The 144179-nt window shown below is 40.0% G+C and overlaps 3 protein-coding genes and 1 long non-coding RNA gene across 4 annotated transcripts in view; all 4 read right to left on the bottom strand.

Moving 5' to 3' along the window:
- LOC146434437 (uncharacterized) overlaps positions 1-25318 on the bottom strand; it is a 127925-nt gene extending 102607 nt beyond the window's left edge. The window contains exons 1-3 of the long non-coding RNA XR_014853383.1: positions 25104-25318; positions 24446-24648; positions 15692-15767 (exon numbers count right to left, since the gene is read on the bottom strand). This is a non-coding gene — a long non-coding RNA (uncharacterized LOC146434437). The remainder of the gene's footprint in view (positions 1-15691; positions 15768-24445; positions 24649-25103) is intronic.
- A 3029-nt stretch (positions 25319-28347) lies between these two features.
- Positions 28348-64430, bottom strand: FAM171B (family with sequence similarity 171 member B). The gene is made up of 8 exons (XM_085065965.1): positions 64170-64430; positions 43474-43707; positions 42676-42768; positions 42227-42382; positions 40277-40444; positions 36565-36681; positions 35914-36037; positions 28348-35641 (listed from the first exon to the last, which is right to left on the bottom strand). Exons 1-8 carry the CDS (start codon positions 64336-64338, stop codon positions 34306-34308), a joined length of 2397 nt encoding a protein of 798 aa, XP_084922091.1. The 5' UTR covers positions 64339-64430; the 3' UTR covers positions 28348-34305.
- A 2923-nt stretch (positions 64431-67353) lies between these two features.
- ITGAV (integrin subunit alpha V) lies at positions 67354-111587 on the bottom strand. Its single transcript, XM_085065963.1, has 30 exons — positions 111308-111587; positions 107734-107861; positions 95782-95873; positions 95196-95310; positions 93859-93920; positions 92258-92303; positions 90617-90742; positions 89850-89894; positions 89639-89682; positions 89494-89550; positions 89045-89097; positions 88436-88638; positions 86142-86333; positions 85985-86030; positions 85312-85413; positions 84565-84623; positions 83696-83850; positions 82164-82301; positions 81601-81668; positions 80947-81094; positions 80503-80595; positions 79397-79476; positions 77630-77710; positions 76535-76640; positions 75729-75887; positions 74724-74837; positions 74296-74409; positions 74095-74202; positions 72947-73069; positions 67354-72576 (listed from the first exon to the last, which is right to left on the bottom strand). The coding sequence occupies exons 1-30, from the start codon at positions 111460-111462 to the stop codon at positions 72481-72483; spliced, it is 3108 nt and encodes a 1035-aa protein (XP_084922089.1). The 5' UTR covers positions 111463-111587; the 3' UTR covers positions 67354-72480.
- An 11471-nt stretch (positions 111588-123058) lies between these two features.
- Positions 123059-134615, bottom strand: ZC3H15 (zinc finger CCCH-type containing 15). The gene is made up of 10 exons (XM_085065962.1): positions 134431-134615; positions 132358-132459; positions 129658-129769; positions 127980-128132; positions 126816-126907; positions 125600-125782; positions 124775-124921; positions 124469-124573; positions 124109-124235; positions 123059-123858 (listed from the first exon to the last, which is right to left on the bottom strand). Exons 1-10 carry the CDS (start codon positions 134506-134508, stop codon positions 123665-123667), a joined length of 1293 nt encoding a protein of 430 aa, XP_084922088.1. The 5' UTR covers positions 134509-134615; the 3' UTR covers positions 123059-123664.
- Between the last annotated feature and the right edge of the window lie 9564 nt (positions 134616-144179).

The following is a 144179-nucleotide window of genomic DNA, read 5'->3' as shown; positions in this document are numbered from 1 at the left end:
AAGAAAACAGAGAGTAGTAGAAACAGTGTTCTAATATGTGTATCCTTAGGGCTTGGACAGAGGAGAGGGAACTGAACTCCCAGAATTCCTGGGGTAACTTTGGGAAAATTACCCAAGCTGAGTCTAGAATGCTAATTTTGTTATTTTGGACTACTTCTGTGTCTTAGTCAATACACTTTCCTTCTCTGTGTTCCAAAACCATCCCAAAGCAGAGGCCACACCCTCTATACCTTGACCTTTCATGGAACCAGAGCCACAAGGAGTATCCTCACTGCTCATTCTTTCAGAGCAGCACTGGGCAGAGACATTTAAACTCCAAACCTGCAACAATCATAGATACCTTAATTTGAGAAATAGTGCTAATGAGACCTGTAGTAGAGCTGCTATAACAACACAACCATATCATTTCCAAGACATCAGCTGGTATTTCTAATAGCTTAATGCTGCATATTTCCATAAGACAACGTAGTAGAGCTACCTAGGGGTCTCAGGACTGTGTAATGTAACTAGATCCTTTATAGTCTAGTTGTCCATCTAACACAGGACTAGCACTCCCTTCTTTATAAAAAATGTAACTGAAATAAACATTCACAAAAAATATTGTGACACTCAGCTACAAAATTATTGGGAGTGAAGAGAGATACCCTAGAATGAAACAACTGGGATATAGTCATTAAATGAGTACCATTATTTTGAGCAGGATACCCATTCTGATATGGGTAAAACTAAACAAAGCAAAGCCAAGGGAATTCCATAGCAGTAGATAAGAGAGTGAAAAAGGTTCTCCACAAAAGTATTAAGAAGGCTTTCATCAACAGAAGATAAAATTATCACAGAGGGGATGCTGATTAGCCAGTCATTGCTGGTTTAGTGCACAATAAAGAATGGTCACAGGTAAAGCTGTATTACCTCTGCCTCAGACTCTGGAAGAAACAGAAGATGTTTTCATTCCAGGCTTATGTTTAACCTCCACACAACAAAACAATGCAGAAAAGTTTCTGAAGCTGAGTAAATCTAGAAAAAAGCCAAATCTAGAGAATGCAACATTTGGATCAAACTAGGTGCCCTATAACCATAGCTAAAGACACATGAATCCAAAAAATGTGGATTCATCAAATCGAAAAAGAGGGATGAAACAAAGGTATGGGGCTTTATATGAAGGCATACACCTCTAAGACGAGATAAAACACGCATCTCTGATTTCTGAGACTTCATAATGCAATATTAAAACTGCAGTGTTGTGAACAGATTGATAAAGCTCTGCTGGGATTGCTTACAGAGTGTAAATACACTGATATATATCAGAACCTATTTGCACTTCAAGATGTGTTTCTCTGCAGTGCAGACAGCTCTAATAAGTAAAGCAGCCCATCCCAGCTGACATACTTCGGCAATTCTAAACCACAATTATCCTTTTGTGTTATTGTTATGCGCATAAATAATTCTTAAAAAAAACTGTTGCAAAACACAAAATACTTCTTCCCAGAAGGAAAACTGTATAGTCAGAACATCTCATTGCTCTTCGAAAGAAGATAATTACGATTTATATGATGGGAACTTTCAGAACATACTGCATCAATCAAGTTCTGCATGAGTAATTATAACAATGTTTTGTAACATCATTAATTTTGTCTGCAGAACATGTCTCGGATTTCTGAAATACAAGATTTGTTCCCCAAAGGACATTAGCCCTCAGCATAAGTTCTTGGCTAATTTCTATGATTCTGCTGAGAACATCTGAGCAGTAAAGAACCATTTGTTTTCTGGGCTAGGATTTGGGTGTTGAGGTCACAGAAGGTACTGTCTGCAAGTTGGCTTTTTCCTTCTATGGCAATTGTTGTTTTGAAAGATTTCACAAAAGTGTCCAAGCTGTTTAGCTGTAGGAAGGCTCATATCAGTATGCACTGAAATTCCTTGTCCTTCCAGTGTGAAGCCAGCTCACTTCTTTATCTTTACTGCTTCTCAAATGAGAATCTATCTATTTCTCATGGCTATATATTCAGATTTCAAGCATTTTTGGTTTTTTATTTTTAATGTTAGTATGATAAAGAAAGGAATTAATTTCTCTTCAAAGTTAACAGGTTGAGATTAGTTTTACTGTTATAAAAAAGAACAAGATTAAGCCTTACCTTCAAAGGGCAGAAATTGGAAAAATGAGTCAAAGAACTAGTTTGTGACAGATCACATAAACTTAGAGTAGATTCAGAAATTATTACAAGGGTTCATATAAGAAATGATCTATCACACATTTCATAAAAATAATGCAAAGGAAAAGATAGACTTTAAAGTAAGGCCAGCAGTTGCCCAGATAAGACATATAGAGGAAAACAGATGTAGAACCAAAATGGGGAAGAGAGGACTAGAAATTAGACAAGGAACTAATTATTTGAACTGACAACATCTTCATGGGAGATACCAGAAATATGAGATGGTTGTCAGTAATGTGACTCTATGATAGGTTTTAAGCAAGACAGTCATGTAACAAAGCCTTCAGTTTTCTGAAACAAATCTGCTTTGCTTACTTTATATGGGTCTGCCTCACCACACAAGAGGTGTGGTCAGGCTTCCAGGATACTTGTGAAATTAAATTCCTTTTAAATGGGGAAACATTTAACGTCTTTGTAAATCACACCATTTTCAGTTAAACCAGTTCTGAATTAACAATTTCATCAGAGTTAACAAGCAACACGTTGCAAACCAAGAAACTTTTATTCCTATTCTTTTGTAAGGAATTTGAAACTGATCTGTTTCAAATGCAAAATGAGTCTGATGAGAGGGCAAGAATGAGATTTTGCCCAACCTGTTGGCAAGGAATTCAGTTTGAATATAATATTTTCTCACTCCCAGAAAATAAAATAATATACAACATTATTATTTTCCTCGATTTTTTGGTATTTCCTTACCTTCCCATCCAGTCACACCTGTTCTTTGTTTGTCCCCTACTATTGCACTACATCCCAAGGACATCCTATGGTGTATATGTGTGACAGCTCATTAGTATGAGTGAAAAATATTGATACATTTTTTACTTTATGCATTTCAGCCATAAATTGTGCTGATGACTAGCCTGATGATTCATTAGACATTCCTCTAATTAAGCATGATTTCTATTGCTTTCTTCCTGCTTGCTGTGTTTCAAATAGTCCAAATTTTTCTTGAGACAACATTAATACCTGGGGAACAGAACAGCATCCTTGCATTCTGTATGTCTTCAATCCTCCTATGCATCACAAAACAGAAAATAAGACTCTTGTGTAACTGAAAAATAATATACATATTATTATAAAAAATATACATTCCTATTTATTATAAAATAAATACACTCCTCATGGAAGAGTATGTCCTAATAAATGACAGTGACATAAAACCTGCTTCTGATGATGTGTAAGTCTTCTGTATTCCAACTCCATAAGGAATTCAGCTGTCTGCTTTTCTTAGGCAAGTTTGAACTTTAAGATTACTAGAGCAATATTTTAAGATAATATAAAGATGACCTTCTGAATGTAGGCAGCCTCCAGAATTCATACTGCCCTTCAAACTTCCACTTGCAGCAATTCCAGTGATAATCTACACTTCTGTTTGTAAACACCTCTTGCAGTAGTTTGACTGCAGCTACGTAAGAAAGACCTCTGATTTAGAAATACTTGTCCATGTTGCATGACTGTTACCAGAATAATTTAAGAGATAACTGAGATTTTCAAAAAGGAGAAAATTTCATATAGTCCTCACCATTTACCTTAAAGATAGAGTCTTGAGATTTGTATGCTGTAAAGTAGCTCATCAGTCTAAGCAAGAATATAAGAAATAACACCTGTGAACAGTCACAGGTTTAAGAGGTTTAAGTTTGTAAAATACACCTTCCCAGTGGAAGGGGTATGATGCCTCTCATAAAAAGTATTTAGACACCTAAACTTTGCAAACAACCCTGGTGTTTCTTAGATAGAAGGTTCATGCGTTCCCATTGAGTCCATTTGAGTTATTGAGAAGGAAAAAAAAATAAAAGGCGTCTTTTGGTGAAGTCTGACAAAGTTTCCCTAAATGCACATGAGTAGTCCACTAAGGCTGCATGACAACACTGTGGCAGCTGCAGGGTCAGCCTGGGATGGGTACTGTGGGTAACATCAGTGACCTCAAAATGCCTGAATCTGCAGACAGCAAAGGCACACACAGAGACAAATGAAGGGAAAGGATGATCTCAGAACTCAGTTTAGCCCATAGCGGACTTGGCCATCCCCTCTGCTTTGCCACTGACTGAACTATTCTCCTGAGCACAGAGCCATAGAAAAACTAGGGTAGAAGGAAGTCTGAGGATCATCTGGTTTTACCTTCTGCTACAAATAGGCCCTTAGGTTATGTTATCCAGGGCTCTATTCAGCTATGTCTGAAATATTTCCTGAGAGACAGTCCAGCAGTTCTCTGGGTAACCTGTTCTAGTGTCCAGCTGTCCTCATGAAGAAGAGTGACAAAAGAGCCTCCATCTTGCCTATTAATACCCCCCAGTACTGCAACATTGTGATAAGATTCTCTTCTCTGAGCATCCTTTTCTCTAGGTTCAAGAAACCAATTTCCTTCAATTTTTCTTCATTTTTCAAATTCTAGAACCCTCCAATCATCCTAGTAATTCCCTGTGGATCCTGCCTAGGTTTATAATGCCTCTTGAAACAGGGAGACCAAAGCTGGACAGTGTTCCATGTGTAGCCAAACAAGTGGTTGAGCAGAGCATAATAATCACACCACTTAATACCTTTGTTACACTTTGCTGACACAGCCCAGGCCATGGATGTGTGGATGTGTACAGCAGAGACTTAACTACGTGTAACTATGTTTACATATATAAAAATTCCAGAAATGGTATCTTGACATTCCCAGTCTGGCCTATTCCTTACTTGGTCTGTGGAAAGCAGTTTTATTTTTTGGTCTCCATGGCAATTCAGGTTGTTTTTAATTAGAAGGTTGTTACAGTATCTCCAGGCTGAATTGTGCAATAGTAAAGGAAATCAACTTTGAAAATATAAAAGGCTTGTGTTGAGTAGATTAAAAAAATAGTCCTTTTTACAAAAAATAATTTTCTCCCTGTCCTAAATTATAGTTGGTTTGGGTCTACTTATTCTATATGAATTTTACCTCACAGTTTTGTAGGCAAACCACACAAAAATTACATCAATATATCTATCCAGTGCATTGAACATCTTACCCAGGGCTTGAATAAAACATATGCACAAACTAAGGGGAAAGATTTTTATCCTTTTAGAACTAGTTTTGGATCAGTTGCAAGCAATGTTTATCTCACAAATTACACTGGTAAGTGAAGGAGCAGGCCACAGTGACCTATTTCTAAAGGAGCATTTGTGCTACCATGGTAATCCTAAATAATTTCCTTTCACACTTAGTGACTAGTTGTTGATGCTGTACAACCTGGAACAGCAGCAGCAAAGTGTAGGAGACTTAGACCAGAATTCAGTACAAGATATGGTTAGGATATTAACTCAGAGGCTGAACCCAGACAGAACTTCTAGTAATCTCCTAGACCACTGGATTTATAGAAACCTATTGTAAAGCCTAGTAACACAGAGAAAGAAATCCCTTCACACAGCACAGCCAAAAGTATGTAAAATGTGTCCTTGGCACATGCAATCCTTTCAATTTCAGTACATCCTGAAGCAGATGGAAGCTCTCCTGATGAGACTTTTCCTTCCTCTGCATAGGAGTCCCTCATATCAAAATAGAGTTGCTTCTTTCCTGTCACTCATTGTTCTGGCCCTGCGGGGTTAGGAGATCATTTTGCAGAGCTGGGCATCTCTTTAATTAAAGATATCCTTTCAGGAGATAGCTCTACAGCATCTTCACAAGTGCTAGACTGGGTGGGGTTGGATCAGATATGGCTGATTTTAAAGAGCATTTCTCCTTCAGAACAGCACTGTGGCATGTAAAAGGAATGCATTTCAAGCTATTGCAGCTTTTGTAGGCATGCAACTACTAACACTACTGAATTGTGAAAGTTTTATTTTGCTGATAGTCATATAAACATCTACTGTAAGTCATATACTTTGACAGGAAGAACTACGAGCTTACACTTAAAAATCTGTATTTAAATAAACATAAAAGCTGGAACTGTAAATCTAAGAACTCCCCTACAGATAATAGATAGTCTTTTTAAGTGCTTGCTCAATCTTTGCCTTTAATATTTATGCTTAAATCTGCATTCCACAATTTTATAACTGTCTTTTTCCTATACATAATTAACAGATTTCCTTTTAAATAACCTAACCTTAGTTGGAAGGTAGATTCTATTAATTTACTAGTTTAGACTTTTCTGAATTTAAGTGACTGGTTTGAAAGACAGCTGTCTCAGCCAGAGAAACTGGTCAAACAGAAATTTAACATGTACCACAAGACTGATTTTTTGGGTGACTTTACTAAAGATTCTCTGAAGAGCTGGTCAAATTCAAAATACCAATGTTACCATAATTAAAAGTTTCTTACTGCTGGAGTTTGATGCAGAATCATTAATCTCTCCAGGATTACTCAAAAGACATCTCAGAATCCCAAGGAATCTGCTTTTGAATTTTGTGCCTTTATAAAAAGGCACCTGAAAAAAACAACACCACAGACCAAAGCAGAACTCAGCCAGCTTTGGTTGTGGTGGCAAATATTTTTGCAAAGTGGCATTATTTAATTAGGAAATTTAATCAGAAAGAGAATGTATGGCTTAATACCTAGTTGTGCAACAAAAAGTACAGCCCATTTTTTGTGTCGCATTTTAAGATAAAAATGGCTTGAAAATGCTGAGGCTTTGCTGAGCAATCTAATTGCATGTCTTTAATTAGCATAGATGCTAACTTCACAATACAGGTCCTCAGGACAAAGCCTGTCTTAAAAAAAACCATACTCTTGTCCTTTATTGAGAATGCTGATCTGCTGTGTAAGGAATCTGCACAGGATTTAACATCTCAAATAATTACATATAATGACATCTAATATTTTACACAATGACATCCACTGACAGTCACATTTGAAAAGCATGATGCTATTATAGAAATTAAGATAATTAGAAAAATTAGAAGAAAACCTTTAAAATATTCTGAGTCTGTTAACTGCTAGGCATTATCTTCAGTACAATAAAAAAGAGAAGGCGGTGGAGAACATACTGCTGAAAAAACAAAATGTAGATGGCTGTCATTTAGGTCAAAGACTAATTCTTCATTGACTGGCTTCCACAGAAGTATAAACCTATATACCTAAATAATATTACATAGTTCTCTATCAGTGACATTTAAAATTGGCTGTTGTAAGATAAATATATACCTGATATCCTTGGTGAGGGCTTTGCATGTGTAGCTTTGAATTTCAAACACAAATGGGCATCAAAAAAGCTGTGGAAGAATAGGGGGAACCCACTTTTCATTTAGTACCAACCAAACAAACCATTTCTATGACCAACACAAGTACATGGAAGTAGTAGTTGCCTTAGAGCAGGCAAAGAGCAGTAGCTGAACAAGATTATAACCCTATTTGCAATTATTTCACATACAGTGCAGGTATTTTCTTTGGATCAGCTGTGAGTCAGTTCTCTGTGTCCAGACATGCAGGGTAGAAAAGAGGGGCAAACAAAATCTGTGCCCCTTTTTTGATCCTGAAATATTTCCAAAAAATGAACCTTAAGAAAACAGTGCATGCATCTGGATTATTTCAAAGTCTAATTAACCAAGCTTGAATCTCCTGGGAGTATATTTTCAGGTCCCTTAGAAAAAATAAGACAAAGGTTTTAGCAGATACTGTTAAAAACCACCAACACCTAATGAGAACAACATTTTTATTCCATTCCTAAAGCTTATCAAACTCATAAACTAGAATACAGGAAGAATTTACTCCCTGTGTATTGGTTTAGAGAAACTATAGTTATTACTCACTGTCCATTCTACATGCTAAGTGTTATTTTAACATAAATTGTTAACGGCTTCTTGAAAATGCCTCAAAGTTTATATTGTCTTTCTAGTTTAAGAGAAGGTACTAAGGAGGCTGAAGAGAGAATAGATATCATCTGAAGTCAATGAAATCTACAGATATGCTCTCCTTAAAGTTGTAAGAGATGTATTTCATAGGGCACTTCAAGGAATTAAAAGGACACATTTGGGTACTTAGTGATATTAATGTTTGAACTTTACATTGGTAGAGAAACCTACTGTACATAAATGATATAATTAATTGCATGGCTCATTAAGCAAAGAATCTGAAATATTAGCAGCTAAATTGTCAAGGAAAATGATCTACCAGAAACAAAGTCTTTCAGTTACATTCATCCAACACAGGTTGCACTGTATGTGACTCAGGAGCAGATGGACTCTGCTGCTGCTGATAAACAGAACATTTGAAACACAGGATAAAGACTTCCTGCACCTTTCTAAAGCAAAAGAATTCTTCTCAGAAGCCAGCACTTTCTCAGATCATCACTGGCTCCTGGTGAGTAGTCCAGAGCATTTACACTCCAAGGGACTCCCACAGTCCCACAGAAAGCATGAACAGCTGGCTCAAGGCTCTGGACAGCCTTCAAGATAAACCCTGAGTACAGTTCTGAGCCAGCACCAGTAAACAAGTGTAGGGGGAAGGGGACAGAGGGGCAGCTTGGCATGTGTACAGGTCACTGCACAAGCCCAGGCATAACAAGCACCATTCATACCAAAACTCATAACACAACTCAACACAAGCTGATCTTCTGACACAGTTGTTTCCTCTGCCTTACTCATTCTTTTCAAGAAAAGAAACAGACTTTCATAAGTTAGATAGGGGTTTTCTTCCCAATCATTTTGAACCAACAACCAAGATAAATGACTCACTATTTTCAAAGACAGAAACTTGTTTGAGACTATGGAAGATATGCAGTGAAAACCCTTCTATTGCCTCTTCAGCCATCCTTAACATTTTTACTTCAATGTGCTGAAGACCAATAGAGAAAAAGGCACCAGCCTAGGGAATACACAAGAGCAGGCAAGGGTGGTGTCAGCAGCTCTGTTCTGTGCAGGACAGATGTGCTGACAGATGCAAAGTGACTTTCCAGCAGCAGGGATACTCCATTTGCTTGTACTTACTGGAGATAAAATGCTGGCTCCAAAACCTAACCTTGTGTGAGATCTAATAGTCATAATATACAACAGTCCAAATTTAGGGAACTATATTATTTACACCACAAAGAAAAAAAAATCTGAAATCATTTGCCTGTCTGGTAGAATTATCTAGCCTTGAGGAAAATTCATACCAGCCAGCGAAAAAGAATTGCATCATACACATCACAAATCAATTAGCTGAACTGTTGCTTATCTGACTTTGAGGCAGCTTTCAAGCTGCTGTAGTAGGTCTTGAACAACAACAGTGAGTGGAATTTTGCTTCTTTTTTTTTTCCCTTCTTATGGGAATTGGTGCATTTTTATGCCACTTGCATTGCCCTTATGGGGTCTTCTTTCTGGTAGAGCTCTAATGAAAAAATATTAAAATGAAGAGCTGCTAGAAATGATCATATTACAAATTTTTAGGTCTAGTATTATAATTCAAATGTGGTATTATGAAGAAAAGTCTTAATGAACAAAAACTGTTTGGATCAATTTTCTGCAATTGTGAATAAAAATTACTGTAAAAAAAAGATGCACACATAGAAATGATGAAAAATGCAGTTTAGAAATTTCTGTATGTTGACAATCAATAGCCTGTTCTAAAATCACCTTTAAAAGTTCCTTGAACCTCTTAGAAAGTATAATGCAATAACTTCATAAGAAAGACACCAAAGTCCATATAGTACAACTGACTTCCATAAAGATTTCTGATTGAACATCAGGAGCAAGTGTTTGAGCAAGGAAAGCTCTTCTAAATTCAGAAGCCTCCTCTTGTGTCTGCTGCAGCCTAACACAATTGCTGCCAGATGTAGTTGCTGGGGCAAAAAAAAACCACTGAAACAAGCAGGTGCTGGTGTTAGAGTGAAGTGTAAAATTGTCCAGGAAAATGCGTGGAAGGAAGGCGAATGTCTCTGAGGGAGATGGAGCAACATTCAGATTTGCCTTTCACTCTGTGAGATTCAAGCATATTCATCTAAATGGTTGCAGGGCTTGGTTGTATAAACGTTTAGTCTGAAAAGAACTTCTGAAGTGTCTCTCATGACTAATACCCAGATTCCAGTTTTGTATCATGTCTTATGCCAATCATAAAAAAATAAAAGAATATTCTGTAATACTCTTCATTCCATGTTCCCAGAAGAGACATTAAACTGACTCTAATAATAACTTACTCATTCAGTCTCTCATCTGTTATATAATGTAAAAGTATTTTATACAAATATGTGATCAATGTGGCCACCAAACAGGCAAGGACAGGGGGGTGAGTACTTGAAGCAGCCTTTCAAGTCACTGAAGTTGTCAGACAAGATAAGCAGAACGATCTCCTTGCTATACAAGAAGGATGACCACCAAAACCAAAAACAAGGTGAGCAACACCCCTTTTGGGAGGGAGAGGGCATTAGCATAAAATTATCCCACACAGTCAAATAAAATCAGAGAAGGAAGCAATTATCACCTTGATGTTAGATATTAAGAACCACAAAGGATTTAATCAATAGTCTTAACTATATAGCATCAGCTCTGTAGTACTCCATGCTCAGGGACAATGTGTTATAAACCAACAACTTTGTACAACTATTAAAGTATTAGGATAAATCATGGTCAAAAAAAGTGTCTTGTCGATGAATTATTTTGGTAAGGTTAATCTTCTAAATACTCATTACATCAATCTGTAATTCCCTATTCTTTATCCACATTTGTTCACCTGTAACAGCACTATAATAGATTCATTAGGTGAGCTACAGAATACATTGGCTAGCCTCCAGTAAATCACTTCAGTGCACAACAGGCTGTCAGCATGTCTAGTCCCACTAAATGCAACACAATTACATATTTTAACAGGTGCAGCATTAAGAAATTTTGCTTATCGTGGGAAGTTCTGATGTCAGATCTTTCATCCTAACATTTTATCTTTTGAATAATCAGGAAAAAAATCACCAGGGCCACAGAATCATAATAGTGACGCAGTAAACTGCCACCATGGATCCACCTTTCCACAGTAAAAACAAATTCCACCTAGCAGAGAAAGCAACTACAGGATCTATTCATTTTATTATTACGGATATCTCAAGTTACCATGACCTGTGAGATTATACTCTGATGTCTCTGAAGTCTCATAACTGTACAAGATTTATTCAAAAAGCCAAGATAAGAATTAAGGAACATATCCCCAAAATTTATAAGCATGCTTTCTGCACAATCCCGTGGGAACACTTTTCCATCTTACATTATCTCTTGAACCTTAGCTTTGGAAGAGTGTGTTGCTCTAAGTAGGGCCAGCATCACAAACTGATCTGAAGTCAAAGCAGGCCATGCACAGGCAAGGGCAAAAGTTAGAGGAGCAACAGGGAGAAAAGCACCAAGCCCTATCCAAACCAGTCTGCACAGGTCACAGTCTTCTGACAAACTGGGAAGGAAAGCAAGGAGCATGGACACTAAAGCTGGCTGCATGTATTTCATTTCTCAGTTTTCAGACCTGTTCTCCCTAGGTGAGCTCAACATAGGTACTCAACACTGAAGAGCTGGGGAACAGGGGCTGATGAGGCAGGAACAGAGAGAGTCACTAACTATAGCCTTAATTATTTTCAGTCTATGGTAGCTGCAAAATATCAAAATCATAACACAGTGATTTTCCCAGAGAGGTGAAAGAGTAGTTGTTTTCTAAGAATGCAGGGCATGGAAAATTAAAGACATTATTTTGATTTCTTTTTCTTGCTGCTTTGCTTTTTTTAGAAATTCTCCTGGCACATTTCAGGTTGGTCTCTTGACACTTCCAAAACTGGTCTATGGGGATTTCCAAAATCCAAGCTACAAATGAAGATGTATATGTTATTATCACATCTAACACTGGGCAGTATTAATAAAGGAAAATGTGATTTGTTTTTATTAGTCAGAATCACACAATTTACAGGGGCAGACACAGCAGCTCAGGAGGACTGAAAAAAACCTGTACTCTCTGTAGAGAGAACATGATTAAAACATTGAACACTTCTTACATCCTTTCACAGCATTAGGCAGGGATCTGACTATAATTTGAAGACTAAGATGCAAATTCAATAAAAACTCCACTCATTCCTTCCACTGTAGTTAAACAGAGAGCCCTAAACCTGTAAGAAATCACATGGAATCATCAAGCTTCCTGCTGGCTGGCCATGAGAAACTGTACAATGATTGGATTTTAAATCACTGAATCAGTGATTGTAAGTCATTTGTTCCACTGAAACACTGAAGTTTACCAGTTTTCTGTTTCTGGGCAAATGGGATAAAAGGCACTCTAGGGTTCAGGAGCAAATGTACTTTTACTGGGTATTTTTGATCTGTCATCTAGACCATTTATTAACTCCTTTTCCATCGCTATCTGTCTGTTCTTTTTTCTCTTACCTGTAGATTAAACTTATTAACTTAGGGCAAATCATTTGGAGTGTGTGCTCCCCTGCATGGCACAGTGCATGCAGGACCCAAGAGCAGCATTCCTAAACTCTGCAATAACACCATGAAATACCACTGACAGTCACCAGGTGAGCTGTATCTCCCTGATCAACACACTGCATCAATTTATCTTAGACTGAGTGACAGCACAAGGTCAAACTGAAGATTACAGCCCACCTTCAATGTAATGCTTTGTGCTTTGATTTAAAAGCTGTCTTGGGGTTCTAGAATTTTAATGAAGCAGAGCAACTACATACAAGTTTTACTGAAAATCCATTTACAATCAGAATAGTTATACTGTAATCGTGTGGCTCTCCATCAAGAAAAACATCTAGCCAGACTTACAAACATGCATCAAATATCCTACAGTTGGAGGAGGAGGGAGGGAAAAGAGAGCTCATTCCTTTCTCTGGCTGGTATATTAAAATGTAAAGCCTTTAGAGTCAACTCAGTCTTTTCAATGTGCATTTGGACAGTGCCCAGCACAGAGCCCCTGAGTCCCCAATTAAAGTGTCTATTCTCCATCACAACAGGAACGAATATGTATTGAATAGATTCAATAGACATTAATTCACCAAATAGCTTAAGGTGATATTTCCGTTTCCTAAAAGAGGAGAGCTCGAAAGGAAGTCACTTGGGCTGTAAACAGAAGTTTATCATATTCCACTTCCTTCTGTGACGATTTTTCTTTTTATGGCTACCTGATTTATAGCACCATACAAAGCTCAGCTGCCAAGTAAAAGGGAATCTGAGCAGCAGCAGAGGCTCCTCCCTCAGATTTTAACTCCATTCTCCCTATGGCTCACAGTATCCACGCAGCACGTTTGCTGCAAGCAAACTGGTCTATAAATGAAATAAAGATAATCACAGCACTCAAGTCTGCACTCAGGAGAAAGACACTCAATTCCCACATTCTGAGGGTGTGCCTTCCCAAAGAAACAGGAACACAGCACAGAAGCAGCACCTCTAATCCTTTTCTCACCCAAATTCTATGGTAGGAAGGAAGATGTGGTTTCTGCCAGTGTATCTAACATCTGAACTTTAAACTCACACCGGCGCTAAGGCACCTCTCGCCTGATCATCTGCATTGCTGTCAGATAATAAGAACAGATGGTGATATTTGATACTAACTAATCAGCTAGCTTAGCAAAGAGTTGGGTATACGTTTTCATAACAAGAGATCAGATGAGGCTTGATAAATAAAATTTCCCATGGGAACACAATACTGGAAATACCACCCTAATAATAGAAAAATATAACTAATTCAATAAAGAGCAAACAAAGGCAACCTTAATTATAGAAACCTCAGTGCTTACAATCTTTATGCTACTGGAATTACATTTGCAAAATAAAACTGCCAAAAGGTGATTTTCCCACAGCTAATAAATGCCAGCAGACAAATCAGTAATGAACATCCTGTTCTTTTCCTAGAGAATCCTTTTGTAGTAATACAATCATTATCAAATAAAATAACTAAAACTAAAGCTGATCAGGAAATTTTTATTAAGTGCTCTTTTTCAGAGAATATAAATTTTTGTTATCATAAACATTTGGGAGTTTCAGCAGAGAAGACTTGATTGATTTCTTTTCCCCCAAAAAAAATCCCCAAACCTGAAGTGTCCAATTTCTATGACATTTTTCACAGAGAAGATTAAACCATTTTTTTTCATTACTTTTGGCTGTCAGAAGAATAGTGATCTAAACAGCTTCAGGCTAACAAAAGACAGCTTTGCTTGCTGATTTTTCTTTTTTCATTTTAGAACTAAAATATGTTACAAAGGTTATTTTTACCCATCCTTCTGAATGTAAAGTATTGAAGCTATTATAATGGCATCTTAGCTGTGCTGAGAATGAGCAAAGAAGTTTACTGACCAGAACAGGATGCAATAAAACTTGCTTTGTTTTGTCTGATGTCTTGCATATGAGAGAATATCCATTATTGACCAAGAGTCAACAATGAGTTGAGCTACAAATTGAGTTAGCAGCTAACTCTGCACATCTCAGAAAACTTAGCATTTTTCTGTGCACTCTTTAAATGGGCTTTCCCAAATACACAGCCTCATCTGTGCAATTTATATTTTAGGAGATATTAATATTATATTCCAGAGCACCTTAGATTGTTCTTCCAACAGGATATTCAAAATCACAGGGTAATATTGCTTTGGTGTCAATGTAAAGTCATGGGATTTTGGTATTCCAGAGCTGAACACTTAATTGTGCCACTATCAGTGTATTCGGTTCATTGCTCAGAGTGCAGATGAATTTCACCTGAGAAAAACAGGATTTCACAAGGCAAAGCTCTGCCTGTCTGCAGACCACAAAAAGACAACATGAAAACAACTACAAAACAGGAGCAACAGTTGATAGACCCATTTGGTGTTTTATCAGGCTTACCTTTCTAGGATAAAGGGATTACTCGTATCACGCAGTAACTGTCACCAGCACTGAATAATAAAGTCATTCAAGCTGGAAGGAACTTACGGGTGTTTTGCAGGCCAACCTCCTGCTCAAAGCAAGGCCAATATCATCAGACAAATATACAATTGTCTAAAAAGATATACAAACCTAGTAAGTTTCCCTGTTAACTTATATCCTTTGAAGTTTTTTAAAAGTTGATATCTTTAATACTGAAGACAATAAGTAAACTAACAGCATCAGAAGAAAGGTCTTCCAAACCAAATGCTATTCTGCTTGGTAGTGCAGTACACCACCTGTTTCTTTGGGCTTATGTGCTGATTTCTCAGCAGGAAGGCAAGAAGCAGAGGTATGTTCATTTGAACAGCTGAAGAGCAGTGCAAAGAGTTTATGATGGGAAGACCATGACCTACAAGAATCTTCTCTGTTGCCAGCTGTTTTTAAAACCTGTATCAATTTGAAACTCTATCACATATAACAAAGAACTAGGAATTTCTTAGTGAAGACACAAAAACTCTACCTTATGCTTCAAAGGGAAATTAAAAACAAAAATCTAAAAAATACATTTTTCTTTCTGTCCCCATTGATCTTGTTTTTAGCAGCAATAATCCCCACCAAAATAATAAGGGCTTTTCAGCCTTCTTCACATCTTTCAGCCATGGACCAAGGTCAGCACAAACAGGCTCAAAGGAGGTAAATGGGGTGTAGTCTACAATTCATGGTGGACAGCCAGTGCCTGCACTTACATTTTGAATTCTTGGTCATAATCAAGTAGTGCTGAAGAAAATCTTCATGTCCAGCCTCTGTTCTAAATAAAAAACACTGTTGGAAAAAGAAAGGGAAAATTTTTTTTAAATATTCTACACTGAAGAATCAATTGCAAATGAAAGAAAAAGCATTTCTGACTTGAAAACAAGCAGAGGAGAAAGAGTCCTCATTTTACTGACAGCAACATGACAGAAATAATGACAATATCTCATAAAACTCCAGTTATAAATGTGTCACATTTCAAATATGAAATAACATGACGGACATAAATGAGCACTAGAAAAACTCCTTCAGTTGTGGGAAAGAGAAAAGTGTGGGAAAATATAAATGGGAGGGGTAATAAAACTAGTGCTGACCTTTGTTCAAAGTTCCCAAGAGTAAATACAAAGCAAATTGTAGCTCGCCTTGTGGCAAACTTTTATGGTGCCCTACATTTGATTTGTGAACTCTGCTGTACTCAATAACAACAGCAGAAAAGAGTGAGGATATGATCTCTCTGCAATTCTTCAGTAATTCTAAGACAAAACCCACTTAAGTGTGAGCTATTTTATTTACCAGTGCAATGCCCAAGAGATTTTCTCCTGTTATTCTTTTCTTTCTCTCTCATTTTTTTTCCTTTTTTTCCCCCCCTCTTTGTCTTTTTTCCCTTCTTTGGTTGCAATTTTCAACAAATATCAAAATGAACTAAACAAAGAAAAGGAAAAGTTGTGCTCTTTTCCAGGAACAAAAAATGGGCCTCTGTTATGCGGTTCCTCACAAGAGATGCATACAGCCTTCTGCCTATATGCTTTCATGTGTGTTAACAGTGTTTAAAAATAACTCTTCCTCATTTTGCATTCAGTAAAGTAGTGTTTCTCCAAGTATATGTGCTGCTACCTTGAAAATCATTTCTCTCCTAAAAATATTGCATTTTTTGTATTCTATTGTTTCAGTTCTAAGAAAACTCAAACAATAAATATTCTCAGACACAGAAAACATTAAGGCATAAAATGAAAAAGCCACTGCCTCCACCCCACAAAGCCACTCAGCTGTGTACAGAGATCTTCCAGGAGCATTGCTGGTGTTTTAAAACACTTGAATTGCTGCCAGATGTGTAAGATAAAGATATTAAATCAGTTTATTGCTGCAGGGTGAGATTTTCTAGAGTAAGGTCCAACCCTCATGATGTTTACAGGCATTTAATACAACACAATAGAAACTCAGGATGTGGCTAATGTAGATATGAATGAGAGGAGTTTTTTCTAAGAACTAAGGGCATATAAAAAATATTTCAAAGAAAAATTACTAAATTCTTCCCAGAAATAGAAAGAAGAAGGCTTAGACTTCCTCACAGACAGAGACAAGACTTCTACGTTACCTTTCTTGCATCATAATAACTCATAACTGATCAAAACAAAGACTTTGCAATCATTGACCATTTTAGACAGGTTTTATTCTCCTCTAAAGCTGCAGGATAGACCCTTCCAAACTTTTTATTCATTAGACATGAAAGACACCACCTCTTCAGTCACATTGTCCTATTCCATTATGAAAAATGGGGATATAGCTATTCTCATAGCACTGTCTGTGTGTGATGAAATGCACTCCTCCTTCCAGGTCTGCATGCTAAAAGGTGAATGAATGAGCCAAGGATTTATAGAATCCACTGAACAGTCAGATTCTTTAGAGATTATCCACTAAATAAGATTGGATCTAGTGTTCTACTATTACTTTTTCCAAAACCTGCTCACAGTTAGAATTCCAAAAGAGGGCAGTGATATTTGTCACTCCATTACAAAGCAAGGAGAGAGCCTTTAAAAAGGATGCTGACATCCTAAAAATACCAATAAAAACAGGGATAGTGTCTCAGGTGGACAAAGCATCATTATTTCATTTACTTTAACTTGGATAGCTCATGGCTTGGATTTACCTCATGGTGAGTCCCTAAACAAATAAAGTTTCTCAAAGAGATTTTTTCACATCTCCTCTATTCTATGAATTTCACTGCCAGATAGTGTGACCACGCCCAAGAATTCTTTTTACATCATTATTTTTGCAATTATGCATTTCACATAAAATTTCATATTTTATTTCAAAATAAAAACCAGAATAGAACAATTGGTCTCTTACCAATTGCCATTTTTTTTAATTTAAGCTTTTCAATAATCTTTGAGTCTATTCTTGACAAATAGTACAATCCAACAAAAAATCCATATGAGATGGACTTCCTTTATCCTCACAAAAAGTAAGATCAACTAACCAACCAGAACAGGCTCTCCTGGTTAAAACAGATCAGCCTTTAGACATTGCAAAGAACTCCAGCCCCCTCTTGTGACAAACGAGCAGAAGACAAGCACAGTTTCATAGCGTGATACTGCACAATTTGAAACTGTTTCCATCCAAATAAAATTCCTTTAGAAAGATTGTGAGGCTGGAACGAAATAGCTTGGTTTCCTGTAGTCACAATCCTCTCTATCTTAACATAGGTAACACTTTTAGTTATTTCCAAAATGTATAGTAAGGAAAGTGCAGTCATCAGATGTGTTTGAAAACCTTTTTTAGTTCAGAGCATCTCAGGAGCTCCAGTTTGCATGTATATACAGTGCAGAGTTTCACTGGAGACTACAGAGATCTGTATTAAGCTGCACAGAACTTTGAAGAGAACTGCTAAGAATCAGTCTTCTAGAATACCAGAACTGGAATTTTTAATGCCATTTGTGTGAACTGCAGACAGACAAAGATCAAAACCTTCAGATTAATTAAGATGATCGGTTGCACATACAAACAGGCTAACTATTCACCTCAGACCTTATCTAAACTAAATTACCAGGTCTCAGCAGTTCAACTCAAATTAGTCCATTGACTGGCTTTGCTCAAAAGACTGAGCACATAAAAAAATTTCAAAGATGGCAGAAGAAAAATAATACCTCTCACATCTCCTATAGAACCACAAGCATAATCCTCTAAGTATCTATTCTCTGTGGGCCATCTGCTCTGAATAGGCAATTTAAATGGCAATTCAATAAAAGGTTTCCCTCAGCCTCATCTCTTGTTTCTCTAGTTTCACCATCTGTCTAATTCTGGGCATTTCCTCACTAACATCTTTTATCTTTTACTCTATCAGCAAGCAGAGGTTTTTCAGCACTTGGATTTTAGTTAACACGAAGGGATGCCAAGAACAACGTACAGATTGCTGCAGCGATGGATAATTCAGTTTGAAATAATGGAAAAATGTATTGTTTTAAGTCAAGTTTAAAGCAGATGTGTAATGACATGGCCATACTCTTGGCTAAAACTATAAGTGCTGTTTAATTTTTCATTTAATATCCTATCTTTTGCTCTGTAGCCTGCCCTTGCCCCTACCGGTAGCCATGCTTGTCACTTGTACAGGTACATACCTACTCATTGTGTCTACACAGCCTTGAGCTCTGTAATGTCATGTGGTCATACAATCTGTTTTCCAGCTGGTAGATAATATTTTATCTATTAACAATCCACTTTCTCTCCCATTTTTTCCCCCAGCCAAATCCTGACAAACTTTTCTGATGTGTTGGAAACTCAGACATTTACACATACACAAAGTCTGCAAATAAAGTTGTAATATAAAATAATGTGAAATCATTCAAGCTCTTTCACTTTTGAGTAAAACAGAAGAGATCAGCAGGATTATAGCAGGATGTGACAATGGCCAGTTTATATTCACAGCAGCAACTCTATAGTGGAACAGCAAGGGTTACTTGCCATGATGGTCTATTTCAGGATTGAAAGCTCAAGTGTTATTGTTACCCTTATTTTCCACCTCAGAGCAGTGACCTAAAGCAGTGCTTAATGCCAGTAGTCTTTAGGAACAACCTCTGAGCTCAGCTACTGCCATCCCTTGTGTGAGATGAAAAGCTTTACCAGCAGTGTCTCTGAGCTTCTGTTGCTGTGAATACACCATTTCTCACTCCAGGTGTCCCACGCTAGATATACAGGCAGGTTAGGAATGCAGAAGTTTTTGTCTGAGTCACAACATGATCCCACTTACTCATCTATCACACCTCTTCACCAGACTTTAACAGCTGTTTGATGTTCCCATCCACACAGCACTCCATGGTGGCAGGCCATGGGCACTGGAGGCAGGATCTACACTTCTGAATGGAAAAAGCTCAGGTGACAATTTCTCATTTAAAGTAATCTAGTGATCTCAATAGAGGCAGCAAACCATTTTAAGGCCATTCTGAAAGTATATTAAACTCTTGGCATAGCCACTGATGATGTGAAAATAAAGACACAACAAGCAGAGAGATGGGACAAGTTGCAGTGAGACAGCTCCCTGCTGTAGTGCTGCACTCACTGGCACTGTCACCAGAGCAAAGACCCCACTCGTGACCCCTGAAGGCATGGACAAGCAGTCCATGTAACTCTACTTCTGCAGTACTCTATTCCCACAAATATCTCTGTATGTTATTTATGGTGTGGCCTAGGAATTCCAGGTAGAGGCAGTACATCATAGCAGAGTTTGAACTGGTCCTTAGAGACACAGGCTGGAACTCAGTGTGCTGACCTGATTTGTCCAGTGCTGAGCCAAAGCCAGAGGATAGGAACTAATATAATGTATTGGGAAGACTTTCCTGAAGCAGTAAACAATGTACCGGAAGCAGAAGAGTAGCTGCAAATAGATCCACATTTAGCACTAATGAATGTGGTTCCAAAATTCTGGCTATCAGTGCTGAAACATAAACCTTCTATTAAGCCACGTTTCACATTCCAAAAATACAGAGAGGTGGAAAATGCACTTCTCCCAACACTATGCTGCCATGACCCACAGCATTTCAACTAGATGAGCTTGCTAATATATCATACATCATTTTAATCTTGACACACTGTATGTTAAAATGAGGAAATCCAGAAAAAACGTAAGGTACATCACATCCTGTTTTTTAATTGACAGTGTGAGATTGTGTCTGATCAGATGAGCTTCATGTGCAATTCTTTACCACTTAATCCTACTGCATCTTTGCTCTTTACTAACTAAGCAATTATTCTTCTAAGGCAGTGCAGCCCCATCTCAGGAAATGATCCCACCTGTAAATGGTTTTAAATTGATACCTGTAGTTAAGTTATAACAATATTAAACCAATCAGCAATAGATAACCACCCTTCCTTGAAGTGAAACATCCCCAGCATACAGAATGGGATTGCTAGGTTGCAGCACTATTAGCTCTATACTACCTTAGCAGGGCTCCCTCAGCTTTTAACCAACCTGACGCTCTTCCTGCATTTGTACTCTGCTGAACACAAGCAGCCTCACAGCTTCCTGCGTGATGGTGATAACATATGTCTGACTTTGTTGTTGTCAGCTGGAGTGAAGGGGAAGACAATGCCCTTTGAACTGTGAAAAGCAGTATAAAGCTTATCAGATCCTCTCCAGATATCACTGAAGGAAATGGACTGGAAGAGTTGGCCCCCCATAGGAAATATATGTAAAAAACCTGTCAGGACTAATCTTTTTGAAATGTCGTTAAAAACACACTTTTGCAAATCTGAGTCCCTGCTAGACAATGTCATTTGTACAAACTGAACTGAAGTAAAAGTGGAGAGGAAGACCTGTACACCACTCATTAAACTCAAGTACACATCACTCAGTAGTCAGTCATATCAAGACCGCTTCATTTTACAGTGCCAAAATAAACCTCTCTTAGTGATTATTTCTCTGGTCCTTTTCTGAAGCCAAGTTTTAATGGTCACATACTGTATAAAACATTATACACAACTTTTCCCACTAAAGAGTTCATTTGGGGGTTTTGTTTATCTGCAAAGCCTTCTAGGTGAACTGCAGCAAAGTAAAGTTGTTACAACTGGAGTTGAATAAAAGGGGGAGGAAAAAAAAAAGTGTAATTACTATTCCTCAATTTAGGTAACTGAAAAAAAACCCAACCAAATCTACAGATGTCAGGTGAAGCATCAGAAACAGAAGCACTTCACAATCTTTTCACAGAAAATATTTTAATTTATTTTAGTTTTTTGTTGCCCCTATAGCACCATTAATACACAGTACATAATAAACCCTTGTGTTTCACACTCAGAACACTCATCCTCTTAAACAATGGTTAAATCATTTAGGAGTCATGACATCACACTGGAGATTATTCTGATGGTGTCAATATAAGAATGTAAGCAAGATAAAATATTATTTTCCATATTATTTAAAAATCTATTTTAAAATTATATCCAGGCAAGTTTATTAGTGGGACTGAACACACAATGTTCCACTGCAGATCTGCCCCAATTTATCAATGCTGTGCTCTGTTCCAGGTATCTGTCACACTCCAAGCTTCATATTTCCGGTACAAAGGAAAAGGAGAAGTGTTTTTCTGATATGGGGTCTTTGTTGGGTTTTTTCCTTTTATTTATAGCTTTTGAAATTATGTGGAAAGAATGCAGCTGGCTGATGTCTGCCAGAGAGCTGTACCCATGTGGCTTTACTCAGAAACTATTGCTCAGTTTCAGGAGCTCACAGAAATCAGTGTCCTATTGGACAAATCCAAAGCCCAAACCACTGCTTAATGACTGTTATAAAGCAGAAAGCAGCTGATCAGAACTCCACTGTGTCACTGAGAGCCCTGAACTGCCCTTTCCTGAAAGGGGTGATCAGTCTAGCAGACAAGGCAGGCAAGAGGAGAAAGGAAACATTCCTGAGAGAAAACTGAGGCACTGAACTATTTTGCTCAGGGAAGCCTATAAAAGAACTAGGATTATGAGCTTCTCTTTGGGCCTGGTCTACCACAAGGTCATCTTAGTTTTTAAATCTTACAATTCTTAGTTTTTTTTCACCACTAAGTTACTATCTCTGACAGGAGTTATATCTTCCAGTTTCATAATTTGCAGATTTCACAAATCTTAGGACTACATATCTGTTTTCTCCTTGCTCATATTTTGTTCAAATTTTGTTTACTATAGAGATGTACTAAAAAAAAAAAAAAAAAGCTATCACACACCAATATATAAAAGTAGCAAGGCAAAAAAGTCATCTTTCTGCTCTCTGGCCTAGTAAATCTTGACAAGATGACAAGAGAGGGGCAAAGTTCCCTTTCCTGTATTATTTCACATGGCTTAAATTCTGGAAACAAGAGACTTCCCAAGTATACAGAAAATAGAGATTTGACCTTCGACAGAGGTGGGAACTGACTTTTTTTTTTACTTTTTATTTCAGAATGAAATTCAGGACTGGGATCCCAGAGCATTCAAAATTGCATCCCACGTGGGCAAAATAATCCACTGTTATCTGGACACTTCATGGTAACAATTTAGAGAGATGAATACAGACAGAAGACACCACCCAGCTGTACCTTTTATACAGCCAACAAATCCTAGGGGTTCAAAAAGCTCTTGTGCATTGACACTAAAGATGAAGCTGTCATTGCCTTAAAATGCAAAAAACCAAATTAAGAGGCACGTGTCATCTCAAAAAACATTAGGAAAAAACCTACAGTAGTTATTACTTTTACATACAGTTATTTCTAAAGACTTTTCATACAAGTGGATTCTGAGACACAGCATGAGAGTGTCCATACTAGGAATATGCTTTCAAGCCCCTGCTGGCAAAGATCAGTACAGGCTGATCTGTTCTAATGGGAAATAAAGCAGAGTCATTTCCAATTCTGGAATGTTATAAGGGACTGAGGGTTAAGAACATTTGTACTCCGAGGCCAGTAAAGCCAAACAGAACAAAAAGTGAGTAAATACTGGACCAGCTCTAGAACAGCAATTGTTCAAAAGGCAGTTTGTAAGAGCAAATTGATACATTTTGTGTCATATAATGTAATTTTGTAATTGCAAAAGGGAACTGTTTGTCATGTGTTTCATATAATAAAGAAATAGAACAACATTCCCCAGGGGTTCTCACTAAAAGGGCTCCTTATACCATAACCTGGAAAAAACATGTCCAAAATATGTTCAATGCAGCTGTTAATCTGTAAAATTTACTGTAACAGGTTCTTTTCTGAAGCTCTTTCTCTGGAGAAGTTTAAAAAAAGTCTGTAACTTAATCCTTTAAATGTGTTTGTAACTCCATGCTTCAAAAGTTTAGCAAGGTACAAGCATTGTCAGGTGCCTTTCTCAAACCTAGGATTAAGAATGCTACAAATCACAAGTCCAGTAGATTTTATCTACTCTTAGGACTCCTCATCCTACAAAGAAGATGCTAAACATTTTTGCATGGCTGTTAATTCTACGACATCTTATGCCTCATGGGGGAAAATAGTGAAATACAATTTTTTATTTACTAAAGTATCATTCAGGAGAGATGATGCAGAAGTGAAGACAATGAAAAGAACATGAGCAAGCTGATCCAGGAGATTTTACAAGAAGTCTGTAGTACCCAGCTAAATATTACATCTTGAGGACTTTGCTTAAGAATGCTGTCTACTGGGGATGTTGTCTGCTGATCCTTTTCCAGCTCCTTTATCCACATTCTGCTGGCAGGATTAGTTTAAGGATTATTTAAAATTAGTTGAAAGAGTTAACTCTGAGGACTATTTGACACACAACTTAGTTAAAAACAGCCACTTCAGTGTTTCCAGTTTAGGTGTCCACTTGAGCTGAGTTAAGCCTGGACAGCTGTGAGGAGCTCACCTGAATTGTTCTGTGCCATGGCAAATCCCTGTCCAGCTGGTGCCTTTCACACAACAGTTCTCTCTTACTCAGGCACCCCAGCTGTTTCTTTCATGAGCAAAGCATTCAAAAACCTTTCTATCTAATTTTTTTCTCACCTCTGCACTGATCTGGATTGTGCTGCTTGATCAGCTTTTCTTTATCAACGCTTTTCCTCCACCATCTGGCACAGGATTTATCCATTTTGGTCCCAGAACCTCATCCCACCTCCTCTGGCATCCCCAAGCGCCTCTGCTGACCCTTCCTGCTTGTCTGGGAGCTCTGCTCCATCTGTCACATTCCAGCCGAACTCAAGTCACTTCTGAAAAAAAAAAAGGTAATTCGTAGAAGCTGAGTAGAGGATGGGAAGGATTTCTTATGCCTTAAAAAATCATACATGTGACTTAAACCTCCATTACCACACTATGACAGAGTGGCCTAGGTTGGAAGGGACCCTAAAGATCACCCAGTTCCGACCCCAGCCATGGGCAGGGACACCTGCCAGGCTGCTCCATGCCCCACCCAGCCTGGCCTTGGACAATTCCAGCCACAGTTTCTCTGGGCAGCCTGTGCCAGGGTTCACCACCCTCAGGGAAGAACTTTTTCCTAATATTATACATATTATACACAATTTGCATATAAAATGTATATATATTCATACTACACCTAGTAAAAAATACATCAATGACTCTCCTATTACCAAAAGACCCGTAACTATCGCTGTTTGAAGAGCTGTTACAGATATGTCACAGAGAGGGTAAATAAACGCATTTTTACAGGCTGGCGGGAGTGCAACCGCTCCCCCTAGCGGGCGCTGCGCAGCGCAGAAACCCCGCTGGTGAAGCTGCTCAGGGCTGCTCAGCATTTAAAAAGCACATCATAAAGCGGGTCAATTTCAAGCGATTTCCAAGAGTACCGAGGGAAGGGAGCGGAGCGGGTGAGGCGGCGCCCTTCGCTGCCCGCGCAGAGCCGAGGCCGAGCCCCTCATGAGGGCCGCGCCGTTGCCATGCCGACCGCCCGCTGAGGGGCTGAGGGGCCGCGCGGCCCGGCCTGCCCCCTGAGCCCCCGGGACCCTCCGTGCTCCCACCGGGAATGGTGGCTCTGTGTGTGTGACAATCACTGAATCACGGCATCCGCTGGGCTGGAAAAGACCGCCGAGGGCAGCGAGTCCAACCACCCTGTGCCCCAACACCGCTGCCACGTCCAGTCTTTCCTTAAACACCTGCAGGGGCCGTGGCGCTGCCGCCTCCCCGGGAAACCCGATCCAACGTCTGATCACCCTTTCTGTGAAGAAGTTCTCCCTCATGTCCACCTTAAGACTGTGTCCTCTTGTCTTGTCTCTTGGTATTTGGGACGAGAGCCCGCCGTTCGCCTGGCTCTGCCCGCCTTTCAGAGAAACGTAAAGATCAAGATAAAGGCTCTGGATGAACAGCCCCAGCTCCCTCAGGTGCTCCTCACCACACTCCAGCCCTTGCACCAGCTCTGCTGCCCTGCTCTGCACTCGAGATGCTCATAAGCAATATGCAATGTAAGCATTCACATCTATCGGATACATAAACACACGGAGAAGGTGTGTTTAAGTCAGAGCAAAGACAGCCCTGGTGTCAAAAACAGCCACGCAAGGGCCACCTCACATTTCTAAAGAAACCCCTGCCGTTCCTACCTGAGCCACCCGAAATGGAGACACAACCCTGCAAAGACATGCAGCTGAAATCCATTACATTGTCTCCTGCTGCCACTGCAGCTGTCCCGTTCTCTCCTCATATATCACTTAGCTCGAAATTCAACCCACCACATCAACAGAAAATTGCTGCATTTGGCTAGGTTAGGTTTTTTGTCAGTCTGGAGAACAGGATCAGGTCACTGAAGAAATCAGTGACAGGGAGTGGGACTAAGCCCTTGGTTTAACTATATTTTTTAAAACTGAATTAAATTGATTACATTGAATTTGCTGCAGTAATATTAATCAGCTTTTCTTATATAATCACACAATCAATGCTTTCTCTGTAAAACAGTTTAAGACTCTTACAAGGAAGAGAATGACAGATGCATTGATCAGGGAGAAATTGATGAAGAGGATGTTTGTCCCATATGTCAGGAGGCGTTATAAAGGCAATTGTTTTCCATCCCTTAGTGCAGGTTAGGTATACAATTTGTTCTCTGTCTAGGTACACTTCTATTCATAGAATAAATACTAAAAGATCTCCTAACATAACTACCTCAAGGAAAAATACCCGACTGTTGTTACAGCCCTTTTGCAATCTGGGAAGTGTGGCAATCTGCAGAGTTAAAACGTGGGTGGAGAGGGAGGAAGGGAAGACTACTTAGCATTGCTATGTAGTTTTTCTTATTTGCTTTTGTAGAGGTAACAGAAATGGGAATTAATTTTCTGTAGACACATCTGTGAAAACGTTCACATGAAATACATAAAACTTTGGGCAAGCTACCAAGATGACCAGGACAATGGCTCTGGAGTGAAGTCTCCACTTTACAGAGAAAAATGTGCACCTCTTATTCTCATTCCAATAGAATTTAGAAACTAAAGAACTTGCGTATGCAATGGAGAAAACAAGACTGAACCGGCACCTTGGAGACCCTTGTAATAACTGCAGAGTATTTCCAGCTTAGGGAAGGGCTACAAGTATTTTTAAACCAATATTTGGACAGTCTTTGAGTGTATCTTATAGCTTGTTGCTTATTTCTCTGCCTTATTTTAAGTAACTGACTTCACCTAGAGAGTAGAGAGCATATGCTTTGTAAACAAACAAACATCCATGGAAAACAAAGTAAATGTTAATTTTAAACTTAGTTTTAATGCAGAACATCTCCAAATGATTCTGCAGTATGCATTTGGATTGTGCCTTTTCAAATAAGTAATTTGGCTACTACTTTACCATAAAGGTTTGAAAGCTTATTAACCTAGCTCCTTATTCTATTGGTGTGCTTTTTGCTTCCTTCTGAGGTGCACCAAGTATGTTCAGTAACACCTATGACATGATTTTGCTCTTCTCCACAGCTTTTATTTTTAGACAGGTACCAAACATTTTCCTTTTTTTGTATCCTACTCTGTATAATTTATTTTTATTCCCCTTTTAAAAATCAGGTAGACCTTGCACTGAATTAGACTGACACAGCTAAAAGCCAAGTACTTAAGAAAAATGTTGAGACAAGCAAAAACAGCGCCATAAAATATAGCTTCATCATCCTCTGCATATATATCTTACACCATGGCAGCCTTACAGGCACAAAAGATGGAAATAATCCTACCTTACCTTACCTTTCCCAGATCTTTATGTAGATAAGCCCTTGTAGCTGACAATGTGGTGCAAATCAAAAGGGCCATGGGAACCACCATGAGCTGAGAAGATAATGGAGGTTCTTTAGGCTGATTGTATAGGGCACAGGCATAAACCATCACTGCCAGGATTTTCTCCAATTAAACCTGCCTGGACCTTATTAACTTCTCAATGTTATTATGCAGGGTACCAATCACCTTCTGTAAGAGATGCACCTGGGACTGTTACAGGCTGGGGAATCCCGTCAGCACAAAGAAATTCACGAACAGCCCAGGCCTTGAACTAGAGCACAGCAACCACAAAATACAGGAGCTGTGAAAAGGAATGTGTGGTAGAACCAGATAGCTGGTTCCTTCACATCATCAGTGAATTTAGATTACTGTAACAATCACAAATGCACATACTTATGTCTTAGAAGTTAATTTTGCTGCTGTGTTGTCTCTAGATTTTCAGAAAGAGCTCTCACATTTGAGAGCTGTCTCCAGGTCTCTAAGGTCCAGCTGAAGACTACAAGAAGTCTTTCTTCACAAGAAGCAGAACAGAGAATGTGACTCTATGAGAATTAGTAACCTGAAGGAGGATAACATTCTTTGGTCATGGGAATTACAGTGATGATTTTTAGAAAAAAAATTAATTATTTAATGATATTTAGGAAAAAAGTGTTGAGAGATGTCCCTAATCAACATATGGCCTCAAAGGTGCTCAAATAAAAGTTCAGGCATTGATAACTTTTTCAAATTTTTATTATATTGCATAAGCTGTAACATTTTACAAATCTTAGTTACATTTTCAGCAACAGATACACTGATACTGTAGTAAATACAGAGATGAAAAGACACCTCTGACAAAATATAAAAAGGTAGAAATACTTAAAACCAGGATGCCGAATATCAAGAATGTTTTACATAAACAATATCCATACTAGAGAGTTTTTGAAAATGATTGCCAAGATCATGAAGCCTTTGTTGAATATAAGGCTCCACAATTCAAGGTGGTGAGCACAGCCAGTGCCCTGAGTTCACCTGCCTTGCAACATCCAGAGCCAGGCTTAGTATGAACAACATGCTCTAATGAGCACTAAAAACTGCCTTTCTACACAATAACATGTAAAAATATTACTGTTCTAACATGGACTGAAGTGCAACAAGTGCTTTAAAGGAACTAAATCAATTACCTGGGGAAGGATGTACCAGGACATTTTGGGAAAAGGGAATATAGGAATGTTCAGTAAGTCCTAAAACTGACTGAAAACATTTCATTTGGTAAAACAGTTTTCAGGCTGAGAGTGCTAGCACAAGTAATCACAGGGTTTTGCCCTGCCAGTCATAAAAAAAAACCTGAAGCTTTTTTTTTTTTTTGTCATAACACGATTACTGCTTTTAAAAAGAAAACAAAGCTCAGATTCAAGTCATTTAAACCACCTTTCATATAAATTCTTTAACTCAAACACAGCTGCCTACTGTTAGAAGTGTGGCACAAATTAGTACAAACTCTTATAAAAGAATGCTCATTTTTAACTCCGTAGGCATAGTAGTGTTTTGCAGAATACCACAAAATTAAGAAAAAAAATTAAACAGTAATTAAAAACCAATGCATGTTAGGGTCTAAATTGAGATAAAAATTGGTTCTAGAAAATACAAATTATGTACCCATCTCCAAAAATTTCTGCTGCTACTGGCAAGCAAAGTTAGCAGCTGAAAAATGGATTTTTATCACTATAATAGTGTTTATATATAAACATATATTCATTTCATTTTTGAAGTTAATATCCCAGTCAGTTTCATACCTGTAAGTCCAGTGACTTCAAGATGCTTGCACTTAGCGTAAGAAGTTGAATCAAATCCCATATGTGCATTTTTAAAAGATACTAGTGTTCAAATTGCTAAAGATATATTTATTTAATTTCTTTTCAAACATAAAATACAAAACCCAGGGTTTACAACAATTACCATCATCATCAACATGCAGAAGTCAGTATTCCAACATAAAAAACACTAGATCTGCCTTTCAAATTTTATAAAAGCTACATAATTGTATGAATTCAGGGGGGTTTTGGCTAACAGAAAAAAACCATAATGTGCTTTTCATATAGTCAGGAGTCCCACTGATAAAATAAGTCTGATGAAAGAGAAAGGCACTTCAGCAGGCTAATCTACCTCCAGATTTTCCTACTATAAAGTACTAGACAACAGATGTAGTACACTTTCCATTTGCACAGTGTTAGATCAGTAGTGTCATGAAACTGTGTCACTTTTCACCTTACAAAAAGAATTTATACTGGTGCCCGTTAATTTCATCCTCTTTGGTACAAATGACTGCATGAAAACAAAGGAGACAACTAAATATTCCTACATCCTGGATTATTTTTGGTGTGCCATCTCCAGCTTTATGTTGGTAAATAATACCCCTAATCAACACATAGGTTTGACTTTCAGGTTTGTAATACCAGTGTTCTTCTATTTTCTGACCATACTATAAAGATTTTTTTTTTCTCTAAATGAAAAGTGATTTAAGTGATTCCCCCCCTTTTTTTTTTTTAATTCTATAATATCTAGAATTTTGTAACAATCTAAAAATGACAGTCAATGAGCTTGCACTTAAATCTATACATACATACCTGAGGGCTTTTCTTGCAAAAGCTGACAGCTCAAGAAGTGCCTTGGGAAGAACTGAGACATAATTCTTGCAAACATTGGTGTTCTTTGAAAACAATTGATTCCACCAAAGCACAAATACATATCAGTTTGCAAACTAGCATAAGAAAGAAGCTATATCCTTTCTAATTTTCCCTACTCATTCCCCAGAAGGGGCTCACAGACATGGCCCACTTCTAATTCTCAAGGTAATCAACCTCCAGATTCAAAAAAGTCAAAACCTCTGGATGTTTCCCTGGCCTTTCCAAGAACTGTGTGCCACAAATCCTTGCTGATTTTTGTACACACCTTATTCTGGCACCAGCATTTTAACAGTCTCTTAATGCTGCAAAGAGCCAACAGAAAAAAAATCCCAAAAAAGAAATTCAGTGATTTCTATAAATTCGTATCTTTAAATCATATAGAGAAATACAGAAAAACTGTTAGTTTGACTACCAAAACATTGTGTCATTCTGTCTTCTCCATGTTACACATAATCTAGAATTTTTTGTGGAATGAAAAGTTTTAGAGCTCAGCATAGTCAAACTCCTTTTATAATTATCTAAAACCAAAAAGAATTCTAATCACTAATAGGCAATACAGGTTTTTCCAGTGCATAAATTCCAACATACAGCTGGAATGTGATGACTGAGATAATATATTCTGAAATATTGTGTATGAATATAAATCATAATCATAATAATTTTAGAGTTGGATTTCTAATCCTTTTTCTTTGAAGACAAGATACCTACTCTGGCAGAGATGGAATGCCATACTTGGTTCCTTTGAACTCATGTAAATAAAGCCGTTTAGAGTAGTCTGTATTTTTTAATGATACAAGTAAGTTTGAGAAATGAGGTCTTTTTAGTATATACAATGAAAAATGCATTAAAAAATCTGAAATATTACTGTAGGTGAACAAAATTTCAGGTAAAGACATATGAACTTAATATAAACTCCATGAAACCATTAGCTTGACGGGTATTTTCCATTATGTTCAACAGAATGTATAATAATCTCTTTTTGAAAAGGGAGCCATGAGAACCGATGCAACTCTGCAAACAGGGCAATATTGAACCTCAAGAGCAGCTTTCCAAAGAAATGTGCATATATAAATTGATTCCTACTAATGTATGTAACAAAGCAAAGGATTAAATTATCAATATCTGGGACTAGAAAGTCATACACAAAATCCAGTAGAACTGCAAATTTAAAAAAAAAGTATTGTGAAAATGTATTTGGTATTGGACAACAGAATTCCTGTTACCTAGAAAGAGAACTAAAAGCATGCTGATATGACAAGCCATCTTCATATCTGAAATAGATGAATCATAACTGAACCAGATTCTTTAGGCCAATTTAATTACAGACTTATTTGCACATTGAAGTGGTTTGATCTTGGCTGGATGCCAGGCAGCCACCAAAGCCAGTCTACCAGTCCCCTGCACAAGTGGACAGAGGAGAGAAAATATAATGAAAGGTTCATGAATTGAGGTAAGGACTGGGAGAGATCACTCATCAAGTACCATCACAGGCAAAACAGACTCAGCTTGGGGATGTTAACTGAATTTATTATTAACAAAATCAGAGCAGGATAATGAGAAGTAAAATAAACCTTAAAAACACCTTGCTTCCCCCTGTGGTAACACAGACTCTTTCCCATGGGAATTTTCTCTTCTTCTTCCTGTGTTTTTTATAAATAAAGTTTGGATGGTATTGAAAAGGTCTCTGGAAAGATAGGTGGTTCATGCCTGGCCAATCGGCCTAGGGGGAGGTTTTGAATTGACCCAATCCTTTGAAAGTCTATATAAGTTTTAGAATTAAATACTAAAATCAGATTTCAGCCACATTTGATCCAGCCTGGTTCTTTCACTCCGCTAGTGGTTCAACAGCGACACCTCCCCACCCGCCGCTCCTTCCCAGCTCTATTTCCTCACCCCCAGTGGCACAGGGAGATAGGAATGGGTCAGTTCATCACCTGTGGTTTCTGCCACTGGTCAGGGAGAGAAGCCCTTCCCCTGCTCCAGCGCAGGATCCTTCCATCAGGAGGCTGCTCTCCATGAACTTCTCCAATGTGTGCACACACAAACTTTTGCTTTTGTTTTAGCAAATTGCTTTATCTCAGTCTAGGAGTAGTTTTCCATCTTATTTTCTCTCCCCTGTTCAGCTGGGAAAAGAGAACGATAGAACAGTTTGGTGGGCACCCAACATCCAGCCAAGGTCAACCCACCACACAAACTTATCTTCAAGTTGATTTGCCCTTTCATGCTTTTGAACTCAATAGGAACATTTTGTTCATGAAGCAACAGCTCACCAGAATTTGGACTGATGCATTGCTAGTACCAACCTGGTTACCTTCCATAGTCTTCTAGAAACAGCACCAGACAACTGACAATCCCAACATAACAGACAGATTTCACAGTAATATTTCCTGAGTAAATATTCCCAGAGGCCCAGCTGCATAGGATACTTCCCAACTCTTGAGTGCACTACAGGGCAGACAACCAAGCACCCCTCACCCCACAATTCAAATATAGGCATTGTATGTTTGGGTCTTAGTACAGAACCTTAACCAAGCTCTACGGGAAATATCTATAAAGCCTTTTTAGGATGATTTTAACCAAACTGCCAAAGCCAAAATGCTGGAACTTATTTCACCAGAGAAACAGCCTCAAAGCCACAGAAATACATTCTGTATACTATATGAAGCACATTAAGAGATACATCCATTTTTCTGTTAGCCAAAGTTGAAATGATCACTTTGACAAGATGAACATTAAAATTAAAAAATATTCTGATGGCCTTTCCTTCCTCTATACATATCTTAGTTACAATTCATGCATTCATGACTTTTGGTAAATTTAACTCTAAGATGAGTCATAAGTAGTATTTATATTGCATTATAGACCAAATTTTGCGATCGGCTGTCTCATGCTCATAACCCTCCCCCCCAACTTTTAATGCCTGTTTAACTCCTCTGCAAACCTAGACAAAAGCAGCTCAGGCTGGCAAAATGTAGGCACATAAACCTCAAATGATCTTACATTGTTTCAAATGTAAAATAAAAAGCAACAGTGCCGAGCTTTCCTGCTCAAGAAACAATTTCCAAGGCATAATTTGTCTAATCTTGCACACTTTTTCACCATGGGCCAAATTCTTGCTTGCAAATATGCAGAGATTCAAGGCTGTACGGTGGCTCACAACTGGCCCAACAGCATGCAGAAGAGAAGATTTTCATTGACAAAGAAGCCAGAAGACACTGGGATCAGGAGTAGCAGTGGCTTCAAGTGCTACCAGAACCAGTCTTTTCTGCTGGATGTGGACACTTCATAGCAGATGTCAGTCTTCAACATCCATCAGTCATAACAAAGCAGATTCAAACAAAGCAGGTGGGCAACATCTTAAGACAGCGGGGACCATGATCTGCAGCAGCCACAGAGCTTAAACACTTCCCCCTTCCACCACTGTTGTGTGGAACTGCACATGGATGGGCACACAGGGAGGGCAGGAATGCTATAGAGCTCCACAGATAAATCCAACAGAGCTCATCTGCTGGTGTCGTGGGACCAAGGGATGAAACATTTCACATTATACAAAGAAGTAGTAACAGATCCCTAGAAAAGTTCACATATAAAATACTGTACAGATGGTCACATTGATTAGGAACAAGGCTGAGGGATGGCTTTATCTAGGCTACCATCGCATTAGCAACAAGTACAAAAAACTTAAAACATGTGCCTACATTTCTCACTGTGCATTCCCAAAGGTGTGTCCAAGAATGACAGGCTAAATAAAATGTGGGCTTTCCCCATACGGCCAGGAAAATTAGGAACTGGAAAAGTTTAATAGTAGCATTCCCCTGTTTTGAATTCACATGGAATATCAATTGCCCAGCTGAAGTTTACTAACTCGATCTGTATGTTAAAAAAGAAACTTTTCTTGATTCTAGAAAACAACATTACTTTTGTAAACCCAACACTGTAGAATTACAGAAGCAGCCAAGAGGTCAACAACCAGCAGGGAGAGCAACAGCACAAAGCACACTGTGTTTTAATTTATAGGAATAAGTGGCCTCTCCTCTCTTTTCTTCCAGATATTGGTTTTGCTATCTCTTTTCACGAGAGTTGGTCTATCCCTTTTTTTAGCAGAAGGGATACCAGATTCATTACTTCCTGGTAGAGATTTTTTTCTTAAACCTTCCTCATCATGCTGTTCTATGACTGGCCCATTCCCTCCTTCCATAATGTGCCTCACAGCCTGGTCCTCTGGAGTGCAAACAGTGGTCCCACTTTCACTGCTACTCAGATCCAGATCTTCCAAGTAAAGAATCTTAGAATGTGGCATACTTTTAATGAAAGTTTTCTCTCTCTCCAGTTTCCTGCTAGGATGATGCTCATTCATGTCCACACCAGAGTCCAGACTGGTATCATTACTCTCTGTTTTTTTTCCCTTTTTCAGATCTATGAAAGAATGTCTCACTTGAGCAATTGGCTTTCCATCCAGGGACACAAACCATGCTCGAGGGTGCGGAGATGGTTTTCCTTTAGAGAGTTCCAGCAAGGTTTGCTCTGAAATACCTTGAAGTTCAGATGAAAACGGAGTCATTACAACTGCTTCGTTCAACGTTCCAGGAACAGAGACAGATTCCAGTAAGCTGTTGGTGTAGCGGCTCCAGTTGGATGTTTGGGAAGGCAAGCCCTCTTCACCATCCAGGGTACTGTTTTCATCTCTGCAGGCAGAAGGCTGGGGATGAGAATGCGCTGGCATTTTGGGCAGTGTTTGCATGTAACCATCACGATTCATGGGTTCCATCATGGGGCCATACACCAGCTGCCCTTTCCTTGGCAAAGTTGCTGATTTAGCGGGATGCAGTTGTTCTGGGGAGTGGAAAAGGTCTGAGGTTTGAAGAATAGCAATAGGTTGATTGTAAATATGCATTAGATGTTCTGGGATATGGGAAAGCCCGTACATCTCCTCTTTCAGTGTAAGGTATCTGTTTTGGTCAGGAATGTCCCTAGGAGCCTGGGAAATAGCACTGTTACTGTGCTTTGGCTGCTGTAAAAGCCTCATTGCAGCATTAGGTTCCACTGAATGGGCTGAATTTCTTGCCTGACCAGCCTGACAGGATGACTGATAAGAAGCATCCTCTGTGTATATTTTAAAATTGTCTTGTGATTTTCCATCCTCTGTGTCTATAGACAGCCTTCTCTGAGGGCTGTATGAAGAAAGCTTCGGTGTATATAACTGTGACTTATCCTCCAACTTTAAAGACCCTTTGACAGCATTGATGTGATTTATGTGAGTTGTTGATGTTGTCTGGTCTTTTTTTATGACCTCCAGCTTAGTTGTGGTTTTTTCCGTCTTCTGCGTCCGATGGCATTTATCCCTGTGCAAAAGAAATGCAAGGTGATTGCAGAGCATACTAGGAAATACTGGACTGTTGACGAGCAAAGCTGAAGGTTAGACTTTGGCTAAGAAGTTACAGTGTAATGTGACATCACAAACTCAAAACTAAGTTCTGTGACAACTGTAATTAAAAAAAAAAATTAGGTTACACATTATAGTTTAGCTAAGGAAACAAGGCTCAACCTCAAAAGACTATTTTATCAACCTCAAATTCCACTCATAATGAGCTCACTGGAACTTCTTTTCACTTACCTGCAGTAACAAAGAAGAACAGCAAAAAATCCGATGATAATGACAACAGTTCCTCCCAGTATGGCCGTAAGAAACACGGTGTGATAGGCTGTTATGTCCTTGGAAACAGCACTAATAATGGATTCTAGATTGTCAAACAAAACCAGACAAGCATTAGCTCTTAAAACCAAATGATTCCACTTGATGTGCAGAGCTAATAAACTGAACAGTACTTTTCCAGGGATTTTGTGTTCCAATGGCATTATGTTCATCCTTCCCATTTTTACCTTGCTATTTCAGCAAACTAGAAAATATACAACAGGTTACAATATAATGACAGGTTCATCTCCAGTACTAAAGCCTTACCATGACATCATTCCAGTCAAATTATATTTGTATTAGTTGTCCAAACTGACTTAGAAATGTGACCTGCATTTTCTAGTTAGCACTCTGTCAGAGTTCTGTTTTTAGAATTAGATATGCTGTTTCTCTGACTGATCCCTTCATATGAATTTACAAAACATGCAACAAAATCATCATGAAGACTCAAACAGAAGTTATCCAAGTGGTGAGGTTGCATGTCACTTCTCCCTTCCTGCTGCTAAATGAAGCAATCAAACTGACAGCCTTACATGGGGCATTCAGCAATTGCTTTGCCAGCTCTTGCCATACCTCTCGTCCCAGGCAGTGGAGCTGCTATCCAGTAGCCCAAGTGCTGAGCAGTGTATGTCCACACTAACTGACCATCCACTTCCTTGACCATTCCTAGCCCACGGTTTACCCAAGCACCTGGGAAAAAAAGGACAGAACATTGCATATACCATGTAGGATTCTTCTACAGCTCAAACCATTAGCAATTAGGCTATTACCAAAAATACACAAGATTACAAGAAAAACCTGAAACTTCTGACCTAGACACTTTATTACACGGCTTTAGTAAACATGCAAACTTGCTCTCCTGACAATTTCATTGCAAATATCCCTCTGTGGCCATTTACTCTGAAACAAAGCATCAACATGACTTACCGGAAACTAACTGAATATTATTCATTTTCTATTAATACTTGTCACAGATATGCACACAAATAATTTGAAAAAGCCTATTATATAACCTTAAGCATGCATGAAGGCTAAGACCAAAGCATGAAGGAGCAGGTAACTGATCCATACGAACACAAGTTTAGCATTAGCTAGCAGAACTTAGTGGGAAAACATTTAATTAGCTAGCAGAACTTAGTGGGAAAACATTTAATCTTATTGAGCGGCGAAAGAATAAACAATGTTTGTCTTGAATGTTTCTCTCCTCCTCCCTGCCCCAAGGCAGTAACAGTTCAGTTAGCCCCAGGAAGTGCTATTGTTAGGACACAGACTCCACACCATCTGTTTGGCAATGCAAAGGACAGGTATTACTGTATGCCAGCTTCTATAGTTAATAAAGATCCATTAGAAGAGAGAGAATTATACTTAATTCACTTAAACACATTTATTGTGGGCCATCTGTGAAATTCTAAGACAAAAAACAGCCTCATATAAACAACCTTATATATTCAACCTGCAAATACTAGGAGGTAATGAGAACCACCAGCTTTCATAAAACACCAATAATCAAAGTATGAAAACAGTATAATTCATGCAAGCTGGAGCTTATATGAATTCCAATTAGATTTTCTTCCAGGACCCTTCTTTCAGCAAAGCAAAAGTAAATAGCTCCCAGTCAGGAGGTAAAGATGAGGCTGGACACCTGCCCCAGATGCTCACATGCACAGGCACACACACAGAAAATATCATTTAGCAGTAAAATAGGCAGCCTTCTCCTGGTGCTTGTGATGGCTGGCAGAGGGGAAGGGCAGCAGCACCCACCTAGAGCCCTGAAATGCCTTCTCAGTTACCTGAGAAACCTCATCCAGTAAGGCGTAAGGAGTAATGCCAGCGTACATTATATAAAAGGCAAAAATAATTTCCAGGTCTCCAGAAGTTCTATCTTGGCTAAACAAATCCGTAAGAAGTTAGACAATGCTTGCTGTCCTTTTCAGTAAATTACATTTCCCCCCAATATACTCTACAGAAAATAGTAGTTATTAAGAAAAAATACAAAAATGTGATTCATGAGTAAACCCATTTTCTCTGTGGTTTACTGCCATTCAAGCAGAAGCATATAATTCTCAATTTAATGTTGAATGCAAGCTTTCTGGTTTTTGTAATTCTATTAAAATCCACAAAGTACTTCTAGCACTAATGCAGCAAAATATTTAGTAAGAAGCAAGCCACATTCAAGATAGAGCAACAAATTCTGCATTTACAGCAGCTGGAGTACAGTTACCAAAGCTGATTTTCCAGCAACAGTCTCAGTACTACTCCACTTGGAATAACCCCAGGGAACACTGCCCAGGCAGACCTGTGAAAGCAGTTTCTCTCTTTTTCCGGGTGCTTTTGGGTCACACACACAGACCTGCTCCCTTGCCACTATCAATATCTACATGGGAGCTCTGATTACCATCACAACACATTACCCAAGGACTTCAGAGTTTAAAATTGTGTCAGTGTCTTGCTGAGGACATCCTGCATGCAGCATCTTTGATGCCACAGCCTCATTACTGAGTGCAGCAGGAGCTCTGCATTCAGCTCAGATGGGGGCCTGCTGCTCCTTATGGATGCTCTGGAATGCTTGCTGGAGAGCTGAGGTGTTCAGCTGCCCTCAGACAGCAGAACTTTGACTAAAGCATGCCTTGCTATTATACTCAGTTACCTAGGGAAAAAGTCATTTTGCATGTCAGACCAAAGTTAAAAAAAAAAAAAAAAAAAAGAAACTTATTGAAGAATAAACATCCAGAACAGGGAATACAGTTGCAAATTTTCACTGTAAGAAATGAGGAAATGGGAGAGAAAGAACAAGTTAAGTTATGCCACAAAAGTTTCCGGTTTTTTCACAGTCCTCCTTGCCCTCTCATCAGCAAGCAGCAGTGGAAGTTCCATGTGAACAGTACATGTCAGAGAGCATCCATTACAAACAATTGGAACCTCTGTCCAAGTACATCCCATTGGAGAGGAAGAAAAGAACTGGTTTCAGTGGGTTTTGGATCAGCATGCCATGCTCCTGGCCCCTGCTTTACTCCCAGTGCCAACATGCCTACGTAGGGGTGCTGAGTAGGTCCCTCAATACCCACATAACCAACACCTTACACTGCTTTATACTCTAACGGCATCCCGTGCTGCTCCAGTTCTGGCAACTCCTTGTTTTAACAACATTGTTCACTTAGCTTTGTTTAGGGAGTTAAAACAGCTCAGCACAGGATGAGCACAGGAGGTGGCAAAAGTGGCTGCAGCAGTAAGAAATTTAAACCCTGGGTGCTATTTTTCCTCCTCAGACTAAAACCCTTTCTTTGATGAAAAATGCCTCTTTCCATTCCAATTACCCCTCTAAAGTCTTCTAGGTGTACAAATAGACCTAATCTTCTATGCCAAAACTTATCCTACTTACTCTTTTCCCACCAGACAGCCTAACCAATTGTACTAGCATGTTCTTAGTTCAAATCCATGTTCCTCAGTTGTGTTCTTCCTTAAGATAATCAGTTTCCTTCTTGAACATGTAAACAACACTTTGTTAGAGCTGGTGTCCCTCTCCTGTCCTTCCAACAGCTGAGCAAAAGCTTTTTGCCTCAATAAGGAGCAAGACATGACCTCCTCACTCACTCGCATATTTCAGGCTGCAGTGTGATGGCAAGTGTAAGGTGCAATGTAAGGCAATCAGGACATTAATGCACCCACACCTAATACAGGTCAGCTAAATGGGTTACGTGTACATAGCTCATTACTCACTCTTGACTAAAATTAGACATGAAGGGATGACAAAAGGTTTAGAATGACTAATCCCCAGCCTCCTCTTTGCATGCAGACTGGAAGAACTATGCTGTTCCCTTGGATAACTCTTATTTCCCCTTCATTTCACTTTCTGAATTGTTTTTGTTAACTGAAGCAATATCTATTCCAGTTCTAGCGTCAAAGGATCTTTAGAGCTACACTCTGGGAAACAAAGCATCCAAACCTTCAATTCTGGTTTGCTTTCTTTTAAGAAGGAATGCACAAAATTACTAGGCTTGAAATTTAACATCACTTAAAATATGTGTTCTGTGAATACTCAGCCTTCCATGAAAATAAAAATCCAATACACTAAAAATGCAGGCAATAGGAATGCTAATTAATTTTACCAAAGCTTTTTGAACTAAAGAAAACAGGGAAATACCTTTGAACAATTCAAGCTAGTCCATTAAAAAAATTGACCATCTATTGACCATCACCTCATACAACAGTGCCATCACTGTTCCATGTGCCCAAAACTACAGGCATGTGCTAGAAGGCAAAATAACAAATAACTCAGCCCACTTACCAATTTTCATATCGAATGTCCAGGCAGGTACAGCATCTCCTGATTTTACAGTAGTCATGGGAAGAGGAAGTGTAACCTGAATGGGACCATTTATGTTCAATTCTTTTCCAGCCAAAAGAACATTTACACATATGGCAGCAAGAGGAGTCAATTCCATGCTTTTGAAACCTGAAGGTGAGAAATATCTTGTAATTCTCCAATCATAGTTTGTTTTTTTTTAAATAAATTAACAATTAAGCTGCTAAAGGCAAGTCCTCATCCACATCCAGCTACACAGACAGCTGTCACCAAATTGAAATAAAAGTCAGCATTACTTTTCTTCCAGACTTTTAATAACTTATGGTTAAAATAAAACACAGTCATTTCTATAACAGTGCTGTAAGAGAAACAGTTTTGCAGCATCCAAGTTCTGTGCTGACTGCTGAACTAATGATGAGGCAAAACCTCTTTTTGGGTGAGGGAAGAAGGGTTTTTCTCCTCAGATAATCAGATTACAAAACATCTAACTTATCTGAACTATAGATAATACAAAAATTGTGGTATAATCACAATCTACGTAACATTGAATCCAACTTAAGGCATTTGGAACTTCTCCTGTAAGGATCGGTTTCCTAATTTTGTGGCTATAATTAACTGAATAGTTAATCATGAGGCTTGTCAAAGCACTTAGAGAAAAGGGTGCATTTACAAAGCAGCCTGAAAGTTTGTTTCCTTTGTTTTCCTTTCACCAGTTTGCAGTGCTCCAGAATGCCTGATATGACAGGATGGTGAGAGAAGCTGAAACAGAATTAGTAAGTAGCAGAATAATGTTAAATCCTTGCAGACTGTTAGAAGCTGGTTGTAAGAGAGCTCCTGGCACATCAGATATCAATTAGCTTCCACCTGCCCTAAAAGGAAGCCTATTCCTTCAGGGCTATATGAATAATTTAAAACACATGCCAGACAGATTGAAGGGAAAACTCAAAGAGGATAAACACTGCTTATTCTCTCTTATGCATCTTCCCTTCTGCTTTCCATTCCAGGAGGTGAAACATAGATAAGAAAGATTTTAAAATATCTATGTCAAAATATCAATACATATATGATGCCTTTAATGGAGTGAAAATTAAAGAATAGAGCATGACGAGTTTAAATAAGCTATGTAGTGCCTTCTTCATGCACCACAATGAATTCAAGAGCCTCATGGCTTCAGATCCACTGGGAATAGAATGAAAAGAACAAAAGAAAGTTCAACTGCACACAGTACAACCTACCAGACATTACTGTACTTATGGAAATTAAAAAAATATCTGATAGAATGACAAATTAAAAAATCCAGTGGTATAAGAGCAGAGTTATGACTCATGAACCCCCTTACTGCTTCTCCAGAGAATCAGATGCACAGAAAACACTGTAATAATTGTGCTCTGTAACACAGTGACCACTTGGTCCCAAACTTGCCCAGACTGACTGTGAGCCAAGCAGGAGATTCCATACAAGCTTCATAAACGGTGTAATGCCCTAGAACCAATCACTCCAGTGAAAATGCAGAAAACCCCACAGCTGTAGGCAACTGCTGCTGTTTCACTGATTTCTTTAGCTTCACCTACTTTACAGCCTGGCCAGCACTGCATTCTTAAGGTGTTTACTAAACCAATTCCACAGTCTCATGAAATCCCGAACATATATATATATATATATATATATATATATATGTAAAAAGCAGTATTTCAGTACAGCAAGATTTGTTACGTTTTCAAACTGCATGGACCAAAAAAGAGTAACACTGATTACTCACCTGATGTGTTTATAGCTTACTGCTATGAAACAAAGCTTTGTGATGCAATACAGTGGAAGAAGGTTCAGCCCTCTTTAATTAAGCCTATGTTTTTCTGAAACACTGTGCACTCATATGCATTATAATATTATAATCCTTTTTTACGAGAATTCTTAACCAACATATTCACATACCTGATTTATTTAGAATAATTCCTGTTGTATAGAGAAAGCTGTCCACTTTTAAAAACTGCTCTGGCACTGTCAGATAGGCTGTAACATTTGCAATATGATTTGTTGGAAGCTTTAATAAAGATTTTGGAAACTGAACACTCGGTTGAGATTTGGCATCTGTAAAAGAGTAATATTTTATCTTAGCCACAGTAAAACAGACAAACAGTGTTCTCATTACTCTTCAGAAATCCACTTAGCATACCAACCTGTTTTCACCCATTTTCTCCATGATTTGTATATTTCCAGTCTTGCACTTATCACAGCCCCTAATACAGCTACATAATTAACAGAAACTCTGGCTTTGAGTAGATAGGTATTACATGAGAATAAGAAGATGCTGAATTTTTTCCGTGTGTGTACAGATGGCTATCACAAAGTGTTTCATTACAGTCTGCATACACAGAACTTACCAGACAGTTTTCCAGTAATTAAGACAGTATCTTCAAACAGCCATATATTAGCTTGACTTTGTGGGAATAATGAGAGCGTCACGGACGAGTATACTGTGGAAAATGATAATATCTGTTACACTGTGCAACCAAAACAAATCCTCTAAGGTCTCCAAATCCAAAGGAATATTGAACAGAGCAGTTAATAAAGCAGAGAGCACATGAAGACTAAATAAATTACTCGTGTTATCCAGAGCAGCCCTTTTAGTGTTTAGGCAGAGAGACCTCTGTTGAATGTTTGCTACTGTTTTAAATCTTCTATGGATAAAGAAGTGTCTAGAATTCTTAAAAGTCTCTTTAAAAAAAACCATCATGTGCCTTTTTAAAGAGCATGCAGTAGTTAAACAAGAGAACCTGTGAGGAAACACTGCTGAAAGGGAGCTGTAACAACAGGTTATGCCTGTCACAGAGGACAAAAAGCATCGGCACTCCAGGAATCACTCAGGTCAACAAGATTTTTGTCAGAACACATTAACAGCTCTTTGCTAAATCTAGGCAAAACAAAATCTAAGAATTCACTGTGTGTCACTACATAACCTACTTGGATTTTAAAAGGGCTATTTTCTGTTTTAGAGTAATCAGAATTTTGACAGGTTTAACAGACCGTTCACCCTTAGATCTGCACTGACAGGCACCACCTCCCTGGACTGATTTCACTGAGTCGTGTTCAGCTGACAGCAACTAGCCAGACAGCTTAGGAGAGAAATTTAATGAGTGCCAGATACAGTTTAATAATAGGACTGTAAGGTGCTTACGTACTTGGCATTCTCGCAGTCTTCCAAGGCAAAGGTGTCAGCAGGTAGCCATCCTTGTATGAGACAATAGTTAAGCTTAAGCCCAGTTTGTAGGGGACTTTTATTAACACTGCTCCATTGTTTCCAGTCAGGGTGGAATTTGTCATGGTGTAGTTAACAAACACCTCTACCACTGCTTGTTGCAGATACTGATGGCTGATGATGTCATTTACTTGAACTTTTAGGGTAAAAACAGATCCTATGGACAAAAACAAAAACCAGGAGGTCATAATGACACGTCGCAACTAAGCACCATGAATTTGTAAAGAAGTTCTACAGTTCAGGTCTTTGTTATTCATCCGTGATACAGTGGATCTCTATCTCTGGCCAAAGGCAGGAGTAACCATGCAATTGTATGCCCCAGGGAAGGGGCACATAAGATGGGGCACAAAGGTGTCAAAAAGTATTTATCATACTCAGCAAATATAATACCAATGTAGTTAAAAGAAAGCAAAGCAACAAACAAAACCAAAATCACAAAGCAATTCTTCCCCTTTTTCTTAAAGCTTGAAGAATGCACCTGTGACAATGGGAGACTTAATATGCTCTGCAATATCACACTGGTAATACAGATGGTCTTGTTCTCCAAGTGTAACCCTTGGCTTTGGACACATATTTCAAGATATACCTTGAGTTTCTAAAAGCAGAGAACCTGATGTCTACAGACAGAGGGACAACACATTTATATTTACATGTGTAAAATTATTATAAAGCAACAAAATGCATCCAGACACTGTTTTAAACAACCATTTCCTACACTGGGCTACTTTTCTCCTTCCTAAACTGCAACTTCTAAATAGTATTTCTCTACTGCTAATTAGAGGATCTGATAGTCCATATCATACCCAGTGTCTTGCAGAGATCACAATTAGAGTGACTGGGCATTGTGTTGAAAATAATAAATCCACTTGAAAAATAGTCCCAAGGTGCTCTGAATCACATTCAATTTCCCTCCAACCCTGATTGCAAATAAACCATTAGGGAGTCTTTTCACAGTATGTGAAAAGGGACAGAATTCCACCTTATTTCCAGAATGCTATTAAGTTATTGTTATAAAATAAATTATCTATGGACCCCTGTCAAAAATATTTTAAATAACATCAATTTTCCAGTATTTTGGTTACAGACATTCTACTATTCATTACCACTGCACTACTTGATATCCTAATACTTTCAAATACATTCATTATGAATATGCATTTCTATTTAGGTCAAATGTCAAGTTCAGTTATTTGAAATGTATCTACCTAAAATCATAGTTCAATTTCGTTATGTTGTCCCCACTATAACTGAGATTGACATTGCACCAAGAGATTACTGCCACTGACCTTGATTTAAACGAATAGGCTTTGAGGAGCTGAGGGCAATCCATAAAAAAAACCCAGTATGAAGTCAAGATGCCCAAGTTGGGCCTCTCTGAAATAAGTTTTTATTTAGATCTATTGTATGCATGGAGCATACCATATATTCATGCAAAAAAATTACCTGCACACAGCAAAAGCTACGCTGGCCTCAATTTATTACTGTTTACCACATACACAGCAAAAATTACCAGCTGTGCCAGATTGATTCTCTGCAGTGTTATACAAAAATCTACATCTCCTTGAGCAAATTAATACATACTTTCAGAAAAATAAAAAATACCCCAGTGGTACTCAAACATATTTGACAGAATTAAACAGAAAATGCACGCTAATCTTAGAACAATGTCATCTGAGTTGGTTTTTTTCCTTACATAAGATATTGCGAGAATAAAATTGCTTTGAATTGCTGTGCTAGAGGGGTTTTAAATCATGTAATGATTGGGGGAAAAAAAAATTATGTCATGTCAGCAAATTATGGGCTCCAAACAGCTCCTCCAGGCATTGATCCAGTTACACACATACTAGCATCATTCCAGTGGCTGCCAAAACTTGAAAAACAGGTCATTTGCCCCTGGCCAATGACTAGTTAAAAGGCTACAGAGGAGAGGAGACAGGCTGTGTACAATATTATTATCCAGTAATAATTTGGAAGTCAGGAGTATGTCACGAAATGGTATTCAAAAGTAAGCAATTCAAGGGTACAGAATTCCAGCTTATGCCAGTAACAACCAATACCAGAAATGCCTGTTATAAACTGGTATTTTAACAGTTGGAATCAGGTCAGGAGAAAAAGAGACTAGTTTTACCAACTGAAATAAGCATAAAAAATTAAAGTGTACTCATAAAGACATATTCTTTCAATCATTTCATACTTTTAATGAGTATTTTCCATTTTCTGCTGACAAAAAGCCTAACAAGAGGACACAGGAGTGGGGGCAAGTGCTGTGGTCATCCTCCAGCTGTTAGTAAATTCAAAGGTTGTTTTGTACAAAACTATTTCTTCCTCTCACCTCCAACCTCACTTTCTTAGAACCTCTGGGTTCAAAAAAAACCCCAAAGCACTGTAAAACTGTAGAAAGCTGTGCTGTTTTCACTCTCTCATGGTGAACTGACAAACATCACTGACTGTTTCTAGCCATGCTCAACTTTGATCACTTCCTTCTCCTGTGGGTATAGAATTTGCCAGGGCATTTCCCCGAAGTGATGCTCTGCCTGAAGGGGTGTTGAGGAGACACAGAGGCGAGGCTGGAAATGTGGATTGAAATGCAGGGGGGGTTGCTGAGACAAAGCCTCGGAGGAGGCCCCAGCTCTGTGTCTGTCACACACAGGCAGCAGTTTCTGCAGTGAGGAGAGCTCACTTCATGCCCCTGAATATGCAGACAGATTAGAGGAGACTCAATCCCTGGCTCTCAGTGCCTGTGGCCTCATCTTTTGTGCTAAAGCAAGAGTCTTCCTGACAAGAGGAAGTCTCCTGATGGGCAGGGAGTTGTGCCCTGCCTGCACTTGGATTCTCTAATACCAACTAGAATGTACTCTGCCAACAAGTCACTTGAAATTCCTGTGCACTGATTTTTGGAGAGACTTTTTAAAAAAAATTCATCTTTCCACTCTTGAACAGTAACAGCACAGAAGACACAAGGACACATCTTTAAGCCTCCATCCAAATGCTTCAAATGAAATGAAATGTTAGCATGTTAAAAAAGGGCCAGAATCCAGCAGTAACAGCAATCTTCCACTCGCCCAGCCACATTCACCACAGTTTTGCAGAGCAGTTGTTGCAGCCTAGTTAAATGCAGAACAATCACAAGGCCCTAGGAGCTCAGACTGTGTGTGCAGTTCTGGTCCTACAGCCCTGATCTGTATCTTTCCAACCCTGACATCCCCAGAACAACTCCCTCCTCAATCCAACCCCCTCATAAGCCTCACATGCATTTAATGTGCAAATTTAACACAGATTTAATGGCATTCTGTTATTAGCAATGTCATAGTAACAACCAGGACACCTAATTTGCAAAGAAAATACTGCTTTTCTTATAAATACCCTAATTTACAAGTCTTTAAGGACACTTTTAAGTCTCAACTATGATGGAAACTGTGGTAGGATATTTTTATCACAATAAATACACTGGAAAAAAATATTCAGATAAAAAAAAATGAATGGTTGGTTAAGTTTTTATCAAAACCAAAGCTTAAAACTTAAACAATGGATGAACCTTGTGCTTTTTTCTGGTCAGTGACACATGCCAAACACAAGTGGGTCAGCTGTATCTCAGTATTAAACAGATTTGACAGAACTCCGACAATTAGAAGAAAGAACTCAGTCCTTGCTAATTTGATTTGTGCTGCCTCAGAGGAAGGGTTTCCTCTCTCGGCAGCTCCACTGGAAATGCCAACTCCTACAGCATTAAAATGTTTCTGTAAATTTCTAACAAATGCAGCAGTTATTCAGACAAAAGGAAACAAAGCCTTCTACCACATTTAGCTATTTCAGAAATGTCCTGGCCAGTGAAATGACACCTCATTTCTTTGAGAAACAACATCTAATGCCTGGAATTTGACTTCACACCACTGTGCTAACTAAGAAATTGTATCACAGAATCAAGCCAAAGAACTGCTTGGAATTAAAAGCTGGGTACAAATGTAACACTGCAAAAAAGTCTCATTTATGGTCCATGTAATTTGTTCTTAATTCTGACCTGCAGATAAGCATGTCATCTGGTTACCATTAGTGTGAGATTTAATTAACATGATCAAGGCCAGAGCCCTTAGAGGCACCAATATATTCCAAACCACACACATCATTAACTGAGATATGGTGGTGAACACACACACACACACAGGGCACTGGCCAGGAAGAATTCCTATACATTCTGCAACCCAGCCCTAAGTTCCTTTCCCTATTTATCACCAAGAGGTTCTGCATCTGGAAGGAGGAAGTTACTCCTCTCAAATACATGGACAACTACCCAGTTAAGCAATTATTTTATGGGGTGAACAGTAACCACAACTAAATTATCCATTCAGTTCCTTCCTTCAGAGGAGATTTCTCTCATCCTTGCCTAGAAATGTTTAAGCCCAAGCCAGAAAAGGCACACACTGATAGTTTTATGGCAACTGCCTGTAGAGCACAACCAGGCCAGAGAAAACCTGGGCTGCGCCATTTGCTTGGTCTTAGCTGACTGAACAACCCTTTTTCCATCTTTTACATTCATAGAACACCATATTTTTTGTCTTAACACAATCAGGGACATGGAAGGTGCACTGATCTGTAAAGAAAAAATGTGTAATAAGAATATGGGGTTTTCCTAGACATCCAGTATTGCAATGGATATTGCCATGGGGGTGGAAATCAATGACACATATAATCTGCACAGCCAACACACATCTGGCTTCAGTGGAAAAAAGGTCATATACAAGCATTCCTCCTGCCCATAAACACCAATCATTCCTTCTTAAAATTTCCTTAAAACAACAGTAATACCAGTGACCAACTACAAAAGCACAGACTGAAAAAGTAAAAGCCCATTGCAGCTTCAGTCCATAAAAACCCCTGCCCATGAGGGGAACTGTGGCAGCACCTGAGTGCTGTGGGCTGATTTAGTGCTGCCCAAGCCCCCTCCCCACAGCACTCCATCCCTCTGTGGGTACCTTTGTGCTGCACTGAGGCACAAAGCACTGACACAGGAGCGAGCTTTCTGCCTTGCACTGTGCATTAAAATGACATAGGAGGTGACCCCTAAACTCCTGTGACTATTTTATGGGTGTGTTGTGACAGTTCTTGTCACACACTGGGGTGAGCTCTCTGCCCGGTTTTCAATTATGCCTCTCATAGCTATCAAATAACCTGCAAATCTAATTAATAACCTCTACAGCCAAATGTGGGCTTCATTTGTTAGCTATCAGTGTTCTTTTATCCTGTCATACTCCATGCAGTAATTTATAGACCATAGTACAAATGGGGATATACACATATAAAGATCTCTCTAACTCTACACAAATCATTCTATCTATTCCAAATTGGGAACAGAATATGTCATTTAAAAACTAATTACGTGATGCTTTATAAGGACGTTTATATGCTATTTATATGCTGCTGCTCTGATTTAAAACAGTAGCAGAAAATAGATAGCAGAAAATTATTTTTCCTCCCTAAAATGGAACAGGAATACTACTAAAATAAAAAATACACCACAAGCGTTTTTCCCTGTGCAATTTTAACTTTGTCTTTATTAATTAGTTATAAGTACAATCTGCATATTATATTTTAAACAACCTATGACTGAATTGAGGAGCAAAGACACTCACACTGTTCACAAAACGTCTGAGAAAAGTCAGCAAATACCTAACCAGCTGTAAAAATCAATTCCTCAGGAAAAGAGAACCTTAAATTTAGATAGGAACAACGTGTTTAGGACAACAACTATAATCATTCCACCTGGCTGCAAAAAGAAAACACTCCGAACTTGACAACTACTGACAGATTCACTCTTGCACTTAGCAGGAGGTTAGGTTTGCACTGCCCCTCTCCAGAATCACTCTGGGAGTTAAAACTTTCCAGCCAGGGACCCAACAGTAACCCCAAAGTGACTGGTAAAGAACGGGGGTAGATAAGGACAAGCACAGGCTGCAGCAATTGCTAAAAATTGCCTTGCTTGGGTTGATCTTTAGGCAAAATGGCAGCATTATGGCTCCAATTTTAAAGCAATTACAGGCTGCTCCTTGAAATGCCCTTTGGAGAAAAGATATTGATGTTTTACTGCTCCATGTCAGGGGCGCTGGGCATTTCTGTTCAACTACAGACACTGACAGAAAACTCCTTTTAGACAACACAAAGATGTTGTAAAAAAAAAAAAATTAAACTGGAGCCCAGAGCTAATCAGCATTTGCTACATTTGTATATGAAGAGCCAATCCACATAATCTGAGCAGTACAGTTCTGTAGCTCCACACTCCCTTAAAATATTTTAATGCAAAATCGAATATTAGGATGGATATTTAAAAGAAGAGCTTTGGCAAAAATCTCTGCAGTGACACAGAACACATCACCAATTTCCAAGGACAAAGCAGCAAAACAGGGTCTGGGAAAGTAGGACACCACAGTATTCCCATTGCCCTATTTCTGGTCAACCAATTTCCACAGAGGGCATCAACAAAATCTCAATTATGAGGGAGCGAAGGGTTGAGATCCTGGGGGTGAACAGGCAGTGCCTTTCTCAAAGAGAAAGGCTGTTACAGTAATTTTACAGGAGACAGTTTAACCCAATCTAGTCAGATCTTGGTGTCTCCACCAAGCTGGTGCTTCACGGCCAAGAAAAACTGCAACAGATTAGAAATTAAAAACAATTCAACACACTGTCACCTAAGCTTTGTCAGGATGAACTAAGCTTTTGCTGGGAAAAAAAAAATTATATTCTGATTGCTTTTCAAACAAATTCCTTTATATTTGCTTCAAATAAAGCATTGTTTCAGACACAGAGAAACATTTCCTTATTTCACTAGCACAGCTGGGTTAGGCACATGCAGACCACAGTGCCAGAATTGTCAAGCATCTGTACATGGGTAAGAAGAAATGGAAATTATTTACTAGGAGCTCATTCATGTCAATGCATGCATCGTTTCAGCACACACTGCAGTCTTCAGGTGACCCTTCCTCCAAAAGCAGAGCTTGAGAACACATTTCACACATCATTCTGACTCCTCAGTTCCTCACCAAGGCGAGGCTGCATCTCTTCAAACAACTGGATAGGTGTGCTCTAAAGAGCTGAACAAAACAACAGTGCAGGAGGACATGTAAACCCAACAATCTGCTGTCATCTCAAACAGAAATACACCTGCTTTTTGCTCATTCAGTGTGTTCTGAAAATTCCCTTTCCTACTCCCTATTTCCCTGGGCCTTTCATACTGTCCTCTTTCCTTCACAGAGCTCTGCTCAGTCTCCTTCCTCCCAGAATTCAATCCATCCCGGAGTAATGATGACTCCCTGTAATATTTCAGCCTGTGAGATCACTGATCATGAAAAAAGACCAATTCTTCTAAAGATGAGGTTTTTTGCAAGCCTCACACTAAAAAGAGTGATAAATGAATTACACGAAATTAAATGCATTGAATCAAACCCATCAGGATGAGCACTTTAAAGGGACATTTCTAATCTCTCAGACTGAAGAACTGGCAGGGATTTGCCTCTGGGAAATTAGCATGATCCAGAGAAAACGTCAAGATTCTAAGTAAATTAGTAGGTCAAAGACTAATTATTCATTTAGTTCAAAACAGAATCCAAATTCAGTTTCATATTACAATAAAACTGTATCAGACAATGAAGAAGAAGAGAAGCTGACTGTCTACTGACATACTGGAGCAAGTGTTTAAGATAAGAACAAAGCCTCTTTCTCTTAAAGTGATTTTGATAGGAAACAAAAGTAAATAAATAAAGAAAAAGCTCAACACACTAAAGAAATAGAATGTTTGTCTCAGTCATACCTTTTTTCCCAGCAAAAGTATTCACAGACTGGGCAGCATTTCCTTACACAGAATTAACACTGCATTTTCCTGATGCTCTCACCAAAAAAAGTTTGTTTCACTTCAGCAGGATAATTATTTTCTTTCACTTGAACAGAATATTGTTTTCCCTTTATCCAAACATATTTCAGGGGTTTATATTTTGTATGGATGTGTGTGCATATGTAAATACAAATCTTAAGCAAACAAGACAAAAAAGATGTTTGTTTTTTCAGAGAAAGGTAAAGAAAGCTGCGAAACATTCTTAATAGAAATTTCATCCTCAAATATTTGTTGAAAAATATTAATTTATGCCTCATTAGTACTTAGCCACTGAAAGAATTTCCACAGCAGTCAATAGCCATTATGTCAGTGTAAACCAATAAATTGTTCTCCCCACAACTTTGGGAATCAGTTCCTCCAAATTCAGAAGCAACTTAGAAGAAAAAATGAAATTTAAGCAGAACTAAATATGGCCAATATTCAACACTGGCAAACTCGAGCTGCCACACTGTGATGTGCTATTTGCCCAGCATAAGGTAATTTTTCCCAGCTGAGAAAGACTTGAGACACTCCTAGCACTTCCCAACAGACATTCTGATCTCAGCTAGCTCGTTCTGTGACACACAGCTCAGGCAGGGACTGCAGCACTACCTGGAGTTCATATTAAAACAAAAAACAAAAACAAAACCACACACACATACACAACCCCTTTAAAAAATGCAAACTTTTAATGCTTGCAATTATTTTAATGGATTTGGATTACTTTATAGTCTGGATGGTCTCAGTATCCAAAATCTGTATGATTGAGTAGGCAAATTGTCATTTTAACTTTATCAATTTGAAGATCTGTTGTATATGTATATAAGAGGATCTGATGAGTTTTTTAAATAAATAAATGGAAATAACCCTCTTCTACAACCAGCAGCTGTGTTCTACTATTAGAAGGGGTTTTTGCTCTTCCAAGATCTCAGGCCAGATGCATAAACAAACTGGATAAGCATGATAATCATTCCACAAATTTTAAAGAAATTAAGGAACCAAATATCAAAGAAATTAAAGTCCTGCAAAATCAATAAAATAAACCAGATGATCATAGGCTGTATGCCTAATGATTACTGCTGCATAATCAATAAACACCTTCCTGGAATGATCCTGCTTGTACGAGGTGCAGCAGAATGTCATCAGGCTAATCCATAAAGCTGCTAACGACTCACTCTGCTATCCAGTGGGAACACAGCCCCAAGCACTTTGAAGTGCTCCTGGTAAGATGGAGAAAATAGCAAGAAAATTCCCTGTTATATATTTTTGTGGGCTACCTAAGCAGGAGCCATGAAATTCAGATAGGAAAGCTGCCATGAAGGTTATATGGGATTTTTTTTTCCTGTATTCCTTTAACGCTGCATGGCATACATATTTAAAAAATTCACTGGAATTAAGTGCATAGCATGTACTGCTGCAAGGTACTCATTTTTTTCACCATTAGATGCCTTTTCTTCACAAATTAAAATCAGACTGTTTCATCATCCAAGGCAGAACATGAGAACTCGCAGGACACAATAAACCTATGAGAATTACAATTACCATAGCAACTTTGCATTTTGATTTGCTGCTATTTTGTTGAATCAGCCAGCCTGGTTCTCAGAACTGTGGTTACTATGGAAGACTGAGGCAGAAATTCACCTTCCTGGGGCAAGGGAGATAGACAGCAGACAAGATGAAATGCTGCAGTCTGCAGAGATTCACTTATTTAGGATTCATTTATTTTAAATATCGTCTTCTGTAATTTGAGATAAGTGAGATAAATTATTAATATTACAAGAATAAAATCTTAAATAGAACTTATCTTTCAAATTAAGACCAATTTGCAAGTGAAAGAGATTTAAAGGAGCAAGTAAATACTAGCAAGGGTTCCTGAAACCCACAAAATAAAACAGCTTTGCTCAGGCATTTCAGAGGCCATTACAAGATTTCTTTTTCATTTCAGTTTACTCACTGGCTAAACCTGTAATGATGGTCCATTTTTTTTATCACTGCCAGTATCATTTTACCTTGCATCAGAGTTGAGGGAATGAAAATACTAAAATTTCACATTTGGTTACAGAATACTGGGGGGAAAGTGCAAAGGGAAATATTAAAATCTTCATAATACTCTATTTTAAATATGCTACCATAAACTCTACATTATATTCAAGAAAAATGGGCAAGTGCCTGTTAGGGGATAAACCAACAACATGTATTTGCCACTCATGAACTTTACAATTAAACCTTCATCCTTTAAACAGAAACAATAACTCAGTCAGCAGCAGCCTCTTGACAAAATGAGATCATTTCTTATAGAGCATTTATAGTGATTTGTCAAACCTACCCTCTAACAGTCAATATGCTTGGGCAGAAAGAATATTCCAGTATCCTTGCAGTATAAATCATCTCTTTTTTTTCCTAATGGGTTAAGTTCAGTACTTATTTGTAGAAGTCCTAGTGGTGACTAGTGAGCAATTAGGGGAAAAAAATCTGTGCAATTTCAAATATCCCCTTTTTCTGACAGATGGAGGAAAAAAAAATCACAGGAAAACAAAGTAGCACCCTGTTTAAACATGACATTTAATGCTGTGAAACCCTAAGACAGATATGAATCCACAAATTCTGTGGCACAATAAAACCCACAAAACAGAAATCCAGACATCAGTGCATGTTACTCACTAATTGCAAAGGACAACTAGTGTTGCATTCAGAGACATTTTTCAATAACACACTGGTCACTCCTCTTGTCTGAAAATACTTTTCTTCCCCTAAAGCTGCAAAATCTCATATTACTCCTTAAAGAAAGATATTTGCAATGCTCCGGCAATGTCTATCTTTCACCTGCAGGAGAAGATCCTCTAATCCCTTGGAAGAAGGCCACTGTATAAAGGCATATATGGAGAAAATGGAATTTAGAGTTTGCAGGACAACATTTCCTAAGGGTAGCTCTGTACACCTGGAATGGGAAATTTTTATTGCAAGGGTTAGGGAATCCATACTGAAGCAACAAAACAGGAGCACCCAACAAGCTACAGTCTCTTTCATAGAAAAATTTTCATTAAAGTTGAGTTTCATAAAGCGAGTGATCAAAAAATCACAAACAACAATGAACGCAACATCAGGTATTAGAAATGATTGCAGATTCCTACTTACTTTAAGTAAGTCATATTCCTCAGATTCCATGACAAGAGTTTAAAAAAAAAGAAAAGTTCTGTCAAATCAGATCACAGGCTAAAGCAAAACAGTGGAATCAAGACTGCACCACAACCAAACTCCTCTGCATGCATGGATGCCATCCAGGTAAGTGTCAGTGCTGAACGTATTGATGATTCAGCCACTGCTGCCCGGAATCATTACTGCCTGTCTCCAGCTCCTGATGGATCAAGTGCTCCTGGAGCCAGCTGAACCCCCAGCTGTGCTGTCTCCAGCACAAACACTAGCTCTCCCTTCTCAGCAGGTGCCCCAAGTCCTGCAAGGAGTCATTGGAAAACAAATTAGCACCGTGGAAACCTTTCCAGGATGATGGAAATTGTTTTATTGATGCTGAGACCAAGAATGGGGCAGTAAACACTTCCCTCTTCCCCCCCAATACTCAAGATTCATTCAGCCCCTCTGACATTGGGCCAGCTGGACTGGGGGGAAACAAATCTACTCAGGTATTTCTGCGACAGTGTGTTCCATGGAACACTGGAGAATCCAGCAGGCAGACTTGTCGAGGGACAGGTTTTCTCTACTGTGCTTAGGAAAAAACACAAAAGGGGGAAAAGGAACCTGACAACTAATTAAGAGGCAAACAGCCATGACAGTTTCTTTTGCCCAACGCTGCACCCAAACTATGCAGGGTCTCACAAATGTTTTGCTGGGTCTCTATTCTGTTGAATTTAATTAGAGGATTTTCTCAACATCAGTGGTCCATAATCCAAAGAAAATGTCTACTGCAGCCCAGTGAGAGTAAGTTTTCTCTTTTGCTCTCAGAAGCAATGGAATAAAGTCCTGTGATATCTATCACAAGCCATAATTCATGTTATTAACAGCTTTTATTGTTGCAAACACACAATCCACCGGAATCCTGCATTTACCCAAAATAAAACTACTCATTTCTCCTGTTCAGTCACTTAATGAAATGCTTCAAAACAGAGGAAAAATGTTTTCCACAATTACATGAAAAAACATTTTATAATTCCATTAGAGTCTATAATAGGTGGAGAGGGCAAGCACCTCCTTTTTCATCCAGCCCAAGGGCCAATATTTGAAATATCTTGCCGTCATTGACCTTCTCTCCAGTTGAGCTCACATTAGCACATAGAAATTATCAGCCAGATTTGCTACCTCACAGAACATAACTTCCACGAGAATGTTCCAATCAGTTTCATTTGGGAGCCTTGCCCATACAGAGTCATTAATAATAAATAGATTTGGTGTCTTGCCAGGTTTCATAACCATGCTACACACTAGTATCTGTTTCAACAGACACTGAGCCAACTGTTTGCATCATATTTATGAAACAGCCCCGAATCTGCAGCAGAGGATGTAACTCCACTTTCTTCCAAAAGAAGTAAATCTAGCTTGATGTTTTGCTAGGAGTGGATCATCCTGTGATAATTTGGAGCTCACAACCTGATGCAAATTCCCTGCTTCATTATGGAAATAGGGTGAAAATATACACTTTATCTTGCATGGCCTTACTCGATAACACTTGCAGTAAATGAAAACAGTAATACCAATGATTCTGAAAGTAAAATCAGTTTGAGTAATGAAAGGGTTGCTCAGACCTGAAACTAAAATAACCTACAACACAAACCCTGAAAGCTACACGCACACTCCAGTGGGAAAGTTCAATTGCTGAATAGAAGTAAAAGATTCATGAGACATAAAAAAAAAAAAAAAAGTATGTTGAACACAAGAAAACACTTCAGAAGAGGCAGATGAACTATTAAGAGCCACAGTGAAACAAGCAAAGAAAAACACCAAAACAAACAAAACCCACCTAAATGGGAGCACTGTGCTCCAAAATAAGCTGCATAATGAGTCAGTGTTCAATTGATCTGCCTGTAACCACACTGTGTTTAGTAAAAGTGCCCAAGCCAACACTCAGGCTGAAGCCCTCATTAATCGAACGACACTCCACAGACCTGAGAGCACTTTTGGGGTGCAGTGGTCACATCAATAATGCCTTTCAACCACAGTGTGCTGGGGACTTGTTGAAGTGCCTCTGAGATTCTCTATTTTTCTGCTTCATGACCCCCTAATGCACATGGCTCAATATGTGCCTCACACTCATAAGCACTGTATCATGTTCAACACACAAAAAACCCCAACATTCCCCACCACAGCTATTTGGCCACCATTTGCAGCTTAACTTACTATAGCTGCCAGAAGTTCAAGCAAGACCCACACCAAAACCACCAGATTTTTCTAAATGGGACAAGGAAAATCAGATGGTCAAGGGATAAGATTTTTTTTCCTTGCTCTCTAACCCACCTCAAACTACAATTTATTTCAGGTAATTTCAATAAGAGGCCACCTCTTGCCTCTTCCCCTGGTAGAACTGCAGTTTTTTAGGTTCCTGGCACTATCAACAGTCACTGCAGAATGCTGGAGAAAGTGTCATGTGGGAAGTCCAGCAGGAGGAACTGACTGTGTAACCCACCTCCTTCATCTCTCTCCCCATTGTGACAACTGTGCCCTGAAGTCTGACTTCTTTCAGACAGCAGAGACTCTCTTCGAGTCCCCATGATGAAGCATAATCAGGGAAGAGCAAGAAGGACGAGAAACTGAGGGGGAAGAACAGGATTCATGCCTGCCCTTGGTGAGCCTTAGGGAGCTCTGCACACACAGACAGGCAAGAACATCACTGCCCAGGCCTGTCAGCCCCAGCAGGGCACACAGGATGGCTGCCAGCAGCTACAGCAGACAAAGCCACACATCACCAGGGCCATGGCAAGCAAGTGCCATCAGCTGCAGACCTGCCACTGTGGTGTTTGCAAGAACCACAGTATGGTCACACTCAGGGCACACAGAGTCATTGGGAAGGTCAAAGCAGCTGAGATAGGAGGAGATTTTCTTCACATCATCAACAAACAACTGACAGCTGCTTGTGAAGTTCATAGCATATGATTTCTGTGCAGTTTCCACCTGAACAGAACTGCTGGTGTGACACAGGACTCCTGCCCTCTGCCTGAGAAGGTAACTGGTGCTTTGCAGGGTCCTCCACACCCTGAAGTATTCCTGATGCTGATCGAGTCAGAAGAACCTGCTACAGCCCACCTGTGCTCTCTCACGGGGAAGATCTAGGAGTCACCCCTTCCTGACTAAAATTGCCCCCAAAATGGCAGGGCAGCAAATTGACCAAAGGCCACCCTGTGTACAGACTGTGTGTGCTGTGGATGTGAAGGGAGATGTGGTGGGGCTGTACAAGCATGGGCTCTGCTGCAGGCTCAGGGTTTGCAATGACTGCCCTTTCCCAGGAGCTCAGATCTTCTGCTGAACGGATCTGGAATGCCTATTCCAATGGAAAAGACGAGTACATCTTGAGTGAAATCTGTCCTACTGAACACCTGGCTTAGGGACCTCTGCAAGATTAATTCATTCTCTTCAACTTGCTAACCCCAAATTCCCCAGCACAGGTTCTTTCAGCAAACACACATCCCTACTGCTGATTGTAATGCTGTGCACACTCACATCCTCCCCTCAAACATGTGCTAGCAAGAAAAACATTCTGAAACCTCAGGTTTTCTATTATAGCTAGCACCAGAGAAGCAACACAAGAGATGTAACAGCTGCATTGCAGCCTGCTGAAGACAACTTCATGCAGGCATGTGTGGAAGGTGACAGATCAGGAGCACGCAGGAGGTGTGCTGGAACTGCCCTGGCATGCTAGGATTAGGCAGGAGGAGCTAGACCTGGTGGTGTCACCCTGCTGAACACAGAAGAGTCATTTAAGAGCACACTAAACTCTGATGGTGCAAGGGAAATTGTTGATCACGGAACCTCGGTGCTCCTACGGCACCCCAATGCAAAATCCATGAATTAGGAATTACACACTGCATCAGGAGTAACACAGAGGGTACATTTGCTCTGTCACATTGGGCCTCAAGTCGCCATTTCTTACTGAAGGATACAGTGAGATAAAAATATGCAACTTTCAAGACAACAAAGTAACCTGTGCTGTTTTGCTAAGTCTGACAGGCCAAGAATTAAGTTTGTTTTGAATAAACTTTCCTCTCAGATCTTTGCCTGTGTCTTCAAAGACTTCATCTACTGAGCTAGTTCACAGAGAAAGCATGCTACAGATCCCCAGTGACCCAGATAGCAGCTGCATTCCAAATTCTCAACCTGCCTTCTTCTCAGCCTGACAGTAACTCTGTGAATGTTTTTACATAGCAATTGGCCTTTGATGATGTATTCTCAGCCAACAGATTGACAAGAAGCAAACTTTAGCAAAACAAACAGGAACTGCAAAAACTACCACCTTGCAATAGGTACCTTCCTGCCATCGTTTATCCTTTGTTTCCTGCCACTTCTCACCATGTAACCATGAGTCCCCTTTTCAGGAATGCTAAAACACATTGTCTCTCTCAGTACTTTACAATGAAAGCTACTATCAAACAAGTTTCTTGAAACCAAGCTTTCTGAAGTGTAGAGCACGATGCTGTATAATATATTACAGGCTTCAATAGAAGCAAGCTTTCAGCTCAGGAGAGATGTCTTACTCTTCAGAACTCCTCAGTACCCTTGTGTTTATGCAAATGCTTTTCCTGAAAAAAAAAGTACTTTTTTTTCATGTGTGCTTTAGCATGAAAAGCCCCAAACTCCTCCTTTTCTTGTATTAGCAACTGAGTGACCTAAATCCTAGAGCATATGCATCTATGAGTACTTCTTTTTCCTTATTCATTATTCCCATTTCAAACTGCAGATGCCTTATCCCCTCTTAGTGTCCTAATGTCCTTCCTGATGTTTTGTTGCATTACAGAGTCTACGAACAGCGCAGAAAGCTAAAGCACTTAAGAACATCAGCTCAAATAAATCAGGACAAGTCTAAGTCTTGCATTCTTTCTCACCTAGCTGAGAAGCCATTATTGTAAATACCAGAGGCTGGGAATCCTGAGAAAAATGAACAGCAAATCAAAGGCCATTTTCCGTGCTTATTTCTATAGGTGGAGTCAGCTACTTGCACTAAACCTGGGGTGTGCATGTAACACTTGTAACTTGAAAACAAACCTTTTGCCTGACACCAGATGTATTCCAGTATCTGCAGGGTAAGAGGGCTGTGTTGCTGCATTTGTAAAACAAATAATGCCAGTTCTGATCAGAAGGCTCTACTCAGACAGCCCTGACTTCTTGAGCAGGAGCTGTATCCCACATAATCACTGAGCCATTACAATGACTGGATCTCCTTTCTCTACTGGAATGCTAAAGAATCTCCCATACTGCTTTTAATTCCTCACTCATTTTCTTGGGATGTCTGACTGCAACAAAAGCTCCTAAACAAAACTGGATTTTTTGCTGCCATACTGATCCCCAATCCAGTGACTGTGGAGACAGTAAATCATAAAGATTGTTCCAAGTGACAGACAAGCCAGTCACACTACACCATGTTTTTTTAAAGTGCATTATTATGTATTATTGCTCAAATTCAAGCCCTGATTAACATAACGAGATATCAGAACCAAATGCTACTCTAAACACCTAAGTATCAACTACACACCAATATACAAGTCATTAGAGAAAATATTTTACAGCAAAAAACATGGAATGCCAAGATTAGAAAAGCAGTAAGTCACACATGCTGTTGTTTTCAAGAAATATTTCTTTATCAGTATCTCAGAAAAAAAGGAAGCATGAGAAAGTTTTCTCCTTCTTGAATGATCAGGAGGAATAAGACTATATACAAAAGAGTTTAGAAAACTCTGAACTAGACATGACCTGTCTACAACACAACTGCACATTAGGCAGCCACTCATCATCTCATGCAGCACTGAGAAATGGGCTCAGAACCAAATTCCACAGGCAGCACCCAGGCAGTAGATTTGTCTCTAGCAGGTAAAAAAGTAATCTCTAATTTTCTTCTGGGCTTGTCAACAATCACATATTTGTCTCATCTGTCTCAACAAACAGGACTAACTGCATAAACGCACATAGCAATTCCAATTCCCCCTCTCCTTTGTTCAGCACCACTGTTAGCTGCTCCTGCCTTTGGATTTCACCCTGCAGAACACCAAGCTAATCTCCCCATCGCATGCAAGGCCATCTGCCTAAAAAAAACCCAAACAAAACACACCAAACCAAAATAAACTCCTTTTTCCCTGAAATCTGGAATGCAAGGCAGATTGGGAACGGTCTACAACAAATAACATTGCAAATCTTTTCTGGTTCATGCTGGGATTACAAAAGGTAGAGGGACTACCCAATTTGAAGAAACAACACCTATTTTAAAACATAATTCAGATCTAATGTAACGTCTCAACATGGGAAAAAAACCCTCCAACATGAAGAAGCTGTATGTCATGCCATGGAAAGTGACAGTTTCCACTGACACAGCTGCTTTTTCTGCAGAAGCATGTTGTTCATTCAGCACATGTCAGATCTGCCACAGAGCTGATGCAGATAACTATCACTTATTCAATTAGTGGTCTCTGCTCTATTTATAGCACATCATCTGCATTATAAAGAAAATAACACAGAAATAACAAGAAAATAAATAAAGCCAAACATCAGGATATCCCAATTCTCATGAACATTAAATAACAGAACCCTCAGCTCCTATAAAGAATGCACCTCAATAAAGATAAAGAAAAGGGAATATGGAAAACAAAACCAGATTTGCCTGGATGAGAGCCAGGACTATAATTCACTGAATTCTGTGCCTGCTGACCTCAATTATGAATATCCAAAGCTCCCAGAAGCTTCTCTTCAATTGCTCCTGCACACCAGAGCCCAGATTTCTAAACTGTCACATGGAAAATGGAAAAAATCACTACAAATACGGAAGAACCAAGGCAGGCTCTTTACTCCAGCAATCACCACCCTAACCAGAGAAGCCTGTCTCTCTCTCCCTTCCCCCAGGTTTTTAATTTTCTTTTTTAATTTGGAAGAATGTCTGCATATGTTAAATGAAATGAGTCAGAATAACTCCATGAACTGGGTCCCTCTTGTATATGTTCTCTGCCTTGTCTAAAGAATTCACTTATTTCTCTTGGCAGGGCTAAGTTTGCTGCTGTTTTCATGGGAAAAGAAAGAGATTAACAAAAAGCCCTTCCCAGTACTGAGGTGCCACTGCCTTCTCACTGCTGCACTTCCATGTCAGCACAGAGTGTGCACCCCAGACACTCCCACAGCTGCGCTGACTTCAGCATCTCTGCTCAGACAGCACAATAATTACACTGGCAGAAGTCAGTTAATCCAGCAGGGAATTGATCTGTAAAACGGTATAATGAGCTTCGACAGGGCAGGGACATCGATACAGGAGCAAACGTCAAATGACAGCAGGTTGTGAACTCCAGCCTCAGCTCTGCAGCCTCTCCAGGCACGAGGATAAGCCTCCTTTGCTACAGCAGCACTGGGGTCACCAACACACTGCAGAAAGCCAAACTCAGCAGCTCCTCCTTACTTCCAGAAGCCACTGCCTGCCTGGCAGCTCCCAGGGCAGGACCTGCAGCAGTGGCCTCTTCAGAGCCTTTCCCGCAGGGATTACTCTGCTGCCAGTCTTCTGCTGGAAAGCAACAGCCATTTATCCTGCCTACCTGTCAGCTGCACACTGTCAAATGAGAATTTAACATAAAGAGACATTAGTATCCATTAAATACACATCTGGAGTCACGTTCACCTCTTTAAAAATGTCAAAAATGTCAATAAAGTAAAAATTACTTACATGCTTTACTGAAATACCACACAAAAAACAAAAGCAATTAGCAGCTACCTCAGAATAATTAAAGTTTCAGAGCAGCAACTAGCTTATCTTTTTCAAAGACTACTATTAGCTTTTTTCAGTTTTTATAAAAGAAAAAAAAAATCAAGCTCATTTAGAAATCCAGCCAACAAGTGAAATAAATCATTAGCTGTATTTAAGCATAACATACAAATGCTGACAACCAACTCAAATGATAATTTTTAACATCCATAAATTGAGACTAATCATGAAAGCTGTGGACTAGAAGACTCTTACTTTCTGGACTCTCATACCTCAGAACCTATGATGCTAAATGAGCAAATAAAAGAAAATAAAAGAACCTGCAAGACCTGGGCACGTGGGTCTGCAACAACAGCAAACCAACAGAACAGGCATCAAAATGCAACACACCAACAAGGACTCTGGCCAGGGCTGAGAGAGATAAGGTAACAGAGCATCTTGAAAAGAAATCAATACCTGAAACCAAAGAGGATCATTGAATTAGAAAAACTGCCCTTTTTTTTTTTTGCCACTCAATTTTTAATGAGCAACATGTTCACTGCCCAAGTCAGAAACGCTGCCAATGCCTTTTAAGTGGTGTTTGCTGGTGATTAATGGTATACTCTACTAAAAGCATGATAAGAAGCAAACTAATGAAAAATCAGCAGTGAAAATGAAAAAACAAGCACCAGGAAGCTCATCAAATGCCCTTCTTTAAAATGCTGTAGTTTTAATGTTTGGAACAGAATGAAAACCACAAACCCAAACCCACACAAAAAAGACCTGAAGAGCAAATCAAGGCATTTTAAGAGTGCATGAGGAAAAATCTAAGACTGTTAATATTGTATCAAATCTAGTTACTTGTTCTACATCTTAAAGAAGTTGCAAGCAAATACCTTAATTTAACATCTTTGCTTATATTTCCTAATTAACAAATGCACTTCGGCAGCTTTGTAAATTGGCTTCAATTCAGGAAAATATTAACCATCTGCCTAAAACTAAGCACATTTTATACCTTCCTGAAGTCAACTGGAAACAGAAAAATGCCTATATGCTAAAAATGAAACATATGCTCCAGTGATATGCCGAAACAGAGCCTTGGTGTTAAAAGGTCTTAAATAATTCATGGTTGAAACCATCTTGAAATTCTTTGGAAGGCAGCACGTCAAGGAAAATACTGGGTTTATCCTCATTTGAGCCACTAAACTTCAGAATATACACGTATTTTTTTTAACTAGATGACAGTACAGACACCTCATCATTTGCTCCGGTTCTGCAAAAGGGAAACCTCACATATTTGACTGCAAACTAAGGCCTGAAGCTGAAACAAGCAGATTATTTTCGTGGTCTTGGGTAAGCAGCGCATCATCCATTCCGCAGAGGGGATGCGAAAACTAACGAGCTCAGCAGCCCCATCACTCATCTGACAGGCTCAAGATGCTCGCACACCTATCAGCCACTTCATTTTTAAAGCGATATAAATACACGCAGAAACAAATACACGTCTATCCTATATATATATAGATATATATTTCTATTTGACGGACGCTCGGCTATCTGGCTGCGGTGATTGCTGCCAGCCAGCAGCGATCCCTGGAGCCCCAGGGCGCATCCCATGCAGGTCACTGCCCGGTCCCGCTCCCGCTCCCCTCCCGGCCACATCCCAGCAGGGCTGCGAGCCCCAGATATGGATCCTGCTCAGCCAAACCCACAGGAGCTGCGGCTCCCCGGCGGCTCCGGGACCACCAGCCTCCTCCTGCACGGCGCCAATGCCGGGGATCCCCGGGGAGCCGAGCCGGGGGAGAGAGGAGCCCTCCCGCAGGCAGGGGGATGCAGGGGAAGGCAGGGGGAGGCAGGGGGAACGCAGGGGGAGGCAGGGGTCGGTCGGTACCTGAAGCCGCGGCGGGAGCTCCCCCGGGCAGCGCCGCTCGCTGCTGCTGAGGGCGGGAGGCGGCGGCGGCGGCCGTGAGGGGCGGCCGGCCCAGCATCACCATTAGCAGCAGCAGCGCGGCCGCCAGCCCCGGGAGCAGCGCGGAGAGGCGCCCGCAGGTGGCCGGCATGGCGAGCAGCCCGGGGGCAGCGGAGGCATATTGCGGGAGGGAGGCCGGCGCAGCGCTCCGCACCCGCGGCCCGGCGGCTCTGCGGCGGCAGCGCCCGCCCGCCCACCGACGTGCCGGGGCGGAGCGGAGCGGAGCGGAGCGGGCCGGGCAGGGGCGGAGCGGGGCCGGGACACCTCCCCGAGGTGAGGGCGATCGGCACTCCGAGCCGGCGACGCTCGCATCGCCCTCGGCGCTTGTTGGCGGAGGCGCTGAGCGCGGTGCCGTCACGGGGCCTTGCCTGAGGCGACCCCGAATTGGCCCTGGCAGCCGCGGAGTCACTGCGCCACACTGACCCGCAGGATCCGCCGGGCTGGGAAAGAGCTCCGAGGGCATCCAGGCCAACCGGGGACCCAGCAGCACCTTGTCACCCCGACCGTGGCACTGAGTGCCATACCAAGTCTTTCCTTAGACACTTCCAGGGACAGTGACTGCACCACCTCCCTGGGCAGCCTGTTCCAATGTCTAATTACCCTTTCCGTGAAGAAATTCTTCCTAATGTCCAGTCTAAACCTCCCCTGGTGCAGCTTCAGACTGTGTCCTCTGATGCTGTCCCTTTTTCCCTGGCAGCAGAGCCTGATGACATGGCTACACCCTCCTGTCAGGGAGTTGTAGAGAGCAATAAGGTCTCCCTGAGCCTCCTTTTCTCCAGGCTAAACACCCCCAGCTCCCTCAGCTGCTCCTCACAGGGTTTGTGCTCCAGGCCCTTCAGCTCTGCTGTCCCTCTCTGGACTCACATCCACACATAGACATGCATTCCAATTTTACTTTTGTGCATCCTTAATTCTAAAAAGTATGCTCAGGAGAGCGGAACGTTTTTATTGTCTATATTTTTGATGTGTGATGTTTGATATCAGGAAGAGTCGGTAGGAATAACCACGTAAATGAGGCAGAGAGATGTCTGTGTGTAGAATCAAAGCTTTAGGAGATAGTGATGTCGTTTTGAAGACTGTCACAGTGCCTTGGAGCACAGCTCTGGTGAGGAGGGGCTGAGGGAGCTGAATGTACACACACAGCCCGGGGTGGGATAATGGAAAAACCACTGCAGTTGTTCAGAGCAGATAAGGTTGGGATAAAAAGAAAAAACCCCAAAGAAAGGTAGTGTATCCAGATAAACCAAACCCAGCCAGAGCAGGCAGCCAGCTGCACGGCTGAAGAGCTGAGCACACAGTGTGATCACGGGATCACACTACATTTTCAGTGTATGTTGAAATAGTGAATATAAACTTCAAAAAGTATTAAATTACTTGAATTGCCTTTCAATAAAACAAAGATCAGCCCAATAAAAGGTTTTATTTTACACACTGTAACATACTAGGCCAAATCCTGTAGTTTTCAGATCACAGAAAATTTCTTCATTGAAGGAGAAAAAGAGGAAGAGTTACAAACTATAGGGGAGTAAAAATTTTCCCAAAATGAAAGGATGAACTGACAGGTTACTAGGCATATTTTCAACATATCTCTTATAAAATCTGAAGAAATCTAATATATTTTTCCTTATGTCTTAATGTTATTCCATACAGTACAATGTAATTAATTCACAGCCATTAACAAGGAGTTGAAATAGACTTGGGATTGACATAGAAAATACAATTTGCTTTTATTGCAGTTGCTGAGTTCATTTGCACCATTTTGGAACACTCACTGCTCTCAGGATAAGGCTGCAGTGGGAAATGCACACCCTCCTCAGCAGGTACTTCTCAATATTTTATTGTCAATCTCTTTTTTCTTCTTGGCACCAAAAATGTCTTTGAAAACCTGATTTCATGTGGCAGAACCTTACTTGGACAGAAGCAAAAGAACACAAAAACGAGACAAATAAAACAATCGTTTATTTAATGTGATACTCCTCCAGCAGCTCACAGAGAGGAGAAATTCTCTTTTTAGTTTAGCAGACATGCTCAGTGCCTATTTGCCTAATTAACATCCTCTCACCCAGCTTCCTATTTCAGCCTTGTATGTGGGCACTGCAGAGGAAGAGCAGCTGCTGCTGCACAGCCACTGCTAGAGCTGAACTCGTTTTGGATTCCCTGCAACCTTGTGTGGTCTCAGGTGGAAGAAAGGGCTCTACAGAAAGCTTGCTGCTGCTGTGAGCTTCCTGTGGCCATGAATTTGTCTGGTGACGGAGGGTGTGGTGTTGAGAAAGGGTGCACCACATGTCCATTTCCAAATGTTTGTAGACTTGAGCTTTAAAGAGGATATAAATTATTTGGAGAGGAATAGTTACAGCTGCCAAGCTGGTTCAACATTTTAAATTATGTTTATGAGATGAATATGCACAATTACTCATTCATAAAGTTCTGGGGGAAAAAATCTCTTAAGTGTGTGATAAAAGCTCTCTTGAAAATGGATCCAAGAGGGGAATAACACATGTGGAAGCTAATTATCTGTACTATATTTAAAGAAATAACTAAGAAAAATTGGAGTACACAGTAACATCAATTTCAGCAAAAATATAATCACAATTAGGATTATGTCTTCTTAAACAAATTTTATTTCTAGAGATAAAAGTTGGTAGTAATTTATTTCAACTACCTGAGTATTTCCTTGAGAAATGGTGTCCAGCAGTCTTTAAAGGTTGCCACACACTCTTCAAACTGTAAAGAAAAGAACCCTCCAGCTCTCAGAGAATTTTCCTAACCAAAGGACAAGATTTAACCATTTTTTACAGTAATGCGGCAGCCATAAAATCTAAAATATTTATTTCTGGTATCTAGAAATATCTCTTGGAAATCAGTTTGCTGGGGACAGAATATAGTTTGTGACTAGATCCTCTTTCTTGCTTGTGATTTCAAAATTTTTTGACTCAAGGTTAACATGGGCCACTTGAGCTGAGAATGTAAAAGTTGGGAATATGTGACCATTTTATCTACCAGATAATTGGGGAGTACAGACATATACTGTGAAATATTTACTGGTGAATTAAATGCATTAAAAATCCATCTAAGTAAAAAAAACAAAACCAAAACAACAACAGAATTCCTGTTGATTAAGAGGTATTTTATTCCAAAATTCTAAATATCAGAATCAAATCAATACTTAACATTTTTCAGTTTACCCAATCATAGTATTTTGAAATTGTATATATACATAGAAAAATACAACCTAATAAAAACACTCAAATTTGCATTAGGATGAAAAGAATGAGTTGAAAAGCAAACCATAGCTTTAATAGCTATATATTTCATATCAGTACAAAATTACTGTGCCACAATATCCACTTTTTTGCACAATTTATAATTTAATACAAAATAAGGTGACTTCAAATGTATATTGCTCTCCTTAAATGTACCGAAGACCTTTGAAACAAGTTCATAGTAACTGAAAATATTCCCATTTGTGCTGCAAATATTTACCACACAACAAAGAAAACACGAAATGCAGCACTCTCGTTAGTATGTTAATTTTCTGCTTGTGCAAATAATGCTCTACTGATTTAATGCACGAGCAAACACAAAAAAAGGCAAAAAAATTCCATCGCAAAGAAATAAAATGTTACATTTTCAGCGTATTTGTGTCATAGCAAATACAGGTTTCCTTCATGGACTAGAAAAGCAGAACCTGTACAAGTTTTTTGAAAATGCAAATGCTAAATTCAATCTTCCATTACTTTGCAAAAGCCAAGGGTCAAGTTATTCAACTTTAATGCAGCATATCTGGAGGTCATTGCATGAAAGGTTAGATTTCCTGTGTTGTGTTAAAATTCTACACATTGGAAAACAAAGATAGACCTAAATACCACAAAGTAGTAGTACTACAGATTCAAACCCATCATTGTATCGTCTCTCGTCAAATTCTCCACAATGGACCTAGAGAAGGTTCTCAGGAACTCAGGAGTTAGTAATGGATACACTACAGAATAATCATCAGGTTTCACCCAATGTGGGTGATCAAAGACTTCCCAGACCATTCATTCATCACCCCACTGAGCACGCTGGTTTTGTTAATGTCCTGACAAATATTGACCACTATATATTGACCACAAATATTGGCCAGCAAACACCACATCCCTTCCTAGGTGAATGAAAATGGGCAGAGGAGCTGGCAGTGAACCAAACTAGAGCATGTTTTATTGCACATGGGCATTCCAGGCTGAAGATTCAGTACCAAGCAGTTCAGATCCCACTGCCAGCCAGAGTTACCAGAGCTCTGCACACCTCAGAAACAAACAAATCATCTCTTTGCTGTAAGGCTCATCTGGGCTCAGCCACTACCTTTTTGTTTTTTGGATTTCTGTTTTTCTCTAATAAAATATTTTTTTTTCTGACCCATTAACAGCCAGCAGCATTGAACACAAAGAATCACATTCAAAGAGTCACATTAGTCTGGACCAAAGACAAAAACTGCCTTGATTTTCACCAGGGTAATGATGCTCTGCGGCTGTTTGTGAGGGTGTAGGGAAAAATCCTGCTGGGCTCTGTCAGGGGAACCAACAGCAAACCCAAATGCTACAAAAATCTAAGTGCAGAGTGATCCCTTCAAATCACTAAAAGCATGCTGATTAGTGCTGAAGTATTTCAAAATACCCTTTAAGACTATGTAGCATGGACACAAGTTTAGAAACAACAAAATATGTAAAACCGTTGCTTGGAATAAATGTTTTATAAAGCAAGAGCACATGTAGTAAATTTCCTAAAGTTTCCACAAGCATTATGTGAATTAAAGATCAATGTGTAAATCAAAATTTCAAACAGAAAATCCCTGATACTTGGCAAACATTTCCTCAAAGATTTCAAATCACGTTGATAAATACAGCCCATATTTGACTTTACAATCATGCTTAAGCAAAAGCTATTTCCACAATTCCATAGTTTCTTGAAAGCAATGTAAACCTATAAATTAGGTTCCTTGCTTTACATTTTCTAAATATTGTCAAATATAGTAATAGGTAATAAGCATTTTGTAATATAAATCACTTTTCAATATTGATCATGAGATGCTGCAGTAATTGCAAACTGGAGTACTTATATAATTTCATATTTCATTATAAAAGATATAGCACTTTTAAAATGTTTTTACTGCCTAAATAATTACACAACTGTTGATTTTATATTAATTAAAAATATGCTCCTGGAACATAGCTCTCCAAGGAAGACTAATTCTCTGTTACTGTACTTGTATTTTTAAATGCATCCAGTATGCATCTTATGCACATCAATTTTGACTCAAAGGCATTAATTTCATTCCTAGATACATCTTTTAAAGTTTCTTTAAAAGCTTTAACATCATTCTACAGTATTTGCTGTAAGAATACATCAACGCCTGTAAGTCAGTCTGAAATTCATCCTGACACAAGTGCACACATAGCCTGGAATTGTATTGCTGAATCTAGAATGTGCTATCAAAAGTTTCCTGCACCCCCATCCAGGAAAATTTCCACTTTGGAATCTTCCTGAAACACAAAGATCACTCCATTTGAGGTGTTACATCTATGCTCACTTAGTAACCTGTATACTCCATTAACATATGCTACTCTGGTCATTTTAACCAAATTGGAAATTAGTAGATATGGGAGAAGCAGCTACTTGCTTTTGTTCTCCAGCAGAATGCAAGAAATAAAAACCACTTAAATAAGTCTTACTTTATGTAACTTCAAAAATGGAAGGTACTTTCCATAGCTACAGTAGTAGTACCAATAAAATGTACCTCCTTATCCTGAAAATCAGCAAAATGAGAGTTTCCAGTTGCCACAGTAAAATTAAGATGCAGTTAGCACTAACAATGCTATGGTATCCCATCCATGTGAGCAGGAGGGATCTTGACCATGCTGTTTTTAAATACTCTGTTTCATCTCCTAATAACCCTACACATGCAAGTAGTCTAACAAATTTCAAGTCACCGTGGTGTGTACATGTAATGAAAGCACACATGTAAGAATTAGAGCTATAATCTGTCTGACAGTCTCTTAAACCTCTTACTCTACTAAGATTAAGACTGGGTAAAACCAATCTCCTTGCACTTAGATAATCAGCTGACAAAGTGTGTGAACCACAAGCCTGTGTAAGTAACTGAAATGCTCTTCTATCAAAGTCACATTTTGAGGCCAGGATCAAAGCCTGACTCCCGATTCTCTACTATATTTCTAGTGACAATACTAAAAATAAGGACAAAAATAAAACATTGGCCACACTGAAGACCTGGAACATTCAGCGAAAGCAGAATTACGCCCTCTACCCTTTCATGTAAACTAATTTTATCTAAACAAACAGTCTAAACCATACCCATGTAAATGGATAAATATGCAAGCCTATATCTGGTGAACATACTGGCCCCCCCAGACTGTGCTGTCTCCCTTAAGGACTTGGATGCCATCATGGATCAGCGAGTAAGAATGGACTTAACAACAAAAGCCATTGGTGGATTTTCAATCTCTGAAAGGATGCAGAAATAAGAGTTGAAACAAACTGCTCATTTCAGAAAATTCTGGGTTTAGTGGGCACCTCTGTATTTATGGGAGAGATGCAGCTGTGAACAAAAACCCCAAGGTACAAAACCAAATCAGAGCTTTTGTCCCTGTAAGAGCTTGTCTACACAGAGATCTCACTGGTGTAAATACAGCAGAAGTCTTCCTTTGTGTACCTGGCTGCATCCAGGGAGTCTATAATGTAATTTGTTCCCTTTTTGGGTAAGAGAATAAACATATCTCACAGGAGGCACCTTAGTAATAGTTTAAGGATGTCCAGTCTAGGATCTGTGCAACACAGCTACTTGTGGTGGCAAGCTGAACAACCTCCTGCTTTGCAGTTCCTTGTCTACTGAAATGCAGAGACAAGGTTCTTGTGTTCTTTAATAAGTGGAGGAAGCTTCATTTTACTACACCAGTGGTGAGGGAAATAAGCTAAGACTGATGTAAACCCACGGCTTTAGTCCACTGACCTTTTGGTATGTTTAAAACACAACAGTGAAACAAAATACTTAGTGTCTTTTCTGGTAATGAAATGTATGGAACATAGTGAAATGCCTTGTGCAATGTCTTCTGCAATGAAACATGCAATGACTGAAGCAATGAATGAATCAAATGAAACAAGCCAATGAAACAATGAATGAGTGAAGTGAAAGAAGCCAAATCAACCTTTACTTTTCAAACCCTTTTGCACTGCCAGCTCTTCTCTGCTTCATTTGACTCACTGCTCTCTCAGGGCAGGAGGTGAGGGAGGTGTGAGTGTGACTAAAGCAATCCAGATCCATGGATGTAGCTGGCAGACAGCCTAGATTAAACAGCCCCTGTTTCACTGCATCTGCACCTGGCCATGGCCAGCCAGAGAATGTGAGCATTAACAGCTTCCCTACAGTGCACCAGGAAAACTGTCACAGAGCGTTCCCTCCAGTGTTTGGCCAAAAACTGAAATACAACCTAAATAAAGTATAGCCTTCATTTCCCTAAGTCCCACAGAAATCACATCAGCCCCAGATTTCTATCACTCACTTTGTGTTTGTAGCCTCAATCCCTACAGTAAGACCTGGAGAACAGTATTGGCAATGTCTGGAGGGAAACCACAAGACAGATGACAGAGCAGGCAGGGGAACAGGCGTGCAGAACAGGTATCAGATGTGAATGACTCCACTGAATCCTTCCTATTTCTTGAGCAGGAGAAAAAATCATCATCAGAGCTAATGGGTCAAGGAACATTCTTCAGTATCATAAAACAAGCTACATTCATTTTTTTTTTGTGCAACTGACTTTCAAGAGCTAGACAGTGAAATGTAGTGTACTCCAACAAAAATCACCCGAACCTAAACATGTAATCCAGCAAGCACCTCTGGAAGCTGTTGGCTCCAAGAGCAAATGCAGAATCTGCGTGGCAATTCATGGACAGTTGGCACATGAGCTGGAAAAGATGATGTTTCCTGTGTCCCAGTAAGCAAAATCCCAGCACACTCTGGCTTGAGTTTCTCACACACAGGTCTGTGTAGGCGCATTAGTCGCAGGTATGAACGGCGTTAGTACCAAGAGGAGGATTTAAGTATTGCCCTTGTTTTGCATGTGCTGATGCCTTCCAAGACCAGCAGCTGTGCTGTTGTGAGTTCCTTGAGGGGGAAGCCAATATTTGTAACCAAGATGTAGGCAAGTGTACATTTCAGAATGTCTGACAGATAAAACTCTGCTTAAGCTTCTGATGTTCCTTCCCCGTTCTCATGTGGTTGCAGTTGTTCTCTCTCTTGTTCTTCCTGAGGTGGCCTCACACGTTTGAAAAAGCCCATCTGTGATTCAGAGAGAGATTGAGAAATTGCATTGTGATTTGCAAAACATACACACATCCTTTCTCTTTCCTTCTTGATCAGTTCTTAAGTGATTAAGCTGTCTTTTCACTCCTACTCTCTTTTCCCTCATTTTTGACCTCCAAAGACAGTAAATATCACTTGAAAAATGAAACTGAGTTCAGCACAATCACAGTCATGCTCTTTTATTCTGCTTCTTCCTGACAAAGCCAAAAAGCTTTGTCCAAAAATTTAACTGATCCAGATGCTTAGGGAACCAAGGTATTTCTGCAAACTGATGGTACACTGTGAACTCATACATCACTAGCAGGGAAAAGCAAACAATACAAAAAGCCCCAAACAGAGTACTTACCCTGTACATGACAAACACCAGAACAGCCAGGAGCAGTAACCCTGCTAGGACAGCCAGAATTATAACCCACACTGGCACAGGCATGGGCTGTGGTTGAATGCCCCATGTAATATTTGTAGTAACCTAACAGAAAAACATAATAAATCACACTTTGCACCACAGGGACATGCTGGGTTCATTCATGCATATTGCATTTAAGTCTTGAATACCTTTGTCCTATCGTGATTATAATCTTAATCCAGTATAAATTACTTTTTCTCTCCAGTGTGAGTTACAAACCATAGATTACTGGTGACATAAAGACTTTACTGACCCAAATTTAATAGGATTTTGAAATGACATGAAAACAGGGGGTTGGGGGTTTGTTTTGCTTGGGTTTGCTTTTTTGCAATCAGCGATAAAATGGTAACATGTCTTCTGTAATTCTTGATGATTTTCAGTAAAACTGCAGCAATCTGGAAATATTTTGGAATGAGTGAAAAAGTAGTTCAGGGCTTTTCCTTTATTTTCCTTAAAAGGCAGTACCCTTTGAAACAAAAAAATCAACACCACAAGGCTTAGGAGAGAACAAAACCCAGTTAATAAAAGGCATTAGAAACCCTATCAAAAATAAGTCAATCACAATCCTTTTCTACCTTTTCCTTAAGATCTTTTAATCCTATAAAGCTTACCAAAAACTTTCAAATTGCCAGCCCAAACAAGTGGCCTATCTCTTCCTTTCTGTTTGCACCCTATCTCCTATTCCTTTGAAAGCCCCTGAGGCATAGACAGTTTTTTTGTTCCACACTCACATAGTACTTCATATAATATAATGAAAGTTCATTATTCAAGCCCTAAGTGCTACTACAGTTGAAAACAAACTCCAAGTGAAATATTTCTCTAACAACAATGGCATTAACAGGAACATTAGGACTGTTCACCATAATTTCTTTCATTCTCAGTTAAGTCTTCCAAGCCACAAACATTGTCAACTCTAGTCTATTTTACCCTCAATTGTATGTGTACAACTGAAGTAAATATATGAATCAAATGGCTAATAAAATTAAAGTTATACCAAGCCATAAAAATGCTACAAAGACAGTAACTGTCTTTGCACTAATTGTGAAGTGATTGTATGTGGTAACTCAAGCTGGATGTAAATGACTTACTACTGTGGAATTGTGAATATCTTCAAAGGAAAGGTTCTTATAAGGGAACTCTATAACACTGAAAGAAGCAGATGACTTCAGAGAGTAGGAATGGTTCTGATTTTCTTTCTGCGTAAGAAAAACAAAATTAGTATTGCATGTGGATACAAAAATCACTTTCAGTGTTTCAGGAACAGCAACAGGATATTCACAGTCACTCACATTCATGAAAGTTTGGGTCCAAAGGCGTGATTTTAAATACAATATTGCACTCTTTCCCCTTTCCAGGTGGCCAACTTGACAGACAATCTTTAAACAGTCAGCAGTTCCACAGCCCTGCATATAAAAATAGAGAAGGATATTCCAAGTATGAAAATATTTGAAAAGTCATTACTTCACCTACCCTGGCAAAGCAGCATAAACTATTAAAACACAATAAATAACCTCCAGTGTTGGATAATTACTTAGAGTTTTAAAGTTACAAAGTTACAGTAACAAAGTTGCAGTTACAAAGACAGTGTTTATTTCCTATTACAGAATATTTCAAAGCTTGTTTAGAAAGGACAAATCTTCCTTAAATTAGTTTGTAAGGACTTCTAAGAGCACAGGATTTGAGGTGTATTGTCAACATGTCGAAGCTGAGAGCTCACCAAAGTCTGCACATCTCCCTCCGTTGCAGTCAAATCCCTTCGGCTGATGCGATGGTCTCGATGATCTTCCCTGCCAAGTGTTTCATTCCTGTCATCATCTTTGGAAGCAGAAATCTAGGATACACCAAGGGAACCCAAACAATGACTCAGATAATTGCAGGATTCAAGGTTAAGGTCAAGAAAATACCAAACTGCAGGTTTCTCTCTCTCTATCCCAGCTACTCGTCAGAATCTAGTTGAAAATATATTATTGCAAGTTGCACAGAGGAAGCACAGAATCTTTGCATTTATATATTCACTAAAGTTGTGTTCTGATTATCAAAGATAAACAAGTATTCTTTGTTGTTCCGTGCACTGAACATCTTCCCTCACTCTTTTTGCTAAAATTCTTCTAGAACTAACATACTGATTTTTATTGCTTGTTCTAAACTGTCCTAGAATTCAGGTCTCTACACTCAATTAAATTTGGTCTATGTCCAGTCCAACCTAGGAGAAAGAAGTTTATTATGCTCTGTAAATCCCATATTTTGCTGGCAGTGATAGCTAACCCCTATTGCCCTTTGTGACCTTTGGATGAGGGTCTAGTTAAAAAGGTAGTAATATAAACAATAATACCATTTTCTTCCAAGAAACAACCCCCAGAAAATTCAGATAAACATCCCAGAAGCATCTGGCATGTTTTACTTCATGACCACATTCATTATAATTTATTGCTTTGGACTTAGAACTCATATAGAACAGCCTTGAAGTTAAAAAAAAAAGGTAAGCAAATCCCACAAGAGAAAGGAACAAGACAAATTGATCTTTGAGTTGGCAATTGTGAGCTGTTGTTTACCTTTTTTTTCACCTGCTATGTATACTGACATGTACTGTGGAACAGTGCAGACTTATTTGTCAGCCACAGATGAAAAACGATCTGTTGTTCATTTTCTCAGGGATTTGGCTATTTTGAGTGTTTACAAAGCAACCATACTTCATTGCACTGAAAGGGAAAGTCCTGCTTACCTTAATTTTCAGTGGGTTGATTTCCATGTCAGAAGTGCAGTTCATGGGACCATCAATTTCATACTGAACAATATACAACAGCGTGTTGTTTTTGTACTTGTAAGGCCACTGCAGAGTCATCATCACCTTGCTGAATGCACTTGGACCATTGTTTCTCAGCTGATTATGAAAAGAAAGTTTACAGATGTAAAAAAACAATGCTACTTTCTCTATTAATGTGCATATAGTTGTTACTTTATATTTGAGCCAGAAATGTGACATTGCCACTGCCCTCCACCCCCAAGCACTTATGGCAACAGCATCAAAACTTCACCTAAAAGTGGTGAAACTTTTAACTATTATTATTCACACAGCTCTCTCACTGAGTTTCGCTTGATTAAACAATCCAGATTAAATCTCTGGTCATTCTTTTAAGAACATTTTAAATACTTAAACTCTTTCACAGAGTTCAGAATAGTGATTTAGAACAGACAGAGTATAATAATTTACAGCCATGAGCCATTTCCTGAGTTCACATTACTTCAAATGTTTTCTCTAGATATCCAAAGGCAAGAAAATACAATATGAGCAGCTCTGTAGGTAATGAAACTCTTCTATTGGGCCACTCCTGTTACATGATTGCAGGCATTCCAACTCTTCTGAATATTCCAAATTATTGGCCTAGCATGAAAATAAAATCTCTCCTTACATGCAAGACAAAATAAAAGAAAAAAACCCTCATAATTAACTCCATTGAAAAGCTACACCAAAAGATTTATTTGATTTATCACAGCACTGTGTCTCTCAAATCAGCAGTAATTCCACACCTCATAGATGTGCTGAACTAGAGGCCCAATGTCATCTTCTGTTTCGGGATTCTCCTTCGGCTGCCAGTTTGCAATAGGAAGGAATATGTGATCAGGGGATGACACACTAAACAGCAGAGCAAAGGGGTTGTTATTAGCCAGGATGAAACTATAAATGTAATTCTCTAAAACATCAACATCCTTAAAATACAATCTCCATTTGGTCATCCTCTATATAAAACCTCAAAGAACAGAAGTGGTTTGAATATTAAATGTTCAGTTCTGTTCTCTCCATTAAAAAATGAACCTTGTATTTAGAAACATTTTGGATTTCATCCTACAACATCTAGAAAAACATTTATAGAAATAAGAGACATCCATGTTATACAAAAAAAACAGTGTGAAATACTTTGATAATGAGAAATATTGATGATGTAGAGCCTTAGCAGTACAGTCCTAATCCTAATTCAGCATGCCCTGAAAACAGTGACAATACCAATCATGCTTTTGCAGTGTGCCACCCCCCACCTCTCAGATACTGATCAAATTCAACAAATAATGAATGTCGTGGAAAATTTCAAAACATTATGACTCAGGAATCCAAGTTAACTGGCTAAACCAGAGGACTGTACAGCTTTTAGGTGGGAAGAATAGATTTCTGGTAAGCAGAGGTGATGAAGGTAACAGAGTCATTACAATATTAATTCTATGCTTATGACTGAGGAAGGTGAGGGCATTGCAAACTTAAATCCCATAGGATTTTCTTAGCTTTTGTTTCAGATAAGGTTTCAAGGGTTTTCAGATGAAACCCCAGTCAGTTTGTGGAGGAGGAAAGTGACAGAAATGTAAAACTATAAACATGAGGGATGATTTTTGTCTTCTAAAGAAAAAAATCTCTAGTAATGGAGGCACAATAATCCTTTTTGGAATTAATTTTGTAATTATTTAATATCTCAAAGTCCAAAGGCTGGCTAGAGAGAACCATGTTGTCTTTATGATTAAAAATTCCCTAAGGCCTCCTGAAAACTTATGCAGACCTGAAAGGAAGTTCAGTGAATATAAGGAAGCAAAAATGCAAAGCTCATTAAAAATGTTCATTAAAATAGTATTGCTTACCCTCTAATTTCAACAGCTGCCAAAATAGCAAGGTCAGCCTGATAATATGCTACTGGACTCAGATTGTCATACAGGTTGGAACTGCAGAGAAAATAAGAAGTAAATTCTGAAATGAAATAAGCAAATGTTTTATAATCACACTTTCAAGCAATTGTATGTAACACCATAACATGACTCATGAGCCACTACAGGAAGGCACAACTGCTAAAAAGCAAGGAGCAGATTCCAGCAAGTTCTCACCTAAATGCATGGAAGTGCCATCCTCTGCAAAGTCTGAGGGCACCCAGCAGGGAGAGGTCAATGAAGGACACCAAGGTAATGCTGACTGTTCTACTGCTGCCATGTCAGAAAATACAGAGGACACTCCTCCCTCAAAGTGGTGCTGGGAGCAGAATCCTGATCTCCTTACATGTCTGATTATTCTGTCTCCCTAACCAAGCAATTTCCTTTACAAAGAATCTTTTAATTATTCTTCGCTGCTGCTGTAGTCAACAAATACATGCAACAGTGTTTTCCTCCTGACCTGTAAATACCTCACTCTTTTAGAGACTAGACTTGCTCTGCTAGGAGCTGAGCCAGCTTTGGAAATCTAGCTTGGTGAGTTTAAGACAAGCATGATCCTTAAACCCTCTTGCAGATAATACCCTGCTAATGCCTGCCACTGTAAACTGTGATTACCGTGTTCCATCACACCCCTGTTTGCTGCTCTTGTTTGTCTGCTACAGGAACTTCCTTCTCTTCCATCAGGAGTGAATCATGACTTGAGCAACCTCCCTGACTGTTTCTGACCCAGTGACAGTATTAGGTGAGTGTTGTTAACCTAAAGAAGAGGACAAACACCCCAGCATAGATTTTCTCCAACATAATTTCCTCCAAAATACAGGAATCACATGCCAATGGCACACCTTGCCAGCTGATAGAGAATGGGGGGAAAACCAAACAGACAGCAATGGGAGATAAAAGAGATATTTAATGCTGCCAAGGCCTTTGCTCAGTATGGCAAACCACTCTATCATTAAAATAGAATGGCAGCTTTAAACTTTTCTAACTCTTGTAGGTGAAAAATGCATATGTGGATGAGATTAATTTATTCACTACATTAAATGAAACAAAGCCCTTAAATAGAAAGAAAAAAAAAGCTTTTGGTCCACCACAGGGAAAACATACAACAGCTGTATTTGCACTGTCCATTGAGCAGCACAAAACTGCTTTGGGTAAAGATACTCCTAATGATCGCATCTCCAAACCTTAAACATCATCTCCAGAAAGTATAAATTCACAATTATATTTCACATTTATATGACAGTGCTGTGTTCATCTGATAATTAACAGGAACACCACTGTTTAGTTCCATCTAATTTTCTGGCTCTTTTAGGCTGGCTGCAGTGATAGTTCACTGCATGTTGCTTCTGCTCACACCACCCCATGCATTGCCTGCCCTGAAAGGCTCTCATCCCCTAAATACATAAAATTCTGGCTTTGCATCAGAAGGAGTTCAGAGTTCAAACATCAGTTTTAGAAGAGGGCTATAAACCCAAAGTCATCCTATGGCACTGCACAAGTGTCAGCAGAGCACAATGGTATGCATGGACAAATACATTCTTACATTTTTTCCTCTGTTTTAGAAAACCTAACTCAGTGTGTTTATTTTTCAAGCAATTCCAAAGCAAAGGCAAGATAATGAGGCCAGAGTGATCCTGTGTAGCTCACAGTGTATTTACTGTATGTCTTCTCCCAGGTGATGTGCATACTCATGGATTTCCATACCTTCGGATTTGCAAGTCAAACTTGACAGAGGTGTCCATCTCAGACTGCTGGTGCACGCTGAAACGCAGGCCAGCTAAAAGCTAGGGACAAAAATCACTGGGGTTCAGTGGAAGCATAATAAAACACACAATAAAAGCTTCTTAATGCTCTTGCACTACAACACAATTGCCTGAGACTCGTGGTTGTGAGAGAACAAGTCTACAGAACTGGCAAATTAAACCTGTCCAGTTCACCCAGGCTGGAAATGTACTGCCCTCTCTTTAGATTGCAGCCAAGGCATCACCACCATAAAACACAAAATAAGGATTACATCATGCTCCCCACCCTTACTTTAGCCATTTCTACACATAACTGGGCCTCCCCAGGTGTTGCAAAAAGCATTTTAACCTAAAGAGCAGGGAGCACATTAACGATTCAAAATTAGTTCCCAAGGTTGGTCTAAGTCAATTCATATTTGCTTTAACATCTGTGCAGTTCAGCTTGATACACTTCAGAAGACATGGGAAATAGCATTCATTCATCTACACAAGATGGCTCTTGGAAGAAAAGCATCATGAAATTGTTATAATTGTGACTGACTTTCATTTCATTTCCTTAGAAAATAAGACTTAGTATGTCATATCATCTTAAATTCTGCCAGGTCCCACTAATTATTTTTTATTCTTCCAATTTCAGCTACATTTTGTGGAATTGTGGAGGCCTCAAGTAGACAAAACTCTCTCTCATTCTTCATGAAAGTAGGCAGAAAAGAGATGAACTAAGAAAAAATGTTATGAGCTAGCCCTTGATGAAAGTCTAGAAAACACATATCAGATAAATATAAAAAATTCATGAGGGACCAGAGTCCATTAATTCCACTATTTAATGAATGACTCGTTTTGAATTGCATCATACAACTCATGGACACTCCTTTCAGCCTTTAATTTAGCTGAAAATTTGAAACCAGCTACTGCTGTACTAACCAAACATGCGGGCAGCTAAAGGCCAGCTAGACCTAATCTTAAATTCCTGTGAGAAAACTTCCTGCCCAAACACTGCTGTGATTAAGTAAAATGCCACCTGCCCTCCTGTGTGGGCTGCCAGACACCTGCTGGCCCAAAGCTTACCTTAGTTCCAGCTTTCATGGGATTTCCCAGGTCACAAACTACCATGCGAGTCTGATTCTCTGTTTTAAAAGCACATGACAGTCTGGCTAGAGCCTGCAAGAAACCAGAAACAAATATTGAGGAACGTCATTCTTTACATCTGAACACCTGGATGAAAGTCTGGAGACAAGTTCTAGGTATACTGCATTAATTTTGATATAATTTCTCAGCCATAACACAGTCGAGCACTAAAATTAAATAAAATCTGAGTATGGAAGTCTCCAAGGAGACCAATGGTTTTGATACAAGACAGATCTCTTTTCAAGGTCATAAAAAAGAGGGGCTTGGAAGAACCTGATCATTTTCCCAGTGCTTTGCTCTAAGACTGAAATAATAGAAACCACCACAGATATCCACAGCAGCACCTGAAATGAGACTCCTCAAGGACAAGAGTTGGAATTTTACCTCGTTGTTACGAACAACTCCGATGAAATCCGCTTGGGGTGGAACAACCACAAAGAGCTCTGCTTCATAGGCTCCCTCCCCCTGGTTCTGAGCACTGACAATGAGGGTCAGGGGATTGTCATCACCAATATAGATCTGCTTCTGGTCACTGCAAAAAAAGTGTAAAAATGAGCTCTGCAGTCAGGTTTTAAAGCGCATTGAGGTGGCTGAACTTAGAGAAAAAGACATTCTGAAATTTCACAAAGTCATCAGAGAAATCTGGAGGCAGCACCTTTGTTTTGGGAGCATGAGGGGAGCTCTAAGCTGCTTTTTAACAACTCCCAAACCTATAATCATAGATGGGGCAAGTATTACATGCTGTTTTTAAAGAATCTTTTCTGTAAACTGTACTACAAACCACAAAACTTGCAATACATTTTTCTCACAAGGAACAAACAATTCTGAAGCGTTAAATCCCTGTGTACACATTGAATTGCAGGCCCAGAGGTACATTATTTATAACAAAACTCAAGGGAAGGCTCAGCTACAGAATACAGCCAAGAGCTCTGCAACACCTTTGGTTCCAGATACAAACAAGGTATTTTCATGTCACCAACTACAAGAAAAAATGTTGGGACATTGCTTTTCCTTGTAGTACTTTTCTCATGTATTTACCTTTGTACTGACACCTCCAGCTTTGGTTTGCAGATATTATCATCCCCACAATCCAGCAGAATATGGGCCTATGCAAAAATCAAAAAACATGCAGTTGTAATAATTCCTTCACCTGTTCTAACATACATTTTAAATAATACTGTTCCCCACCACATCAAAAAATTCTAAATAGCTGGTTTTCATTTCATTAGTCTCAGAAGAGAACAAATGAGTTTTTAACCATGGAGGGCACTGTGCCTCCTCCTGACCTACTGCAATTCCAGGACTGATGCTTAACTGTCTTTCCATACTTGGAATGATCTCTTTGTATTGAGTTGCATCTTCAGGAATCTCTTTACAAACAAGTGTAAAAATTTGCAAAAAAGAGCCAAAATGGAAAAACGATGTCTATTTCCAAGAGAACTCTAGGGATAAACACAATGTGCATAGAGCAGAATAGTACTAGCAATATGAAACACTCCAAACCTTCAAGACTGAACACTTCCAGAATTGCCCTAATTTTCTCCCTAAGATGAACCTAAGCATGTTGAGTTCCCTCAGCCCAGGCTGTGCAAGCAGAGTACCTGTCTGCTCATATTAGCAGGAGTGAACTGGTTGAGGATAGGGTGCAATCCTGTTGCATCTGCAGCAGTTCTGTAATCCAGACGATATTCCATGAAAATGGTAATGGGAGTCAGCTTGTCTCTAAATTCAGATTCATCCTGAGGAAACCAAAGATTTGAATCACAATTGAAACATAGTAGGAATGGAGAGGCCAAAGCAACGTTAAAACTTGTGAGCTCTTTTCAAAGTAGAAAATCTCTTGTCAGAAAACCTCCACAATTTTAGCAGCAACATGCCATTTAACAAATGGAAAACTGGAGCATACAGAAATATTAAGTCATGGAAATACAATAAAAAGTAGCCTAAGGGCTAAGCAACTCTGTTCTTTCCTGTCAGACAAACCTCAGTCTGCTTCTAAGATCCCTCAGAGATACTCATCTATGGATTTATGATTTTCTCCTTCCTAAAATTATTACTTGGTGCTTGGGAGTTGCTGACTTTCATGTCGTTCCTTTCAAATCATTCTGTTTATCAGGTGTTGATCCTGCCTTTCAGAGAACTTACAAACCATCTCTCAGCTTGATGTCAGCCACAGATTTGATCAGTATAAACTCTGCTTCGTTTCTGAGAGCAATGAAAATTACTGACTCTAGAATGGCTCATTTCAGGATCTTATTTCAGAACATATCTTCTGTGGGCAGAGACTTATTGATTACCTATGGTTTTAAACAGTTTTTGCATCCCATTTGTGATAATTTCATATAGGTCATGTGTCATAACCTTCTTAATGAAAATGTCAGGTGGAAATGTGCTAAATCTTCACTAACTCTGAGATCTGAGATGTATGATTCCTTATATATCCCACTCACAAAAGTCAGATCAAAGAAAGTAAAATATTACTTATCCTCCATGAACCCTTAATGATTACTAGCATTTTTATTTGGGGTTTTTTTGGAGGGAATTAAGTATTGTTTATGTTTGATTTATAAGTACTCAGAGATAAAAATCTGAGTTGCACAGAACTTACATAGCTACACACAGCGTTTCTTCTATTGATCTATACTTTTTAATTGTGTTAGCATCTGTTCACATTTGTGGGGATGAAAAAAAAAAGACTGAGAAAAAGCAAACTTAGTATTTCAACCTTCTCCATATCCTCTGCTATTTGCTGATCTTGGCTTTTCAGGTGCAGGTCCATATTTTTCTGCAATTTTTAACCTCCAAAGTAGATGGGACAACCTCTGCTTATTAACTTTGATGTTGCTTGGAAATTACAACTAATGTGGTCCCTGGATGACTTGTCCAAGAAATCCAGAACAAAGCTCTGAATTAAATTTCCAATCCATTTAGGGACCAGGACCTTAGCCACAATAATACTCATCTTGTGACAGCAGCAATAATTTGGGACAGATGTGTGGTTTTAGTAATTTCAATGAGCATGAAATTTCTCTAGCATTGTTTTGTCTTTTTTTTTTTTTAACACCTAACACAACAGACTTGTAACAGACAATGCACCAAAAGTGATTTGCCTAAACCACAAATGGCTACTTACTCTCAAGTAGGCATCAAGTTCCTCGCAGTTCATTTTGCCCCCCTTGGTAATGGTCATGTTCTTGGAGTGGCTGGGCTGTTTGCTGTGGAGAAAGAGAGCTCTCCTTATGGCTCCCTTCTGCTTCAGTTTATCCAGCAGCAGCTCCACCTGGAAATCTGGCCAATCCAAAGGCTTTGGGTTAGGGATCATTCCATTAAACAAGTGCAGATTCCCCTCAGAAATGGAGCTCAACACTGATTTCAACTACAATGAAAAGCCAGTGCTTGCCACTCCTAAAACTTGCAGCTCTTGCCATGTAAAATCTGTTACTACATGAGTTCTCAAGCACTGCTTCTGTCCTAAATGGGACTCTTTTCCCTTAAACACTGGAAACACGTAAGAACACAGACACATTTATAATTGCTGTAGAACTGCAAGAACCAAAATCAGAATTTTCTCCCCAGAAAATTTTAAAGTAATCTTGCATGCAACACTTGTGTATTTAAACACTACTGCTAATCTAATTACTTCAAATATTTTATAGGGATAATAAAATATGAAACATGTGACAGATATTTATCTGAGCCTTCCCAGATCACACCATCTCTACACATGCCACAGAAAATAAGGAAAAGATTTTGCAATCAGTAGACAAAACCTGATTGCAGCAGGCTGCTCGCCACACTACAAAATCTCTTGGAGTCAACTTAAAAACCTGTTTGAAACAATCTTTTCCTGATTCTGATCTGAGAATCAGATGAAAAAAGTCAGTGATATCAATCAGAAGGCCCAGAAGGTACCCAGCTGCTTCAGCCATGAAAATAACGACCAGTGCTCATGTCTGCAAACAATACAATAAGACTTGCAATTTCTAAACGAGCTGAACTTACTGAGTGAGTTCGGGAGCTTTCCTTTGCCATCCGCTTTTAAGCAGAACTTTACTTTGAAGCTGTTTGAGAGAAGAAAAAAAAAAATTCACACACTTTTTCTCTCATTTTCTTCTAAAATTCTTCATCCTCTTTTTCAGACTAGCTCACTCCCAAAAGCTATTTGCTACTGATGGAAGAGAAACTGTAACCTATTAAGTAGGCAGAATTGCAAGCAATGCAAGGCTTTGGAGTCTCAATTCATGTAGGGATAATCACCTGTGGACTGGAATGCTTATTTCTGTAATCAAGTGGGTGTTTATTATTTTTAAAGCTATCATACTGAGCTGAAAAGAAAGTTAGCACTAGAAAGGAAAAGAAGTTTTGGATAATAGCTCAGGAACCAGAAGCAAAACCAGTTTACAAAGCAGATGATTGCCCAAGTGTGTAAGTTAGTGGGTGAAAACACAGCAAATGCTGTGTGATGTGTTGACATCTTGGGAAGACCTTACCCTGCTCACCAGGGACAACTCTGGTAGTCAATCTCTGCAGGTTTGGGGAGTCAGTCTGGTGTCTACTAAAGACAATGCCTGCAACTGCTGTCAAAGAGTTCTTATTTTGTATTGTCTGTGCTTTCAGAAAAAACTGTGTTTGATTGCCTTTTTTTAATTAGCTGACTAGACTTCCTGAATCCTTTCAAAATCAAAAGTTTCCAAAATTAAAACCCAAGAAGTCCGTCCCTTCAAAGGAAAACATAGATACTCTGCTTACCAAGAAACTTTCACATCTCCCAGTGAACAGGCTTTGTTTTCTGGGTTTAGGATGGTTGGATTGACTTCCAGGGCAGCGTTTACTCTAATAACTGGTCTAGCCCTGCAAAGAAAACATCCTCTTGAACAGCATCCAACACCATGTTAGACAATGCCCTCCCATCAAATTGTGCAATATGCACAAACACACAACATTTAGTGAAACCGCAAGAAAAACAAATAACCATTGACTAGATGAGGGAAAAGTGGGAAGCTTTTCTGTGCCCTGTCATTTCCATCAGCCAAAACATGGAAAACTGTGTAAGGAGGCAGTCCTATCTACTGCTAGCACAGACCAACATATTTTCCCCAAATGAGCAAGTTGGGATGAGAACATTTGGATTGCAGGGTAAGAGCTGGCAGCTGTTGTGCCAGAATCTAGAAAGCTGTCACTCAGAAAGCCTTGAAGACTGCATATTTATATTTTCTCCTAACTACATATTATTGAGAGAGATGAATTTTAGACAGCAGATAGGTTTGTTTACTCAGTGAAAACAGCAGTATAGTGTTTTTTCACCTCCAGAAGTTTGGAAGGTGGAGTGGCAGATTTTCAGGCTTCCCTAATCCTGCTTTCTTTTGTAGCTCCAGAACTGCACTGAGCTTCCACTCAGGTCCAAGCACAGCAGGAGCCTTACCTGTACAGAACTGCTGTGTCCACACCAAAGGCTCCAACAATCAAGTCTAGAAAGAAAGGAGACATATTACACATTAAAATTTGATTTTTACACTGTCCTGTTTCTCAGAGGAGGGACTGCTATGAAGATATTTAAAGTGTTATTTCGAGCAGAGGACCTGGATATCCGTTTTTGTCCACGTCTGTGGCTCCTTTCAGCGAGTAGCCGAAGCTGGGGGGCATGGAGCGAGCAGCCCATTGCCCCTCCAGGATCTGAGAGGGGACACCATTCAAACCACTTGCTCTTCCATTGTAGATGTACACAAGTCCTCTCTTGTCCTCTCCACCATATGGTGCAGCAACTGCAATATCTGAAAAGCAAAAGAAGAACCATCAACACCTCCAGACCCAAACTAGAACATATTGGTGGTTACTTCAATCAATAATTTCTGATATTACAGTTTCAGCGTGTGTCAGTAGGGAGGAAATGGAGCCAGCCTTTAAAATGGTCACAACATTTGTTTGTCTATTGCTCTTTTTGTTTGTTTTTGGCTTTTTTTTTTTAATTGGACGCTGTTTTTTTCTAGAAAGTATAAATGTTTAACAAGAATACATCACAGACTTTTAGGGGGAGAGGAAGGAAAGAAATAGTTCTACAATTTCTGCACTTCAGTGGCTGACTTACAGAAAAATCATATGGATTTGGGATGCTTTTGAGATTATTAAAACAACCAGAGTTAGTCACTGTTGGCACCAAACCACAAAACTAAGTGGGGCTCTCTTCCCATTTTATTTACATGTTCATGTTACTCCAAAGGGTGGGACATGTTCATAATTCTGGAAAATTTAAATCATCCTACACCAATGGTAAATATGAAATTCCAGCCTATCCCAGTCATGGCTTGGCAACATGTTTTATGGAGAACTTCCAGTTAGTGCAGCTATTCCATCTCTTAAAGCTTCATAAATTCAAAAGTACTCAGTCAATGATTAATAAACAGTAATAAACAAAATGCTAATTAGACTGTCTGTAAGGACAGCTTTAGAAGTCCTTAGGATCTAATTTCAGCATTTTCACAGTCAGTTCAAGGACCAAACACAAAACACTGCACAGCATAACTACACTTCTTCCTCTTTTCTGAAATTTGAAAAAGCTTAATGAAACGAATAAGGACTCAAAAGTTTACTGTTTTGTATTTTTGACTCATATTTACAAACTGTTTGAAGACAGTAAAAATTCCAATCTTGTATCATACTGTGATGGAAAGCATTTTAATTAACACTCCCAAAGTGAGGCAGAGAATAAAAACCAAAACAGACTAAATAATAGCAAAGTAATTAAAAAGACGCAGCTTTTGCTATGATTTTTCTCGCCTACAGTGTATTTCAGACTGAAATATGGTGGAATCAAAACATTTTTGGGATAATTTCATCAAGTGCCTGGAGCTTTGGCTATCAACCATAACCTTTCCAATGTCTTCTGCAAATAGTTACAGTGATATCACCTCTTCACACTGATTCTGCATCCTGTTAGCAACTAAAACAGCCCCTTCTAACTCAAACTATGCTATGACCTTATGATTTCATTAAAAATTAATTAGACCTACCTGGGAGTTTGAGGTACTAGTATACTGTAATTTTTGATCTTTCAGGAAATACTTAGCTTGCAAGTAGAATGGAAAAAATGAGCATTTTTGGTGGAACTGAAATTCCCACTACTCTTTAGGCAACTGGAGTATGATGGGCATAACAAACTGCTCTCCCTAGGATTCCTGGAAGTCTCCATCCCAACACTACATGATTCTTGCCTGCTCCATTGCTCTTCACTCCTCTGAGAAAGTAACAAGAAGCTCAGGCAAGGAAGGGGTTTGAGAGCCTTCAGCTACAGCTCTGTCAGACTCAGACTTCTCTTCCAATTATTCACTCAAGACACTCAGCTCTTGGTACATCTGGCTATAGCTGCTACACAATATCTCCACCAAACTCTTCCATTTGGAATTTAAAAAACAATCTATACTTTTCTCAGGGAAATCTTTTATATACGAACATTTTTAACCAATAATTTGAAATAAAACCTTATTTTCTGTCATCATTGTGTTTCTAGAGAGGAATATTGTCTTTAAGCAATGGAAAGAGGATATTCATTTTGAAGATGTCCTAAGAATTCACAGTGGAGAGTCAGGTATTTTATCAAAGTTCCTACTGTGGCCATGAGAAAGTGATCCTGGTGAGTGAGGGAGCTAAAGCAATCCATGCTGCTGTTTCAAGGGTTTAGTCTCTGCTCGATGCATCCATGGAACTCCGGTTAGCATTCCTGGGAGTAGCATGCAAGCATCGAAAGGAGTCTAGACCTCAGTGTGCCACACTCAGCCCCAGCTACAGCACTGAGGGCTTGTGTGCAGAATCCACAGTCACTGTGCTGCCTGGGCTTCCCCTACAAACAGGAGATCCCAATCAAGAAAGGATATCCTACCATTGAAGCCATCCTGATCCAGATCCCCCAGAGGGGCGATGGAGCTGCCGAACCTCGCGAAGATCTCGAAGCCGTTCAGCTTGGTGATCTGAAAGCCTCCTGAGGCTCGCTGGAGGCAGATGGACACCTGGCCAACCTCCTGAAGCTTCCCATCTGAGCTTCGGTCCATGAAAAGAGGGGCTCCAATGAACAGATCTGTGTAGCTGGAGCCAACAAGGACAAAAGCTTTCAGTAGCAGCAAGAAAATTCATTCTATTCAGCACCCGTTAACGCAGCACTGAGGTCAACACTCAGATGAAAGTTAACTATCCTTAAACTCAACTGAAGGCAAATATTTATTGGCAAAGTAAGCACAAAGATATAAAAAATTAATGCACTTAAAGCATGTGAATATACCCATATATTTATGTGGATAAATACAGAAACAAACATACAGTTGTTAAAACAAAGGTGGAGTGTTAGCAAGAAAGAGTCATGCAGATGTGTTAAACCAGCAATGAAGACAGAAATCTAGATTATGGGAAAGACTTTTAAATAAAAGCTGGGTTTTTTTCTTTCCAGAAGCAAGTTGGGTAGCACTGGGGAGAAGAGGGAGAAGAGGACACTTACTTGTCCCCATCAATGTCTGTGGCAGCCACTGAGTACCCGAAATAGGCAGCCATCTGGAAAAACAAAATTCAAACCTGTGAGCTGCAGTGACAGAAGCATAAACAAGTTTACAAAAATCTGTACACAAAATACATCAGGGAGATGATAATATATGCCACAATTTTTTTTTGTCTCCTTATATTTTTGTTTCTCTTCCTTGCTCTGTTTGAAAGCAAACCCACCAGTTACTTCCCCCATTTCCCCTTTCATGATCCACTCTCTTTCCCAGTTCTCAAAATAGGCAGCATTTCCTGTATTTAAATGAGATTAGAATTCTTCAGACTTCATCAAATTTTGCTTTGGCAATCCAGCCAATACCATACAGACTATTTTATTATCTAGTACCCTAAATACTCTCCCCACACAGGAACAGCCTCCCAGTCACCCCCACACTCAGGGAAGCCACTCACCTGCTCTCCAGTGAAGTTGTACATGGAAGACATGTTTTTCCCATTGTAAATGGACACCTGCACGTGAAGAAACACATATTACAGCACACCAGCAATATTCACCTTTTTTAATCTATTGTAAAGTTTAATGTTTCAAATTTCCTACCATGCCCAGAGTTCTTGCTGCTCGTGGGACTCCTGATACAAAGTCTGAAATACAAAGCAAGACACAGACAACGCTCAGGTCCCGAAGCATGGTGACCTTGCTGAACAGAGCAGCTCATTCCTAGCACTTGAAGCATTTCCCTGTGCACTGCACCACTGAAAGATCTGCCCAGCCTATTAACATGACTTTCTTACTGAAGCAAGGAGCTTACCTTCGATGCCATCACCATTGAAGTCCCCAACAGCCACTGAATAACCTGCAGAGACAAGATGAGGCTTTAAAAACCTTATTAAACCCTTCATCTCTTTTTACAGTCTTCATAAGTCTCTCTGCACAGTCCTCCTCTCTTCATCTTAAAATGCAATGGAATAAATATTGCCTCAAAGCTGCTTTGACTATGAAGAGCTCCACAAGTGACTGTATTTCACCAGCATCCAGGAATTTCAGATCAGAAGACGAAAATTTTAAAATTATCATCCTGGCAATTGTCCTGGTATATCCTTGCTTTTTCCCTGAGCCTGGTTAGACATACATGAAACAAAATGAGGATTTCTCACTCCTCTAAGGAACTCCCTTCATTGCCTTTCTTCCAAAACATAATTCTTTAACACTTCTATTTTGTTTTGCTAGATTATTTAGAAACAGCCATTTTTAACAAACCATGACCACCTATGTGACTAACTTCTCACACAAAAATCATAACTTGGCCATTCCCATGTTCAGCCTGAATCATGGAGCACAGAAAATAATGGAAATATTTCCATTTATTTTGTCACCAGGTGCTTTTTGAGTCAAGCCTATGGCAAAATAACTATGATTCTATCATACATAAAATCCCTGCATTTTCAGGTATGTCACTCTCTTGTTAATCTGTTAAATGCCTAATTAATAGATTTAGACCTTATTATGATTTAGACTTAAATACAAGCAGTGCAAGGAAGTTTTGCAGGCAGAGGTTTCCCATTTCCCACCACTCACCCAAGTAGCTGTCATCAAAAGCAGCACTGGCAGGTCTGGTTGCTAACTGGTCCTCATACTTTGTGCTGTAGACTTTGGGGTCATACTTGGCCACAATCTCAGTCACTCGATCAGAAATAAGCTGGCCTAAAGGGAAAGAAAACACCTTAAAACCACAAACAGAAAGTGTGAACTCAGTCACTAAAGTGATTCATTTCCAGAGTGCTGCCCTTGAAAGCAGAGACTCTTCCACAATCTGACCATAAAAGAACCAAGTCGGGCAGCACCAGGAAGGACATGAGTGAAAATATGGATCCTACTTCAGCAAAAATGTGCACACATACAATCAAAGGCACATAAAGAGTTCTCATGGAAAACAGATGCCAATCCTACACTAAGGCAGCAGTTAAAGGAAGTGCTGAGTTACCATATGCTTAGGTTGTGCAGGACTGAGCCCTTTGGGTGCTCCTTGCCCAAATCCCACAACACAGGAGACTGTTTGGGCAGACAAGAAGCGAAAAGGATGAGCACAAATGAGATGAGCTCAGTGCATTGTCATGTTCTCCATTCTCACTTCACCAGCCACTAGGTGGTGACCTCATTACATTCTTTTCTTTGAATGATAACTTGAATTACAAAAAAACCGCATTCAGAATGGCACTTACTTTACAGAGATATTCATACATGTATGAAGTGTAGGGAAAACTTCCCCTCCAGCATCTCAGGATGTGGAATAAAAGTTTAGGATGAAAAATCTAGTTTTTAGAAGTGTACTATTGTCTCCTATTCAGAGCCAAGTGGGCTTTTTTGGTAGTAGTAGAAGAGGATAAGGTTGTTTTGGCAGATGAAGTGTCACTTTTGCCCAAAAGCAATACAATCAATACAGGACCCTAATTTATATTCTATTGTATCTGCAGTTTAGCTTCAATCGTTCCATTTTACTTGTAATTTAAAACACAGGACAGGAACAAGCCTCCTGTGCTGCTGTACCTACATGTAGGCTAGCATGATACAGAAAAATCTATTAATAAAAGTTAGTAATTACATTAAAAACCAGGCAGCAGGGTGTGGCAGCTGTGTCCTGATTACAGCAGCACCCTTCTTTGAACAGAGAGCTGCAGTTAAAGGCTGAATAATCCTGCAAACAAACACTGACTGAATCCCACATGAGCAAAGAATATAGGTAACACCAGGCAGAGGTAAAATGTGCCCCATGGCACAAACCAATCAATACAAGTGCAAAACATCTCTGTTGTCTGAGGAAAATAATGAAATTCTCTGTAGAGGGGATATTTCTCACTGAAAATGCACACTTTGTATGTGTGTCAAATTAAAAAATATGTAGGTTTTGAAGCAAAATATCCTAAAGGAAACTTATCCTGCTGATGAAAACAAATCCCACATTCCAGGGAAAATGTCTTTAAAATGATCATGGAATTATTTAGAACACAAAGGACATCTATAGTCTTACTACTTCCACCTTTATCTGTGGTTGCCTTGATTATTCAGGAGATATTGTTAAGGATGAAAGAACAATTCTGTCAGTTTCCTTACTGACAAAGACTCTGATGGCAGCTGGAAGAGTGTGGATAAAATGACTGAGAGGATAAAGAGAAAAATCATGAAGGTCAACTTCTCTGTGACTTAAATTATATATCTCACCTTGCCAGTAAAAACTTCCAGGGCCTCCAAGCAGCACCCTGTCCCCCTTGGAGGGGAAAAAAAAAGACAGAAAGAAAAATTAAAAACACATGAAGCACATCTAAAGCCAAAGAACACATCCCATGTTTATGGGAAGAAATCCCTGCATGTACATCACTGTAGCTCCACTGACCACCATACATTTTATTTTTTGAGGGAATGATTAATTAGAAATACATCTCACAAAATGATAACCAACAGTCTTCAGTGACTACTTCACCCATTTAAAATTCTAGGTGGAATTCTGTTTTTATTTTAATAGACCTTTCTTCCCACATAAATGTACAACAACAGGAGTACAATTAGGAGAAAACTTAGGGACTGTTACATCATTTTTAGGTCAGTACACAAAACTAGTGTCATCTTCTGCCTCTGCCATTTTCTGTAACCTATCATTAGAAAAGTTTAATTCAGAATAACTGTGATGTAATTCCCCCACTCCATATTTCTTGGCAGAACTGCAATTCACAAACCATTTTATGAAACTTTAACCACATTAGCTATCCCAGGGTTGGGAATTTGCTCTCTAAGTATTGAATTAGGCCACAGGCTTTGCTGCATAATTAAGCCACTTATTCAGGTTTTAATCTTAAAAACTCCTGTATTCACCACTCAGAAAAATCTAGGTCAGACATTTGGAGATACATGCTGGCTTGCCCACTCTAGGGTTTTGGATCAGAGCCCAAAGTTGGTTTTAACTGGGCCTGGAGTCTGCACAGTGACCCTGAGGGTGTGTGCAAAATAACCCAAACACTCACAGTCCTACCCTGCACTTGGCAGTTTCCTCTGGAGGAAAACCAAGAGTGGCCTCAGGCAAAGAGTGACGGGATATGACCTAATCCTGAGATGTGAGGAACCCAAAAAAAGTCACATTGCAAAACAGGCTTGCGTGGTCTTTACACATCCAGACTCTGCTGAACAATCTCACTGTACAATATAAAAAGCTTTAGCACATTCTCAGATCTGTGCACAGCTTTACTGTGCTTGGATTTCAAAAGTAATTGTGTATTTGAAAAACAAAAACCAACAAACTAGAAGAGGCAGGGAGAACACAGAAGTAGAAGAAACACAAGATGGCAAAAAGATTCCTGTACTTCTGCTGGCTGATGAGAAAACCAAACATGATTCACAAGCATATTGTTTACCAGTTCCCTCCGTTATTATTTCTCAAGAAGTAACACTAGCTCTGCACCAATCCCTTCAAAGCATGTCTCAAAAATCCTGACTCTTACAGCTGATTTCACTGAGGGCACTCGGTGCACCAGAGGTGTGCAGCAGGGAGCTGCCAAAGCAGATTATTGGTTCAGGACATGGTTCCTACAAGAGGTAAAAGTGTGCTGCTGTGAAAATGTAGGGAGAAACAGGTTTATAACAGCTCTTTGAGTGGTTTCAAGTTATTTTTTGGTTTATTTATAAATTCTGTTTGGTTGTGGGTTCACTCCCCACCATCAACAGTAACATTTAGTTTTGTAATAGCTGTGCTTCTAAGTGGTCTGTATCAGGAGTGTTTGTGAACACAGCTGTCTGCTGACCCATAGGAAATGAGAAAAAAAATCACATACCTTTGTAAAGTCAATGCTAAATCCACCTTGACAAAATCCCTGTCCATCTGCATCAATAGTTGCTACCAAAGAAAGAAAGGACAGAAAAGGAAGAGGAGAAAAATAAATAAATGAAGTATTACCACTATTAAATCAGCTGATTCTGTGGATACTTTTCAATGCATCTTCCTATGTAAACTTGCACTCCTAAACTTGAACCTTGGGATACTTTTCTCCTAAATCAGTATTTTCTCTGTATCAACAACTCACAACCAAATGCTGTAACAACTTTAGGGCTGGACTAACAGACATGGAACATTAACAAGTGTTCTAGCCTCACACAGTCAAAGCAAACAGCAACCCCACACTCCTTGTATTTAATCTTCAAAAGTCTTGGGGAAAATATATTTGCAATTTCTATTCAGGAAATAAGGTATCTGGAAAAGAGGGATTAAGTTTTTCTTTTCGTATGGAATAGAAAGCTGAATTGGTTTAAAACAAAAAGAGCATACCTGGTTGAAAAAAAAATCTCCATACTGTGACTCATCCCAGCAAGAATTGTTTTGGCTGATTCAATTTTAGGATTATACAGCTGCAGAGTAGAAATGCTGAGACTTCCTTATCTGAAAGTGTGACTACTTAACTAGTGTGATTTAGTTTAATATTTGCTTATTTAACTTCAAGTTATGCTGGACCACACTGGACTTTAATCCTGCTGTTCACAAATGATTTTCAGCAAATAAAAGGACAATCCTAGCTTCAACATTCAGGTTTTAGGTTTTAGTATTTTAAAAAAGGTTATAAACCTCTGAATTATCTATCAGCCCAACTACAGGAAATAAATGCAAAGCATTTGGAAAATAAGACTCCAAATGTTCAGCAGTTAATATCATTTAAACAATGCATCACTACCTGTGTATGTGCACAGGGAGATAAGCACCTACTTTTACAAAATCGTGTCTTCTAAAATGAGCTTGTGCTCTAAAGTACTTGAATAATGATAAAATACTTGAGAGTCATAAAAATGCTAGAGCTGATCTTTGAAAAAGCACTTGCTACACAGTTTTGTGATTATGTAGTGATTGCAACAGAATTAGTCTCTTCAACAACACAAGTCCTCAAGTCCAATGATAGCTGGACCTCAGATAGAGTAGCTGATCTAAGTGGAGAAAGCAAGGTCTGCATCTTGAACATCAGCTGGAGAGGAATTCAGACATCTGGATCTAGCTTAGGTTTCGTTCTAATTGCTATCCATGGAAGGGGGAAACAGCTGTAAAACATCCTGCTTCCAAATGGACACAACATGTAACGCAAGAGGAGCTCCAAACAGAAAAGCAGCCAAAGTGTTCCATACTTACTTGACCTGCAGGGAGCATATTCCACAAATTTGGACCCAGCAAGCAGGTAACATGTTCCCACAGGCTCTCTCTCTTGTTTTGTTTCAGTTCTCCAGTGGTACAGCGGGGCACAGGCCTGGGGAAGAAGACACAGCAGTGAGAAAACAAATTCCTCTTCAAAATGCTGGTGGGTGTAGAATAATAACAATGAAATTCCAATTTTCTAGAGAAAAATCAACAAAAAGACCTGGCAGATGTACCATGTTTTATTAGAGGAGATTTACACTGTCAGGACCATGGCAGAATTACCACCAGTTTGTATTTTATAAATAGCTAATTTATATAAAGAATTTTAGAAATAATATTTTCTTAAAGCAACAGCTATAAAGTGTTCATCAAGAATTTATAACACATTTATAACACTAGAAAAAAATGCAACTCTGTTTATAAAGAGTTAAGCAAAGCCTAGCTAAGAAATTCTGAAGAAAGAAAAATTCATGTTAATTAGTGAGATTTTGTCTAAATTCTAAGTTATCTGGATCTCTTCACATTTTTTCCCATTGCAGTATCTCAATACTGATGTATCTGAAAGGCATCAAAAACCTACCAGAATTTTATCATTTTGGGATCTCACAGAGGCTCCAAACCACTGATGAGACTTAAATTCCAGCGGATCATCAGGAGCAAAGTCTCTGTTGCCTACAAAGAAAATAAAAAAAGAAGCATAATTTCACAGGAACCTGTACAGTAAAAAGGAAAAAAAACCTCCTAAGCCATTGGTTTTGATGCCTACAGAGAAAACCAGAAAACAGTAACATTGGAGAATATCACCCTTTGATGGAATCAGGCTTTAAAAAGGATTTATTATTATTTTTTAAATCAAGGGCCAATAGCAGCTAATTTTGTACATTGCTACAATGCTGATTAGTCGTTCAGAGCACAAAGTTTATAGCACGTTTGACAGCCCCACAGTAAATACCTCGTAGTTGAGATATTTGACTTCCAAGCAGATTACAGCGCTGCTCAAGAGCCAAAGCCCTGTTAGGACTGAAGCTTCTACAAGAAATATTGCCTGGATTAAATCATGTGGGCTTTGTCTCTGGCTCCAATCAGGACTGAGATCCTTCTCCTATTCTACCAAGTGATAACATCTCTATTCTGAATGTCACTGCAATGCACAAAGCAGGCAACTTGCAGGCTTAAAATCTACAGGGAAAGAGAGTGAGTTAGAGATGGAATAATTTGCGCTGGTGTCTGTTCTGTGATGCTGGCTGGTAAAAACAAGTGGTATTTCTGCAGGTGTGGATGTTAAAAGTCATAGAATTATTTGGTGTTTTTTGTGCTACTTTCATTGGCAATACAAGAGAAACTTTGCCAGCATAAGGAGAAAATTGATATAACACTTTGAAAAACGTATCTTTTAGAAAAGTCCCCTACATTGCTGGTTTATAGAGCCTAAAGCTATAGGAATCAATGATGTCAACAGCCACACATCACTTCCAGAGTGCCAGGGGGATCCCCAAACCCAACCCACTGTGAATCAGACACCTGTGGCCACTTGAAGCAAAACATTCTTGCTTGTTCAACAGCCTGTAAAGAATGTTTCGTCTGCAGAGATTGTGTTACTTCCTTTAGGAAAGTCCCACGAAAAAGACAAAAGAGATTCTAATCTGCCGAGTCAGCCAAAACAAGCAATCTGGACTATTTTTGCTCTCAGATTAGAGCTACAAAGAAACCAGTGCCAAGCACATTGCAACATAGAGAACTATTGTGGTTTTCTCTAATGTCATCAAAGGCGATTTAAAGCCGCCACCTCCTACTGTCACCTCTTTTTCATCTCTTAGTGGATCAGTGCTAAAGACATGGAGGGCTTGATAACCACCACATCAGCACAGATTTATGTACATTGAGCCTTTATACTCTCACCCTTGCACAGGCTAAAATGTCATTTGGGCGTCTGCATGTCACCTTCTAATGGTACAAAAAGTGAAAACCAGATCAAGATGTTTTCCAGATAGGGAACTGTCCTTGGCACGCACAAAATTCCCATGTATTATCCCCATTTTTTCTGTTCCTTGCCTTTAACCATGAAAATCCACCCACAGACAATTTTGCCCAAAGGGTGCAGTTGCACGACCCGGGTTAGTTTCAGATGAAGCTGCCACCAAAAGGGGCAGCAGTTCCCATCTGCTCCTATCTACATGATCATTCCTGCTTCCCTTGTCTCTCTTGGCACTACTCACATGGTCACAACACGACCCACCTAAGAATGAATCCTCCTAAAACCCTAAAAAAGTATTCAGCAGGATGAGGGTCCTACCCTCCAGGGGAGTGGAGTAGTGCTAACCTTCTGAGGAAAAGGCAGAACACAAGGCTGGGAATGATATCCTTTTTAGCACCATCAGGGATTTCAAAGTAGTTAATTCATCTTGTAACCACACCCAGGGTTACGTAGCCTGGAAAGACATAGTTGGCTTCTGCCCTCTTCTTGTCAAGCTACTCTTGAGTACAAAGAAAGGTCTCAGCTCTGCTTGCCAAACAAAGCTTTAAACAGTGTAAAAACTGGGAATGCAGAGTGGTATTTTATACTTTTCTCTGCTTGTTGGACACAACACTATATATCTATGGTAAGAATGAAAGCTGGTATAGCAGTTATGTAGAGTAAAGCAGAATCCTGTTGTCTTAGGTACTATAGAGGTGTCCAGGATGCAAACCTCCCATGTAAGTTTAAAACAGGCAGGAAGGGGAAGGAAAGGTTGTGTTGCAATAGCAAGTAAGCAGCCATTCTGCATCATCAACAACCTGATTTTATCTCAGCTGTTAAGGAAATTAGTTCCTTCAAGTCTGAGCTGAATGTATCAGCTGAGGCAGCATGAAGCAATAATAAAAAGTAGAATAAAAAGAAAACCAAGCACTGGTTACTGTCCAGGACAGCATAGCCTTTAGTGTTTAGGGGACTAAAATATTTTTCTACAGTATTAAAAAGCTCTGATTCAGGTCTAAATTGAGGGTAATATTAGAAATCTCCACGCTTTCAGATATATCCAGAAGCTGGCTTATAAAAACCCCAAATCTCCAAACCGGAAAGCAAACGAACATGACCACAAAGATAATTATGTGCCAAATGCAGTTTGTGTGCCAGATGTCATGACTTCAGAAGCCAGCATCATAATTTCTGAAGGCCTGAACAACAAATGAAGAATTCTTACAAAACCCCACCACCCCACAGAAAAATGTGTTCCATTAGGCAATTTGGCAAAATGGATTTTGTTTATTTATAGCACACTGCTATTGTAAAAATATATTGCAAACATCTCAGTCAAATTGTCCCATGTCAGTGCAGATGCACATACCAAACCAAGACATGCTACAAGGCTAAATGCCCTACAATGATCTCGTATTTTTATCTTTTATTCAAAGGTAAGTATCTAGTATTCAAAGCCTCTTTAAATTCTGTAAAGCTAAGTGTGGAGTCTTAGGGAGAATGCCTTGCTGTTCAGCTTGAAACTGGCTGTAATACTGGAAAGTGCAGGAGGACAGAGGTAAATCAAGTAAAAAGTATGTACATTGGGAACACTGACAGATGTCTCAGATAAAAATTGATACAGGACCAAATCTGATGTTAACTCCCCATTACAAAGAAAAAAAAGTTACCTTTTTTTCACCTACACTCTCTCAAAATCCTCCCAGGAAAAACAGTACAAATAGATTACAAGCCTTTCCCTCAGGTCCAAAGAGAAGCTAACTTTATGAGGAAATCTGGAAAACACCCATTCAACAAAAATCCCCTTGCTTTAAACAAGAAACCATTGGAGTTTTCCTTCATGGCTGGGAAAAATAAACATTAAAACACTTAACTGTGAGCCCTCACTGAAACAATTTTAACCACAGTTAAATGTTGAGTTATACCATGAAGTAGATGTGTCATGGGAAGGTACAAGACTGACTTCAGGATTTCTGTGTTTTATTATAAAGAGCCTCACTTTGATTATTATTTTATCTTGGTATAATATTTGGTGGTAGTTATATATGTATATTAAAAAAAAATAGAAAAGGAAAAGCTTTCCCCCATACTTTTTAACAAACAGTACCTACCTTAAATTAACCAAACTGTATTACAGGTAAGATTTAGACATCCAGAGATTTATAAATCCAGACCAATGTTATTACAATAAGGGATCTTATAGCCACAGATAGTTCTCTTCTATTTCTAAATGTTCAGAGTATCTCAAAAATATCATACACGTCTTTAAGCCAATGAAGTCCATTGTAATCATAGAATCACAGAATGGTTTGGGTTTGAAGGGACCTTAGAGATCACCTTGTTCCAACCTCTCTGCCCTGGGCAGGGACACCTTTCACTAGACCAGCTTGCTCAGAGCTCCATCCAACCTTGCCTTGAAAAAACCTCTAAAAAGGCATTCAAACAAATATTTTAGGCAGGACAAACTATATTCTGACTAGATTTATTAAAAAACACATTCAGAGTTTTTATATAATGCTATTTGTCAGACTAAAATGCAACTGCTACAGGGACTTGTACTTGATGGGTCATTAATTCCAGGATTATGTCATTTGACCATGGGGTATTATTTCCCATCTGTAAAGGCAGCTTATGCCCTGCTCTTTCCTATGCTCCTTCTCATTACAGTAGACATCACATGATGATTTTATATCACTCTTTCAAAAGGGAAAAAGGGCTGACATGTCAAGCCAACAGTGCTGTATCTAACAAAGTGGTTTCTAGGTAGAGTGATGGGGCAGTCAAGGCAAGAACAGAATTAAAAAAAAAAAAAAGTGCATTGCTGCTGGACATATGAAACATTGTCACTTGACTGTGTTCCATGGGATTTAAATTTATAAATGAAAATTAACGTGGAGAGATGCTGGGTAGAAATTGCTGAAAAAGCAAAGAAATCCATCTTCCAAATATAGTACAGAGATCAAAAGTTCTTTCAGTGATGGAATCCTTTAGCTATCCCCTTTGGATAGTGGGTGCCTTCTTTTCCCAAGGTAAATGTTATCAGTTACAGAAACAATGGGGCTGCTACCAACCGCCTGCTGCAGAGTGAGTGCATCGAGTTGTAACTTGCAGCCCGCCTGTTTTTATGGTAATGAGCAAACTGAACTCACACATTTACCCCATCCTCAGCCAGACTGAACAGACACAATCGGGAGGCAAGAGGCACTGAACTGATGAAACCTGGCTCCCTGTCATCGTCCTAAGAATGCTTAAAAAGTTGTAAAATGTAAATAGTCACCCGATTCACAGAACTCCCTTTAAAATAAACCTCTTTGCAGCTATGCCAATTCAAAGTAAATGAAGTTGCCCCATCTAGATAAAAGGAAACTGTGCAGCTGGCCAAAAGAAAGACAAAGCTATAAAATATGCAAGAGCCCTCTTTTCATTATGGGAGAACTCTGTGCAGTGTAAAGTATCTCTCATCTATCTTATACCCAAAATCGGAGCGATTTCAACCTCAGCTGACACAGCAGGAGCAAGTGAGCACAAGCTTATCTTCACTTGAAATTCCCCATGCTGGGAGGCAGCTGATGCTTTAGCAACCTTGGTTTAGCCACAGTGTTTGGTAATGACTCAGGGAGACGGGAATACAGACCTTCCTTCCCACTACTCCCCTCTTCTGAGCCATGAATCCTGCCTTTTTCCCCGGGCGGTGCTGGAACAAAAGCATCTTTTCCCTTGCCCGACATCAGCAAGCCGCCTTTTTTTTCCAGCTCGTCATACCCCTGAGATCCAGCCACACACAGACAGAGCCAACAGTATTCATGCAGGAGTCTACCTAATCACAAAAGCATGAGCATTTCTCTGCTGTCAGCTCTAGCAACGTGCGGAGGAGGTTTATACATTCTGCAGCTCTCCTCTGCATTCAGAGCAGCGCCCAGACCCCAAGGCGTGCTGCAGTTATCTGGCACAAGGATAAGGATAACAACCAGGGGAACTGAGGTAAAGGGAGATTTAGCCTGATAACAATCAATCCATTGCACTCCCAATCGATGGATGGTCTTCGCGAGATTTATTGCTTTATTGTTGACTAAATCGATGGCCTTTGACATTGAAATGCTCCTGTGGATTCCAAGGTGATGCCAATAAAGCAATCAGCCCAAAATAAAGCAGTACTTGGTTAAAACAAGCTATTTTCAAACAATGCCGACCTATCTCACATTTCCTTATTTCGCAAGTGGAAATGATGGAGTTCTGAACAATTGACTGTTCGCACTAATGATCAAAATCTCCAGAAGGCAAATGTAAGCTCATGGCACCCACTCCAGTCATAACTTCAACACCAGCAGATCTTACCCTGTGCAGGGCTGCAGCTCAACACTGCCCAAGTGGGTTAAAATACCCACTTCAAGCTAAATAGGTCACAGATAGATCCAGCCATGCCAAACTGGTGGTTTAGGCTTCACACAAAGCTGCCTATTGTCTAGAATCACCCACTTGGGGACAGAAAAAAACCAAATCTGCAAACATAAGGAGGAATCAGGAGAGCTCTTTACAAGTATTTTCCTTTCCAAAATCCTCCTTCTCCTCTTTTAGCACAAATCAAAATATCCAGTCTTCAAAAGACTGTATCCAAAAACACTTATGAACAAACCGTTTCTCTAAAATTACTTTGTTGCATCAAAACACATGGGAAAGGGGAAGAGGAGGGACAGTACAACTATCAATGATAAAACTCTTTCCAGGCAGAGGCCACACTGAATTCTTTTCCCAAAGCAGGAAAAACACACCACACAGAGCTGAAAACTCTCGAGATGCTCCTGGTTTTTAGTATTGAACAGCTTCTGTAAGTTTCCCCAGTCTTGAATTTTGAGATCTGCTGGAGAGAATGAAAGCAGTAGGGCAAGCTTTCCCCAAGAGGAGGCATGACCACTCAGCCATGCATCCATGGCTTACCACGGGTCTCAGAAAAGCAAAACAATCCACTGTCTGAACAAGCAAATCTTCCTGGGCTAAACACGAAATCTGCTCAAGGAATCTGCAATTCATTAGCATAGAAGCTCAAATTGGTTTCATGAGCATATTTTCCTTTATAACAGTTCGTAGAGCTGTCTGCATTTCATCAGAGGATTCCAAATGCAGCAGCTCTTGAGGCACTCTCAGGACTGCACTTTCTGGTGCTGACATAAAGAGCTACAGTTTCAAGCATTTTGTACTGCAGCTGATACATTGCTCAATTACAGTTTTCTTTTAAAAGGCAACAGGTAACAAAATAATTTGGTTACGATTTCATGAAAAGCCATAGACACATGAGGAAATGCTATTTCTACCCACCCACTTCCCACTGTTCTTGACTGATGACGAGCTAGGACCCCAATAAGAAAAGTAAAATAATAGAAATAATTATGAAGGTTGCTTCCTTTTGGAAAACAAGCACATCAGAAACTTCTGTTTTATATTAATTTGCCACATGTACAGCATGATAAATTCCAACATAGATCTCTGAAGAATTTTTTGTTTGTTGGAATGAAAACTCAAGAGTGACCCACTAAAATTCCATGGCCAAATAATGGAGGTATTTATCTAGACGTCAGACAATTAGCTCAGTGTATCAACCCTGCCATTCCATGCATGCCAAAGTGTAAAACACATAAGTAAAAACATAAAGACGACACGTTGATTTTCCTAAAAAGCACATTAGGTGACCTCTCTGCTCACTGGTTTTGTTGTCTGGCTTAATGAACTTTTGATTCTCCTGTTGCTCAGAGATGTTCAATTTTATACACAGAAAACATACAACTACACAAAACAAATTTAACCTGCTAAATACCCTTTAACTTTTCAAGAACCTTTTTCCTGAGGGAGATTATGGAAATACTGTTGCTACTATCTGCTACCATCTATGAAAGCTTTGCTGTGCCAGCCTGTGAAGTCTGGAAATGAAAAAAGGGAGGGAGACTGATACATCTTTAAAACAAATGGGTTTGGAACTTTGTCTCAGAACTGATCAGAAACAGAAAATGGGCTGCTGTATTAAGCGCATTCCCCTCACAGTTTACCCACAAGAAATATGTTTTTCCTGGAAAAAGCTGCTAAGCAGCTGGCAGAAGAAGCCAAGTGTTCAGCTTTTTAAGAGGGGAACCACGTCTCTGGTCAGTCTGGTAGAAAGGGCTCAGCCAGGTGTAAAAGCAGTTTTTCCACCATTTGCTTTCCTGAACACTTTCTTCTTCACAAAATTCAGAGCATCACCCTATTTCTATGGATTAAAAGAAAAAATAAACTAAATTTTTGGCCCCAAAATTATCTAGTGTGGAGAATAGGTAAAAATGAATGATAAACATTTACCAACCTCAAGCTACAGCCTGTGATTTTTGGTAATTTGAACAAGCAATGTAAAGCATCTTGCAAAGGAAAGGATTTCTTAATATTGCTTGTGCTTATGACAATTTTGAAGAACATGCTACCTTGAGAACATAATTCCCCTCCAATGCGTATGCTGAAAAAACTGGGCCTCCTACACATCCTGAAACTCTAAAAGTTAACTGGGACAGAGGGGAAAAATTCCAAGTATTTTACATAACAATTCCATTGAAATTGTGGTAATGCTGTGTCACTTGTAGAAAGAAGTCAAGATATAGAAGAAAACCAATACCAGAGACTTCTGTTTCGCGACAGAGGCATGTTCACTGCTGAATTAACAAGGTAAACAGGAACAGGGTAAAAAGAAATGTTTGAATCTGACATGCTTCTATCTAGACTTGCAGGATAACCTGTAAAAGTAACAGCAGCACTGCTTCATATTTCAGTTTTGCAACAGGACCAACGGAGGTGTGCAGGTGAGGAAATTTGCTGTGCTGCTTGGGTCCTTCTTGACTTCCACCTTCATGTGCTCCTAGAGCAAAAGCCAGCCTGAAACACTTGTCTGATGACATTAGAAAGCCTTTTATAACCAAGTATTCACTTTCTAGCCCCACAGCCACAAGCACAGCTATGTGCACCCCTGAACTTCGGGGCAGATTCTACCACACAAGACTTGTGTCATTTTCACATAGTCATAAATGTGTTAAATCAAAGCCAACTGATGTCACTGCTAACAGGCTGAGAAGCCCCACAGCAAAGCCTCTTTACATTTGGGAAGTGTTAATGTGCCATATAAACATTTTGCCTTCCAAAGCCACCATATATACCAGAATGTCAAAAGCAATTAGTATAATGTGCACAGAAACACACAGAGACACACGGACAGAATATTCTCCAGTGTATTTTTAGTGAGTGCAACCACTGTGCTGAGAGATCCAGGACTAGGGGAGATTCCCTTTCACAAATTCTCCCTGCCCATGGCAGCAGGTTGGAACTAGATCACCTTTAAGGGCCCTTTCAACCCAAACCATTCTGGGATTCCATGAAATATATTGCTGTTTTTAAAGAGAAAATATGCTGTGTAAGAACAGTGAAAGAACATTGCTTTTTAGCCACAGGTTTAAAAATTACAATATATGTTTTTTTAAAATTTTGATTTTTATGTGACGTGCTGACGGGAAGCGCATAAGAAAGAGGGAAATACACGTAATTTCAGCGTGAGAGCTACGCAAGTGACATTGCACAAATGGCCTCCTACTGCCCAGCTCCCATCCTGACAGAGCTGAGTGGTCACCCACAGGAAGGAATAAACAAAGTAGTAAATTCTGTGGTACAGGAACTATCAGATTCATGACTTATTGCTTTCCTCCAGGGCAGCTGGGCTAAGTGCAAGTCAGCAAGGGGCTGAGCAACTCCTCCAAAGATTCTCCTCCAGCAGTACCTTCCCTCCTGGGCTATGGAAGAGTTGTGGCATTTGGTCACATAAATGGCCACTGTGCAAATACAATGTTAAAGCAAGAGTTAGAGAATAAAACCCAGCCCTGTGCAGCCTTTGTACAGATGGGGGAAAGGACCCACAAAGCTGCAGAAAGACTTTACTAAAAACCAAGGAATGTTTGAGAAGAAATAGTCCTAATTAATAGTAATGGAACACCATATAGAGAAAAAACCTTTGCTTGCTGGACTTCTGTCAAACATTACTCTCACATTTATTTGTGATACACAACAAGGGGACAAACAGCCCCACACAGAAAGAACAAACTGTCTCTTTCCCCCATTCCCTTGCCATGTTCCCAGCACAGAAACACAGAGGCTGCCCTCACTCCCTGCTTGGCCTGCTCCAGCATCTCCAGCTGTGCTACCTGGCAGAAAGGAGCAGGAGCAGGAATAGGGTCATGCCTCCTGCTAATTATGGGGCACCCAACTCCACATATGGAGTTTGGCATCGACAGGCAAACAGAGCAAAGCCACAAGGACAAGAGTTCTCATTATTTTCACAGGTCAGATTTCTCACCGGCTGAAAGCAATTAGAAAATAACTCTGAAGAAACACATCTAAGTAACGATGCAGAACCTGTTTTTTCCATTAACAGAACAACTAAATAATCTGGGAGGGAATAAAAAAAATCTGCCTTGTATTGCAGGGCTAAGCAATACCTCTGGAGTTACAAATGGTATTGCACAAATGTTAAGCAGTGATGGATGACCCTGAGTTCCTGCAGAGGCTGCATTTAATCATCTACAAAAAGCCCCTTCACATCAGCACCGCAAGCCGGTGGTCAGATCTTCCTCTTCCCATTTCCTCAAAGTGGGTCACGAGTCTTCCCTAAGCCCTGTTCCCTCATAAGGCAGGGGCAGGCAGGAGCAGGGGCTCACAGTGTTGGCCCTGTGGGGAACCAACTAAAAACATAGGGAATCAACCATTGTATAATGCACAAAGAAAAAGACATTTTCTTTTTTTGTCTCAGGGCATTTATTACTTTATCAAGCTGAAATACAATGCCCCTTTTCACCAGGGGAATAATTGACAAACGCATTATTTCCCCATTCATTGCCTCCAAGCTGGAGCGAGTTAAAATGTGCCTGAAAGAAATCCTCTTAGGCTGTTATGACCTGCTATTTTTACTGTTACATTTCAAGCGATTAACATGCCTGTTCCTTAAAGGCAAATGATGAGCAAAACACTGTTTATTTGCCCAGCAGCACTTACCTTAAACACAGATACAGCAAAGCAACATGGCCTCACTTTATCAACTCTGCCTGGCACATGGAAAAACCTATTGCAAATGTTCACGGTATGAACTGATAAATGCGCTGTAATTCTCATTAGAAGTTGTGGTTAAAATCTACCCATGTGGCTCATCTTTCCCCACCAGAAGTTTTTTGGTTATAATATCAGTGATGATTATTAATTAGGGACATCTAGAGCCTTTCTTAAAAATACCCAAACTAACAAAAAGTACACTTGTATTCCAGTAAACAATAAGACCAGAGTACAAAAAAACCCCCATAATTATAGTCTGGTTTTGCTGTCTTACACTGATGCAGACAAAAATCTCACACTTTGCAGCTCATTGAAGATTTTAAGTACTCTGGCAGATATGCTCCTATAGAACGATATGAGAGAACGATAAATGAGTGACAGAGAATGACAACAACTTGGGGTTTGTATGTACCATTACTTTTTTTTTTTTTTTTTTGCAATGGAACTGGTAACACAGTGATTTTCACAAAGAGATACGAAGATTTCAGAAATCTGAACACCAACATTTTGTGGCATGCCCTGACAACAGAATTTGAAGAAGAGCTTCTCCACTGGAGCATACATGATTCAAAAACGCTGCATCAATCTAACAGCCTTTAGACTGCCAAGCCAAAAAACCAGCAGAGAGAAGAATGAATTATAGCCAAGCAGACCTTCAAGGCACAGGTGTTTCCTCTGCCCTGCCACATGGGTCTTGCTAATCCCCTCCCATGACATGGGGAGCTTTTTCCACTGGCCTGCCACACGCTGTGGAAAACAGGATTCAACACGGAGGGGCTGGAGCAGAAAAGCACATGCCGTGCGCTCTCATGACCTGCCACAGCCTGTGGAAATCACTGTGTGCACCAGAGCATGAAGAGTGACTGAAATAGTTCATGTCCACATTGCTGCTGCTTGGCTTTTCTGGGCTTCAGAAATGGGTAGGGAATACCTGTGACCCAAGGCACCTGAGTGCTGCCATCATAGAAATCACAAATACTATGGAACTACATCTGAAGGGGAAAATTTAAAAAAGGCATTTTTTCACAGTTTTTAGTTCTTACTCCCAGTTTCAAACAAAACTTCTGAGTATTTCTGCCTATACCACCTTGCCTGATATTGAGAAGAACATTTACTCACATTTCACATTCTTAATAGGAAAAAAAAAAAACCCTCGGGGTTCATTGGGAATTAGGTTGCCAAATGTTTTAGGATTGCTGGAAAGTACAGAGGAGAAATATAAATAGGTTAAAACACAAGAAGAATAATGTTTGCTCACTCAGGCTTTCAGCACATACCAAGGACAACAGAATTCTAAAAGAGAGGAGAGGAAAAGGAAAACACAAGCAAGCTTTGACTAGATGCCAGTCCAAAACCAGCCACATTCACACTGACCATGGAAAAAATCCCACAGGGACCTGAATCCCTTCTGCTTCCCCAGAGCAGCATTCGAGCAGAGACATCCCATCTCCCCCACAGTGACCCACACATTACCTGTGGCATCAAATATAATGGGCTGGCAGTTCCTGTTTGAGTTCCAGTTACATTTGAGCACCTGCCCTCCCTCTACGATGTTGTGCTGGGTAGTGTTTGCTTTTGGAGCTCCCACCAGAAGAAATGTCCTGCAGGGAGAAGAAGAAACAAAACGAAGGTTTCAAAAGTCTTGTCCATTCTAATCTAAATTCAACTAGAACTACTCTCAGTTAAAGAGAAATTCATGTGAGGTTCTCTTTTCTGCAAGAAAAAGCACACCAAAAAAAACCCATTTACCAAAAAGGAGAGATAAAAGAAGATATTATTAAATTAAAGCATCCAGGCCTACCCAGGATTATATTTTAAATGAGATAAACACTTTTTATATTATTTTCTTTTCCTTTCAAAAATATATACATGTGCAGCAGAGCAGGAAATTGTGTACTTGTGTAACTTACGAAAGCCATCAGCTGGCATAATTCCTGGTTAATTTCATGCGTAAGGGTAATTCAAGGAAGTCAGTCAAAAATGGAAACAATGTATAAACAAAACAGTAGTGCACTCTGAGCTCAGCATGTACTGAACGTGATGAGTCAGCCCTGCCTTACCAAGTGCTCTTGTAAAAACAACCTCCAAGTACCAAGCGACTCTCGACCACAGATCTGCATGTTGATGAATCGTTACCCAAATTCACTGCACAGTCATCATTTTCCTATTAGGATTTGCTGTGCTTTTTGCATCTCTGCTTCTACAGACACGTTCAGTACACTCTGAGCAGGAACTGCCATGGGACTGTGCCTGCACAGGTGGCAAAATTCACAAGTTGTGAAGTTAAGAAACAGACTGAACAAGGTTCTTGGCATCTTCCAACATCTTCCAGGAACCCCAGCACCTCTGAGATGCACTTGGCTCATCAGCACTTGGCTGAGGAAGTCAATTTGAAGCGTAAAGCCATATTTGGAAGACATAAAATCAAATACTTCCTTTTAGTCTGCTTCATTGCTTCCCTTTAGACTGCTCAAGAGAGAATGCAGCTCGCAAGAGCAAGTCTTGCCAGGCGTTATGGTTCTTTGGTTTTGAAACTGGGTGAGCTGAACAAGCTGCAGGACTGGTTGGAGACAATGTCTACCAGCAGGTAAATCCAAGCTTATCAAACTGGCTCTGGTTTTCAGAGGCATCTCCAGGCTCCTCTCTAGCGTAGAGATAAGTACAGGTATAAACATGCAGCTCCACATTAAAGCTCAATGCATATGAAGACCAACATGAGCTACCAATTTTCAACCCGTGTGAGATTTCAGAACCTTAAAAATGCCCTGGCATGGACCCTGATAGAAAATCCAGGCTAGCTGGCAGCCCATTTGTTACCCTTAGCTGCCATTCATAGACTGCCTAGATTTCTAGAACAGGAATTTGAAACACTTCAGTCAACTTAAAATGAACTCTCTGGGCAGAACAGAAATGCTTAAAAATAAACATCATAACACCAAGTAAAGAAACACATCAACTATTATAATTGCAATCTATTAAACAAGTGGTAGCTTGCCTCCCATTTGACTCTTGTACCACTGACTTTTGAGAAGTCCCCCAAACGAAATGCTTGTTTAAAAAATCGAATCATTCCAATCTAATGTTATATTTTTAATTTTTCTTAAGTTAATATTTGTGATGAAGTTTATGAAGTGTATGAGAAACCTGTTCCAGCTGACATATAGCTGTGCTCCATCACTTCCTAGCAAAGCTGTGCCACTGCCAGGCACCCCTCAGCCCCTGACAGCACCACCACCTCCACTCCTGGAACAGGACTTTCATACTGCACTTCTAAATAGGCTTTAGTTTGGCATCCAGCAGGTCAAAATAGACTGTGAAATAGCAGCTTGAGCATTCAAGAACTAATAGCATGCCTTTGTTGTCGGGCTAGACAATCCAAATAACTTTAGCCCAACTAAACTGACTTAATCTCTAGCACTCCTATATACAACAGGTGATAAGTAAAAGCTCACCAAAGCAAAAAGAAAGGCGTAGGAACCAAGTGACACTCCATATGCCTGGAGGACACTGCATGCAAAAGACCAGTGTCCATAGGCATAAACTGAAAAATTAACACCACTAGAGCATGTTCCCGTAGAAGTTGCATAGCTACTTTGTTTCAATGAAGAACTTAAATCTAAAATAAAGTGTTTAGCTTAGCAGATATAAACTAACTTTTAGTGACAACAAAAAAACTGAGGAGACAATTCCCTTACAAATATACAGAAATTTTTTACGCTGCCTGAAAACCACAGTTTTCTTTCACAGCAGTGCACCTCGAGGTCAATAGTTCTTATAAAAATAATGGAAAGGTTCCAAATAGTGATTTCATGGAGAGCTGGATCACGTAATTCCTTATCAGAAAGCAAGGAAGAAAGTTTATTACGTGCATTTACCAGTCTCTTGATAACTCTGCAGCCACACATGCTGACTTAAAAATAAAGGGTGGAACAAAAATAGAAGCTTTTTTTCTTTTAGTACCAAGACTTACAGGATTAAGATAGCAGAGAAAGATGGTGCAACATGTGCAAGTTACGACAGGATGGCTTCTAATATATGTAGGCAATTAAAAGATGCACACAAGGCTAGATGATGTACTGCAAAAAGACTTGCTCAATAGCTACATAATTTGCTTATAAAGTTTCCTAAGCTAAAGATTAAGAGGGAAAGAGAGAATATCCCCTCAGCAGGATGAAAGCCAGCAGCTTTTCCAGTTTTTAAGATGGGAGAGAAGAGGGGCGAAAGTGACAAAAGCTGGAGGTTACTGTAGCCCTCATTTGAGAACCAGAGCCTGATTCATTCTAGCAACACCGAGCCTTTGCAGTTAGGGACACGAGCATTCAAAGGTCTGAAACGCACCAGCGGCTACACACTGCCTAATCTTTAACATGAAACGGTAACATATTCAGGAAGCAGACGTGGAGGGTGCTTACATGGAAATTTTCCTTCCCTAGACTCCTCAGCAGCTTGGTGACTCGCAGACACAGCACGACTCAAACACAGCAGACACAGCACAACTCAAACACAGCAGACACAGCACAACTCAAACACAGCACTCCCGCAAAGCGCTCTCAGAGAGTACAGCAGAACTTCTGAAATGCCACGGGACACAGCCTCAGGAACCAAAACAGCCTAACTACATCTTTTTACACTGTATTTATCACCACCATCATCCGCACGAGATCAGGCTGTGCAGAGCACCCTGCAGCACAAGGTTCACGCCCGCCGGAGCCGCTCGGGATGCAGCTCGGCTGCCCGGCCGGGACGTCTCGGCCGCCAGAGCCGCAGCGGTGAGGAAAGCATGCGGAGAGGTGCCTGCCGGGGGCAGGCATAGGCTCCATCCCCGCTCCGGGGCCTGAGCAAAGCGCTCCCCCTCCCTCCCCTCCCACAGCCGCCCCGGGACCGGGGGCAGCGGCTGGGCTGCTCTGCCGGGGGACCGCGGGGCTGCTCTCCATCCTCCGCCCGAATCTCTCGCACGGCGCCGGGACAACGCCGCCCGCGGCTCCCGAGCCCCGGGGAGGCTCCGCTGGGGCGGGACGGGACGGGGCCGGGCGGGACGGGCACTTACGACAACGGGTCGGGAGCGAAGAAGTCCACGGCGAAGCCGAAGTAGCTGCCCGCCGGGCCCGAGTAGACGGCCGGGCGCTCCACGTCCAGGTTGAAGGCGCTGCCCGGGGCCAGCGCGGCGCCCAGCAGGACCAGCATCACCCCCAGGCGCGCCATGGCCCGGCCCCGCGCTGCTCCGCGGGCGCGGCTCTGCCGGGACGCGCCGGCCCCGCGCGTTTCCCGCGGCGGGCGGGGAGCGCAGCCACTTCCCCTTTCTCGCTGGGACGGGGGCGGCAGGAAGGAGAGGCGGCATCATGTGGTGCCGGGGGCGGGCCCTGCTCCGCTCCGCGCCCGGGCCGCCGCTCTCTTCCGCCGGGAGCGGGCGGGGAGCGCCCGGCACGGCACGGCACGGCACGGGGCTGGGGCTGCGCGGCGGCCGCGGAACTTCGGCCCCGGAGCTGCCCTGGGCTCAGGCATCCCACCCTTATCTCTGCCCCAGCCGAAGGCTGGAGGTCAAGGAAATTCTTCCCTGTGACGGCGGTGAAGCCCTGGCTCCCCTGGGAGCTATGGCTGCCCCATCCCTGCAAGTGTTTAGGGACAGGCTGGACAGGACCTGGAACAAACTGGTCCACTGGAAGGTGTCCCTGCCCATGGCAGGGGCTTGGGCTGAGATGGTCTTTAAGGTCCCTTCCAACCCAAACCATTGTACAATTCTGTGAAGCAGTGCTAGAAATTTGAAGAGGAGACATTTGTGCCTGATCTTACCAAATCTTTTTGGTGAAGCCTTTCTGAACAAATCTTTCAGGAAAGCAAAGACTGAAGGAGTGCCAGTGTGGACCCAGCCATGGAGATAAACCCACCCCTGAATTTCAAACACATAGGCTATTAGATGAAGTCGTTTTAAATCCCAGGGTCTCAGCATCTCCCCAGCCGCAGGAATGCCCAGCAGCAGGTGCAAGACTGGGAAGAACTGAACCTGCAAATCCTCCCGCTGGAGGTCTCTGTTACTGTTTCACCCCTGCACTACCCACCTGGGGAAAAAGCATCCAGTGCAGCTTCAGGCTCTTCAGTTGCAGTTTGTGGCTCTTGTATCATCTCTCACAGATAACACTTTAGCACTACCATCCTGGCTCAGACAGCTGTAGGCTGCTGTCAAACCCATGGTAGCCTTGCCCTCATCAGCCCACATCAGAGTTCAACATCTGCTCACTACAGCAGTGTCTCAGCTAAAAGAAAACGTGCCCAACACCTGCAAAGAGGAAATAATTCATATTAATTCAGTATATTAATTTGTACAAAGTAACTGCATTGGAGTTTATTGCCACCAAAAGTCTAAACTTTTAGCCTTGCTTTCCTCATGTGAGCATGATAAAAAGTAACAGAACAAATAATGACGTTTAAAGCCCTAAATAAAACTTAAAAATACCCCATACATATTTACCAAGGCATAGATTCAGTCTAACGAGAATCCTGAAAGAAAAAACATTTCCACAATTAGCAGAGGAAAACCCAAAGAGGAAAACCCACCAGCTACTCCTGTGTTCCATTCACTTGTTCTTGCTATTAATTAATTATCATTTCTTCAGGAGGCCATCTCAAAAATTCTGTCTATCAAGAAAGGGAGTTCCCATACATAGACTAGATACTTGTTGCTAATTTTCCTAACTTTGCTGCCTCCTCAATAGGTTAAAAAAAAAAACAAACCCAACCAACCAAACACAAACTCCACATTACTCTGATTGTTATTTACTGGCTTATCTTTTGTACTACAGACCTGATCAAAGCAAAACTGCAGATGAGTTAATAAGTTCCCAAACTCTAGTAAATAGGGCAATAAACTAAAAGAGTGGTTTATGAGTACTTTGATCAGTAAGTCAGTAACATTGGGAGAGGGAAGATTTATTTCCTCTACTTGATTGTATAACCTCAGAAGCAGTGAAGGATAAGTTATTTTTAAGATATTAGATTTTTTAAATCAAATTATCAGGTTTGGCTTCTTAGGGATTGACTGTGCAGCACTTCTGCTTGTCAGCAAATTGCAAAGCCAGGCCAGAGGAGCAACCCAGACTGTACACCGAGTCAGGGGTTACTCATCCTATGGAAAGCCTTTTTTCAAAGCCTTTCCTCCCCTCAAGACGACTGCTTTTTGGCAGCTGTTTCGTGCCTCTGTCTGCTCCCACCGCCCAGGCTGAGCAAGGTGAGGCAGCCTCTTGTTTCCCTGACTCAGCACTGCTCCACTCCCGGGGTCTGAGTCACCAGTGGCAGGCGGAAGCGGCGGCGGCGCTGCTGTCTGGCCCTAATTATTCAGAACACAGGCGGAGTCAATCAGTCTAGACAGCCCCAGAGAGGAGCCACAGTTCCCTATAAGGCATCACACCCCCAGCCTCAACGTGGGAAAAGAGAATGAAGGGTACAGGCTTGGGATACACTGCTCACCAAAGCCAATCCTGCTGTACATGAGGGAGAGTGTTTTCTGTTGCAGGAGAGGCTGAGTGATTGATGCCATTGCTTGACACAGTCATGGACAGGGGAGTGAAAGCCAAACCCCAAGTTTGCTGTTAATGAACAGCAGCAAACACCCTTCCAGTGAGGATGTGATTTTTCTTTTCTAGTCAGTTTAGTTCTCAGCATGACTAACAAATAGATAAGGAACAGCCAATGAGATCATATTACAGAATGTAAACAAGTTAATTATATGTTTCTATATTTACTTATTACCTGTAGCTTTCAGTTCTCAGGCTAAGATATCCAGTGGTGAAAATCAACAACTAAGTAGTGGGCAAGACTTAGATTCCTTCTAGGACACCAACATTTTTTATCTGCATTCAAAACAAAATACAATTATTTTGGAATTGATTGGAATCTGAAAAACTGATTTCCATTATCCAGCAGATAAAACTAATATTTCTGTTACAACTTATTGGTTTTGTTAGTTTTTACTCAGACAATGAGTTATTAATGCAACTGAATAAAACTTTCCAAGATGCAAAGCACTTTTGGTAGACAGGTATTATTTTCTTTCTGTTCCTGAGTGTCCAGCCTGTAACACAGAAAGGATATTTCAGAATGTTTTTCCTTTGCAATGAAGTCTCCACCTCATGACATCAGAGTCAGCAGCAAGAAATGGACAAAGTGCCACAATTTGGTAGAAACTGCAAATGTGCAAACCACCCTGGCCCTACTTAAAAGGGTCAGCAAGGGGTCCTGTGTGTAAGCAATAAACTTCAGCCTCTAAGTGGATTCAGTACCAGCCGTAGGAATATCAGCAGCAAAGAAAGTATCACCACTCATTTGTTCATCGAGACTACTATTAGTCTCCTAGAAAAGCCTTCACCAATGTGTGAGTTATAGTAAATATTTTGCTCTTGTGCCATCCAGACACTTGGACTTTTCAAGAGGCTTAGCTGCTCTGAACAGACCTTTTAAGAAGTAAATCAGTTTCTCATAAGGCAGTAGAAAGCAAACCCAATCTGACCAAAAAAATGGACTTCACATATTAGTTTAATTTGGTCAGTCAATGCCTTTTATTCCCATTTTGTTTAATATTATCTTTGATATCCATTTTCTTGGAAAAAGTAAAACATTAAGTCTAAAAAGTATGGAAGCATGACAAGGTGAAACAGGAGGAAACCACTAGAGATACTTAGGGCTTGAGTTGTTTTATTGCTGCTATGAGCAATTCATATCAGCCAAATCTCATTCGGTTGTTAGCAAAAGCTGTCCTCAGCCCAGGGCTGTAGGGCAATGTTTTCACTAGGACAACAAGGGTATGGCTACATTTGTTAAAGCAGCTCCTAGCACAGTCTGAAATCTCCCAGTTCAAAAGGAAGTGAGCTGTACCAGGGTTTTTCCTGATTTGTTCAATGCTGATAGCTGTATTACGCCAGTGTTAGTCAAAGTCTTTCTGCAATCCCCTTTTTGTCTTATATGGAGCGCTCGTTACTCACCAGGCCTTTTTTTTACATTAGGATTTCATGGCATCAAATTCAGGGACAGCACTGCTTGATTTATCAAAGGATTCATATTTCTTCAGTCTGACAAAATTGGTCAATATAAATCACATATGACTCAGATTTTGCTTCACAAAGCACTTCAGCAGCTTAGGAAACTAATATATCCAGATGCTGCTCAGTAACACCCCCAAAGACTTAAATATTTTTAAAATATGTTTTTAAAGAGTAATTTTACCCTAGAGAAAAGCTCTGACAGGAAATAATGCAATAAGGGAGAAATGGATCAAGAAAAAAACACAAACAACAAGCTCCATAATATTCTCTGCACATTCTCTCTGAAAATCTTTTAATAATATGCATGCATATAGAAGATGTAACAAGAGACAAAAAGCTAAATACCACCCTGCTCTATTAAGGAAGAGGGTGTGGGAACATACCAGGCCAGAGGGAAAAGCCTGGGAAGCACCACCCTATCCCCAGAAGGAGCACAGCACCCTCAGATAACCAAATGACTGAGCTCCCAGGAGTGTCATGGACAGATGGGACTCCAGCTCCCATGTGAGTTACTCCTGCAGGGGTTGTTCCTTTACAGGCCAATTCCATCACACAGAACTGCACCTGGACCTGCACTTCCTTCTAATCTACCATTCTGCCTGTATTCAGCAAAGCTTGTAAACACACAGCAGCCACAATTAATACAGGAGTGCTATGTTACACCCAATTAAACAAAGAATCATCCCTTTTATCTGTTCATCACTCTCTCCTCCATTTCATTTTTCCTTTCCAGAGGAGGTACATTGATGGCTGGATACCATGCATTTTAACTCTACCTGTTTATGTTCACAAAGACCGTCTAGAACATGTCACTTTTATGTAGTTCCCTGAAGGTAAGGAAGAGATCATTATTCTTCCATCATCTTATTCTTAGTTCCATCTTAACATCTTTCCTAAGAACCTTTTCCTTCTTTTGCCTGCCACTGTTTTCATCCTATTTTAAGTAATATCCTTTCTGCTGAGACCATCATTCATGGCAAGTGTGCAGACAGGCTTTATTTAGAAAGTGGAAGTGACTATGTCTGGCAGAAATTCTTGTAGAACAGCATTCTGTTGGGACAAAGAGGAACAGAGCACTTCCCTGCACACAGGATCTATAGGCACACAAGACGGGTCACTTTCTAGTTTATCTCCATTTATGGAGAACTTCCAGCTGACAAGAGGCATTTCCTAGGTTTCTTACATTCTTGACTGCTTCTGGTTATACAGAAATACCAGAGATCACTGCTTCCTGTTGAATCCCTGAGATGTTATCCTTGTCTTTAGTGCAAATCATCTCCTATTTACAAGTAACAGCTTCTTATGTGCAACTTTTGAATCTCTCCCCCAAACTTTCTAGTTTGAGGGAATTTTTCACTGATTTTTTTCTATTATTTTTTCATCATGTATTTTCAAAGGAATTTAACAAAGGTCAGACTCACAGAGCAGTCATGTTGGCTTTTTAATTGATCATTTCAGGCATATAATGCCACATCTGCCTTGAAGCATCTGTTCTCCAGTAATCCTGTGTTGCAGTAATGTCTCCGTGTTCCTGCTGAAGGATTTTGAACAAAAACAAATTTAAAACTTTGAAATTTCCTGGGAAAGAAAGAATTCTTCAGACTGCGCTGTGCTTAGTAACAAGCTCAGACTTTAAATGTGTTGAAGACTTAGATTATGAAATAATAAGAGGATGCAGAGCAAGCAGGATTGAAAGGCAATCTATAAAACATTATACTGGTGACTACGCCTTTGCTGAGTTAAGTAGATGTTTCTCTCAAGGAATAAAGCTTGGATCAATACAGAATCAGACCTTTAGCCATTCTAACAGAGGGTTTGGCCAGGGGAGTGAGTGGTTGGGTGTTTGGTGTGGATCTGGTTTGTTTTCAAAGTTTTACTGTTTGCTTCTAAGCCATTAGCCTGCCATTGCCAGGGGGTCACTCTGAGTCCCAGCTGGGTGCTGCTGCTGAAAGAACTATTTTTGCATCTCTCAAACAGAAGTTAATGCTGACAACATTCATCAGTGGTGGAAACTACAGACACTTCCATGCCCTGAATAAAGAGCACATTTAAACACTTCCCTTTTTGCCCTCTTGGGGGAAGATTCCTCATTCCACTTCTCCCAGCTCCCATACATAAAAAGAATGGGCAATTATTCATGTACAGCAACTGTTGTGCAGAACTGTAACTGGGTATTTCTGTGTGGAAGGCACTGTGTGGGACACAGTATCCACAAGTGCTATTTACAGAGCACAGACTGCTTCTATTGACAAGGAAAAGACTGAAGAACTCATGGTGTAGGGCTGACAGTACTGACACAAAGTGCAGCTCTAATACCTCCCAGGTGCTTCTTCAAGGAAATAGTTCCCAACAGTGAGACCCTTACAGTTTATAGTCCCCTCTAATTGTGGCTTTAGTCAGTCAGACATTTGAAGAAATAGATTTTTGCTCTATTCCTTCTGACCAGTTTTTCTGATCCTCCTTGTCTCCATTTGATAAGCAACCCCCTGAAGTGTTGGGAGCCATGTAAGGAAAGCACACTGCCAAGGATCCCATGCCCTGTCCCAAGCCTGTGCAGGGAGCCCACAGGGAGAAGGCAGCAGCTGCCTTACACAAGGACTGCTGGGCTAGTTGATATGGATTAGAGAGATCAGTCAGAAGAGCTTCCCTTCTGCAGTGTTTATATTCAGCAGAGGGAGAAGATAGCAAAAGAAAGTGATAAAGAAGGAAGATTAAAGGTTTCTTGCTTAGAAACTTGGCTGTTATCTGATTTTAAGCATTAAGCTGCAACTATGGAATTTTTCAAGTGGGTCAATCAATCTTTTTTCTGAAATAGTCTACTGCTCCCAAATCAAACAACTAAACTACTTGACATGTCAGACATGACTAAGATTGATAGAAAACAGTGATTGAGAGCTTTCAATGGGTTTGTGTTACTGTGCAGAGACCAAACTACCATGTCATCTTTGATGCCATCTCTGCCTGCCTTGTGTTCAGAGTGCTAGAAGGTGAAGCAAGGAATAAAACAGGAAGGGAGGTGGAACATTAAGAAGACAAAATTTCTCTTAGAAGAGCAATCCAGTCAAAATATGTTGTAGAGGCCTGAGAAATGTAAGGTATAAGCTGAATTCCTACAAGAGATGTGCTACACCCTCACTATATGCTGTTAGACAGTTTCATTCCAGCACAGGCCCAAGGATGCAGCACCCACAGAACACATTTCCCCAACAGCTGATGGTACAAAGAATATTGCTTTGCCTTGGGAACCTTCTATAGTAATTTGCTCCCCTCTTTCCTTCAGGATTGCTTCTTTCCTTTTCTAAAGGAAAGCTGTGATGCTTTCTTTTCCATTGTATCTTGCTTTAACTTAGGAATCCATCTCATTTGAGAAGTCTGATTGGGTAACTCAGGGAACATGTCCAAGGTTTAAGCCAGCCTTGCTCAAATTTATATCCAAATGTCTTACAACACTGTACATTTTCCATCACAAATGTAAGATAAAGAGATTACCTCCAAGGTCTCTTTCACTAAACACAGATGAGATGCTGCTATTTTATGACAGAAAGAACTGATTATTTTTGGCATTCACTTCAATAATGTGCTATGAAGGAGCCTATTGTGGTCACATATTAGGGCTGTAACATCATAAATGAATAAAACATCTTGGCCTTATTGCTAACACCAGCAACAGCTGCTCTCTGTAAAAAGACAAAGCTTCCATTGAAAGGAAGAACTAAGTGTCACAGGCAAAGCCAAGGTCACTTCTTAGCCTGCAATACCAGCTTGGGGGAAAAATAGAAGTGTCACGTGAAGATATCACAGTAAAAGCACTTAAGGTGATCACAGCTACATAAAACACACCTGGTACTTAACCAGAAGCAAAGACTTCATTCAAATGCTTCATTCATGAAGCATTTGCTTCACAAAAGATTTTGCTTATTAAAAGCCCATTTGCAGCAAAAAAATAAGCATGTCAGGAGAGAAAGCTTTTAATTTTGAAAAAAACCTGTTTCTAGGACTGAAGAAAATCAAGAGATTGTGTTCTTCACAACTGGAAGACATCAGCTTCCTTTTTTACACCCCCTTTTTCTACAAGGCATCAAGTCAAAGCAAAGGCAGGAACAGGACATGACTTCCTTGAACACCACAAGTTTGTAGGAGTCATGTTCCAAACAAGATGTAGCAGAGGCATGGAACTACTGAGTTTCCAAAAGTTGGTAAGAAAACACAGGGATTCAAGGGACAGAGAGGGAATATACTCTGAAGAGAAAGGCACCAAAGGCTCCATCTAGTAGAGGAAATGTTCTAGATGAAGAATTGTTGGAAGGTGTGTATGAGAAGCACTCCCGAGCAGTGCACTGGCTTGTCCTTCTCTTACCTTTGTTCCCCAGGTGTCTGGTTTTCGGAGTGCCATAAATGATCTCTTGGTCTGATGCAGTGCAGCTGCTGGTATATGGTATATTTGCAGCTCCTCTGGCCTTCCCATATCTCTTGTTTCCAATTCTGTTCCAATTCTTATTCACATTATTCAGGTAATAATTTCTCCTGAGACACTTCAGGTGAATATATATGTGATATTTGCATATGAGAACAATCTCTTCCTCTCAGCTTCAGGGCTGTGTTAATTTCACTGTGAGGAAAACAAAGATCCAACCTTGTAAGATTTTTAGTTTAGTTGCTTTATCACTTCATGGTTTCAGTAAGTTATTACAAAGCAGCACATGGAACAGGAGTAATAAATGCTGTTTATGAAATTTCCAAATATGTTATTTGCAAGATATATAAGCTTACCAAGTACTTAAGCCTGCATTACTTATTATATTCAGGTAATTTTTAAAAGGAGCATTAGCATTGCAAAAGAATTAGAATTCAGCATTCAGAACATCTGACACAATCTTTTTGACAGTTGTTATTCCACATCCAACTAAACTGTGAAAGAAAGCATGAATAAAAACCTACTAATCTGTATGTGTACATTCTTTCTGCAACCAACACACTAACCAAAACCAATCTATTCTGACAACAGTGAATTGCCAAGAAAAATATCACTGCTTGGTCCAAAGTTTATCAATAAGAAAACCTTCTCTTGATAAAAACAGTTGGGGAGCACTTTTCATTAAGAAATGGCAACACTTCTATTACAAACAACTCATAGATAATGTAATATTTAAGGTCAGTCTTGACAGATAATTTTTAATTTTTTTTCCAGGCCTTTGTGAACAGTGTTCATTACAAAAAAAAAGTAGGGACCTCTGAGTAACAAAGCAGTGGCAAGCATAAAATTCAATCACACAGGCCTCAGAAAAAAACCCCAGAACTTCAATGAATTTAAAACCAGACAGTTTCCACAGTTCAAGCAGTTTGTGTGTGTGTGTGACTGAAATGGGATTTTAACACAGCAAAATTTAGAACCAACAAATACTCTACTCCCACCATAGCAAACAGCAGGAAGCAAAGACATGGACTTACTGCAGCACTTTTAAAAATTGGTTTTGTCCAACACACATGTCCAGTACCAAAGATGCTTCCAAGGCAGTGCTACACGAGTGTTCCTTCAAGACCTGCTCAAGCCACTGCTGCATTCCTCACAGTGCTCAGCTAAGTTAGGAGAAAAACAACGTGACACAAACAGTGGCGCAGGCTGCTAGAAACCCGTTTTATTGCAAAGGTGTTTCTCACCTGGCTTACAATGCTTTACAGCCTGATCTCAACCCAGCAAGTGTCCTGAACTGAGCCTGCTTGTTCTTCTAACAGGGAAATACTGTATTTTTGACCCATACAGGCTGGGTGGTCACAGAAATGAAGATACCATTATTTTAGGATTGAGACTGTTTCTCATTTTCCTGGAAATGACTCATTCACTTGATATCAGAATAATTTCAGGAAATGTGCATTAATCAGGACAACTTAGTGATGTCACACCCAAGAAAACTCCCTTCTTATCACACTGCTCATTTCCAGAACATTAATAATTCATCTACCCCAAGCAATGCCTTGGCATCCATTTTTAAATAAGCATTTATTGACTGAAACTCCATTAGCAACAAATGCAAGGCTCTTTAAATCAGCAGATTTAAGAACTTTTAGCAGGTTATATTCCAGCCCATCTGCAAGCAGAAGGAACATGCAGCAGCATATGGTTCCCCACCCTCAGAAGGCTGAATGCCACCCTGACAAAGGGCTCTTTAGGAGCAGTCACCCTGCTTTCACGGTTGGAAAATCTGGGCAGAGCAAGCCCAGCCAGGAGCTGTGCCAGAGGAAGTTGAGAGGAAAAACGGTGAAAACCAAACAGGGACAACCAGCTATTGTTTCCCACCCATGTGAAGTGAACTGTCAGCAACTACTTCCTAGGAAAATCAGGTTTTCTTCTGCTAACTTATGGATGTCCAATGGATTTCAGTGCTGTGCAAGGTGACTGTCCTAATGCTTCAATGACACCTGTTCAAAGGAGACATGCACCAAAACCGTCCCTTTAGACCCAAAAGGGCACACAGGCACTCTCTGCCTATCCATCAGTTTCATTAGCTGAAATTAAGGAGATTCTTCCATTGTAAAATGCAAGTAACATGAACTCAATTTTGGCCAAGATTTAACCTATTTATATCAGTGAAACAGATCAGTATTATCAAAATAAGTATTATATACAATAAACCAGCCCCTAAGACACAAAACATAGAAAGCCATTTTCATCCTCGATAATGATTAAATTACTTTTATTCCCATTTAAAATATACAACTTTGAAAAATTATGCAACATACATTCAAATGAATTGCATTCTTAAGTGTCCTGATGGCCAGGTATCCTATTGCTGGCCAGTATAATACAATAATCCATCAACTCTGTTTATTTATGGCCACAGGAGAAAAATCTGCATAAATAAATATTTATATCTAATAGTGCAGCTTTTCCTTACACACTTACACTTAGAAGTCAATTTCAGTAGGCCTCTTTCTCCCAAGCACTGCTTCTCGTTCCTACAGGAAAAAAAGAATTCCACAAAGATTCCAAAAAAGGCCAAAAATTCTTAGTCTGCTATTTTAAAAATAGCATTCAAGAGTCAATTCAGCAGTGCCAGAAATAACCAGTAAAGCTAATATTACCACCCAAAAGCAGTTTGGGAGAGCTCACTACCGATGCCACAACTCTTAACCATCTGGAAGTAGTGATTTAAGAGCTTTAGAAAAATTGATACAAAGGGTATCATTAGCACAGCAGCACTGTGGCAGATACCACTGGTAGTATGGCAAGGAGGCACAGCCTGCAGCCCCCTGGAAAAGCACCACTGCTGAGGAATCTTTATGGCAGAGACTCAATCTGTTGCAAAAGGACACACTGACCGAAGTGCAGGCTGCAAGGTACAGCACCTGAGGCAACTCTCCCCTGTACAGCTTCCTGTTATTTCGAGGACACCAAAGGGATGACAGCCGTGTTTTGGATTTTAACATCCCTGCTCTACAGAGCCTGAAGTCTTCGCTAATCTACAAAAGACAGTGGGGAAAGAATGAGACTGAAATAGCAGTGAGTGATGTACAGCAGGTATTACATCAGTTAATGGGTGGGCAGGGAATAGGAACAGCAAGGAAGAAGAGCTGGTAGCTGAATTCCACACTGCAACAAGTGTAGGCAAAAAAACTATAACTGCAAGTAGTCCAACTTTAACTGAAGCCAACATCATCACTCCTGTACCAAGACTGCAGAGAAAAACATTTACCACCCTATTAGAAAATCCAGTTCTTAACAGTTTGGTATGATATCCTAACTTAGCAGAGAAAAATCAACACAGATATTTTAAAGTTGATAATTTTTATTTACAGATTTATTGGCAAAAGGTGGTGGGAAAGTTTAAAACATTTTAAATAGAGGGCACTGTACTGTATTGTATGAAGTATCACTTCACAGTCTTCAGTATCCAGCTGATCAAATAAAGCTAATCACCACTTAAAGAAGCATAATCTGCATCAGCTCCATCAGAGTATCCTGCCTAAAAACCACTTCAGGCAGTTTCTAAATCAACACAATCGCTAATAAAAATGCAGTTTTTGTGAAGAATGTATAGTTGGATTTTTGTACTGTACCTGATGTCAAACTGCCCACTTGCATACTGGCAAAGCAGTTACACTTCCTACTTTTAGTTCAAAGTTATCATCTCACTGTCTGCAAATTCAGCTGTCAGGTAATTCTGAACTACTCTGAACATTTTTACTGTGAGCATAGTCAAGACTGGAGTAGATGAGATTGAAGGAAAACATTCCTGGTATATCACGTGCCCATCATATTCAGCTGCATAACCATAAACATCTTGTTTAAGAATTCTATTCAAAAAAGGAGAAAAAAAATGTAGTCAGTTTTCACTTTGTCACATAGGTTTAATTCCTCACTGGAGCCTTTTAGTTCATTCTTCTAAATCAAGAGTGTTTAGTTCTTCTTCTAGTTCATCCAAGTCCTCTCCAGTAAAGAGATTTTCATCAACTGGAACTGCATCAATTACTCCATTTTCCAATTCCCCATCTCCATCATTATCTTCATCTAAATCATTTTGCTCGCTGTTGTTTACATCACCACCAGAAGCTTCACTTAATTTATTATCTGAAAATAAACATAATTTTTAGGCATTTCAGAGTCACACGTTTCTTAATCGCCCATCAAATTCACAATCCTACAAAACATGCTTTCAAATTTTGAATCCTAATTTTAAAGGATTTTGAATTTTGAATCCATGAAGAAGCTACTTTATTTGAAATCCATGCAGACTTATGTTGGCTAAATTGCATGTACCTGGTTAATGTGCAAGTCTGGATAAGCAATTATGAAAACAGGCTGGAGAAAAATAACTTACCATCTTTTTCTACTGCAGTGTATGTGCTGAATCGTTCTGGACTAGCCACGGTAATACCAGTCTCCTCTACTGCCTTGGGGACATACAGGTTCAAATCTACATCATTTATGCACACAGGGTCTTCCGTCTGGAAAATAATCCAAGATGCTCCGCATGAATTACTTTTCCACAAAAATCCTCACTTCTGCAAGATTTCTACAACATTTTCCACGTTCAAGAGGAACTTTCTGATAAGATATATACTCTGTGGCAGTATTAAATTAAGAACCAAGCTTATTCATTTCATTGTAAGGGCTCCCAAATTGAATGTTTTCAAACTTGAATGCAATTGAAATATTCCTTGATTTTATCCTGGTTTACCTCATCATCATCTCCTGCTCCTTGAACATAATGGGTGTCATCTGCTTCTTCGTCATCTGCATCAACCAGCTCTGGTCGGAATTCAAATACTTCACGTCCACTAATCTATTCACAGAAAAAGAAACCTTCAGTTACCACTTCATGAAATGTATACTGCTTGGAAAAAACCAAACAACAAATCACAAAAAAAGCAAGGAATAGAAAATGACACACAAAAATAAGCAAAGGAATTCCAGGTTAGCTACCTTACTACAAAACTTTATTTATTTGCTCTTCTTACATGAAGAACTGGACTGCAAAACTTACCACCAATGCTTTGCCAGCTTTAAAATCTGCTTTCCTCCTCTCCATATCTTGCTCAGCCTTATCAATTTTTTCTTGTCTTTTTCTTCTCTTCCATGCAATGAAACACTCTAGAGTAATTTTGGTAACATTTGGTCCTAAGGCAGCACGCTGTCAAGGAAACAGACTAATGCTAGAAACTCTTTCCAAAGGCTGTAACAAACTGGACATTTAATTACAATTTTCCAGAAACTAATTGAAAACATTTCCTTCCAATTCCCTCTTGACTCTTATCCTGTTAAACACGCATCATCATCTTAACATTTGACTCCACATGAGATTTTCCAGTTAGTGAGATGAGTTGGCATGGAAATTAATAGGAAAAGTGAAGGAAGAAATAAACTAAAGACAATAGCTCAGTTCTGCTCAAACTGACATTGCCAAGCAATGGTGACAGAAAGAGCACCAACACCTTCACAAGGCCTTGTGCTCTTGGTGTTGCTTCCTCATTATTAGAGAGTAAAGGGATAACTAAAGAGACAGTGAGCTGGGGATGAAAAAAGCCACAAAAGCAGTTGTAATGGATAAATGAGAAATAGCAGTTAAGAAATAGAAGCCTCCTAAAATAGGATAAGCCACAGCTGCACTAAGTATGCAGCTATAGTTAATTCTATTCACTAGGTAACAGTTTCTAAACAAAGCCATGAATCAATGCTATGCATCCTTCACCCTAGCTAATACAACTCTAAAAACACCTAGTAGTTTTGTATTATAAATTAGCACATTTATGTGTCTCTTCAGACTAATGACAACAGCTACCACCAAAAGGTACCTGTCTGACAACTTTACCTCTTTTTCTATTAGATCTTCTAATGAAATTTCATCCTGCTTTTCTTCCTTCTTTTTGTCTTTTTTTAATACAAAGCCTGGAGGGAGAGCATGGCGATACATACAGTTGTCTCCTCCACCTGGACACACCCAAAACCATCCGTATTTGTTGTTTTCAATAGCATCAAGGAAATATTTGCAGACCTGTATAAAAACAACGGTTGTTAGCACTGTGCTCTCTTTCCATCCACAGCACTTCACACTACATATTGGAAGTTCAATTAAGTCCAAGTCAGTTGTGCTCAAAACAGAAGGAACATGTGCAATGCATTGCTACTAAAAAAAGTAGAGAAGTGCAACTGAGTATCTAAAACTCAGGCAAGTCAACAGCTCTTCCCCCGTCAATGTGATCCCAATTAAAAAAGACAAGATGACAGAAGACTGGCAAGTGTGCACTACAGTGAAATCAGCAGCACATCTCTTTCTGCTCACCAAGACTGGTGCAGTTGGAAATAAAATAAATTGCATCTGCCACACATGTCAAACCTTCCAGCTCTGGATCCTGAGGTAAAGATGCCATTCTGGGAACTCGAACAAGTAATTCATAGCTCGTATTTAGCCAAAGCAATGTTTAACTTTTGCAAAGGTAGGCAGCATCAACAGACTTAGGATTACTTAGGATGGAAAATGAGGTGAAATAGTTCCAAAGAATGAAAAAGGGATTAACACATTATGGCATTTAGCACAAAACTAAAAAATATTGTCGCACTTCGAGCCCAGGAACTACAAATGACTCTCAATTAGTAAATTCCAACTTAAAGGATAAAACTTCAAAATGTATAATGCTTGTATATCACCCAGTACATAAATAAGTAAATATATATGGCAGTCACTGCAATAACAGACTTCATTAACCACAATACTTGGATGTTCTAAGTAACCAGGATGCATTAGATAGACTACTGAACCCTTTAGCATTTCTATAAAGCACTTCACCTACTACCCATTTGTCAATTTACATGATAAAACACCTTATGGATGGAAAAGAGCTATTGGGTTGTGGTTCTGGCTTTTTAATTTTTAAATACATTACTAGAAATACTATCAGTCCAGCCATCTACTCAAAATATTATAATATTCCATTCAAAATTTTTACATAATGATAAACACAAGAAATGCCAGACCACGCTTAATTCCCTCTACTACAGCTCAATTAAAAGAAAAATAAAAGACATACTATTTGGGTCTTGGGTTTTTTCTTTTCCGCCTCACCATGCTTCTTGTTCACCACTTCTTCCAGCTTCTTCTCATCCCAATTGTCCATTGTATCTAGAAGAAGAACACAGATGGTTTCACAAGCATTTCCAAATACTAAATATTGCCAGCAAGCTGCTTTTCTGCCCAGTAACACTTTTAATATATAATTCTTATATTTTATGTAGCTTACACAATGGAAAATAAATTCAGGTTCTTAAAGTTTACAAACTCTCCTCCACCACTTACAAGACAATTACCTCAAAAGTTCTAGAAATTGTAATTTCAAAATGCATAAAGTGTGTTTCAGTTAAACACTCAGTAATGTGTCATTTCATCTGTACAGTACTGAGTGTGGACAAGGGAAAAGAAGAAAAACAACTGAATAAAAGAGAAGGTTGGAGGGTAATATCCAGAAATACAGATAATCTAACTTGAGGATTGAAAGAGGTAATAGCAAATTATCTGTGTTAGAGTTAAAAAAAGGTTCCATCGAAAGTGCAAATCACCACATTAGCAGTGAATCTGTGGGATCCCATCATATACATTTAGGATGGCAGAAACTAAAATTCAAATTCAGATTGAGATGTGAGAAACTGTGAAAAAGCCAAGTTCTATAAAACCTCCAATCCCTGCTAAACAAAAGTAAAATCCAGAGTCCTTGGCCAACAAGTGATTTTGGGAAAGTCACAGAAAAAATTGTCAAGTATCCTTAATTCCAGAACTGTGCACATTTGGCCAAACACCAATAGCAGTTCTGCAAGGCAACTCTGGTTGCTCATTACACCTCCTCCTTTTGCACTTCACATCTACTGAACTTAAGAGGAAAACAGCAACTGTAAGAAAGGTCAAATACAGTTCAGCTTGCTACTTTGTCTGACATAATACGCAACAATGCACAATTGAAAAACCACCATTCAATATCAGCAGGTCATACTTCTTTTCTAGATAAGGTCTAAAGAACACTTGAGAGCACACTTGGAAAAAGTTTCAGCGTTGTTCAGAACTTTGAATGTAGTGGGATGGATTACCTTAGTCACTGACCAGGCTCTTCAGAATCACAACCAAAACACAGAAGACTTGTAATCTTAAAATTCCAGTTGCAGAATCAGAATAGCTTAGCAGTAACTTTCTACAATTAGTATACCTTTTTCAAGGTCTTCATCTCTTGCATCAATGTAGACACTTCGTTTCTCACACTTCCTCTCCAAAGACAAATCATGAGAAAACTTGCACTTGTCTCCTTTAGTGCACTGTCCTTGCTTGAAGAAAGCACAAACTACAGATTTGGGGTCAGCACCTGAGTGAAGAAAGTTTTTATATTTTAATACTATTTTCAAGCAAAAGTTATATATTAGAAATTCTGAGAACAATATCGAGGATTTGTAGAGAACGAAAATATGTTTTTGAAATGAAAGTTACTTAATATGTGCATGACAAGCACATAATTCCTGTCTTGAATATGTCAAATTTACTTTTATCACATGATATTTACATTAAGTATGAAAGTTGGCCTTAACTATTTAAAGAAATGTGGACAGGCGTGTTCCTGAGCAAATGATTCATTCCTGTATTACCATACATGAGAAATCACTCTGTGCACCTTCCTGCCTACACATTAAGCTATTCTTGCCTCCAGTAAACTGTAAAGCATCTTATGATTGTCAGCCTTTCCCCAACAGCACACTGCAATAAACTACAATAACTTAACCCACACTCAACCACTTTCTTCCTTTGATAACAGAAAGGAAATGGCTCATCAGAGACCCCAAAATAAGCAACTCGATTATCAATTACCTGAGTACGAACCATCCAATCACCCTAGCTACAGTTTATGTAAAAATCATCTCATTAAGGAATTATTTGACCATTAGGAAAAAACTGAAAGCAGCAAGTATAAATGTAATTATGAGATGTGACTGAATCAGAAATACTTTACTTGTAATATTAATTAAGTTCTCATGTAAGATTTTAAGCTCGAGTTTTCCACATGATGCTTTCACTCTTGGTTTGACTCACAGTGATTTGAGTATGTACAGCAACACCTGTTTAAAATGCAATCTAAAATCTGGGCAATATTAGTTTCCTGAAATAACCTGAAGTCAAAAGCTACTTGATTTAGAGGAAGCTGATACAGAAAGCTGCAGAGCACAAAGAGGAAAGTGTCCTTTGTTGCTAATCAGTGATAAATATCAAGTTTGCTTTAAATATATGGAAATCACACTTTTGTCAAAAATTATTGCATGTAAGTACATAAGCTCCAGAAGATTAGTAAGTAATAACTTGTTAATATCCCAAAATTAGTTTGTTCAATAACCAAGGGCTACTGCTAATTATGAGGCCAGATACAAAGAACTAGGAAGTGTTTACTGTGTCTGTTTACTGAAGATTTGAGTGCAAGTCTTCAGTGAAGATAATAGTTATGATCTTATATTCTTTGCAATTCTTTTGCAATAGTTATCTTACAGTCTTTCTTTGGATGTCAACATTTCCCTGGGGAAACAGGCTGTTTTAAACAAATACCATCTCACACACACACACCAAAATCATGCCACACACCCAGAAGCATCTGACAAATCAGAACACAGCCAAGGATCTTCAGCTGTGCTGACAACCTCAATGTAGCTTTTGATATTCTAATGATCTACTGACCCCAGAGGACTTCCCAAAAAAAAGGCAAATCTTAATGACAAAATACTTGGTACACTAGAGGGAGAAGGAAATAGTCCCATCTGTTTCATTAAAATATCCACTGGTGTTTTTTGCAGGGTTATTTTACCTCAAGTAGCTATAGGAATAAGAGAACACAGAGAAATCAGTCATACCTTTGCTAATTTTCTGTGCAGCAACCACAGGCTTGAAGAGCTCATTTAATTCTTGTAGTTCCTTTTTCTTATCTTCTTTCTTTAATTTCTTCTCACTTTCTGACTGAGCAACCTATAATGACCACAAATTAAAAATTATAAATCTAAAACTATAATGCCAGGACTCTTTTCACAAGAACTGCATGTAAAAATAACCAATCATTCTAAATGAGTTTACAAGGGCAGGAAGGAAAGAACCTGTGATGCCTGGAAGGCTCAGAATTGCTACTTTTGTGCATGCAAGCAGTGTCCTTTATCGGCAGTAACCTGTCCCACAGGAGGGATTGCAAATCTGCCAGAGAGGAGAGATACTGGCACATGTCCTCAGTGCCACAGAGAGCCCTGCTGCACCTCCACAGGTAGGAAATCCAACGAGAGGCATTGCAACTACTCCTTTTGCAGTGCAACTACTCAGGGCAGCTACTTCCAGATCTATACAAAAAGCCTCTCCTGTCTTGACTCCTCTACACACTGCTTTGCTCTTTCTTTTCATCTATACAGGTAGCAATTCCAGGAAATCTGTCCACAGAAGTTGGGCAGTGCTTTTAGAACATTATTTCAATTTAGATCAACTCAACATGTGAAAGTTTCACTGCTTCACTAGGGCCCAAAGACTAGAAAACAAGCTCATCTAGGGAAGCAATATTTCATGCATAAGGAAAAAAACCTGACTCTGCTTCACCCTTTTTTGAGTAAGCCAGAGATGGTGTGCATCTATACCAAACTGGGATGGAAACAGATGGAAGAGGACATGGAAGAAACATTGTTACATCAGATATGAAAAGAGGTTGTAGCAGGGTTGGGGTCCATGTCTTTTCCAAGCTAGCAAGTGACAGGATAAGGGGCAATAGTCTCAAGTTATCCCAGATGACATTTAGATGGGATTTTAGGGGGAAAAAAAAAACGGCTGAAAGGGTGGGTCAAGCATTAGTGGACTCAACACCCCTGGAAGAGTTCAAAAATGTGTAATGTGGCACTTGGGGACATGTGTAAGTGGTGAACAGGCAGTGCTGGGTTCATGGCTGGACCCAATGATCTCAGAGGTCTTCTTTACACTTAAGGATTCTGTGTTTGACTCTTATCCTTATGGGAAGCTAGCGAGACTAACACCACTAAACAAGTATGTGGGGTAGTATTTTCTAAAATACAGTGTACATTAAAAAAGGAGCTTTATTCTTACAGTGAATTTGTCAAAAACACACCAAATTGTTTTAAAAGAGAATTAGCAGCCTGGCCAAGTTTCATACTAAAAGTTCCCAAATACTATTTTAAATAACGTGCAGACCCACACACATCAACCACAGGAAGCAGTACTTTAAGAAGGCTTTTGCTTCTCTCCAGAGTTCTAAAAGCTTGAAGATGAACAACAAGCCAACAAAAAAACCAAAGAAAACTCCCCAAAATCAAAGAAACAAAAAAAACAAAGCAATAACAATAAATAAAAAAAGGAGCAAAACAAAAAACACCACCCACCACCTAAGCTAAAACTTGGACAGCATTTCCATTTTCATCTAATGACACAAGGAAAATTGCTTTAAGAAGTTCTTTCTTGGGAATGATCCTAACTGAAAGCTATTTTATAAGGCAAGAGAATTATAATCAGGTTTAAAAATTTGGTCTTGACATCCAACAGTCAAGACCTAGCAGCATATGAGAAACAACATTATTTGAGGCTGGCTAAATTACATACATGCCACAGATCCAGGGAATTCCTACGCAAGTTTCAGAACTATTTGAATAACACCAATGTTTTAGAAGTGACATCAAGCAATGACTAGATCTAATGACCCCAATACAACCTTTTCAAGTTGTGCTTGAAGTGTTAGCTCATCCCTCCTGTGCAAGGAATGTATCATGACATACTGAACTGAGCTGATGGAAATGTAATTACTTATTCACAGAACAGAAAGCTGTGTAAATATTTAACAGCTAGCATTCCCAGCACTTGTAGGAATAGGAAACCTCGATCATTTCCATTAAATCTATGCTTTCTGATTAAGAATAATCAAAACATTGTATCTCATTTTATTTCACCATACAGAAGAGCCAAGTTGCAGACAGTGGCTCAAAATTTCAGGTTTTTTGACCAAAGAGTCAATCAAATAGATATAACTTGACAAACTCATTTCCACTTGTAATAAATACTTCTGCAAGTAGAAGAGGGAGCAGATACAGGTTCATAATTTTATCTTCTCCCAGTTCCAGTTTTGGTAACAACTACTGTTAACTGCTCACTATTTCTCAAATAAGGTGGGAATTGAAATGAAAAAAAGAAAGAAGGTGCAACTGTACTTGGCTGACAGCCAGAATCTGCTATTTCATTTCAGGTATACCCTTAATTTAATTATGTCACTATCAGAATACTCTGTAGACAAACACTCACCTTGACTAGCTGGGTTTGGATGGGATGCAGTTGCTTTTTCACAACAAAAGCCATCCAAACAACAAACCAAAACCCAACAAACCTCCACGCTGTACTACCTTTACCCAGATCCATAATTTTCACCTAGACAAGCTCTGCAAGACAACTATTAGTCAGACTTGTGCCAGTCACGTGCAGCAAGGAACAGCTCAACTTTTTTTCAGCACATGACCTTCTGTATGTCCAGTGACAGATGATTTGATTACACAGTGGGAAAATATCCCACAATAAATGCTTACCTGACGTGGATTCTGCTGACCAAACTTAACCTGGTGAGTCACAGCCTTGATAAATTTCTGTTGCTTTGCACCTTTTTTATTCTTTAGGCCAAATGTTTTGTCCTAAATCAAGAGATAAATACAGCCATATTAATTAAAAAAACCCCAAAACAACAACAAAACCCCCACCCTTGCCACTCCTCTTAGGCTTTCAGTAAAACACTGATTATTTCCTCCAGCAACAAAAGCAATCCAAGAAGCAGTATTGACAAAATTTAGACTCCTCATATCATCTTCAGAAGTGGCTTTTCACCAGAACCTGCTGAATGTGTCCTCTGTGTGAGCTCTTGTTTTTATCAGCAGGCCTCCTCATGCCTCAGTATCAGTGTGAGGACACACAGTGTGCTCAGGCCTCTCAAGGCAACAGGACAAGATGTTTTGGGAGACTGCCCAAGGAACAGCTCAGGAAAATAGGACAACTGATCAGCCATAGCTACTGCTGTTTTCTCTTCTACCTACCTGAAATCCCTTTTTCTTTTATGGGCAAGTATTCAGACATAAATGTCATCTATGTTATACAGGTGACTATTACCACATGTAACCTATTACTTTCTATTTTCAAATATGGAAGCTTTTCATTTTCTAACTGTACTAATTTGAAGTTAAGTCTTTACCCTTTCTCAAGCCTGGACAGGTGTCTCTACTGCCTAAACTCCACTGACAAAAGTTTCTATTTACTGTCTCAACCAATTCTTCTTCTATATCTTCATTTTATTGTTAAGAAGAGGTTTATATACCAAATCTATTAAAAATTTCTCACCAAAAAATACAGCTCACTTTCACATGAGTACCTGAGGCAGAAATTATTTTTTGTAACTGAAATACCTGCATTGAAAACTTATCTGTGCCTTTGATTTGATACCAACATTTTCTTCCTTGCAGGAAGAAGTAACAGATGTTCATCCACTGATAACAGCTCAATTCAAACATGGTTTTGGAAGCCCTAACAATCCAAAAGTATATTATAAAATAATTACACAATAAACAGCTCCAAGTTTCCATATTCACACTGTTTTCACTTACAACATGTTCCCTATGAACAGCAGCTTCTCTGTTACTTGTTGCTAAGTGGAGGAGTCAAAACAATTAGCTGGGAAAGAAAATAAATCATTCACACACTTGATTTCCACTGTAAATACTGCACGGAAAATATAATCCCTGTGTATTTGATTTATATAAGAATTATTGTTACCAAGCTTTTCCCCTTTCAGCTATATGTTTGTGTAACAAATCCCAGAATTTTCCTATGCAGCTGGATTCAGCAAGAACTTCAGGAATTCCAATGCCAGGAGAACACAAGAGCAACTGCTCTAACCTGACCTTTCCAAAAAACACAGAAACAACATTCTGAAGTCTCAGATTTAAAACAACACTCACATTATACGGATATTTCACCTGACCGGTTGAGCAGCATCTTTCATGCCAACAAATTCAGGCAAATATTTAATTTTCTGTAACTGCTCTGCTTGTACTCTCACCATAAATTCTATTATTGTTGTTAGTGGAAGGCTGGTTGACTGTCCTAATAAATAACACAGGATAAACACACATGCACGTCTCTAGGTGTTTTTTTTTTTAAACCTGGTTACAAGGGTCAAATTGTAACAAAATTCCCCGCAAAACGGAGTCAGGAACCAACGAATCACTGCGGTGTGAAAGGATCTCTGGAAATCATCTGGTCCAAGCCCCAAAGGTACAAACCCACACCCCAGAGAGCCGGACTCTGGGAGCACAGGGCCACCCAGGGCAGCAGGATGAACCCAGCAAAGGGCGAGGGAAGAGGGAGGCAAAGCAGCACTGTCAGATCCCGTTCAGCCGCCACACAGCTCGGGCCTGGCAATGCCCCGGCGGAACAGCCCAAGCTGCGCTCCAGCAGCGCATCCCCGAGAGCGACTACCAGCGAGGGCCCCCGGTGCCTCCCCGGGACCAGAGAGCTTTTGGCTCCGCGACCCTTCCCTCAGCCGGGAAGCCGCAGGCAGCGCCCAGGCCCAGCGACAGGCCGCGGCGGCAGAGCGCCCGCCTAGGCCTCCTCACCTCGATGATCTTCTCCTTCTTCTTCTGGTCCGCCTTCTTGCTGCCCCCCGCCGGCTGCTGCTGCTTCTTGGGGGGCATGGCGGGGCGGCCGGGCGGCTCCCGCGGGCTCCGGGACGCGCCGGGACGGGCCGGGTCGGGTCGGGCCGCGCCGCCGCCGCGGGGAGGAGCAACGGGCGCCGCGGGGCACGATGGGAACGCGCCGCCCGCCGGCCAATCGCCTCCCGGCAGGCTGCGCGCGCGGGGTGACGTCACTGGAGGGCGGGGCCGGGCGGCGTGACGTCACGGGTGGTGCGGAGCGGCGGGAAAGGAGGAGCCGCGTGAGGGAGCGGGAGTGCGGCTGGAGCCGCGTGAGGGAGCGGGAGTGCGGCTGGAGCCGCGGGAGGGAGCGGGAGTGCGGCTGGAGCCGCGTGAGGGAGCGGGAGTGCGGCTGGAGCCGCGTGAGGGAGCGGGAGTGCGGCTGGAGCTCCGTGAGGGAGCGGGAGTGCGGCTGAGGTCCGTGAGGGAGCGGGAGTGCGGCTGGAGCCGCGGGAGGGAGCGGGAGTGCGGCTGGGTGTTAAGGGCTGCGGGTTCCTCAGGACAGGACAATGTACTCACAAACCGCTCCATCTGAAGGGACTCCTACTGCAACGGTGCTCGTGCGAGCCAAGGTTGTAGCAGCCTAAGCTTTTGAGCTCCAGGGGAAAATGCACAGGTTTAATAGACCGATGAGTGTTACCTTCTCCGCCCAGAGTGGGCTTAAAGCTCATTTTGATGGTCATTCCCCCAAGTATCCAAGGGGGAATGCGGCGGTAGGCTGCTTAAGGAGGCTGTAGCGTCCTAGCGCCTTGGCAAATTGGGAAAGGACAGAGGGCAGCATGGAGCCGGGAGTTTGGGATAAAAGCAGGCTGCATCCTGCAGAAACTTGGGAGAGACCAGAGAGGGGTATGGACCGATGGGTTCTTTACCTTTATTCGAATAAAGCTGATTCTTGCAGGACTCTTCTGTCTCTTTTTTGGGCACTGGTGGTGCTGGACTGGGTAATCTGAGATTCCCATGATGCCTCCTTTCATGGTTATCTGAAAAAAAAAATAGAGAACACGAAAATTATAATAAACAAAACATAATTAAAAGATTAATCTATCTAAGACTGAAAAACGGTATTTTATTTCCAGTTCTTAGGAATTTATGCAACTTGGCTCTAGTTTGCATTCAGCATTAGATTTAGAGCTAGCTGAGTTTGGAATTATATGCAAACACAAATCAGTACTCTCTACAATATTTCATTAAAAAAATCCTAAGTAACCATAGAAATATCAGGCTTAGCATAACATGAGCTTCTTGACTTCTTTCCTCTTCCTTTGCTATACCTCAAAAATTAAGGTCATTACTGTAGTTCTCACGAGCATTGATTGCTTTATGACTAATTGGATAAATGACAAGTGGGTAGTCCAAGTGCTCATTGTGCTTTACCAGCATTATGTTTCACTATGGTATGCATGCATCTTCCACAACAAAATAAGCCCAATTTAATACATTGTCCTATTCCCCTACAAATAAAAACCAAGCTGTGCATTTCTGCCAAGGGAGAAAGTGGAGTATGAACCTACAAAAGCACAGCCAGAGAACTGCTGCTTGCATCCAAATTGGAACAAGGAGCAGCTTCCTGATCCTTTCTTCTCTACCACAAACCAGTTGAAGAATTGTAACTTATACTCATCTGAGTGTTTCTTTTACATTTGCGTAACACAAGCAAGGACACTCATTTCATCTTCTTCATCTCCCCAGCTACATGTTTTCACATTTATGATGAAACAACACTTTAAGGCTCTAGCTCTCTGACAAAGATTCTTGAAGTTAGTGATATTTAGCTTGGGGGAAAGAAAAAAAGAGGGGTACTCAGGGAACCTTATCACTCCCTGCAGCTACAGGAAAACAGGTTGCAGTTCAGAGAGCATTAATGTCTTCTGGCTCAAAAAACCCCCAAAAACCAAGAAGACAAGAGGAAGCAGACTCAAAATGTGCCAAAGAAGGTTTAGAGTTGCTATTAGGAAGAATTTTACCACTGGAGAGGATGCCCAGAGAAGGGCAGTCACCATCCCTGGACATATATGAAAAGTGTGTAGATGCAGCACTTCAGGACATAGTTTAATGATCCTAAGAGTTTTTCCAAACATAAGGGATTTTATGAAACAAAATACAATTTTAAGTTTCTTTAAAGGAGGCAAACAAAGACAACATGAAATTACTTCTTATTTTAAGAAGCCATCTGCAACCTAGTCTTACAGAGGACAGTGGACTACTTAAGCCATAAGACCTTTCTTCATGCTACTCTAGTCTTGAGTGGAGGCTTTTATAGGAGAAAATCTAAATTAATTGGTGAAGCCAGCTGGAGACAGTCTGGCTAATGGTGAGTGCCACCTGCATACCTTTATGGGTGGGGTATTTATAGTGTTCTTGGGGGACTGGTAAGAGGTTTTAAGGTGCTACTGCAAATTTTGTGGAGTGTGTTTTGTTGTGGTATTTTGTATTATAATTTCTGTATAATTACTTTCTTTTTATGAGTAAGAGCTCTTTAAGAGAGGTTGTGGTGGATTTATTCAAGCCCTTAGTGAGGGGTCCAGGAAACACCAACAATGTGCATTACTGTGGTGTAAGGGGTTAACTGATGTTGTTCTTGGCTCTCCTGGGAATGTCTGAGGTCATAGACTGCTGCTATGGTAATAATGGTTTACTGGGCATGTTTGGGGGGACCGCTGGCCCTGGGCACTCTGCAGAGCAGCCTCGTGGTGGAGGGAGGCTCAGGAGGCTCCTGAGGCATAAACCGGTTTTGGTGGGATCTCCTGTTCCAAGGAACTTCTGCAAACAGGGCTGTGGCGGTGGGTGAGTTACTCGTACCCTGGGACCAAACCAGAACTTAACACACCTAACTTGCTGTTTTTCCACCCGTTTACCCTTAAAATGTTCACGGTCCTTACAGGAACAGCCACAAGGTGTCGCAATTGTCCCACATACTAAGTGCCTGTGCTAGAAAATGATGTAACTTGTAGTCAAACTGTGCTGTTTGCAGAATGATCACAAGAGTTCACAGGTCAAGGTGCTGAAAAGTCATATGGTTGCCATGTACGTGTATATCAGTTGTAAAAATTGAGTTGAGCTTTATAAAAGTCTTTCCTCATCAAGAACAAGGTACAAAAAATAAAGTGGAAAGCTTCTGGTTATATGAATAAGGTAATGAGAGCATAATAAAGTAACTTTAGGATTCAGGAAGAGGTTTAATAAGGAAGATCCAAAAGAATGTAAATCTGCACTTTACTCCCTGATGGGTTTTTTTCAAGTGTTGTATTCCTGTAACTTCATTTACTGTCTCCAGGACAGGACTGGTGCCAATACAGGGGACAACAGCACAGTCTTCTGTGAACTTGTATTAGGATAGCACAGTCTCCCGTCTGGGAGTTGTCCCTGCTGTAGCCTGCCTCTTTATAGCAATGCTGTGCTGCATGGTGCTGTTTGATGAGGCTTGGGTTCTGGGAATTTTGTAGTTCTTTTCAACTGCCTCTTATTTCTGTTGAATATGGGAATGATAAAACAAGTAGATATGACATTGCTCATATTTTGATGGTTGTAAAGTGCAGTGGGCACAAAAGTGGTGACAGTAAATTTATTGTATTGGAGATGCCATTTTAAAGGGTTATAAGATTGAGGTAGCAATAACTATGAGTTGTTAAATTGAAATTAGCTCTGAAGATCCTCCAAGTGACTGAGGAGCCATCCTCTTTTCCCTGAACATGGAAAAAGAAAACAAAATTGGTAGTGGAGTATCCATGGAGTAATGAAGAGATTCAGAAAGGTTTGATGAAATTGATAGGATTTTGGTTGAATCTTTATCTTTGCTGGCAATTGCCAGTAGGTGCCTGTGGAAATAATAATAATGATGGTGCTAAGAATGCAGGTTTCCCTACTGGCTTCCCTGGAGACAGCTGTGGTGGAATGTTCGGGGTGCCAGGCTGTTGCTATGCTCACAATGGGCTGCTCTCTCTGCAGTGGTTGGGGTGCCAGGCTGTTGCTATGCTCACAATGGGCTGCTCTCTCTGCAGTGGTTGGGGTGCCAGGCTGTTGCTGTGGCAGCAGAGGGTCCCTGGCTGTGTTTGGGGTGGCTGTGCCCTGCTGAGCACTCGCTGCTGGCCCTGGGCAGAGCAGCCTGGTGGCTCAGGGCAGGGGAGCCTGAGGAGCTCTGCAGGCACAGCATGGTCTGGGCAGGATCAGAGCTGCTGGGGAACCCTTGTGCAAGCAGGGCTGTGCTGGTGGGTGAGTTACTTGTAGCTTGGGACCAAACCAGAGTCTAAAACCCTTAACTTGGAGTCAGGCCTGAAAAGAACATCTTATTTGTTTCTAGGTAATGCAGAAATGTTGGACAATTGCAGTAAGCCATATGTGTTAATATATCCTTTTCCCCTCATGGTTTGGCCAATATTATTTTTCCTGCTCTAACAGTGTATCTATCAAAAAGAGTGTTTTAGAAATAAGTTGCTTTCATGATGCAATGTACTTTATAAATGACATTCTAGGTACTTGTGAGATTTTCTGGTACTAATGATATTTTTATCCTCAAATGATTTTGTTATGGTTCTTGTAGGTGGAGGTAAATATTCTTTCAGCTGTAAAGAAATGCTTTAAAAATATGGAGTTGGGTCTCGACAAAAACAGGTTTCTTTGGTCAAAATGTACTTTCTGAAAAAGGCTTTGAAATCCCATGTGACTTTTTGGTGTGACTCTTTGGCAAACAAGACCTGAGTGATACTAATTTCATAGGAAGGGTAGAATTTAATAATAGCAGAGGGGGCATTTTGTACCTGGTGACTCAATTAAATCCCAGTGAAATGGTCAAATCACTGTGAAAGGACTTTGAAAACAATAGGAGGAGAATGAAGGGGAGAGAATAAATAGTCGCAAAATGGAGGAAATGTGTCCCTCTGGAAGGCACATCTACAACAGTGACAAAGTTGGAGTCTGGTTTAGTTTTTTATGATGTTATTTTTCTTCCTTTTAGCTTTAAACACTAAAATTATCTGAATGCATTTTATACTTAGTTTTACATGTGATGTATAGACATAAGATGGAAATCCAGAGTACAAAAGGAGCTCTGGAAAAGCTGGAAATGTTGAAGCAAATTAGAGTCTGTATCTGTAACTAAATTGCAGCTGTGGAAAACAAAACATTTATAGTAGAAATGCAGTGGATTGTTTTCCTCTTAAATGTGATTATTATTTGTGAATTTGTAATTTAGTTATGTGCAAGTTATTTGAATAAAACCTAGGAATGAATCTTGTCTGAAAGAGGTTTTATCTTCATAGAAATGAAGATAATCCTTTTAGCTGTAAATGAAGGACAACAGGGTTAAACTCGAGTATATCCATTAAGAAAGGTGAAATTTATCCATGGGATGACTGGGGGAGTGGTTTGCTAGACCTCAGAAATATTCCAGTAATGGTGCAGAACCATTGAGGAAACTGAGCAGTGTTTACAATTACACCACATAGACTATCATGGATATTGAGTGCTCTGTGGTCTTTCCAGCATTACATAAAATTGTAATGAATCCAGAGGCTTGTGGCTGATTTTAAAAGGATATAAAATAGTACCTTTTACTTTGATATAATTTTTAATCCTATCCATAATATGGGTGTCTGGTGCTTTAAGAATAAGATTTGAGCAGTTCAATGGAAAGCATGATGTATTTGCATTATGTGCCACTTGATGCAGGCACCTCTCTTGTGTATGTTAGAAGCTGATAATTCTGTACTTGCTGTGTGTTTATATACCTGAGCTGAACTAGATGGGAAAAGAAAGTGTGCATATTTCCTTTCTCCTAATGTGTTTATACTTCATTTTCTTAATATAAACAAAATATTTGCACATGCTTTTAATGTTGGAATAAGCTACTAGACTTTAATGTAAAATGTTTTCTTTTGGAGCACTTAGAACTTTTTTGATTGTGTGAATTAGAGTAACCCGTAACCACCTTTCCAAGCAAGCTGCAGTTTGCCTCTTGTATTGACTTAGAACATGAGTTTTCCAGCAGTTTGCTTTTCAACTGATTCTTCTTTCTTCTCAATATTGGAATGATAAAAGAAGTAGATCTAACGTTGGTCTTAATGTGGTTGCTGCAAAGTGCAATGGACACATAAGTGATGGCAGTGAACTTAGTCTATTTGTGATGCTGTTTTACAGTGTTATAAGATTGAGGTAGCAATAATCATGAGTAGTTAAATTGAAATTAGCTCTGAATATCCTCTGAGTGACCGAGGAACCATCCTCTTTTCCCTGAATACTGAAAAAGAAAAAAGAGTTGGTGGAGCAATGTCCAGAAAGCAGTGAAGATATTCAGAGAGGATTAGCAGTGGAATGAAGTTGATGGGGTTTTGATTGAATCTTTATCTTTGCTGGCAAGTGTCAGCAGGTGTGTGTGTGGTGATAATAATGGTACTGATAATGCTGGGTTCTCTGGTTCCCTGGAGACAGCTGTGGTGGAATGTTTGGGGTGCCAGGCTGTTGCTGTGCTCACAATGGGCTGCTCTCTCTGCAGTGGTTGGGGTGCCAGGCTGTTGCTGTGCTCACAATGGGCTGCTCTCTCTGCAGTGGTTGGGGTGCCAGGCTGTTGCTGTGGCAGCAGAGGGTCCCTGGCTGTGTTTGGGGTGGCTGTGCCCTGCTGAGCACTCGCTGCTGGCCCTGGGCAGAGCAGCCTGGTGGCTCAGGGCAGGGGAGCCTGAGGAGCTCTGCAGGCACAGCATGGCCTGGGCAGATCAGCAGTGCTGGGGAGTTCGTGAGTTACTTTTACCTGGGACCAAACCAGAATCTAAACCTCCTAACTGTTTTTTACCCTTAAAATGTTGGCTGATTCTCACAGCAAGGTTGGTTACTTATCCTGAAATGGGTTTCTGGGTTTTGGGTAATCTCTTGTGTCATTTGCAAAGTGGCGGGAAAGGGACGAAAGCCGCTGCTGGCATGGCCTCAGTGTGTCCCAGTGAGAAGGTGGGGTGCAGATGGGCAGCCCCTCACTAGCCTGGTTAGTGGGGCAGGCAGGGCACAGCACAGCCCCATCGTGCTGCCCTCGAGCTGCTGGCCTGGCTGGGTTTCACACACAGAGTTTTTTCCGGCAGGGCCTGTGCTCAGCAGGCTCCGTGAGGGAGCAGGGGCGGCAGGTGCTGCGCCGCTCTGAGGGGAACCTCAGGAGCCATGTTGCCGTGCCTTCCTTCTTCCCTTGAACTTCCAAGACAGCAATTTGGTTTTCTCTGGGGCCAGGCTACTGCCTCAGAGTGTTTGGCTATGGGGATGGAAATCCTGGTGAAGATCAGTCAGGAGAGAAAGAGGCTTGTGGTTTGAACAGTTCCTTTGGAGCAGCCGCTCGCTCTGTCGGGAGATGGGCAATGGCCTTTTAAAAGCAAATACCAAAGGTACCAATTATTACCAAGGGCAATAATTGTAATCAGTGCTTGTGTTTATTACGTTAGAATAATGTAAGCTTTTTTGCAGAGTGTCACAAGAGGTTAGAGGCCTTGCACCCACAGGAGAGTGGGTGAAAAGGTACAAGTGGAGGCCTTAGTTTGAGATCAACAGTTCTCTTACTGCACATCTGTGCTTAATGCCTGTTCCTTGATAAAACCATGGCCTTTTCCATTCTCCCAACAGTGGAATTGGAGTCAGACCTTAAAAGAACATATTAATTCTTTCTAGATAATGCTGAAATGTTGGACAGTTCCAATAAGCCATTTGTATTAGAATATCCTTCTTTCCTCATTGTTTGGCCAATATTATTTTTCCTGCAATAGCAGTGTATCTATCAAAAAGAGTGTTTTAGAAATAAGTTGCTTTCATGGTATAATGCACTTTATAAATGACATTTTATGTACTTGTGAGATTTTGTGGTACTAATGATATTCTTTCGTCAAATCATTCTTTTAGAGTTCTGGTAGGTGGAAATAAGTGTTCTTTCAATTGTAATGAAATGCTCTAAAAAGATGGTGTTGCATCTAGACAAGCTTGACTTTTGTCACACGGGCATTCTGGACTAGGATGCACTGCAATTGATAGCATTTGTCATTTTCCCCTTAATTTCTGAGACAGAGGAAATTTGAAGAGTCTTATTTAAAGAGTCTCAGGGAACAAATGGGTAAGACCTGTATGGAGTTACTTTGTGTTATGTCTGTCATTGTTTGCAATCATCTGGTTCTGTTCATTCACCCACAGTAGAAATGCCAGGTCTATAAATGCACTGGGTTTAACTATGCTTAAGTAAGTATTATTAATCTGTTTGAACCTTCTTTCCATCAAATGAGCTCTGGGTTTCTTCACTGAATTTCTCTGTTGGAAAGTTCTGTGATGAGTTGTTAAATGGGCAACATGTGAAGTCTGAACCTAGATGACTGTGGGATGAAGTTATTCCCCAGTTGACCAGGATATGTTTTAGGAAAGTGTAGTTTGGTCGTATCAATACTGATTGCATTAAGTAAAACTGTGTGGCAAAGATGATATCTTAGCTAAGTTTTAGATGCCAAAACCCCTGATTAAGTTAGATGTACCTGTGATGTTAGAAATAGTGTTTTTTCCCTTAGTTTTTAACTTCCTTAGAATGACTTTTATTTTCTCAGCTGTTACTTTTGTATGATGCAAAAGCAGGTACGCACCTCTCCAAAGAATCTGTTTTCAGTCCTGTGTGTCAATGAAAAGAGAGGAATGAGGATGGTATTGCATTCTGGAAAGCCTTGATTCAGGTACTGCTCAGTGAAATGTGTTGATTTTATTTCTATGCAAATTTAATGAAACATTTTGGAAATGAAGAGTGAGTGTTGGCCACCTTTGCCAGGAGCAGCTGCACAAGTAGAGTACTCTGACAAGAGAGTGAAGAGGATGTGTCCTACTAACCCTTACTTTGCCTTTCCCCAGGTGATTGTGTAGCTAACTGTGGTGTGGGGGAAGTGTCCAAATTTGTTTTTTCAGGAGTTTTCAGGTTTGCTCAAAGAGTCCAGCACAATGAGCCCTGTGAGATCAGACAAAACTTGATATGGAAAAAATGCTGCAATTGTCATGATGGGCTGAACCAGTGTTTTAATTCTGTGCTGGAAAAAAAAAGGAAATATTTGCAATCCTACGTTTTGGACTTAAACAAAGGATCATGGAAGTTCAAGCTTGAGCAGAAGGACACTGAGCTAAATTTGTCTGAATACCAGGGGACTCTGTGTGAGGTATGTGAGAATCGAAGTCAATTTACTGGGAGCCAAAGAATCGCTAAGCTGCTCGTTTTGCCGCCGCCGGAGCCGTGCTCGTTGAGGCTTTCCCGTGGGTCGTTCCAGGAACAGCCAGCAGATGCCACAATTGCTCCACGCTCCAGGTACGTGTCACACAGCGGTGTCACTTGTCCGGTCAAACTGCTGCTGGTTACAGAGTGATTCCAACGGTTCACAAGTTCCTGAAAAGTCATATGGTTGTTGTATGCTTGTGTATGAGTTTGTATAATGAACTTTGGCTTTAAAAAAGCTAAAACTTCTTATCTGGGATAACCCTGTTGTAGGCTGGGTCTTCTCAAATGTTGTCCTGGATGGTGTTGCCATTCCAAGGCTGGTGCTCTGGGAAATGTGCTGTGCCCTTTGTGTCACTGTTGTACCTCTTCTCAGCCAAGGCTGGCATGTTCTAGGTGTTCTCTGTGTATCTTCACCTGGGTTTGGATTTGTGGGGTTTGTGCTTTCCCTATTTATGAATCCTTAAGAGTTACAATC

This window comes from Lichenostomus cassidix, chromosome 7 (assembly GCF_008360975.1).
Source record: "Lichenostomus cassidix isolate B80296 chromosome 7, HeHo_3.0, whole genome shotgun sequence".
NCBI classification, from domain to species: domain Eukaryota; kingdom Metazoa; phylum Chordata; class Aves; order Passeriformes; family Meliphagidae; genus Lichenostomus; species Lichenostomus cassidix.
The sequence above is the reverse complement of the archived record's forward strand: the minus strand, read 5'-3'. Positions and strand labels throughout refer to the sequence as shown.

Coding starts and splice junctions, on each gene's coding strand:
- FAM171B (XM_085065965.1), bottom strand. CDS start 64,338: ATGCCGGCCACCTGCGGGCGCCTCTCCGCGCTGCTCCCGGGGCTGGCG. Junction 42,769..43,473: donor GAAGACTGCGAGAATGCCAA/GTACGTAAGCAC, acceptor CATTTTCCACAG/TATACTCGTCCGTGACGCTC. Junction 36,038..36,564: donor TCCACTGCCTGGGACGAGAG/GTATGGCAAGAG, acceptor TTGACAATCTAG/AATCCATTATTAGTGCTGTT.
- ZC3H15 (XM_085065962.1), bottom strand. CDS start 134,508: ATGCCCCCCAAGAAGCAGCAGCAGCCGGCGGGGGGCAGCAAGAAGGCG. Junction 125,783..126,815: donor AAAAACCCAAGACCCAAATA/GTATGTCTTTTA, acceptor GTTTTTATACAG/GTCTGCAAATATTTCCTTGA. Junction 123,859..124,108: donor CACTGCAGTAGAAAAAGATG/GTAAGTTATTTT, acceptor GTTTATTTTCAG/ATAATAAATTAAGTGAAGCT.
- ITGAV (XM_085065963.1), bottom strand. CDS start 111,462: ATGGCGCGCCTGGGGGTGATGCTGGTCCTGCTGGGCGCCGCGCTGGCC. Junction 74,203..74,295: donor GGACCCAAACTTTCATGAAT/GTGAGTGACTGT, acceptor TTTCTTACGCAG/AAAGAAAATCAGAACCATTC. Junction 73,070..74,094: donor ATATTCACAATTCCACAGTA/GTAAGTCATTTA, acceptor TTTTTCTGTTAG/GTTACTACAAATATTACATG.